At 38.8% G+C, this 144,179-nt stretch overlaps 1 protein-coding gene and 1 long non-coding RNA gene across 8 annotated transcripts; one reads left to right on the top strand and one right to left on the bottom strand.

The window, feature by feature from the left end:
* Nucleotides 1–34,770: 34,770 nt before the first annotated feature.
* Nucleotides 34,771–76,170, top strand: PLSCR4 (phospholipid scramblase 4). Of its 7 annotated transcripts, none has more exons than XM_038571131.1 (11): nucleotides 34,788–34,832; nucleotides 39,740–39,830; nucleotides 54,431–54,670; nucleotides 55,336–55,363; nucleotides 56,432–56,542; nucleotides 66,142–66,377; nucleotides 67,931–67,973; nucleotides 68,887–69,113; nucleotides 71,534–71,695; nucleotides 73,035–73,193; nucleotides 73,889–76,170. In XM_038571131.1, the coding sequence occupies exons 4-11, from the start codon at nucleotides 55,357–55,359 to the stop codon at nucleotides 73,934–73,936; spliced, it is 993 nt and encodes a 330-aa protein (XP_038427059.1). In that variant the 5' UTR covers nucleotides 34,788–34,832; nucleotides 39,740–39,830; nucleotides 54,431–54,670; nucleotides 55,336–55,356; the 3' UTR covers nucleotides 73,937–76,170. The 7 variants fall into 7 exon arrangements, with proteins under 7 accessions (XP_038427062.1, XP_038427058.1, XP_038427059.1 ...); XM_038571132.1 differs by lacking the exon at nucleotides 34,788–34,832 and adding an exon at nucleotides 35,994–36,033; XM_038571133.1 differs by lacking the exon at nucleotides 34,788–34,832 and adding an exon at nucleotides 37,311–37,551.
* Nucleotides 76,171–79,816: 3,646 nt separating this feature from the next.
* Nucleotides 79,817–106,895, bottom strand: LOC111091977. Its single transcript, XR_005377158.1, has 3 exons — nucleotides 106,535–106,895; nucleotides 86,025–86,089; nucleotides 79,817–80,619 (listed from the first exon to the last, which is right to left on the bottom strand). It is a non-coding gene; the product is annotated as an uncharacterized LOC111091977 (long non-coding RNA).
* Between the last annotated feature and the right edge of the window lie 37,284 nt (nucleotides 106,896–144,179).

Raw genomic sequence — 144,179 nt, 5'->3', positions numbered from 1 at the left:
CTCCGTGTTCAGCAGGGAATGTGCTTCTCCCTCCCCTCGGCCCCTCCTCCCATCCCACTCCTGCTGCTCCTGCATGCTCATTCTCTCCCTTTCTCTCTCTCTCCTCTCTCTCAAAAGTAAATGAATAACATTTAAAAAAAAATACTCTTCTCCTAGCCTGACCACAACCAACATTCCAGCAGAGCCCCTAGAAAAACCTGCCACCTCCTGCTCTACCTGGCTAAGAGTTGACCCCCTCCTCCCAAGGCCCCCTCCACCATGGACACAACAGCAACCCTCTCACATCCTTCAAAAACCCCTTAAAAGGCCCAGCCTAACAGAAACTCAGAGCAACATTTCTCTAGAATATCTGGCCCCTCTCCTCCCTTGAAGAGTTGAACAAACTCTGTCCTGTTTATTGCTCCACTCTTTGTGCAATTCTTTGCCTCTGGCATCACAAGCCACCCTAACATTTTGGGTGCCCTACCTATGGGGACTATCACCTGCTGAGAAGGATTTATCTCAACTAGATCTCCTTGTCAACTAATCTTAGGTAGTTTAAAATATTCCTTTTTCAGGAGGGTTTTTCTAGATCTTGAGCACTGGGAACAATTACCAGGTGTTGGCCCATTCCCCACAGCAAGGCTCAAGCCCCAACTTGAGCCTGGTCAACAATCAGTGGATTAACCACTGGAAAGACACCTCCTTTGTGTCTTTCTGCAGTTTGGGGATCCTCAATCCCTTCCCCTTACATGGACCCTTAAGTCTGAGGGGTATTTCTTTCTCTTGGGCTCTGCACTGGTCAGGATTTCATCTTCTTCTCAGGATGCTGAGTCAAGATGTCTCCCCTCACCATTTTTCCCTTTGCTCATAGCCCTCAGTCTCCCTTCTCCTTTTCCTAGATTTCTGATTGGGCAATACATTGTCCAGCCCTCCCAAGGACTCCCTTCTGGGATGCCTACTTACAAATGTCAAAAACTTCCAGTTGGAACAAGACATTTGGCCTAAATGTCTTATTTTCTCCTATAATACAACTTGACCCCAATATAAGTTGGATGACCAGGAGGTCTGGCCAGGGACTGGCTCTCTTAACCACAGTATTCTTCTCCACTTGAGTTTATATTGTCATCACCTGGGTACATGATTGAGGTTCCTTATGTCAAAGCTTGCTTTATACTTGCTCATCATCCTGACCTTCACACTGCTTGCCATATGCTCCTATCTCCCCAAAGGCCCTGCTCCCTCTCCCCAATTCTCCCAATTCAGCCTTCCACCTTTCCACTAACCTGCAGTCAATCTTCGTTGGCACCTCCACAACCACCCTTCCCCTCCTTCCCCTCAGGACTAGCCAGCATCCCTACGTTCCCCTCAGCTCTTGCCTCTATATCCCGATCCTTCTCCCATGCACATTTGTTCCATCCACCCTTACCAACCTCCCAATTCTCCTGCCACCCAATTCCCTCTTCACAAAGTGGCTAGAACAGAGGGCATTATTCGCATCCACATTCCCTATTCCATGCCAGAGCTTTCTCATATAAAATCTAAGTGTGGCTCTTTCTCAACTGATCCCTCCCAGTTCCCTAAGGAACTTTAATATCTCACCCTTTCCTATGATTTTTCCTGGAGTGACCTATATGTTATTCTCTGAACCTGTACCACCCCAGAGGAAAATACCAGAATTTGGTTCAAGGCTACTAACTATGCTAATTTAAATCCCAGACAGCCTGCTCGGTATGTTCCTTTAGTCAAGCCCAGTTGGAATTACCAACTTTTCCCTGGAGACAAGGTCAAATGCCACCACATGGTTACCTACCTTGTAGAAGGCATAAAGCTGGCAGCTTCTCAACAGGTCAATCATGAGAGGTTAAGGGAGATCACCCAGAGATCAAATGAAAACCCTGCCCTTTTTCTCACTCACCTGACTGAGGCTCTCAAAAAATTTACCAACCTTGATCCTACCTCTCACAATGGGAAATCAAACCTGGCTATGCATTCCATCTCCCAGTCAGCCCCAGACATTAGAAAGAAACTTTAAAAACTTGATAAAAACTGTGAAACCCCTCAATCTGAACTACTAGACCTGGCTGTCAAGGTCTTCAACAACAAAGAGAAGGAAATTAAAAAGGAAAGAAGACAAAGAGATCAAAAACAAGCTAAGGCTTATCAGCTCCTGGCTACTGCCCTTACTGGAGCTATTCTGGAAAAGTCTTGTTACACCCTTAATAAGCCTGGCCACTGGTCAAAACAGTGTGCCAATAAAACAAAAAGCAAGCAAACAAACATCACAAAACAACCCACCAACCAAAACCCCTTGCCCTGCCTGTAAGCAGGTTGACTAATGGAAGAGTAACTTCTCCACCCTCAAAGGTGGAGGGCACCTCCCAAAATCTATCTTTGGGCCCAAATGGGAGGAATTAGCCATATCTCCAGTGGTGGATCTCTTGGGACTTCTTCAAGACATACTGACACATCCCAGATTGGCAAAGGCTACTATGCAGGTCCTCTCCACAGCGAAGCCCAGGATAATAACTCTCTCCATAAGTGGTAAGGACATTTCATTTCTTCTATACACGGGAGCAATTTATAGCACTTTCCCCGAATTTTGAGGCTCCTCTTCCTCCCTCAGCTCTGTCTGTTGTGAGGGTTGATGGCATTCTTTCTTACCCTTTAGCTACCGGGCTCTTGTCCTGCACCCTGAGAGATCAAATCTTTAGCCATTCCTTTCTTGTTCTGCCATTCTGTCCTGTCCCCCTCCTAAGACAAAACACCATGACCAAACCAGGGACTTGCCTTCATCTGCATCCCATACACCCCCAATTTCAGTTCTTGGGACTTGTTACTGAACCTACACAACCTGCTCCCACTTCACTCTCTCCAGCTATGACTTCAGTTCTCTCATCTGTATGGAACACCTGCCAACCAGTTAAGACTACTCACCTCACCTCCATTACCATATGCCTCAAGGATTCTACTTTTTTCCCTTCAAATCCCAAATATCTTCTCAAACCTGAGGCCTCTCAAGGCATACAGTCCCTGATTTCCAAATTCCTTTCCTCAAATATATTAAAACCTACTAACCTTATAATACTCTAATCCTTCCAGTCAAAAAGCCAAATGTTTCTTATGGACTAATTCAGGACCTCAGAATTATCAATGAGGCAGTTGTCCCCACCCACCCAATCATGCTCAATCCATACATACACCCTTCTCTCCACCATTCCACCCTCCACAATGTATTTCACTGTCTTAGATCTTAAGGACATGTTTTTTACTATTTCCGTCTCCCAAATCCCAAGATCTTTTTGCCCTCACCCAGACTGACCCCAATACTGACAGCCCCAACAGTTAAATTGGACAATTCTCGGGCAGCCCCGGTGGCACAGCGGTTTAGTGCCGCCTGCAGGCTGGGGTGTGATCCTGGAGACCCAGGATTGAGTCCCACATCGGGCTTCCTGCATGGGGCCTGCTTCTCCCTCTGCCTGTGTCTCTGCCTCTCTCTTGCTCTCTCTGAATGAATAAATAAATAAATCTTTAAAAAAAATTGAACAATTCTCTGATAGGGCTTTAGGGATAACCCCCCACTTCTTTGGTCAAGCCTTGTCATCAGATCTCTAACCTCTCCTTTCTAGTTAGTACCCTTATACCATACGTAGATGACCTTTTCCTCCGTAGCCCTTCTCGGCCCACTTCTATTCTGACACCATCACTTTCCTCACCTTCCTAAAAAAACAAAGGTTATAGAGTCTCCCTCTCCAAAGCCCAATTTAATCAACAATCTGTCATGAACCTAGGACTTTTGTTTACACTGGGATAACTCACCATATCACCCTGCATGGAGCCCAACTCTCACACCTTTTTTCTCTGTGCAACACAGGCCTTCCTCTGCTTACTCCCCACCGGGAAGGGGTACTGTACATTCATTTATAATTCTTGACCTACACTTTCTGCAGCTCACCAGTCCTCATACCCCTGACACAGACTGTATTAGGCACTCAAGTAAAAATTGGTCTTTCTTATCCCACCCCCACAGAACTAAGCCAACATCTATCCGCATCGTCCTCGATATCCTTACAGGAATTGGGTTAGGCACAGGAGAAATAGCTTGTTCTTTCCATACATGGGAACTCTCTCTTTCCTTGAGTCAACAAGTAGCTGACTTGGCTTCCATACTCCATGCAATGCAGAGACAGATTAATTCCCTGGCAGGTAAGTTCTTCAAAATTGTTAGGCTTTAGACCTGCTGACTACTAATGGGAGTTTGGGAGATGATTTATGCTTTACTACAGGAAAACTGTTGCTTCTACGTAAATGAGTCAGGCCAGGTCTTAAGACAACCTTGATAAAATAATCAAAACAGCTAGATACAATCAGGAAAAGAAAACCAGGGGGCTGATTGGTTTTTCTGGAAACTAGATATCTAGTCTTGGTTCTCATAGCTCACTCCTTTCCTGGAACCCTTGGTAATTATTGGACTAGCCCTTATATTTGGGCCCTGTGTCCTAAAATATCTAATCTCTTTCAGCTAGGACTGAATCATTAGCTCTTGGTGGTTCTCTACAACAAGCTCACACTCAAGCCCATGCTTTCATAACAGTCCTCTATAAACATCTCCCTCACTCTCATCACTCTTGTAGCTCTATAGGGATAGCTCTATTCCTCTATTCAGCAGGAAGTAGTTACAAAAGAATGACCTTCTCCCATTTTCCCCAATCAAAATTAACTTTAAATCAAGGGAGGAGGAAATGAAAGGGATCTATTCAAAGCCCCCTCTTCTCCCCACTCCCCATCACCCCACCCAGGCAAGCTTATAGATCAAAAACTTACAGGTGTCTGCACTTGGCCCTAACTCTTTGTTTTCCTAGGTCACGGGGCTCTACATTCTCAGAAAATAGACCACAACTACAAAACATGTTCTTCTCTTAGCCTGACCACAACCCACATCCCAGCAGAGCCCTTGGAAAAACCTGCCATCTCCTGTTCTACCTGGCCAAGAGCCCACCTCGTCCTCACAAGCACCCCACCACCATGGGTGCACCAGCAACCCTCTCAACCTTCAAAACCCCTCAAAAGGCCCAACCTAACAGAAACTCAGGGCAACATTTCTCTAGAATGTCTGCCCCCTCTCCTCTCTTGGACAGTGAATAAACTGTCCTGCTTGTTGCTCTTTGCCACCCTCATCACTGACCACCCTAACAGTAATGAATAAGGTTAATATCAGGTGCTATAGGAACACAATGAGAGATCAATATACTTTTTCTAGGTAAAAGCCCCAAAACTGTTATAGATTTGCTCTCTTCCCATCTCTCAACTGTTGTATTTTGAAGAATAACTGCTGAGAAGGGTAAAAATACCCCCTCAGAAAACTACAGGACATTACATTTGACCCAAGTCCTGTGGTTTGCTCAAGCCCAAAGAAGGCCATTATAGGTAACTATAGAAGGAACAAGGAGTGGAGGGTACCTTCCTTTGGAGAATTCCAAAAGCATCCTCATCGGTGGAAAACACTCCAGCAACAAATGAGCGCATTCAGGGTCAGTGAGTTAAGTACCATTCTCAGAAGGAAAAAAAGCTGATGTCTGAGAGGTGAAGCTGTTTTACCAAAATGAAAAGAAATGAACCAGTCCCAAAGATGTCCAGGATCAATATTGTAGTTGGTAAGTCTAGATTTTAAGATATTCATTACAAACATGAAGACTCTTTTAAAAAACTGTGCAGAACTTTTCCAGAAGCAGGGCCAGCTACATAATTCTGGGCCCAGGGCAAACCAGAAGTGCTAACTAAGTCCCATGTTAAAAAAACTATTAAGAATTTCGAGGATGCAACAGCAGACATTAAGTCATATGTGATACCCTGTGCAATTATACTTACTCTAGGGCCCCGGAAGCCAGTCCTGGCCAGAGGGCAGCTATCACTTTAAATACTGAATCAAGCTAAGTATTTCCCATTTCTGTCTCATATAGAAGATCACAAGCTTCAGAATGTAATAAGTGCAGATCTGAGTCCTGGCTTCACTGTTTATCAACTTTTAGATTTGGGGCAAGTTATTTTCAGTTTCCTCTTTGAAATGTAGCCGTGCAAATTAAACTTCCATTGCGAGTCCCAGTATCACATACGTGAATTACATGTCTGAATTTTATTCTGGTGAATTTACAAATAACTGCATGAATTACTAAATAAGAATTATAAAATTAGTGATTTATAAATCTTGCTATTAGCTTTAGAACAAGAATTACACTGATTAAAACAATTTTTTGCTTTTTAAAAAATTTTTCCTCTTTCTTAAACATCAGTTTCATTTCTCATCCCAGTTTTGAGCTGCCAGTCACGAGTTTGATTAACCATAAAGATCATTTTAAGATCAGAAATATTTATTACTTAAATAAAGGTTATATATTTAAGATTAAAAAACATAATGTCATGGATATTGCATATTCCACATATTGTATTCTTTATAGTAATCTTTCACCATTACTTTTTGGTATTCAAAGATAAATTAATTTAATGTACATAGGGGTTAACAATTCTAAAAACTCATTTACTTACTTTTATCTATCAATCCTGTATAGAAAAATAGTACTAGTTCCTGCCTGTGAACCTCTCTCTCTCTGGTAGCATGGCAATTCCTTCATTGTCTCCAAGTACTAGAAAGCTGGATTTTATGGTACATCATTAAAAAACTGGTACCAAGGCTCAAAGTGTCTACTTTCTGAGCAAGATCACTGTTATGTCCTCTCCATTAAAAAGAGAGAGCAGCAGAAGTTGGAGTACCTCTTCCAGTACCCAGCCCTACCATCCAAGCCTACCTCTTTAGGAAATTCCAAAATTGGAAGACTAGGCTCCTGCTGACACTCTGTGAATTCCCACATGCATTATGTCATACTCGCTGCTGTGTGCCCCCAGACTTTATAAGATAACCCTTAATTCATTGTTGGATTACAGGGGCATGAATTATTCACCTCATTTTACCAATGAGAAACACAAAGTCAGAAGGATGAAGTGAGATGCCCAAAGTCACAAATCTAATAATCATAATTGATGTGGCATTTCGCCTTCCTATTCCAGGATAACTCATCAGTGACACAGGCTCCTGAATAACAGTTAACATATTACTTTGTACTGGATCCTCTCACAAGCAATTTGTATTTATTTTTTTAATGTTTTATTTATTTATTCATGAGAGACAAAGAGAGGCAGAGACACAGGCAGAGAGAGGAGAAGCAGGCTGCATGCAAGGAGCCCAATGTGAGACTCGATTCCTGGAATCCAGGATCATGCCCTGAGCCAAAGGCAGACGCTCAACCGCTGAGCCACTCAGGTGTCCCCAGCAGTTTGAATTTATTGACACATTTAATCCTATAACATATCTCTAGGATAGGTACCAATTTTACCCATTTTTTATGAGGAATAAACTGAAGCAAGAGGATGTTTTGTGATTTCCTCGAGGTCTCACTGTTAGTAAGTTGCAAAGCTGGAGTTCAGACCTAGGTGGTCTGGGTCCAGAGTCCATGCTCTTACTCTCTAGCTGTACTTAAAGTCACTTGCTAACTCAGGGGGACGCTCCATAGCTATTTCTAGGCTACATAATCAGTTTATTCTGAGGGAAAGGTAAAGAGGATCTCCCCATCAGGACTCAGGTTGATCTTTAGGGCATCTCCAAGAGGGCAGGGCAGCGTCTATGGCCCAAGTCACTGGTTAGGACAATGTATGAGGCCAAAGGCAGTAGAATTGCAAAAAGCTAATGGGATAAGTCAGAGTTCTCCAATCTACCTGACTAATTCAACATTTGATTCACTTGATAATTAAACACATATTTTTTAACACATTTGATTCATTTGATAATTAAAAACATATTTTTTTATGTCCGCCATTAGGCATTTGAAGTCATTCAGGACAGCAACAAACATTCTTCTTTTTTTTAAGAGTTACTTTTTAGGGAGTGCCTGGGTGGCTCAGTGGTTGAGTATCTGCCTTCAGCTCAGGATGTGATCCTGGGGTTGTGGGATCAATTCCTGCATCGGGCTCCCCGCAGGGCACCTGCTTCTCCCTCTGCCTATGATTCTGCCTCTTTCTGTGTCTCTCATTAATGAATAAATAAAATTTTTTAAGAAAAGGGGGATCCCTGGGTGGCGCAGCGGTTTAGCGCCTGCCTTTGGCCCAGGGCGCGATCCTGGAGACCCGGAATCGAATCCCACATCAGGCTCCCGGTGCATGGAGCCTGCTTCTCCCTCTGCCTGTGTCTCTGCCTCTCTCTCTCTTTCTCTCTCTCTCTCTCTCTCTCTCTCTGTGACTATCATAAATAATTTTTAAAAAATATTTACTTTCTTATTTTAGAGAGAGAGAGAGTGTGTGTGTGCGTGTGCGTGTGTGTGAGTTGGGGGAGGAGCAAAGTGAGAGAATCTTCAAGCGGACTTCCTTCTGAGTGCAAAGCCTGACGCAGGGCTCCATCTCACAAGCTATGAGACCATGACCTGAGCCAAAACCAAGAGTCAGATGCTTAACTAACTGAGCCACCCAGGTACCCTACCAACAAACTTTCTCTGTGCAGGACTGCCCTATGCATTGCAGGAGGTCTGGCATTTCTGCCCCGGTCCTTTCAATGTTCCTATCAAAGTGACAACCATGAATGCTCCTGAAATGCCCCCTCCCTATTTCCAATATGAACTCTGAGACATGATTCATTTTGTGCTAAGAGTCATCAGCCTTGAGGGATAATCTAAAATTAGGACCCATAGGCAATTTATCTCTGCCTCACTTAGGTATACCTCATATCTTTATGTGCTTGGTTGTGAAACAATTCCCACTTCTGAAGATACGCCCTAAATTTCTCCTAAACAAGATCCCTATTTTTCCTTCACCTCTTGATTCACAAGCCGTGTATGAGAGATCCCAAGCTCATTCATGTTGTCATAGCTTCATCAAGGGCTAAATCTCAAGAAACAAAACTTGGAAGCAATATGTTTGAATGACCATCTTATGGGAAACAATTAACTGTCTGGAGTGGTTGGGGTGGGTTGTATGCATGGATAGATTTTTATGGAACAGGTAAGGCAGGAGAACTCCCAGTAGTAAATGGTGAGAGAGAGCTGGAAGCAATTCTAAGTCAAAGTCCTTAATGACTGTCAGAAATCAGAGACAAAATACAAATGCCAAGTCTCCAGGGCAGAAGCAAGTGTTAAATGAGAAAAAGGATCAAAGGTCAGGAAACAGATGGAGATGGAATTTAAGAGTTAGTAAGCCAAGAGGGATGGTCTGGGATGACAGCCAGAATGTTGTGTGTTTGGAGCTTATTATTACTGCTCAGTGGTGATGGTTGCACAACTCTCTGACTATACCAAAAACCACTGAATAATACACTTTGGAAAGCGTAAAACCTACCTAAATAAGTCTGTTTTTTTAAAAATGTATACTGGGATAGATAAAAAAAAAAAAATCAAGGACTGTGGCAGGAACCTGTGTATATAGTAATCCTGAAATCCTTAGGTATTAACACAGTATTTATGTAGATATACAGAACTGAAAGTGAAATTGAATCTCCCAGCCGTGGCTTCCAGCATAGTCACAAATCATGATATTATCAAGACACCATAGATCCAAGAAAACAGTAGAGGGATTACATTAGTTTTCTTGACCTGAAAAGCATGTTAGTGCCCACCAGAATGAGAAAGTGAGGAGTTTATTTTCTAGTCTGAGGTATTCAGTTATCAGGAAAATCAAAAACATCTTCCAAAAAATCAAATTTTTCTTAATTTAATGATAGGATTTATATAAAGTGATTTCTTTAAATCATCATCTAGAACATTTTTGTTCTACGATTATTTTTAAAGACATTTGAGATGTAGTTGACAGTATGTTTCCATTTTTTTTCCTTACCCATATGAAACTCAGTCATGACTCAACTTACTCAAGCCAATCATTTAAGCAACTTATTTCAGACTTGGCTCAGGTCTAGCGGAGCACAGATAAATATTAAAATTAAAATAAACATGTAATGGATATTATTAGATAATGTCCAGCTCATAGCTAATTTTGTGGTACATTGTATCATAGTTATATGTCCAAGAAAATTCTAAGTTTGTTGAAAACCTCTGCAAGGTAAAGCAACAAGAATGTGTAAACATGGTTAAATAAAACAGTAGTTTAAAAAAATTTAAAAAAACAATAGTTTTATACTCTTCTTTGGATTGGTACCAAAGTAATGAAGGAAAAATTACCACTCCAACTGATATACAAACATTTAATTTAACAAATATGTACTCAGTGTATTGTTAATTCACTTTCAGTGTATTGTTAATTGGTTTTCAGAACATTTTCAAATGTTCTTAGATCTCAGTATAATTGAAAAGAGGTGAAAATCAGAAAAATGGAACAAAGAGTATGTCCTTGGCCACAAAGCCTATGCTACTTTCCATTTAGTTGGCACTCATTAAGTGACTATTCAAGAAATCATGTATTTGTCCATTCAAGATATGTATTGTATCCATGTGCCAATCACTGTACTAAGAACTGGAATTATACAAGTGCCAACTTGGACAGTCTGCCCATATACCTACAAACCTAATTGTACATACTGTGTGAGGATAGTCATAAGGAGAGGCACCGTAGAATCCATAAAAAGAGTATTTAATCCAATGGAATGAAGGAAGAATAGCAAAGAAAAGAGTTGAAACAGCTTTGGGAGTAAGACATGAGCCAAGTCTTATATAGGAGTTACCCAGGTAAAGGGAAGAAAGAGAAGATGGATGAATAGAAGATCCAGAACAAGGGGCTGATATGAAAAGAGGAACAGTAATGACAAATAGCATAATATATGAGGATTTTGCTAGCAACTGGGTTCTGATGAACAAAGCATTGAGAAGTGATGGGAGAGGGGATTACAGAGAGGCAGAGGAGCCACGTATGCATTCTAAGAGGAGGTTGGGCTTTATTCTACATGTGTCAATGATGCACTGAAGGGTTTAAATAGGGGACTAATGTGGTTTGAACTGCATTTTGTTTGCATCATTAGGACTATGTACAGAATGGAGATAGTTTGAATACCCTTATGGTATTAAAAAGAAAAAGAGAAAAAGCATTTGAGAGGCAAGATCTGCCACATAGAGCAGGTGATTAGAAGTGAGTTAGTTGGGATGTCTGAGTGGCTCAGTTGGTTGAGTGTCCAACTCTTGATTTTGGCTCAGTTCCTGATTTCAGGGTTGTGGGATTGAGCCCCACATCAGGCTTCCACACTGTGCATGGAGTCTACTTGAGAGTCTTTCTCTCCCTCTGCCCCTCCCACTCTTGAGCTCTCAAAATAAATAAATGAAATCTAAAAAGAAGAAGAAGAAGAAGAATTAGAAGTGAGTTAGCGGAAGATAAAGAAGTTTCAAGGAAAACTATTGATTTCTAGCCAAGTACATTATAGTACCATCAGTCAAAGCAGGGAATATACAAAAAGCATGCCTGGGATAAAATCAATTTTATTTTGAATCTGTTAAATATGGAATGCTGGGACGCCTGGATGGCTCAGCAGTTGAGCGTCTGCCTTTGGGCCAGGATGTGATCCTGGGATCCGGGATAGAGTCCCACATCGGGCTCCCTGCGTGGAGCCTATTTCTTGCTCTGCCTGTGTCTCTGCCTCTCTCAATCTGTGTCTCTCATGAATAAATAAATAAAATCTTTTAAAAATATGGAATGCTATTGTCAGGTCCAGATAGAAATGTCCAGTAAACAGCTAGGATATATGAATCTATAGCTGAGGACAGAACTCTCTATGGGATCAAGAGGTTTGGGAATTTCAATACCTGGATATTCATCTAAGTTATTTTTTAAAATCCAATAAGGATTTTTCAAGTAATGTATCCTAGAGAACATGAACATTTAGGGGTTATGTGGGGAAAAGAAGTTGTGAAAGAGGCAAAGAACTGCAAAAGTATGAGAACCAGGAGGGTGTGATGTCAGGGAGCAGAGAGGCATGAAGGGTCAGTAAATAAAGACTTAATTGTTTCCATTGAATTTAGAAATACAGAGGTCACTGGTGAACTATGCCAAAATCATTTCCATGGAGAATTAAGAAAGCAGTCCAGATTGCAAGCAGTTGACAAATAAATGGAAAATAAGATAGAAATGCTTTTCAGTTAAGAGGAGGAGAGAAGCATTTCTATGGTGTATAGGGAGAACTGGAAACAAGAGATGACACTTTTTTTTTTTTTTTGGATCAGAGGGATGAGCCTAAATTTTGGCTAAGCAGAAGAAAGAAAAAAATAAAGAAGTTAAAGATACCAGAGGTGCTCATTTCAAAGGGCTAGGAGTGGAAAGAAGAGAAGAAAGATAAGAGGAAAATAGATGGTGTCTGGTGCATGTTCTTAATCCAAAAAGGAAATATCTATAGGCCCAGGGTCCAGAGGTCGACATATATATTGGTACAAGTGGGTTAATTGAAATGGTGTCAACTAGACCAGGCTGCCACATCTGAATTTCACATATCTCCAGTCTGAACTTATTTGTTTTATATGTAGTAAATACATCCTTGAAATTAAGAGTGACTTGAATCTCTCTTCTGTCCTGCACTCATGTGTCTTTGAATGTGTGTTTTCATCTCAGACCAGCTGTCTTTTCTGTGTTGTTTCAAACGTTATAATATGTATGGGTCATTTTCACAACAAGAAAAATATTGAAAATATTTCCATTATGAACCTAATAAGAATCAATGGACTGGAGACATAGAAGTTGAAGAAAAACATCTGACTAAATTCAGGAGGTGTGAAATGGACAGTTTCTTTCTTGTAATATTAACTTGGAAGTCATTAAATCCACTTAAACAGGAAAAATATATAGAAACATTAACAGCAAACAAATTCTACATATTCACTGGAAATAACCAGACATTTTTTTTTGTAACATTAAATGCTCTATTATTTTTGCATTATTTATTTTTAAAGCCCATAAACAAACCTGGTAGTTTGTAGTCTTATGTCTGGTATTCTTATGTCCCCCAGATTTAAAACTCATCACAGTATAATTATGATAGGAAGAAATATATTATGAGGACTGAGCAAGAGCAGAGTAGGAAATAGATTAACAAACTGTTAATAATTGTCATATATTTATGAGTATATATAATTGAGTTGCTTACAAAGAAATTTGATTTTGTTTTTTTGGTTTTTCTTTTTAGAAATTTGATTTTGAAAGCTAAAAGACATGGTTTATAAAATAATATTTTGTTGAATCATTGTAAAAAGATATTCAATAGCTCTATCACTGTAAACTATTAAATTAAATTTCCAACATTTTCCCTGGCTATTCTTGGGCATTTAGCAATTTCTCATATAATTGAAGATCATTTTAGTCAATTTTTTAAAGGTTAGGAGTTTTTTGTGTTAAATTGATATATTAATTTTGAATGTATTGATTTTTAAAGCCTTGAGTCTTCTCATTCAAAAGAATTGCTTACATTTCCTGTATTTTATAATAATCACTGAGATTTCAGTCTTCCTCTTCATGAAGGCTCTACGTGTCTTGTTAACTTTATTGTCAGCTTCCAGAGTTGTCTTTATTGTGCATGGAATTTTATTTATTTTTTTATTCTTTCCTTTTCTAGGACTGATAAAGATAATATGGCTTGGGAGAAGCAGAAAATAAATTTAACAAATGCATTCCTAAATATAATAATTTAAAATAAATATATTACATAGTAGTTGAGAAAGACAGAGGGTGTAATAATTGCAAAGATTCTGGGTTGAGAGTGTGACTCTGACATTTAAGGGTCAAAAGAAGTATGACTGAGGTGAGAGCAAGTGAGTGAGAGATGAAAGGGAGATGGGACCAGAATTGCTGAATCACATGGGTCATTGTGAGGTCTGCAGCTTCTACTCTGAGAAGACTGGTAAAATAAAAGCAAGCAAGCCAACCTCTCTTTACTGAAGCACCTCAAGAATACCTCTCGATGACCCATTCTATTCCTATTCTCCTCCACAAAAAGCAGGATTCAGTTTCTTTTTGGCTTTATTATATAAATCTTGGCTTCATGGACTTCTCCAGTGCAAGAGTTCATGATTGTGCCTTAGCCGTCCACACCATGGCCACCGTGGAGCACAACGCTTCAGTGGCACATAGACTCACGTGACATTAGCATCCATGTGACTCAGGAGGAATTTGACATGGAGGATTTGATGGTAGAGGGCAGGGAGCTCTTTTCCAGTCATCATCTTCCCGGAATCACCTGCTTCAGAACCCAAAACTGTATTTATCTTAGCCCAATGCCACATCGTCTCTTCATTCTCACCTTCCCATATTTCAAAGAAAGTAATAAAATTAAAAACTACATGTTAACATGGATCTATTTGTGTATCCTGATACATAGCATTTATTATAAGTATTTTTTTAAGATTTTGTTTATTTATTCATGAGAGACACAGAGAGAGGCAGAGACATAGGGAGAGGGAGAAGCAGGCTTCCCATAAGGGAGCTCCCCATGGGCAACCTGCTATGGGACTCCATCCCAGGACCCCAGCCAGGATCATGACCTGAGCCAAAGGCAGACGCTCAACCACTGAGCCACCCGGGCATCCCTATTTTAAGTATTTGTTAGATTTTTTACATTGTCTTTTGTATAACAGATGTTATAATTCAACAAATCCTACTTTTGTAAGCAACAGGCAAAAAGTCTTAGCTATGTACAACAAAGCTGTAGTTGGACTCTTCACAGAACTATCCATGACTGTGGAATCATGCTTGCTTGAAACAATGAGTATAAATATAATTAACATAACTAATATCTTTTCAGTATTTATTATCTGTTATATATTATGCTGAATCCTTTATGCCTATGATTACCTCGATCCTCCAAACAAGCCAGTGTGGTAAGCACTACTGATATTTTGCTGTTACAAGGAAGGACATGTATAGAGGCACACACATGTCAAGTAGCAGAACTGATCTTGTCTGACTTCAAATCCAGGGAAGCTAACATCTATTCACTGTTTACAAAACTACCCAAAAGGATGGAAGTACTCAAACTTAAGGGACACAGAACATTTGCAAAGACGTCAAGCTTTATTACGAAATCCTCAGTTCCAGCTGACCTGTTGAGACAGCGAAGCAGAGCAGTTCAAGACTTGTTCTAGTGAGAATCACACAGCTTTCAACAGAGAGCAGTGTGCAGGAAGGAGCAAGCTGTCTGCTCTAATCCCTGCCAGCATACTGCAGGCCACGAATTACATTTTTAGCTCGAGGGCACTCTCTCTCTTGGAGATGTAGTCCTAAATTGAGGGCATTAATTGAGCCTCTGCTTTTCAGTCTGTCTCCTGAACATCAAGGGGTATTACTTTGAAAAAAAAAAAAAAAGAATGATGATAAACAGTGAGTGAGTAAATGTGCTATAATCAGCTTCTCAAAAATGAAAAAAGCATGATTGGTATAATTTACTATCATCAATATCAGCAGCAGCTGCATTATTATAATTATCATTGTATTTGTTGACAAATTCTTTCCATAGTGGAAGTGTTGGGTATGATCTCTTGCACTAAGAAGTGAGCCTCTCTTAGTCTTTTCTTCTCAGGTTAAACTGCTTGGGACTGGGTGGAAGCCATGCAGGTCTGGAATCTTCTGTACAATGGACTGGCCAGGCTCCCTTTGTAACTGCCCATGAGGTGGTCCTTTAAAGCTTCTGGAGAGCTGTAAGGACTAGGAAGTGATACATTAAGTAAAAATCATTTGTCCTTCTTTGAAAATTCTATTCCTTGTTTTTAGCTCAAACCCATTGAGATGCAAAGTTACTTCAGTGTTGTTCAAATACTTCAGAACAAGTGGCCCACTCTTCCTTCTTCCTAAATCTTTATTTTTCTGTACTAAATATTTCCAGTTTTAGCTGCTTTTCATTTGAAGCTATATGCAGATGCACTCTCACTCTGCTGACTCTTTAAGACACTTTCAATTCTGTAAGTCTATTTGAGATGAGGCTCCAGGAACTAAATGAGATTTCAGACCCGTTCTTCACATTGCAGAGGACAGTAAAACTCTGTGTGATTTTTTTTTTTTTTTTTACTTGGACACTGGGTATCTGCTAATGTAGATCAAGTTCTCATCCACCCACTTGAGATGACTGAATCATACTGAGCAGAGTCTACTTAATCATTTAGATTTTTGTTTATTTTGCATGAATGTTGGTGGCTTACTAATTAGGGTTTTGTTTGTTTTTAAATTGAGGTCACGTGATATAATAACAAGGGCGCTGGACTTGAAGTCAGAGTATTTGGACCGAATCCCTGCAACAACATTCATGAACTCATAATTTAACATACAACAGACTCAGCAATTTATTATTATTTTACCTTTCCATTTGTTTTCTCATATTTAAATTGAGCTTGATAAAGATAAAGTGTGCAAAGAGATTTGTAAAGACGTGTGATCATTGAATATTGCTTTTTTAAAACTTAAAATGAGAGCTTTCTCATTAATCCCTTTTGATTCCATCATGTGATTTATGCCCAACCATTTCATTGCTAAAGACTTTTGACAAGAGATAGTGTTAGCAATTATATTAAAGATATACAAAACAGTTGGACTGTACTGAGAAGTAACTGGCGTTTTGTTTATCAAGTTTTTGCAAACTGTCATGATATCATTTATTTCAATCTCAGTTGGGGAAGAGTACAATTACCCTGATTTGGGGGAAAGATGAGTGCCTGACTTTTTAAACAGAAATGCTTCAAGATCAGTTAATGTTCCTTAGGCAAAGATGAGGAGAGGGAAGAATGGGCAATGCTCTTAGTTTGAACCAGTTGCTTCAAATTATAATTATTGGACTAGACAGTCAAAGAATTCAGACTCCCTTAGGGTCTGTGCAGTTGTCTTCAAAGGGCTGCAGTTCTTACCAGTGCATATTGCTTATCATAGCAAAACCAAGTTGTTTTGAGAACAACTCCCATGTAGGGACTTGTTGGGGGTGCTAATCTGAGATACGATGGCTACTGCTATGGCTTGTCACAGGCCAAAATGAAGCCAAGATGAGTGCTTTTCTAAAGTTCATGGAAGGCTGTGATTGTGTCAAGGACACTGCCAAAACCCCTCCTTGCTTTGCCATAGCCCATTAGCAGAGGAATAAAGGCAGATGTGTAGGCTAAAGTACTTGTGGTAGTAAAGAAAACCAGATTATGTTTCACTCTAACTGGACAAGCTGTAGTTTCAGAAGACTTGAAACGCCGAACAAATGCTCTTCTGATGGTAGATTACTAAGTAAGGAAGGTCTAGCTTCAGGAACATAATGCAGGAGGGGATTTTATTTTGGCCTGAGAGGCGTCAAGGATAACGAAGATGACAAAACTCTTGCTCAAAGATTACCAGATCGACTCTTAGACCTTAGAAAAAGCTTTGGGTTTATTTCTATGAGGTAGTCAAAAAAGAAAACTCATGTTCCTTCATTATCACCTAACATTCTCACTTTCCTTATTTCCCATTCCTTCTCCCTCTCACTACCCCTCTGTAAGGCTAACGAGCAATCTGAAATCCAGGAACATGATGGCTGCCACTGAGTGGTAACCTGTATTTGCACAGCAGAAGAAACAAGTCTGTTCATGAAAACTAATAAAGAGAATTTCACTGGGGCACTTGGGTGGCTCAGTTGATTCAGCTCAGGTCATGATCTCAAAGTACTGAGATCCAGCCTCACACTGGGCTCCACGCTCAACAGGGAGTCTGCTTGTCTCTCTCCCTCTGCCTCTCCCCCTGCTTCTACATGCTCTCTCTCTTTCTCTCAAATAAATAAATAAATATTTTTAAAAGCAATTTCACTTAAAGGAAACAATTATTTTATTAACAAAAATTAAATTTACTTATGAATTTGGAAATACTTTTTTTTTCAAAACATTATAAGAGGATTTAGTTACAGAAATTTTGTTGGAATGTCCATTTCACATGTCAACATAGGAAGAAGAGTTATAGATCCAAGATAATTTCTCTATAACTGGACAGTCTTATATTACCTGCTTTAGGCTTTTTTTTTTTTTTTTTTTTTTTAATTAAGCTGGTCACCCACCATACTCTGCAGCTTTATCTATACTTACTGGTAAAGCACTCATGCCTTCATAAGATGACCACCCATTCTATCATAGATGATTGATTCAGGGACTGTTTTCTGTCACATGAACTTAGAAGCAGAGAAAGACAGACCTTAATATAAAACAACAACAACAACAAAATGAACAACAATAAAAAAATGTTGCATAGAGAGGCAAGAGAGGGAGAGAGAGTTTACTTGTTTCCCACAAAATATTAGAGCTAGATGTTGCTCTTAGTTTCTGGGCTCCACACTATTCACTTTAATCAGAATCTTTGTGGGTAGAGAGCCCAAACCCTGGTATTTTCACAAATCTTGCTAGGTTAGTCTATGGGGCAGCCAGCTTTGAGAACCATGGTTCTGCACAGTTGCTGAGGCCCAAATGTATCTACGGTGTGACGCTTGAAAGACATCCCAGTATCTGTTCAATAAACAATTCTTAGATAATGTACTTCGCCAGAATTTAAAAATACATCATCGGTGCCTTATTTCATTAAAATACATTTTAATGCTATGTTACATTTTGATCAGTTGGATCAAAGAGAAATTTATAGCACATTTCTGAATTGCTATTCCTTTGGAGGTTTAAAAAGAAAGTGAAGGCCTACAGTTTCAGTGTTAAAAACAAAATATATCTTATTATGTTGGTTTAGTAGGATTCTCACTTTCATGCCTTTCAACACTGAGATAAAATTCTGACAGTTACTTCTTAAGTGTTATCAACTTTTGCAGATGTTCATGAAAATAATGTTTCCACCATCTCTATCTGCCTTTTAAGTAGGAAACATGTTTCTCTATAGAAAAAAGGACCAGAAAAAAAAAGAAGAGGACCAGAAATTAATTTCGTGTTTTTTACATGAAAAGTACAACCCTCAAAGTATTGATTTTGTCAGATTTTCTTAAAAACTTCTTCAGACCTCTGTTTTCCCCCTTTCAAGCCTTGGGCCAAATTTTTATCACTTTTCTCATTCTTTGATGAGTTTTTGACATATTTTTTCTGGTGTTTGCTCTAGATTCTTGATATACACTTCATGTGCTGGAAGATTCAATCAGGTTTGGACACAATTTTGATTTAATTTCATTTCTATAAACTTCTCCTCTTTAACTTGGTACCTAATTCTCCATATCCAAATTAAGAAGAGGCAATGTTTGTATCACTCAGCTTTGTTACCTTACTATACAAAAACACCTAACCAATCAAACAAACTAATATAATATACAAAAGCAATACTTTAGGCAGAGAACAACTAACTGATGGAAACTACTCTGACTCCTGGGGAATGTTGGTAAGCCATGCGGATGGCCAGATACACGGTCACAGTGGGCCTCGAAGGAAGTAAGGTAACCAGTTTTTCTTAATCTATTGCTGAGGGAGATAATAGATTTATGTTTGTAAAAGGCATCTTCACATAATTTAGATTCTGCCTTTAATGCCCAGCAATTTGCTTAGTCATAAAGGTAACATAAGTATTGTGAATCCAAACATTTTTCTTTAATGCAAACAAACAAAAAAAAAAACAAATCACCGTGTTTGTTTTTCTCATGTTCATATACAGAGATGTGTTACCTTACTTCCTTCGAGGCCCACTGTGGCCGTGTATCTGGCCATCCTCATGGCTGACCAACATTCCCTAGGAGTCAGAGTGGTTTCCATCAGTTGGTGGTTCTCTGCCTGAAGTATTGCTTTTGCACATTGTATTCGTTTGTTTGATTGGTAGTTGTTATTGTACAGTCTATTTCAATTCCCTGGAATCAGCCTTACAATAAAACAATCAAAATTTGTTCACTAAGTTCTCAAGGTTTTTTTTAGAACTCAACAAGTGGGCTCATACCAAATTTTACTTTTCACCAAAACGTTCTTTTAGCATACCTGCCTTTTGCTTTTGTTATCACGCATCCTAATTGTTCCTACCCCAGAATTGTTCACATTTTCTCTTCCCTCTCTCTTAACTATGTCTTGCTCTTCCATTGGCTGAAACTTCTCTTTTGGTGCCATTCAATGAGTAAAAAATTTAGGGTTATCTGCAAACCCTTCATTGTTTAATTTCCAAACAGCCTAGGAGAGGAACATACCCAAAGTATATAGCAAGGAATGTCTTAATGTACTCTCCCACTGGGAAGAAATATTGTTTTGTAAATTTGGCAGACATGATTTATTCTATCAGCTCAGAAATGATGGCCAGGTAATCTGAAAAAGTAAAACACAGAATTAATCCAACTGGCAAGCAGTGTTGCTAAAAAGTCCCACTGAATTACTATTCGATTGTGAAATGTTCAGCAAGTACTTATTAATTGGCTACTGTGCCAGGACTGTATTAATTCTTGGAGATTCAGAAGAAACTGTGCTAATGGACCTGCTGTCTTATCTCTTTAAATCACTGAAAGATTTTTTGATATAGGAGGGTTGGCATTATTCTGTCAATAATAAATAAGAATAAAGATTTAATGGCTTGTCACAGATCAAACTGAAATGTAAATATCCATATGCCTTTTTGGTGTCCCCCCCTTCAAATATAATAATGTAATTTTGTTCTAATTTTTTTTAAAAAAACTATTATCAAGACAGTAAATAAAATTTAAAGCAGGAAAGGAACATTTTTAACTGATACTATTTAGATTCTGCTCTTTTTAGCTTGAATAACTTACAGTTTAAATGAATATAATTTGGTTGCTTATTCCATAAACCCTTCCCTAAGCAAGAAACATACATTTTAGCTATGGGTACTCCTCCTTACCTCCATAGTTGGATTCATTCCTTTGTTCTGTGAATAATTTAGTGCTAGTTATGTGTCAGGCACTATGCTTGGCTTTGCTCAGACTTCTTCCAAATTAATGAAAGAATCAGTACAGATTTTCTGCAGCCCAGTTGCATGTTCTTTCCACTAAAACTGCTGAATTTGTTTTGATTTTCTGGTATATCTGACAGGTATACTCCATACAAATTAAACTGAAAGTCATGAGATCTGTTGGATCTACTTTTATGAAGCTATGGTGTTCCTTCTTTTGTGGTGTTCTTCAACGTACTTCTCATGCATTAGGAAATCTTGATTCTTAGGCCCAATATGCATGGATTATCTCCCCTCCACTGTAAAATTATGGACTACTCCTTCCAAAGTCTTTCCGATACAATCCAAAGAACACATCAATGTACTAATTTCATGAGACTTGCTTCCTTCAAATTGTATTGCAGGTTTTCAATTTTATTGAAACATGGGCCCTGTAGACACTTTACAATTATATACTGTGGGACAGACATTATTTAGGCTATCTTGTGTCCCATTGCTTCTCAGTTCCCTCCCCTTTGACCTTCTCTACCAGAAAGTGTAGTGAGATTGAGATATTGTTGAAAATGAAAGATAACAGTAATCTCAGTAATTTCTTTATTTTTTCCTTTTATAGGTCAAGGATTTCGTTTTTTTATTCTTTTTATTTGTAGATATGGCATGTTCACCTAATCCCTGAAACTTGGTAGAGCGGTGGAAAAGTATTAATATGGAAGAGATGTGAAACTAGGAACTGCTAATGAGAGTAAATAGCATCTCATAATACAGAAGTATAATGGGAGCAGGTGGTGGCTACTTGGGAAGTAGGCAGTAATTATTGCATTATTAGAGTCACGAGGTGAATTTCTATCAACTGTACCCAATGCAGTCTTTTTTACCCATGCCTTCCTAGATGTAAGACAGAGATCACGTTTCTGAAACAGTTTTGTTATTCCTATTTTGCTATACATTCAAAAAATTTTCTTTTCTTAAGTTTGGTGCTTTAAGTGGAGGCATTATTCCATTTGTCCCTTACCTTGATACCCAAGGAATCCAAACAGATGGCTCTGGGATAGATACTTATAAAATATCTGTTGAATGAAATGATAACAGAATAACAATTTGATGTGTGCTCCAACTCTCTTGTTTCATTAGAGCTCTAAAGGCTGAATTTATTAGCTTTGCAAATCATCTATGAATATGGGCTTATATTCCTCATATAAATTCAACTTCAAATCTTCTGCAACATTTTTAGTTTTCTGGTTCTAGATTCTTCCTTCTTGCAAAACACCCTGCAGACTCAGTTGGAATTACGGCATATTTTATAATTGTATCATGTGCACTGCTATGTGTAATAAAGATAACATTTTAGACTACATCTGATTGAAATATGTAACAAGTATAAAACATTACATATTCACATCTATTGACCATAATTATAAAAGAAATGCAGAATATAGTATCATTTTTAGAATTCTAATGTTGATAATTTGTTCTATGCTAAACAGGAAGCACAGACCTAAATGTAAATGGAAAACACTACAAAACTCCTAGACATAGGAAGAAACATAGGAAAAAACCTAAACGAGTTGATGTCTTTTTATATATATATATATTTTTTTTTTTTAAGATTTTATTTATTCATTCATGAGAGACAGAGACAGAGAGAGAGAGGCAGAGACACAGGCAGAGGGAGAAGCAGGCTCCATGCAGGGAGCCCGATGCGGGACTTGATCCCAGATCTCCAAGACCAGGCCCTGGGCTGAAGGCAGCACTGAACCACTGAGCCACCCAGGCTGCCCAGTTGATATCTTTTTAGATACAAGATTAAAACATAATCCATGAAGAAATCATTGATAAGCCAAGCTTCATTATATGAAAAACTTCTGCTCTGTGAAAGATAATGTCAAGAGAATGAGGAAACAAGCTACAGACTGGGAGAAAATCTTTGAAAAAGAAGTCTGATAAAGGACTGTTATGTAAAATATACAAAGAACTCTTAAAATTCAATAATAATTTAAAAAAAAAAACAAGCAAAAAATGGGCCAAAGACCTTTATAGGTACCTCACCAAAAAAAGATAGACAGATGGCAAATGGGCACATGAAAAGATGTGCGTCATATGCCATGAGAAATGCAAATTTAAAAAGATACCACTTTTAAGATACCACTACACACTTACTTTAATGGCCAAACACCAGGACACAAAAATTTTTGACAATGATGAAGAGCAACAGAAGCTCTTATACATTGCTAGTGGGAATGGAAAATAGTACAGGCACTTTGGAAAACAGTCCGTGGTTTCTTGCAAAACTAAACATGCTCTTAGGACTCATCAGGTGGGCTCCTTGATGTTTACACAAATGAGTTGGAAAATTATGCCTGTAAAACAACCTGCACCCAGATGTTTATAGCAGCTTTACTCATAATTGCCAAAACTTGAAAGCAACCAAGATGTCCTTCAGTAAGCAGACAAACTGTGATACATCCAGACAATGCAATTATTCAATGAGAAAAAGAAATGAGTTGTCAGGCCATGAAAAGACAGGGAGAAATCCTAAATGCCTATTAGTAAGTGAAAGAAGCTAATCTGAAAAAGCTACATACTGCAGGATTTTAACTCTGTAACATTCTGGAAAAGGCAAAACTCTGGAGAGAGTAGAAACATCAGTGGTTGCCTGGGGCAGGGTCTGGGGCAAGAGGAGATGCAAATAAGCAGAGTACAGAGGAGTCTTTAGAGCAGTAACAATACTCTATAATGATGGACACGTGTCCATATATGTTTGTCCAAACTGAATAGAAGGTATACCAAGAGTGACCCTAAAGGAAACCATGAATTTGGGTGACTATAATGTGTCAATGTACATTTATCCTTGGTAAAAAGAAATGTATCAATCTGGTGAGTGACATTGACAAAGGGGAGCCTACACACCTGTGGGCTCGGAGGAACTATGGGAAATCTCTGTCCCTCCCTCTCAATTTTGTTATAAACCTTAAACTGCTTTAAAAAAAAAAAAAGTCTTATTTTTCAAAAAATGTCTGTGCCTTACCCTAAGAATTAACATTTCTGAATGTATTTGTAAAATGTCAGTATCTCTGATTCAGCAAAAAATGTTTAAATCAGTAAATAGTTCATTTTGCATACAAATACTGTACAAAAAAAAGATGCTTTGTTAGTAAGTTAATCAATTATCTACGTTTAAGGACAATGGCCAATTCTTAGGTCTTTAGTCACAACATTAAACACTCATTTCATTGAGTCTAAAACCTTGATGTCATAACTGCAGATTGTGGCATTTGGGACTGCCATGTGTAAAAATTGAATTTGAAATACCCTTCTCACTCACGTATAGTTAAGTATTTGCCTGACTTCAAGAAATATTCCCTTTTATTCTTTTTGCTTTTGGGAATGCTGACTTCTGAAATTTCCTAGTTCCTTACATTTTTCTTGAAGTGCTTTGGGCATTTTGGATTTTGCAAACATGCATAAATATGATCACATGGCCTAGTTGATAAGTATCTAAGAAAGTATACTTTAAAATATTTGTATGTATTTCATAGAGACACACATATACATAGGAATCAGTCTGAAGTGAACCTAAGATTTAAAAAAATTATTAGGGCAGCCCGGGTGGCTAGCGGTTTAGCGCCGCCTTCAGTCCAGGGCCTGATCCTGGAGACCTGAGATGGAGTCCCACATCGGACTCCCTGCATGGAGCCTGCTTCTCCCTCTGCCTGTGACTCTGCCTCTTTCTCTCTTTCTCTCTCTCTCTCTCTCTGTCTTTCATGAATAAATAAATAAAATCTTTAAATAAATAAATAAATAAATAAATAAATAAATAAATAAATATTAGATAAAAAAGTAAGAGTAAGTTTTAAATATATCCATGTGAATGGACAGAAAAGTTATTTAATACATTCTGTGAAAGGAAAAATAAGAAAATGTAATGTAATTAAATTTCAAGAACAGAATACACCTTTTTTAAAAAGAGATTTTATTTATTTTCCTGAGAGAGAGAGCAGAGCAAAGAGAGAAAGCACAAGTAGTGGGGAGCGGCAGGGGGAGATGGAGCAGACTCGCTCCTGAGCAGAGAGTTTATGCAGGCCTGGATCCCAGGACCCTGGGGTCATGACCTGAGCAGAAGGCAGAAGCTTAACCAGCTGAGCCACCCAAGCATCTGCAGAACACACCTTTTTAAAAAAGATTATTCCATTGTCCCTTTCTGCATCGAAGTGAATATCATAACATTTAGATCAAAGCTTATGACAATTGTCTTAAAATTCAATAGACTTTGGTTCAGATCTCAATCCCATTATCTGCTGGGCCAGCTACTTTGTCCTCCCTAAGTCACAGTTTTCTCACTCTTTCCATCTTTCCACCAATGCCACATCCTAGTTAGCCCATGTTTTTGTTTTTTAAAAGATTTTATTTATTTATTCATGAGAGACACACAGAGAGAGGCAGAGACATAGGCAGAGGGAGAAGCAGGCTCCCTATGGGAGCTTGATGCGGAACTCGATCTCAGGACCCTGGGATCATGACCTAAGCCGCAGGCAGACGCTCAACCACTGAGCCATCCAGGTACCCCAGACAGCCTATGCTTCTAACAACTTGTTGTCCTTCCATTTTTTCTCCATGCTCATAAATCATATCTGAGCACATCTAGGGTGTACATACATCAATGCATGGTGTATATATTCATGTCCATATGTATGCATGTATATGAAGTATCTTTTTAGCAAAAAATCACCTCATGTTTTTTAGTATAATTTTACTTCCAAAAGAATTACGTTCTCTTTTTCTTCTTGGTCAGTCATTTCTATTTGTGCCTCCTTGAGATGATATTGAAATCATTTTGATTAGGGTTCCATGTGTTTTCCAAACCCTCAGTCACTCTTTTCCATTCTTCATTGCTACATTTTTGGAGATTCAATACACTTTCCACTTCATGCATCAAAGACAATTTGATCCAGATGGTTTAAGTGAGTTTAAGCTTTTAAAATCATATAAACTACATCCATGGGCACAAAATAACATAAAAATGTATCTTTGAAACCACTCCAATTATATTTTCAACATCATAGAATGTGTGAAGATTCAGAAAACTAGTGAAAGGCAAACTCTCTCAATTTCCATAGAGAAAAAAGCAATATTGACTTGTAGAGCTAATACACACGCACATACACACACACACATCCTATTTTATTTTTTCATGGTTCTTTTAAAAAATTACCACAAATAACAGAATTCTATTCTGTAACAATTCTGGAGGCTAGAAATCTGAAGAGAAGGTGTTATCAGGATTGACTCATTATTGTGGACTCAGAGGAAGAATCACTTCTATGCCTCTCTCCTAGCTTCTGGTGGTTGCTAGTAATTCTTGGTGCTCCTTAGCTTTAGAGAAACATCATTCCAATCCATGCCTGCATTGCACATGGTACTCTCCTTCGTCTGTCTTTGTTTTCAATTTCTCTCTTCTTATAAGACACTAATCATTGGATTAGGATCAGCCCAATTTAGTATGGTCTCATCTTAATTTGATTACATCTGTAAAGACCCTATGTCCAAATAAGATCACATGTACAGGTACCAAGGGTTAGGGTACTAACTAATCTTTTAGAGGGATGCAATTCAACCCACAGAACACTGCAATGTCAATTTTAGGCAAATTTATGGGGCTTTTTTTGAATAATAGTATGGGAGCACTTAGCAAAAGGAGTGGTGAACAACATTAACAATTTTCTGTTCTCAAATATCAAAACTCATAAAATGGAAACATTTCCTTTCCTGCTTGTCACTATAGAAAGATCATGAGAGTACCATGATTAACATTGTTTCCGACATACATGTAGCAGAAATCTTCATTTTAATTGCTTTGGGCATGAAAAATAGGGGGATTACATAACAGGATAGTCTAAGTGGATTTTTAGCTGGTAAAATAATTATAGAAAGTATTGTCACTGAATTTCTGTCATCCTGAGATCAGCCTCTAATAGTGACTTAACAGATTATTTATTCCAGCATTTGTATCAATGATATGAATGTAGACATAAAAAAGTGGACATAAAAGAGTCAAATTTATATGACAAAACCTAAGAAAAAGCTAACGTGATATGTTAACAGAATACAGATTCAAATTAACCTCAATAGGCTACATCTAATTTTCGTCATGAGGCTGAGGAGCTTAAACCCACAAAATGGGTTGAATGAAGAAGATGAAATTATATAGGCAAAATAGGAGTTTCTGTTTCTAAAATAAAAAGTCAGTTTGCTCATGTAGACACAGTATCTATAGCCTTAAAGAGCTAGTTTGATGATATCCCCTATAAATGGCTAACCAGATTATGTTTCTTTAATTACCATTAAATGAGTTTCAGGGTGAGGCCTCCCTAAATGAGCCCTAAGTCAGCAGGTAAGAGAGAAAAAAAACAAAAACAAAAACAAAAAAAACCTTCCATTGCATGTGCTCTGGAGAGAAACCATTTCATTACAAGGATTTCTGTTTTGACTGACTTTCCCTGGTTAATGTGCCAGAGAAGTCAGCTTGAAACACATTTGTGTCAAGTCCATCCATAAGGAGAAATCTGACAATGGGAAACTTTACCCCCAAAGCATATTGTTGCTGGCATCCTGCTCACGTCACATCATGCTGCATGAAATAGAAATATTTCCCATTGTCCAATACTCCTATTGTTGCTGGCATCCTGTTCATATCTAATGCTGCATAAAATGGAAATATTTCCCATTGTCCAAATACTCTCCTTGCACTGATTAGTTGGAAGGAAAGTTTATTTTCCTGGTCAATGTTATAATGTATGAACACTGTGGGAGCCATGAGGTACTTTGGACTCCAAAAATGTTGAGAGCAGCAAGGAGGATTATCATTGAGAACTGGGCAATCTGCCATATATTGTTTGCTGGCAAAACCATCAAGCTATTACTTTAATTGCTAGGAAGAACCCTCCTCCCACCATGCTCATCTCCCTCCACCCCCAACTTCAGTCTCCTCTCATTTCTTGTTATCTTTGTTTCCTCTTTCATCAAAATTCTTTGGGTTCCATTTCCCTTATTCCTTATATACAGACCTAATTGGACTAAAGAACTGAGGTCAGGAAATACAAGGTCATCTACCAGATACTAATAAGTAAAATTTCTCTAGTATACAATGAAAAGACAGACTCCAGGGTAATTAATGTTGGGGTTTAATCACCACAAATATACTAGAAACTGTTAATATGCCAATAAAGCTCTTTCATCCATTTTGAGTTTATCTTTGTGTATGGTGAAAGAGAGTGGTCTAGTTTCATTCTTCTGCATGTGGATGTCCAATTTTCCCAGCACCATTTATTGAAGAGACTGTCTTTCTTCCAATGGATAGTCTTTCCTCCTTTATCGAATATTAGTTGCCCATAAAGTTCAGGGTCCACTTCTGGATTCTCTATTCTGTTCCACTGATCTATGTGTCTGTTTTTGTGCCAGTACCACACTGTCTTGATGACCACAGCTTTGTAGTACAACCTGAAATCTGGCATTGTGATGCCCCCAGATATGGTTTTCTTTTTTAAAATTCCCCTGGCTATTCGGGGTCTTTTCTGATTCCACACAAATCTTAAAATAATTTGTTCTAACTCTCTGAAGAAAGTCCATGGTATTTTGATAGGGATTGCATTAAACGTGTATATTGCCCTGGGTAACATTGACATTTTCACAATATTAATTCTGCCAATCCATGAGCATGGAATATTTTTCCATCTCTTTGTGTCTTCCTCAATTTCTTTCAGAAGTGTTCTATAGTTTTGAGGGTATAGATCCTTTACATCTTTGGTGAGGTTTATTCCTAGGTATCTTATGCTTTTGGGTGCAATTGTAAATGGGATTGACTCCTTAATTTCTCTTTCTTCAGTCTCATTGTTAGTGTATAGAAATGCCACTGACTTCTGGGCATTGATTTTGTATCCTGCCACGCTACCGAATTGCTGTATGAGTTCTAGCAATCTTGGGGTGGAGACTTTTGGGTTTTCTATGTAGAGTATCATGTCATCGGCGAAGAGGGAGAGTTTGACTTCTTCTTTGCCAATCTGAATGCCTTTAATGTCTTTTTGTTGTCTGAAAGATCTAAATGTGAGACAAGATTCCATCAAAATCCTAGAGAAGAACACAGGCAACACCCTTTTTGAACTCGGCCATAGTAACTTCTTGCAAGATACATCCACGAAGGCAAAAGAAACAAAAGCAAAAATGAACTATTGGGACTTCATCAAGATAAGAAGCTTTTGCACAGCAAAGGATACAGTCAACAAAACTCAAAGACAACCTACAGAATGGGAGAAGATATTTGCAAATGACATATCAGACAAAGGGCTAGTTTCCAAGATCTATAAAGAACTTATTAAACTCAACACCAAAGAAACAAACAATCCAATCATGAAATGGGCAAAAGACATGAACAGAAATCTCACAGAGGAAGACATAGACATGGCCAACATGCATATGAGAAAATGCTCTGCATCACTTGCCATCAGGGAAATACAAATCAAAACCACAATGAGATACCACCTCACACCAGTGAGAATGGGGAAAATTAACAAGGCAGGAAACAACAAATGTTGGAGAGGATATGGAGAAAGGGGAACCCTCTTACACTGTTGGTGGGAATGTGAACTGGTGCAGCCACTCTGGAAAACTGTGTGGAGGTTCCTCAAAGAGTTAAAAATAGACCTGCCCTACGACCCAGCAATTGCACTGTTGGGGATTTACCCCAAAGATACAGATGCAATGAAACGCCGGGACACCTGCACCCCGATGTTTCTAGCAGCAATGGCCACAATAGCCAAACTGTGGAAGGAGCCTCGGTGTCCATCGAAAGATGAGTGGATAAAGAAGATGTGGTTTATGTATATAATGGAATATTACTCAGCTATTAGAAATGACAAATACCCACCATTTGCTTCAACGTGGATGGAACTGGAGGGTATTATGCTGAGTGAAGTAAGTCAGTCGGAGAAGGACAAACATTATATGTTCTCATTCATTTGGGGAATATAAATAATAGTGAAAGGGAAAATAAGGGAAGGGAGAAGAAATGTGTGGGAAATATCAGAAAGGGAGACAGAACGTAAAGACTGCTAACTCTGGGAAACGAACTAGGGGTGGTAGAAGGGGAGGAGGGCGGGGGGTGGGAGTGAATGGGTGACGGGCACTGGGTTTATTCTGTATGTTAGTAAATTGAACACCAATAAAAAAAAAAAAAAAAAGAGGAAGGTGTATTTGAGATTCCCCCATAAATAAATGTGAAGAGGATAAAGAAGGTTTTCAACTACTTTTTACATCACCTATATAATTTTATTTTTAAGAATAAATAAAAGATTATATCAACTATTAATGCATAAACATTCACATAATTATTATTACTATCTCTTTGTGAAATTTGTGACAAAGTTGGTTGAGGAGGCCATTTTGACAATGTTCGAGAGGAGATTTGGTGGAAACAAGATATACTTTAACTGAATTTTTCCTAATGTTTTTTAGTTTTTAGGTTTCAGTGATGACCAAAGGTAGATTTTCACAACATATAGTTTGTCAATTGGCAAACTTTTAAAAACAGGAAGAAGTTATTTATGATGATGATTATGGTGATGATAATGATGATGATTTGTACTATTACTAGTTTAGGTCTTGGACTTTTCTGATTTAGAGATTAAAGACACCCTTCATCTAAGATACATATCCATGCTGGCACAAATAGCTTTTGTTAAGTTAAAGGCAAGTAGCCAACCCTAAACAGAAGTGGCATGAAGTTTTTAGGAACTGAGAAATTTATAACAGATCACATGCATATTAGGTATTCAATAAATATTGAATTAAATTAAGAGGCTTTTGGGGCACCTGGGTATCTCAAGGCTAGAGCATTTACCTTTGGCTCAAGTTCTGATCCAGAGTCTTGGAATCAAGTCCCGCATCAGACTCCTCAGAGGGAGCCTGCTTCTCCCTCTGCCTATGTCTCTGCCTCTCTCTGTGTGTCTCTCATGAATAAATGAAAGAACTATTTAAAAAAAAAAATATGCCAATAAAGCTAATGTAATCGGACCTCACTAATAGAGCTCTACTGATATTTCACTGTGTTACGTAAGTATCAGACCAATTACTAGAAAACAATTAATAACTCTAAGGAAAGTAATCTCAATGAAAGGAATCTGCAATCATGACAAATAGAAATAGCAAAAAGAAAGCTGTTCAATCCTAGGAAGAAAATATTTAAGGAAAAGTGTACAGCAACTTAATCACTTAAAAGGCTACTGAATTAAAGTAAGAAACATATTCTCTTTTGGAACAAAAAATAGAATCAAGAAAAAACAAAGAATGCCTTGTTGGTATAGATTTTGTTTAATAAAAAGAGCTTTCTGGGGTGCCTGGGTGGCTCAGTCGGTTAAGCACCTGCCTTCAGCTCAGGTGTGTGATCCCAGAGTCCTGGGATAGAGTCCTTCATCAGGCTCCCTAATCAGTGGGGAGTTGGCTTTACCCTCTCCCTCTGCCCCTCCTCTCACATGCTCTCTCTCTCTCTCTCTCTCTCTGCTGTCTCTCTCAAATAAACAGAGAAAATCTTTAAAAAATAAAAGAGTTTTCTAACAGTTTGGTTTATCTAGCAATAAACTGCTTGAAAATGTTATGAATTTGTGAGAGTTAAAGTTTCAATAATAATAAGTTAGCTTGTACAGGGATAACTCTCCCATTGATAATGATAATAAACCTGAAAGAATTTAAAAACAACTATTTGAAGACATTGGAGAGCTGTCAAAAGCAGACCAAAACTGTAGGGGATTTGACCGGTAAAAGAGGGTATTATATAACTAAGTGAGATCTATGTTTATACAGCCTTTTCCCTGCAAACATTTTCCAGTCTTCAGGTGCAGGGCATCTAGAACACCAGTAGAATGCTTCAGGTTTAGTGACTTGTGATGTCAGTGAGGAGATCTCAGGCTCCACATTGAGAGTGATATAAGAGAGTAAGGTGACACAGAGGGAAGAACATTAATACCTGCTCATAAAAAGCCCTAAAATCCTTGGCTGACTGCTAAACTTTACATGTGCTAGAGAGACTCCAGTGATGCCAGCAGAAAGTAGCAGCCAAAAGGACTGAATAGAGATTTCAGTTGCTGTTCACTGCAAGGAAATAGAGTTTAGAATATGAGTACTGCTAAGGGCATAGAGTAGCTTGGTAATACTTTCAGGCATTTGATAGACTGGCCTTAATATAGTATAAACCAAATGTTCCAGAAGTTAAAGATGATTTACCTTCAATTGCATGTCAGAGAATAATTAATTCTTTTCAGAGGAAGAAGACAAAAATCAAAAGTACTACATTATCTATAATATCCTATACACCATAAAATATTCATATACATCCCAAGAAACAGAAAATTGTGACTCTGTCAAAAAAAATAAAAAATAAAAAGCAACTTATAAAAACAGATCCCAAGGTGAATCACATATTGGAATAGTGAACAGGTATTGTAAATATGTTTAATAATTTTTAAAAAATGATGGTCAAAATGAAGGAACAGGTATGCAGTCTCACTAGGTACACAGAAACTGTGAAAAAGAACCAAACAGAAATACTAGAACTGAAAAGTGTAATATCCATAATAGGCTTAACAGCAGATTGAAATAAGGCCAGAATATTATGAAGAGTTATCCATAGAAGTTATTCAATTTAAGGAGAAAAAAAAATTGGAAAGAAAAGTAAATGTCTTGGTGACCTATGAGGCAACATTAAGTGGTCTAACATAATTGAATTCACAGAGGGAAAGGAAAGAGCAACAATGGGTTAGGAAAGTAATTTAAAGAAATAATGGTTAAAAGTTTACCATTATCAATCTACATATCTATGACACTCAGAGGACACTAAGTAGGATAAATGCAAGGAAAACCACATATCATAAACTGTAGAAAACTAAAACTAAACAATTTCAGCTCAAAACAATAATATGAACCCTAGCTGATAAAAATGGAAGTTAAAACTGTAGGAGAAGGGAAAAAAAATCTGGTCACTCAAAATTCTATATTCAGTGAAGATACCATTAAGATGCATATGAGATAAAAACATTTTTAGATTAAAAAAGGTGTGAGAATTTGTTTGTAGCTGTTCTGAACTACAAGAAATACCAAAGGAAATTCTCCAGCCTAAAGGAAAGTGAGATAAGTCTTTACAAGAAAAAATGAAAAGCAAAAGTTATCTGTATGTGGATAAATATAAAAGTTATCTTTTTCTTCTCTCAATATCTGTAAAAGACAACCAACTGCTTTATCAAAAGAAAACATTTTATTAAGTAGTTTATAATTTGTGTGTATGTAAAGCCTAAAGAGCAATGGCCCATAGCATTCAGGAACCAAAAAGTCCTGTTGGGAATTTCTTAATCTTATTAAAATGACGAAGTACAATATTAACTTTAAGCAGACTGTGGTAATGTAAGAACAACTAGTAAAAAAATAATACAAAGTGTAGCCGGGAAGCAGGACAACTAAAATAGAATCAATACAAAAAATAATGAACTTGCTATCCCTTGAAGTATTCAAGTAGAAATGTCATCAGATCAGGAATTTTAGAAAGACATGGGTTTTTTTTTTTTAATTTTTATTTATTTATGATAGTCACACAGAGAGGGAGAGAGGCAGAGACACAGGCAGAGGGAGAAGCAGGCTCCATGCACCGGGAGCCCGATGTGGGACTCGATCCCGGGTCTCCAGGATCACGCCCTGGGCCAAAGGCAGGCGCCAAACCGCTGCGCCACCCAGGGTCCCAGAAAGACATGGGTTTGAATCATTTTTATTCCCCTCAAAATTTCTGCTTTGGGCATAAGACACACTTCCAATTATTTTGTTTACCACTACCCCCTCCCACCGTCAAAGGAGTGTGTTTTTACACAAAACATGTTTTGCTTTTGAACTTTTTCATGTGGCCATTGGGGATGGCCATTGCTCAATTTCTCATCACTGTCAAGAATTTAGAACAAAGCTAATGAATAGTATTCTGTTTTGCTGTAGTTTTGGCACCGGTGTGTTTTGTGCTTTCCATATAAATTTACTTCTGTGTTTCTGTAACGTCTTGTGCAATTATTACTGAGAAATACAAGACGAATTTTTTTAAAAATCTACTCTCACATGCATATTAACAAGTTGCATACAAAGGAAAATGGGAAATTCCAGAACTCCCATATGCCTTCCCCGGTCCAAACTTCCCCCATGCTGGAGCGCCGCCACGTACTCTTCAGAGCTTAACCTAATTTACTTCGGTCCAGTGTCCGATTTTTTTTTTTTTATACCGTCGGGGGCCTTTAGACGCCCCGAGCTCCAGTCAGGGGACTGAGCTGCTCCCCAGGGCCCACCAGAGACCTGAACCCCCAGGAGCTTGGAAAAGGCATTGGTGCCTAACAATGGCAATTAGCAAATGACCTTTCCTGTCCTGAGGTCAGCGACCTGGGCACCCCCGCTCTCCTGGGCTCCCTCCCGCCCGCATCCCAGTGGCCTCCACCGACCAGCGGGGCGGGGGCACCCAATGGGCCTGGGCTCGCGCCTGTTGCCCGCTGGCCTTGCACGGCCGAGGCCAGTTCTCCAAGCCAAGGGCCGGGTGGGGGGTGGGGGCGGGGGGCGCAGAGGCAACTGAACCGGGCTCCTGCACAAGGGCGGTTTCTCCCGGTCCTTCCCGCTCAGGCGTCTCCGGCAGCGGGGCGCCTCCCCCGTGCACCCCTCACCTGTCTCTGCCCTCGCGCTAGAGCCGCGGCACCTCGGCCCCCGCACCCTGGCTCCCGCCGCCCAGGCCCGCAGCCCCGCGCCCCACCCCCGGGACCGCGAGCGCCAGGCGTGGGGGGCGGGGCCTGAGGCCCAGGACACGCCCCGGGGCCCGCGATGCCCCGCCCCTCCGGGCGCGGATTGGCCGAGCCTGCGGGAGGCCCGCCTCCGCCCGCCCCTGCCCCGCCCCTGCCCCGCCCCCTCTCGCCGCGCCGCCGGGACTCGGACCCCGGGCGGGGCGTCGCGGGCAGGCGAGCGGCGGACGGCGGGCTGCGGTGAGCGGGGCCGGGCGCGGGGGCGGCGGCGGCGGCGGCGGCCCGGGCTGGGAGTGCGCGCGGCGCGGTCCGGGTGCGGGGCCTCGGGGCGCGAGGCGGGGCTGCGCTGCGGGGGCTGCGGGGGGCCGGGCCGGAGGGGGCGCTCTGGGACGGCGGCCGCTCCCGCCCCGCCGGGGCCTCCGGGCGCCTCCTGGGGCCTCCGGGCGCCGCGGGCCGCTGTCGCCGCGCGGGTCTGGGTCGCGCAGCCCGGGTCCTAGCTCTCGGCCCCCCGCCCCCCCCCCCCCCCCACCCCCCCCCCCCGCCCCCCCCCCCCACCCCCCACCCCCCCCCCGCCCCCCCCCCACCCCCACCCCCCCCCCCCGCCCCGGCCTTGCAGGCCTCCGCGGGCGCCGCGCTCGCCGTCGGCTCGGGATCCGCGCGGGAAGGGTTTGCGCCGACTTCTCAGCGCATCTGGCGGCGGCGGCGGGGAAAGAGGAGACTTTCCTCTGTATAGGAGCGCGGGCGACCGGGGGAGGTAACTGCCCTCGGGCAGCCCGGGGGCGCGGCGGGGCAGCGCCGCCTGCAGCCCGGGGCGTGACCTGGAGACCCGGGATCGAGGCCCGCGTCGGGCTCGGGCTCCTGCGTGGAGCCTGCTTCTCCCTGTGCCTGGGTCTCTGCCTCTCTCTCTCTCTCTCATGAATATCTAGATACGTAAAAGTTTAAAATGTAAAACGTTTGGGGATCCCTGGGTGGCTCAGTGCTTTAGCGCCTGCCTTCAGCCCCGGGCGTGATCCTGGGGTCCTGGGGTCCTGGGATCGAGTCCCGCGTCGGGCTCCCTGCATGGAGCCTGCTTCTCCCCCTGCCTGTGCCTCTGCTTCTCTCTCTCTCTCTGTCGAATAAATAAATACAATCTTCAAAAAAATAAAAAATAAATAAAACGTTTATGAGTCAAGACAGATTTTTCTTTCATTTATTTTCTCGTCTTTTTATCCTAGGATATACAATTCAGGTGAGTTTTTTTTTTTTCCCTAAGATTTTATTTATTTATACATGAGAGAGACAGAGAGAGAGAGAGAGAGAGAGAGGCAGAGACACAGGCATAGAAAGAAGCAGGCCCCACGCAGGGAGCCCGACGTCGGACTCGATCCTGGGTCTCTAGGATCACGCCCCTGAGCTGAAGGCAGACGCTCAACCCCTGAGCCATCCAGGCGTCCCAATTCAGGTAAGTTTTTAACTTTTTATTGCATGTTTGAAATATAGCTACCAAAAAAAGTACAGATGAAGATATTAAGCATCAAGGTTGATTTCCCAACTACTTAAAAGAGTATAGATTTAATATTTTACTCAGTTGTCTTGGTTAATCTTGAAAGACCAGCCTGGTTTCCATTAGACTTGGGAAAGCCAAGGAAGCTCATCAAGACACTCAGTGAAGTTATTGTGAATTCCATGGGCCAGTGACCTTAGGCAAGAGAGCACATTAACTTTCTCTTTAGGAAAAAGACACAAAATTATTTTTTCTTTACATATGATGTGATTGTGTGTTTTGAATGTCTATAGGAAACAACTGGAAATATCAGAAAAAAATTTTAATAGTGTCCAATTGCATCCAACCATAACTAATAGATATATCAATGGATGTTCTGTACATAAAAAAAAAATGGAACATAATAAACCATTCAATTTAGCATGGAATAACATGTAACTGAAAAACCTATTAAAAAGTTAACCTCTTACAGATGTGAGAATACATTGAATGTACAGGTAAAAATGCAATAAAATACATGACATTTTCCTAAAGATATAATTTCTCTAAGAGACTATATATATTTAATAGCTTTCTAACTGAATTTTTTTGTATCTAAGTCAGCTGTTTGTTTAGCTTATGTAGAAAGACAGTATATATATTTTACTACATAATAAATAGGCATATCAAGCTATAGTGATTAAAAGACAGTGGAATACGGAATAGGCCAGGCAAATCAATGAAATTAAAGAGAGAGATTTTAGAATAAAAGGAATGCTGCCTTTTTGTAAACGTGCATTTTAAATCAGGTAGTGGGGAAGAAATTACATGTAATTGATCATGCTTAAATAATCAGGTATTTATTTTGGAAAACTAATAATAAAACTGGAACTCTCACTCTTAGCACATGAATGTGATCTAGATGACTTATTAATTTAAATCTAAATGTAAGAAACCTAAAAGTAAAGAAGAAAACCTGGAAGAGTTTGTGAGCATGGCCTGTGGGTAAAGTGTTTTTGAAATTGATACAAAAAACTACAGCCTAGGGATCCCTGGGTGGTGCAGTGGTTTAGCACCTGCCTTTAGCCCAGGGCACGATTCTGGATACCTGGGATCGAGTCCCACGTCGGGCTCCCGGTGCATGGAGCCTGCTTCTCCCTCTGCCTGTGTCTCTGTCTCTCTCTCAATCTCTCTCCCTCACTGTGTTCCTATCATAAATAAATAAAATAAAAATAAATTTAAAAAAAAAACAAACAAAAAAACTACAGCCTATTTAAGCACCGGACTCCTACTAACATTTGTATGCAGAAAACATACAAAGAGAGGAATGGTTAACAGGAAAAGAGCTAATTATAATAATATGCCTAGAACTCTTATTAATGACTTTTAAAATCAGCAATCCAATTTGAGGATACAAGGAGGCCATTCAAAGCAAGAGAAATGCAAATGAGAAGCAGAAGACTCAGCCAGGCTAATTATCTGAAAAACGCAATTAAAGTAAGAGTTTTTGCATGTTTTACTAATTTTGAAAGTCGGATAATACTCAGTATTGTTGATAATGTGATGAGAGAAATACAGTGTAACAAACTCTTTGTAAAAATGTATTGGTAAAACTTTTTTATGGTGATATCAAGCTATTACATTTTTCGAATTTCATTCACTTACTGGAATTTGTCATTCTCCTAAGCATGCAAATAAAAATCTGTGTCGAAGATATTCACAGTAGTACTGTTGTAATACAGAAAACTTGGAAACGGTTTCATAACCATTGATTGGGATTTGGTTACATAATTTATGGTACATCCAAAGGGGGGGAATAATGTAAAGTTTAAAACATTTGATAGCTCTAGATGTTGTAAAGTGGAAATGTGTCCAAAGCATAAGAACACAAAAAACAAGTTGAAACACAGTATATATAATGTATATGTATATAAATAGAATATGTATACAGCAACATTTTTGTAAATAGTTTCAAACATAGACTGAATTATGTGTGTTCATGTTCTCTTAGTTGTATAATGTATGACTGTTTAAGGAAAAAGTGATGTTTTTATAATAGGAAAAATAATAAAGAACTTGAAAGTGTAACTAGTAATTTATATAGAGTAACTTCTATCTGGGTATATTAGTTATCATTTAATGTAGAAAGACATTTTCTTTCATACAGCTTTCCATGTTCTCTTCATTTACTTTGGTTTTGAATGTCCTCTTTCAGCTTCTTCCTTTGAAAATCCCTTCCTTTACTTGCTTTCTTAATATTAGAGCTAGCTGAACTTTTGCCTGAGGGATTTCACAGCCTGTTAACACTTTTATAAACAAAAAAGTGCAGGAATGTTCATGCTCTTTATGTATTTCAGCAGCATTGTACTTAAATTAAAATTAACCTTTACAGTACTTCAGAATGAGAGAGCGATGCTTAAAAAAGAAAAATACAAAAAAAAAAAAAAAGAAAGAAAAAAATACAATTAGACTACAAAAGCAAAAAAGAATGTATGGCAAAAATGCAGAAAAAATAAATGGCAAATTTGGGGGGAAATTCTTAAATTCTAATAGTATTTGTATAAATCACAAAAAGAAAATATCAAAAAATAGACAAACAGAAAAATGGACAAATGATAGTTCACAGAAATGGAGATGCAAATTTCAGCCCAGGTGGGGGGGAAGGAAGGGGGCGGAGCAGAGGAAGAGGGAGAAGTAGATTCCCTGATGAGCAAGCAGATGGGCAGAGAGCCCACCTGGGGGCTCAATCCCAGGCACCCTGACTTGGGTGGAAGGCAGCCGCTTAATGTACTGAGCCACCCAGGTGCCCCAACAAATTATTTTAAACATAATAAAAACTCAACTTCCTAATTAGATATGGAACATAAAAATGTACCTTTCAGATTGTTAGTTACAAAAATGTTGATAAACATATTAGTAATCTAAGACATTTTTGTCTCACATGAATCTATTCAAATTCTTTGGAGTAGTTTGATAATTATGTCAGAATACAAATGCACAAAAGCTTAAAACAGCAATTCTCCCCCCAGCAATTTAATACGGAGGTACACAAAATATGTTTAAGTATATATAAGTCTATTTTGGTATGTTTTTAATTGCATGTATTAGGAAACAGTTTAAATTTTCATCATTAATAGGCCAATTAAAACTGACAGTTGAATGGGGGGATGAAAAAGGTGATGGGGATTAAGGAGTGCATCTGTGATGAGCACAGGGTGTTGTATGGAAGCGTTCAATCAATATATTGTATACCTGAAACTAATGTGATAGTGGATGTTAACTAACTGGAATTTAAATAAAAGCTTTAAAAAAAATAGGCCAGTTAAATAAACTGGTACAGCCGTTCAAAAGAGTAATGTTATATGAATTGTAGTCAACATCCATACATTTTAGCAAATGAAGAAACAAAATACAGAAAGGTTCATAGAAGATTGTCATTTGTATTAAAAGGCATATGTATTAGTATATAATTAGAAAATATCTTAGAAGATAAAAATTCTACCTATGGTTGCCTTTTGAAATGGGAAATGAGGATCTAGATAGGAGGGATTTTTACTTTTCATGGGTATGGATATATGTACTCATTGGCTGCTTGACTAATTCTACTGTTTGTTTGCAGATAATGCCTATTTTAAAATACGTTCTTATAAATGTAAGGTTTCTTATTGAAATGATTTAATTGTAGGTCCGTATGCCAGCCTGATCTGTTGTAGTTTTTGATACTGGAAGACTAGCCAGAAAATGATGAAATAAGGCATTTTCCTGTAATCTCCCAGGTATCATAATTGTCATGATAATGGTTCCTTAAATGTATGGTATAAATACTGTGATAATAATACTCTTCTGATATTTTTTGTACTCCAAGTAACAAAAATACTCCCCCCCCACACACACTTTTTTAAAGATTTTATTTACTTATTCATGAGAGACACACAGAGAGAGGCAGAGACACAAGCAGAGGGAGAAGCAGGCTCCATGCAGAGAGCCTAATGCGGGACTCGATCCCAGGACCCTAAGATCGCAACCTGAACCAAAGCCAGACGCTCAACCACTGAGCCACCCAGGCACCCCAACATTTCCCCCTTTAAAGCTAGAATGGAAAGGCCTAATACTCCTTTTAAACAATTTAATATGTTTAATAAATGCTATTTATGAACTGTGGCTATCACTTTGCTTCCATTTAATCTCATTCATTCATTTAAAAAGAAAGCTAAATCACCAACCTCTAAGATTCTTCTCTGCTAAAAAGAAGAAGGAATGGTTTAGAAGGAATCATGGTGTGACTAAGATAAATATGTTTATATGTTATGAAAACATAAATTGGTTAGAGTTTGCCAACGTGTTTATTTGTTCCTAGTGAAAATCACAGTTTCTATGAAGTTTTTCGTAGGGCCGATTTCATGTAAAGATATAATTAAATAAATAGATGTTCTACAAATAGTCTTAATGAGAGATTCTGTGCGTCTTTGGGACATTTCTACTACTTACTTCATCACAAAGTAACAAGCCTAGGTTTATCTTGTTAGTGCAAGCCTCTGTAATTGCTTTTTGAATAGGACAGTTTCTTAATTCTTAGTATGTGCCAGCAACCTATTAAGTTGCCAAGGTGTGGAACAGGAAATGACTGAATTCTTCACAGTCATTGAACTTCAAATCCATTCATATTAGGTCCATTCTCTATCCAGTTTCCTCATAATCAAGAAACCCATAAAACTAATCAACACAATTACATATACTTCCAGGAGCCAAGATTTTGGCTTAAAGTCTATAAAGAGAATTGTACTTGGAAGTGTGTATAAAACATTTCATCTTTGGTAAACTTGAGATCTAACTAGTTACAGACACACTATAAGAGAATATATTGTTAGTTCAATTTTATTTTTTTTCAATTCAGGTTATAAAATCTATTTGATTATATTCCTTCTACGAGAATGAGAATGTATCACTTAAAACTTTTGCAGCATATTTTGGATTTCTTTTGAACTTCAGAAGAAATTTATTTGGGTTTACAGATGAGGTTTGAGGAAAATTTTGGATAAATATTGCATTAGTGAATTGAAGATTTAATTGAGTTTATTAAGATATGATTCCTTTCAAAGATGGATTTTTACTAGGAAAAGGGTGTTGTAGATCTGTAATTGTGGATGGTGTGTGTGTGTGTTGAGAGGTGTATCAGAATCACCTGGGAAATGGTTTCAAACCTCATACACTTAGAGAAAGAAGTGCCCTAGATTTGCGTTCTTCAAAGTGTGATCCTAAATCAGCAGTGTCAGCATCACCTGGTCTCATACGTTCTGTGGCATATTTGGAATAGTTACAAATTTCTTTTATACACCTGCTCCTTCCTTGAGAATTACTGTATTTGATTGCTGAGGTATAGAATTTTTGTAGGAAAGAATTTTGAAATCGATTTGTTCAAACTTTCATGTCTTTAGGCCTGACACATACTTGTCTGTATGTGTTCAAGAAGCTCTCTTTATGAAATATTTGCATAGTTTTTTCCAATTTCAGTGTGACGAAAATTTTGGAATTTTTACAGTCACAAGAACAAAATGGACCATAGTATTCAATAACGTATTCAGCAGTGGGGGGCACTTGACGGGATGAGTACTGGGTGTTATGCTATATGTTGGCAAATCAAACTCCAATAAAAAAAATTACAAAAAAATCGAACTCCAATAAAAAATATACAAAAAAATAACGTATTCAGCAAATTTGACTTTCTTAAATATTCTTAATGTTGAATTAAGGCAAAGAAATGTCTACATTTATTTTCTAAATGTTAACATCAAGTGGCGAGTTAATTTCTGGAAATTTTTTATAGGAAAGTTGCATATCCTTATTAATCTTTTAAAAATTTCTATGTAGAAATTGAATAGCATTTTAGCAAAAGTTTTTTTAAAAACTTTAATATAATAATCTAAAAATATTTATTTACTTTTGAAACATTCTAAAAAATACTGTATCTTTCTAGGCTGCGTATTTTGGATAGTTGCTATAAAAGGAATCATACAGTATGTGGTCTCTTGTGACTGACTTCTTTCACTCAGTTAATGTTTTCAAGGTTTATTCAAGTTGTACTGTGTATTATACTTTATTACCATTTATGACTGAACAATATCCCATTATAGGGATATATCAGTTTTCAGAGTTTATTCATCTGTTGATGTGTAGACATATGAGTTGTTTCTTTCTTGGCTATTTTGAATAATGGTGCTATGTACATGTTTTTGTGAAAATGGTTTTCTTTCTCTTGAGTATGTACCTACAAATAGAATTGCCGGGTCATGTGTTTATGTTTAATCTTTCACACTGTTTTCTAGAACAGCTGCACCATTTTACATTTCCATAAGCAGTGAATGAGGGTTTCCAGTATCTCCTCATATTTGCTAACACTTGTTATCGTCTTTTTGATTATAGCTATCTTAGTAGATGTGAAGAGTTCATTGTGGTTTTGATCTGCATGCCTTTGATGACTGATGATGTTGAGAATCGTTTTATGTCCTCATTGGCATTCATATATCTTCCTTAGAAAAGTATCCAAATTCTTTTGGCTATTTTTCAGTTAGGTTGTCTTTATTACTGAGTTCTGAGTGTTCTCTCTGTGTTCCAGAAAAAAGTCCCTTACCAGGTATATGATACATAAATATTTTATCTCATTCTGTTTACTTTTTTTTTCATTTTCCCAATGGTATTCTTTGAACCACAAACTTAATAAAACATGATAAAGTCTAATTTATTTCTTGTCTGTTGTTATGTTGTTGGTGTCCTATTTGTGAAACCATTTCCAAACCCAAAGTGATGATGATTTATTCCTATTTTTCTTTTAAAATTTCTTAGTTTTACCTTTTACATTTAGGTTTATGGTCCATTTTGACTTATTTTGTATGGTATGTTGTAGGGATCCAAATTCATTCTTTTGTATATGTATATACAGTTTCCCCAATACTATTTGTGGAGAAGACTATTTGTTCTTCATTGAATGGTCTTGGTACCCAAATTGGTATATTTGTCTATCATAGGCCAGTACCACACTATTCAGATTACTGTAGCTTTGTAGTAAGTTTTTACAATTTTTATTTATTTTCAACTTTTTTCAAATTCTTATTTAAATTCTAGTTAGTAACATATAGTTAATATTGATTTCAGAAGTCGAATTTAGTGATTCATCACTTACATATAACACCCAGTGCCCAATGCAAGTGCCCTCAATGCCCATCACCCATTTAGCCCATCCCCTGCCCACCTCCCCTCCATCAACCCTGTTTGTTCTCTGTAGTTAGGAGTCTCTTATGGTTTGTTTCCCTCTCTGTTTTTTTCTCTCTCCCATATGCTCCCCTGTTTTGTTTCTTAAATTCCAATGTGAGTGAAATCATTCTGGTATATTGTCTTTCTCTGACTTATTTTGCTTAGTATAGTACAGACTAGCTCCATCCACATCATTGGAAATGGCAAGATTTCATTCTTTTTTTGATAGCTGAGTAATATTCCATTGTGTACATATACCACTCTTCATTCATCAGTCAGTGGACATTTGGGCTCTTTCATAATTTGGCTAGTGTTGATAATGCTTCCGTAAACATTGGGGTGCATGTGCCCCTTTGAATCAGTATTTTTGTATCTTTTGGGTAAATACTTAGTAGTGCAATTACTGGATCATAGGGTGTTCTATTTTTAACTTTTTGAGGAACCTCTGTACTGTTTTCCAGAGTGGCTGCACCAGTTTGCATTCCCACCAACAGTGTAAGAGGGCTGTCCTTTCTCTGTATCCTCACCAATATGTGTTGCTTCCTGTGTTAATTTTAGCCATTCTGACAGCTGTGAGTTGATATCTCATTGTGGTTTTGATTTGTATTTCCCCAATGATGAGTGATGTTGAGCAATTTTTTTACTTGTGTGTTGACCATCTGGATTTCTCTTTGGAAAAACTGGAGTAAGTTTTAAACTTAAGAAGTATGAGTCTTCCACCTTTGTTCTTTGTTTTCAAGATTATTTTAGCTGTTGCAATTTTCTTTTGTTTCTATATGAATTTTATGTTTAGCTTGTCAGTTTCTAAAAAATTACGGGTTTTTTTCTTAAAGATTTTATTGGCTTATTCATGAGATACACAGAGAGAGAGGCAGGGGTAGAGGCATAGGTAGAGAGAGAAGCAGGCTCCATGCATGAATCCTGATGTGGGGCTCGATCCGAGGACCCCGAGATCACACCCTGAGCCGAAGACAGACGCTCAACCACTGAGCCACCCAGACATCCCTCTAAAAAATTATGTTAAATATATAGAGCAATTTAGGGAGTATTACCATCTTAACAATATTAAGTTGTCTGATCCATGAACTTGGGATATATGTACTTTTATTTATATTGTATTTGATTCATTTTAACGTCATTTTTTAGTTTTCAATGCACAAGTGTTACACTTGTTTATTAAGTTAATTCCTACATGTGTTACTTGATACTATTATAAGTGGAATTTTTTAAATTGTTCGTTGCCAGTGTATAGAAGACATTTGATTTTTGTGTATTGATTTTATGTCCAGCCACATTGTTGAGCTTCTTTATTAGTTGTAATAGTTTTTAGTGGATTCCTTAGTCTGTGTCCAAGATCTGTCACATTTCTTCATTTCCAATCTGAATGGGTGCCTTTTTTTATTTTTTAATAACCTAATTGCCTTGGCTAGAAGTTCTTATACTAGAACTGAATAAAAGTGGTGACAGTGGATGTTCTAGTCTTGTTCTCTGGTCTTAGGGGAAGATATTCAGTCTTTCTCCATTAGGTATAATACTAACAGTCGGGCACTTTATATATGCTTTTTATCAGATTGAACAAGTTTCATAACATTTCTAGGTTGTCAACTGTTTTTTTTTTTAAATCATGAAAAGGTATTGAATTCTGTCAAATACTTTTCTGCATCTATTGAGCTGATTGTATTTTTATTATTATTAAATCATTCCTTGATTTTTGTATATTAAACCAGTGTCTTATTACTTTATAAATCTCACTTGGTCATGGTGTATGACCTTTTTTTATTTGTTGCTAGATTCAGTTTCCTAGAGCTGGGGATTTTGTATCTATATTCATAAGGGGTACTAGTGTAACTTTCTTTTCTTGTGATGTGTTTGATTTTGATATCATGGTCATAGTGACTCATAGAATGAGGAGGGATATGTTCACTTATTTTTTAGAAGAGTTTATGAAGGATTAAGCACTTGATAGAATTCAGCAAAGAAATCATCTGTGCTTGAGCTTTCAGTGGGAAGTTTTTGATTACTAATTCAGTCTCTTGTTTTGATTCTATTCAAGTTTTCTTTTTCTATCTCAGTTTTGGTAGATTATATCTTTCTAATAGTTTTATCTGTTGTATCTAAGTTTTTGTTCATGTTATTTCTTTATAATTCTTTTTTTCACTGTAAGATTGATAGCATTATGGCTTCTTTTGTTCATGACTTTAGTTTGAGTCTTCTCTCTTTTTTGATTCATTAGTTCAGCTAAAGGTTTGCCAGTTTTGTTGGTCTTATCAAAGCAAAAACTTGGTTTTGTTCTTTTCCTTTTTTACTACTTTCTATTTTATTTCTTTCTACCTTAATCTTTACTATTTCTTTCCTTCTGCTTGCTTTGGTTTTAATTTGCTATTGTTTTTTATTTTCTTAAGGTGGAAAGTTGAGTTTTTGATTTGAGAGACATCTTTGTAAAAACATGTGCTTTGACTGGTATAAATTTGTGTCTAAGCATGATGCTAGCTGCATTTCATAAGTTTCTGGCATTTTGTCCTTTCATTCATCTCAAAGCATTTTCTAATTTTCCTTGTGATTTTTTTTGCTAATTTATTGCTTACTTAGAAGTGTATTGTTTAATTTCTACATATTGTGAATTTCCCAAATTTTGTTATATTTTCCATTTCTAAATTTAATTCCATTGTTTCCAGAGATCATTTTCTATGATTTTAGTCTTTTAAGGTTTATTGAGGTTTGTTTCATGGACTATTGCATGATCTATCTTGAAGAATGTTCTATATTTATAGGTCTGAATTTATAGGTCTCTATTGTTTTTTAGATTCCACATATGAGTGAAACCATATGGTATTTGTCTTTCTCAGGCTGACTTATTTCATTTAGCATTATACCTTTTAGGTCATTCCATGTTATTGTGAATGGCAAGATCTCATTTTTTATGGCTAGATAATATTCCAGTATGCGTGTGTGTGTGTGTGTGTGTGTGTGTGTGTGTGACATCTCTATACATTCATCTATTGATTGGCACTCAGCTGCTACTTGTTTTCAATTTGTCTTAGCATTCCATCTTTCTTTCACATGATTACTTGGTATATCTTTTCTATTTTTTCCTCTTTAGTCTACTTTATCATTATGTTTGAAATGAGTTTCTTTTAGAGAACATGTAATTGAGTCATTAAAAATATTATATTTTATATAATAAATTATATAATATATATTATATATTATGTAAATATAAATATATTTATATAATAAATAATTAAAAATTTAAAAATATCATTTATCTATTTGGATAATGTCTATCTCTTCATTGATAGGTTTAGTATATTACATTTAATGTAACTATTAATATATTTAAATTTATACCTGCTTGTTTCCTTTTTCATCCTCCTATGTTTCATTTCCTGTCCTTTTTTTTTAGCATTAGTTGAATCTTTTTTTAGTATTTAACTCATTATTGTGTTCTGGATTACATCTCTATAAGTAGTGTTTTCAGTAGTGGCTCTCAACCCTTATGAGTTGAGACTTTTCTGGTTCTTTGTACATGTATACTGTATCCTGGATATTGTATTTTGAATACTATGTTAAAAGGTTCAGAGTCTTATTTAGATGCTATGCAGGAAATTGATTTTCTTAGTCTTGGCAAGCAGTTGACCCATTTGGGTTCAGGCCATGGTTCTACCAGTCTTTTGTGTTGTGATTTGAGTGTTAATTTTCATTTTCAAAGTCCTTGTCATGCTGTTTAGATTTCTTTGGCAATCCAATGGCCAATCAGACCTGGACTGTGATTTCCCTTCAATTCTCAGTTTTTTTAGGATCAGATACATGCATGTATCACTCAGGGATGAACCCAGAAATTCATAAATAACTTTACTGGGACACTTTCTCAAGCTTCCTCCCTCTCGACAATCTTACCAGTCTTCTGGGTCTCTCAAGTTTTCAATGATTGAGCCAGAAAAAAAATGAAGTTTTATTTACCTTTTTCTGTTGTATACTTCCCACAAATTAACTTGTATTCAAGGCCAAGTTATAGGAGGGCAAAGAAAAAAAAAAGAAACCAAGAGAGGAGTTTCACCCCATCTTCTTGGGACCACACCACCTTGTATCCAAAGGAAGATTTCCCTAGGTACCTCTGAGCTTTCTTGGATACAATCACTCCTTTCTCCACAGTGGGATTGCCAGGATCTGGGACATAAGAAAGTGGAGAAAAAGAAAAAAATGTATTGTGAAACTTTCTGCCTCTTTCTGAACTTTAGGAATTCCCCTTCTCCTTGTTCAAGCTTCTTCTGGAGCTCTTCTGGAGCTTCTTCTGGAGCTCTCTCTGCACCTGGTGCTACTTCTGCGTTACAGACTGCCTTGAAATGTATCAGGCTGGGAATACCAGAGAAAGATTACCTGATTCTGGTTTATGGTACTTCCAATTCTGGCCTTCTTTTCCCATGCTCTTGCTTGGTATTTCCAGTCTTCAAATAGCTGCCGCATCATTCTGTCTCAGTTAATTCATTGCATTCAATGGGAGAGACAGGCTGATAAGGTTTACTGGATCTTACCTAGAACTGAAACATGTGACCTATTATGAATTTTTTCTTTGGGTTCAGAATTTTTTCCTAAATTATACATATATTCTAAAAACCTTACAAAATAGAAGGTGAAAGGGAGCTTGGTAGGAGGGCATATTTTCATATTATAAGATATAATAGTGGGAGAGTTGGATAATTTGAAAGCAATGTGAGGATGGTGGGATAGAAGAGAAAGGGCAGCAGGGATACAGAAGGCAGTTTTCAGTGGAGTTTAGAAAAGTAATCTGGCCCCTAAGAACGTTTTATTTAATTTTTTTAAAATGTAGTTTATTTACTCATGAGAGATGCACAGAGAGATGCAGAGATAGGCAGAGAGAGAAGCAGGCTCCCCACGGGGAGTCTGATGCAGGTTCGATCCCAGGACCCTAGAATCACGATCTGAGCCAAAGGCAGATGCTCAACCACCAAGCCACCCAGGCGTCTCAGGAAACACATTGTTTTAAATATTGAATTAAGAATTCTGTTTAATGGCATGGTAACACAAAATTTTCCACTTAGTGAATTGGCAAACTTTATTAACACGGAGATGGTCACTCACATGATTTGGGTGTAAACTGTAGGAGCCTTGCTAGAAAGAAAATAATTTGGCAGAATGTTCCCTAAGTTGTAAAAACATTCACCTATACAACACAGATCCTTCTTAAATTATTTAATTATAAGGGAGTAATCAGAAGTTTGTACCAATGTTTAGGTAAATGGAAATTTTATAGCATTAGTCATAATACCAGAAAGGTACAAACAAAAATAGAACAGTTTGAAGAAGTTAAGGTAGTTATATTTGTTAGTGCACAGTATTTTTAATAATATTTATTTTTAAAACCCCCATGCATACAGACATGCACACACACAAGATATTTACCAACATTTTAAGAATAGTTATTTTGGAAGGTGGCTTTAAGACTTATGTTCATTTCTTTATACTTACTGATGTTTTACAGGTTATAATGTTTTACTTTTGTGATCAGAAATATATATGTGGGGGATCCCTGGGTGGCTCAGCGGTTTGGCTCAGCGGTTTGGCCCGGGGCGTGATCCTGGAGTCCCGGGATCAAGTCCCGCGTCGGGCTCCCTGCATGGAGCCTGCTTCTCCCTCTGCCTGTGTCTCTGCCTCCCTCTCTCTATCTATCGTGAATAAATAAATAAAATCTTAAAAAAAAAAGAAATATATATGTGTATGCTTCTATTTGTAATAGATTAGCAACTTTTCCAAAAATCTCAGCACAGTTCACTGACACCACCCAGAGTTAGCACAAACTCCACAAGTTTAAAGGTACAGTCCCCAATAAGGCTGTCACCATTTATGATACCAGCCCTAAGTTCAGGGGTCCCCAGGTCACCCACACCTCTGAGCAACTGGCTATAAATTGGGGGGTTGTCATCACCCTCTCACGTGTGATTATTTGCTAGAATGACTCACAGAATTCTAAGTGCTACATTTACAATGCAGGTTTTATTTTGAAGGGTAAAACTCAGGACCAGCCAAATAAAGAAACCCATTGGGTGAGGTCTGGTAGGGTTTCACATTTGAAAACTGTCACGCCTCTTTTCCTGTGGAGTCAGAATGCATCCCCTCCCAACATATTGATATGTTTGCCACCCAGAAACTCTCAAGCCTCAGTGGCCAGAGTTTTTATTGGGGTTTCATTATGTCGGCATGGGCACTTGAGTCATTGGCCAACTGGTTGAACTAAACCTCCAGTCCCCCTGCTCCCTTGAGGTCAGGAGATCAGTAAAATGTAACCTGGCTCAAATATCACCCTCTTAATCATATGGTGATTCTTCAGCATGATCAGCCCCCATCTCCTTAGCATAAACTGAGGTGTGATCCAAGGGCCATAATTAATTAGACACGTCCATCACTCAGGAAACTCCAAGGCTTCAGAAGTTTCTCCTCAGAGCCTGGGACAAAGGCCAGACAAAATCTTTCATACACAACAGCACTAAGTTACATGTAACAACTGAAATTGAGTACTTGTATTTACCAGCCTGGATTCTTGTGACATAGGGTTTATAAAGTGTGAGTGCTTGAAAAATACCAACGTTTACATTTATTAAGAGTTTCATCAAGGCTTTCGAGTAAATCAAATGTAATATTCTAATCACTTACACATATATTGTTCCGTTTGAATATATGTCATGAAGTACTACTCCAAAACAGACGCAAATACTCAGTTTTTCATAATGCAAAATAATTTTTAAAATAACCTCAATTTTTGTATCTTGGAGGTGTAGTGAATAGTGTAATTTTTAGAAGATGTCTTTAACTGTAATTGCTGTTTTTAAAGTTCATTGCTGGATAAATCCATTCATCTGAATAATATAATTAATGTCACTATCCTACTATAAACTAAAAGCAAATCCTATAGGCAGATAAAATGTACTCTAACTTACTTGTCTTTCATTTGGCTACAGATAGGAAAAAGCCCTCCAGCAATGCCTCCATTTTCCTTCTAGTTCTTTCCAGTTTGAAACCCATTTCCAACTCTGCTTGTAAAATCATGCCTGCTAGAACCATACTCAGAGTTGTAGACAGTAGGGAGTTGTTGGTGGCATCTTGAAAAACCCAGGATAAAGTCTTCTCTAGGGATGCTCAGTAATGTATGTCAAATGGCTGAATGGCAAACAGCTCTTTTATTTGAAGACAGACACTCACTCTTGGTCTCTTCACCAGCTGGTTTATTTTACCTAGTGAAATTTTAGTATTAATATATGTTTGCTGAGGATTTGCTATGTGCCAGGCACTATTTTAAAAGTGCTATTTGAGGGGCACCTGGGTGATTCAGTCAGTTAATCATCTGCCTTCGGCTTGGGTCATGATTCTAGGATCCTGGGATTGAGCCCCGCATTGGGCTCCCCACTCAGCAAGGAGCCTGCTTCTCCCTCTCCCTCTGCCTGCTTGCACACACTCTCATTCTCTCTCGCTCTCTCTCTCAAATAAATAAATGAAATCTTTTTAAAAATAAAGTGCTATTGAATGTACCATGTCAATCTTCACATCAGTTAAGTGAGGTGGGTGCTGCTTTCGTCCTGCCCATGACACAACAGATAACCCAACTTCAGAGCAGTCCCTCAATGTCACGTAGCCATTAGGGATACCTGGGATCTGTCTGTCTGTGTGAACCACTGTTTAGACTACCTGAAGTGTGCTGGCATACATGATTTACCAGCCGCCAAGTCTGTCCTCCTCCAAGTAGCCTACCTTTTGTACAAAGGGTGTCATCTAGCAGTTACATGCTACACCCAACTGGCCAGTTGTGGTAGATGAACTAGGACTTGGCAGGAACTAGCTATTTTTCCTGCCCTTGCTAAGAAGCAGAGGAGTTGTACAAACAGTGAACTTCTGCTTTCTTTTCTGTCCTCGCTTTTGAAGGCACTGGAAACAGAGCCCAAGGTTTTAGTTTTCATATGCAGATCTCCAAGACTTCCATGTAGGGAATTGCAAGATTATCACAGATCCAAAGGCTCCCTGGCCCAGAGACCAGGACACAGTCCAGCAAATTCTCAACTGCAAAACTGACCATTATTCTCAGTTTTGCAATTGAAGTTTCAAATGTCCATGGTGAGGCTCTAGAGCTTGTGGTTTTATTGAGCTTTGCTCCCAGTTTAGAAAGGTGGAATTGAAGAGCAAGATGAGCGCAGCTGCAGTGTTGGATGCAGCAAGGATATCCATGTAAAGGATGCCATATGCGCTGTGGAGTCTGCCTTCCAAAGCAGCAAACCATGGCTTGACCAACATCGTCCTATCCAGCCCATGTTTCCTTTCCCTCTGTATTAGGTTCCAGTTGGCTTAGATTCCTTTGTATGCGGCCTAAACCCTGAAAATGCAGAAGACCTTTGGGATTAAGAGCTCTTGGAACTAAAAAAAAAAATCAAAATAAATTAAAAATAATTTTTTTTAAAAAAGAGCTCTTGGAACCATATCATCCTAACTTGTTACGGAGACGCAGTTCAGTTTTCTAATCTGAATTCCATCTGTCATAAAGCCAGAACTGTCTCTTTTCAACCTGTAGCACTTTCTGTCCTTGCTGAGTGATTGGGAAATCTGAAAACAATCTACTGGATGTTAAGAGAGGATTAAGTTACAACATTCATGCTTGTACCAACTGGAAATTATCCTACCTTATGTAATATTTTGGATAAAACTATACGGTACAATTTTATAACAGAGGGAAGAGAGTTTAGGGTGAAAAAGGAAACTACATCTCAAAGGAGAGGGGAGGTGAACAAATCCTGTGAACACCTGCAGCTTGTGAGGCAATCATATTTTACTTTGATGTTAGTTGATTTTTAAAACACATATATTTTTTTAATTTAAAGATTGGTATATTTTTCAAATTGTTAATCTCTCAAATCAGATCTGAATTCTATGCTCTGCCTGGCATAGTTGAGAACTGTTGTTTTTCTTTACACAAAATAAACCTCCAACATGCCTGAACACAAAGATCACTTGGGGCTGTGTTAAAAAATACAGATTTTTAGGCCTGGACCCCAGAGGTACTACTTCATATTTGGGGTACAGCATTCTGCATTTTGGGATGCCTGGATGGCTCAGTGGTTGAGCTCTGCTTTCGGCTCAGGGCCTGATCCTGGAGTTTGGGGATTGAGTCCCACATGGGGCTCCCTGGGGATAGCCTGCTTCTCCCTCTGCCTGTGTCTCTGCCTGTCTCTCTCTGTGTCTCTCATGAATAAATAAATAAAATCTTTTTTAAAAAAGGAATTCTGCATTTCTTTCTTCAAGCTTTGCCCTGAACATAAAAATATTCAAATCTCTATTTTTACCTAAATTCAGCAATTGTTAAAATCTGCATTACATTATACTCTGCCATTTGCCACTATAGATGGTTGAATAGATGATGGATGCATGGATGGATAATTCACTTCCTTTCACTAAGGCACCGAATAATATGTTCTAACTAGTTTCCCTCATGGTTTCTTCATTGTTTTCAATCCTAGGATTAATGTAGAAAGGGACAACAGATATTTAGTTAGAAGGTTATGCTCAATGTGTAACTGTCAAGAAGTTCTTTTTTATTGTGAAATCACGTCAGGCACATAAATATGCAGATTTAAATATATGTACCTTTTAAAGACTAGTAAGAACCCATGGCCCCTGTTCTAAGCACCTTGTTAGAACCAGAACATTAGGAGGAACTTCAAGCCCCTGTGGGCCATGATGAAACACTTGCCCCACACCGCATTTCCACATGTAACCATTTTCCTGAATTTCGTGTTATTCTCTAACTTTAAAGTTTCCTCATGTATGTATCTGAAAAAAATCTTCTGTTTCATTTTCCTGCTTTTGGAATTCTTAAATGATATATGTGTTCTCTAGGGATTTGCTTTTATGTTTTTGTTTAGTGTTGTAATTTTGAGATTCATCTCTCTTGATGTGTATGACTCTAAAACTATAGTTTTCACGAAAGTATACACTCACATCATATGAATGTACCAGAATTTATTTGTCCAATGTACCATTGATGGACATTAGGAATGTTTTTAGTTTCTTTTAATATGACCAGTGTGTCAACATTTTTGTATATATCTTCTGTATACAAGAGTCCTAGGAGTGTCCAGGATTTAAGATTCTAAAAAGATTTAGTTCTAAACACCAGAGATTACCATCATTAAAGGAATAGGATCAATTCCTCGTACCAGTTTGGTTGGCCTGTAATTCGGTCTGACATTTTGATGTGCCCCAAAATACGTTTTTAGCTTTTAAGATGCATAGGACTTTGAGCAACTAGCTCCAGTTCCAGAAGTGAGTAAAAATGGTGGGAGACTGTTGGGATTCCGATCCATGCTTGGCAAGACAGTCATTTGAGCTGGAAATCTGTATCCTGGCTTATGTGATGGTGGTGTTCACTGAGTCAACTCAGTATCCATATTGACTACGGTTTTATACGGTGATCTTTGACATCTATACTCAACATTAGTGACTTTCTACTCAGCTCAAACTACACAAATAACCCCCACTTTCATAATCTGATAAACAGGATAAAAAGAAAATCCAAAAGCAGCTTTAAATTTAGAAGTACTTGATTTTAGAAGGGTGGGCCGTTAATATATGAGAGAGGTAATTTAATGAAAGATAAGATATGGAAAGTATTCAACCCTTTGTCTGACATTAGATAAGCATTCAGTAAATTATAGCTTTTGTTGATGTGGTACTTTGTGATCATCCAGAACTCAGAAATCCTAAAATTCCTTTCTCTGATAATCACTTATTTCAATCTTGAATGAATTCATGAACCAAGGGTTCAAGAAGAAGGATTGGGTTCTCCCCAACCCTTGTTTCAAATCTCATCTCAACCTCTAGTTTACTTCTCTTGTGCTGTTCTCATAATGTTTACATATACATACTGTTCATTTAAATAAAATAAACTTCTTTTGGCTTCTTTTAAGCAAAACATGCCTATTTTGAACTTCTGATCCCTACCTCCCCAGTCACCACCATTTCCCCACCATCTTCCCCTCTACTTCAGTTAATGGCATTGTCATCAACACCTGTACCCTGGCCTGAAAAGTGACACTCATCCTTGACTCGTCTCTTTTCCTTTGTCCATCAGCAGCTCCTGTAGGTTCTGTTCCTGACCACACGTCACCCTCCACAGGGTTACCTCCCTGGTCTAAGCCAGCATCAGTCCCACCTGGATTACTGCTGCTATGCCATCCTCACTGCCTACTTCCACTCTTACCCCCTCGGGAGAAAGTATAAACCAGCTCTCATCACTCCACTGATTAAAGTCCTCCAAAGACTGCCCAACTGCAATTACGACAAATCCCAAACATTTTGCCTCGGTCTTCAGGTATGATCAGACTTCTCTCTATCTCTTCCCTCCGTTCTCTTCAGTCCTTGTGTCCCAGACACACCTGACCTCTTTCTCACCCTTGAGCACCCCAAGCCCAGCGCCATCTCAAGGCCTTTGCGCGTATTTCCTGTTTTCCTAGAACCCCCTTCCTACCTTTGTAGTGTAATCCCTCCTTTCCTAGTTCAAACAGCTCAAAGGTTCCCTCCTGAGAGAGGCTTTCCCAGAACCTCTTCAAATTCCCATCCATGTTTTTCCTAAACCTTTGACTTCATTTTCTTTATAACTATACTATCTAGATTTAGTCTTAAATATTTGTTAATGTGTTTTTAATCTCATGGCACTAAAATATGCTTTCCAGAATGATAGGTACCTGTTTTTCAATATCTATATCAGTGTCTGATACATATAGGTGCTCAGCAAGTGTTTGTTGAATTAATGAAGGAATGAATAAAAGATAACTAGCACGGGCACTTGGGTGGCTCAGTGGTTGAGCGTCTGCCTTAGGGTCAGGTTGAGTCCCCTGGGTCCTGGGATTGAGTCCCACATCGGACTCCCCACAGGGAGCCTACTTCTCCCTCTGCCTATGTTTCTGCTTTTCTCTGTGTCTCTTGTGAATAAATAAAATCATAAATAAATAAATAAATAAATGTTTCATTTTTCAGGACTAAGTGGAATTCTTCAAAATGTCAGGTAAGATTTTATGAATAAATTTTAATATACTTTATTCTCAAATATGGATTATGTGATATTTTCCTTAAAAATTGGAATTTATTTCCTTGAAATTTTCTATTATTGTTTAGCATTTGGAGAATGCATCTTTTATATACATATGAACATTTCTATCTATCTTTGACAGAAAAGGATTTAAATGGATTTATATTGGCACATATGTACTGAAAGATCTCTAAAGTATGTGGGGAAAATTAAGTAAAGGACAAAGTAAGAAATTAAGTCTGCAAAAAGAAGCAGTAATAACAAGCCTGTGATGACAGCCTGCCCATATAGAGAAAGGCTCAGAATCAGGTCCTGCATTTTCAAGCAAATGCAGGAGACAATGGAAGGAGAGAGATACCACATTTATGGGATTTGTGTATTTCATGAGATAAAAACCAGTCAGTTAAGAGAATAAGAATTTTACCTTGTAGTGAATCCAGGCAGACATTTCTCTGATTGCAACAAGGGCACAAGATAGCATCATGGAAAGTGAGTTCACTCACCTTTCACCAAGGTCACTTTCACTGGAGAGGTATATTAAACCACCTCTAACTGAGTTGTGTGTGGCACTGCTGTGTTTTAAGGCATTACGTATTTATCATGTGATGTTTTGAATTTATTAAAACACAGTTATTTTCCAAAAAGGATTGGGGAAAAAATAAGATTCACTCTATATATTACTGTATTCTCCATATTAGGTAGTGAAGAAAAGAATTTTTGCTAATGTGTCAGGAGTTCATGTAGGTAGGCATCAGCATGAAGTGAGCTGAACCACTAGCATGAAAGTGTGTTGCTTTGGTCAGAGCACAATATGAATAATTGCTTCATTTTTTTTTTTAAATCTATATTCAGCCTGAAAATTCATCAGTTCGGGTTAATACAGGTTATTACAGGTTAATATGTAATTTACATAATGAATTATGTGTCTTTTAAAAATATGAGTATATTTCATATTATTTACTTTCACTGATAAGAAAAATGAACATATTCTCTTATCACGTTATCACTTCCATTGTAACTCATGTCCCCTCTACTTCTCCCAAGGTGTGGTCCCCGCAGCCCCTGAGCAACCTACAGATGAAGTAGAGAATCAAGTAAAGTCTCCTGATCCAAGGCCTGATGCACCTCCTGACTACAATTCCCATTTAGTACTAGGTGGGTTAAATAACCAGAAAGATTATTTTCACCTCTCCAAAAAACCATACTAATAGTTAAGATTGCTTTTAAAAGTAATTAAGTAATTAGGGCAGCCCCGGTGGCTTAGCGGTTTAGTGCCGCCTTCAGCCCGGGGTGTGATCCTGGAAACCTGGGATCGAGTCCCACATCAGGCTCCCTGCATGGAGCCTGCTTCTCCCTCTGCCTGTGTCTCTGCCTCTCTCTCTCTCTCTCTCTCTCTCTCTCTGTCATGAATAAATAAATCTTTAAAAATAAATAAATAAAAGTAATTAAGTAATTGAATGATTCAATAAATAAGTATTCTTATATATTTATGTAAGTATATCATGCCTCCAAAGTGCCAAGTAGTTTACGGGATGTCCATTAGAATACATTTGTAGGCACCTGAGGAAGGAATTTGTATAAAACACTGATGGTAATCTCTCTACTCTGTTATGAAAATATGAAGAAGATGTTCTAAGGCCAAGATGACAGTAACTGATTTTAGCAGGGATTAACAGAAGACGTAACTGAGGAAGTCAGATTTTTCTGGCTTGATAAGGAGTTTCTCATTCAAAGAAAAGGAAGGACTTCTTTCTGGCAGAAAGAACTATATGTACAAAAGCACAAGGTCATGAAAGTTTGGTATGAGACATGCAATGGACAAATGCAAGAGAAATGAGGGTGAATGGCCTTGAGTGCTGATTAAGGAATTATATAAATAATTTTGTAAGTCTGAATGCACTTCTGGTGGTGACTCAGTGAAATAGATACTCATAATGCTAGTGGTATTTGAGTTATTGTAGTCTTTTTAGAAAGTAATTGGCAATGTGTGAAATTTTTAAAATTAGAAATGTACTTACTTTTGAAGTAAGTAAGGAATTAATTAGGATTGTATACAAATACATTTTAATGATTTAGAAAATGATAAAGTATAGCAGTGTTTCTCTAAATGTATATTTAAGTGTACATTTAGAAGTATAAACCATTGAGTTAGTCTGTGAAAGAAGAGAAGAAACCCCAGGACCCACAGGATAATGGTTTTGGCCCTACCCATAATATCTGTGGGTATTTACCCAAAGGATACCAATATAGTGATCCGAAAGGGCACCTGCACCCCAATGTTTATAGCAGCAGTGTCCACAATAGCCAAATATGGATAGAGATGTCCATTAACAGATGAATGGGTAAAGAAGATACGGAATATATATAGTGGAATATTACTCAGCTATCTTATGCTAAATGAAATAAGTCTATCAGAGAAAGATAATTATATGATTTCACTCATGTGGAATTTAAAAAACAAAACAGGGTCATAGGGGAAGAGAAGGAAAAATAAAATAAGGTAAAATCAGAGAGAGAGACAAACCATAAAAGACCCTTAACTATCGGAAACTGAGGGTTGCTGGAAAGGAGGTGGGGGGGGGGGGGGGTTTGGGGTAACTGGGTGATGGGCATTTAATTAATGGGGGCACTTGATGAAATGAGCACTGAATATTGTATGCAACTGATTAATCATTAAATTCTACCTCTGAAACTAATAATACTCTATATATTAATTAATTGAATTTAAATAAAATAATCATTGGTAACTATGTACTTAAAAAAAAAGAGAGAGACCAGGGGGCTCAGTTAACTTCTGCTTTCTCAGTGTTTTCTGAAAACAGCAGGGCTTCCTTTTCACCTTTCCCTTGTACGTATGCATATCTGCTCCGATATAACCCCTCATTACTGGCTCAACTCCTGCTAAATCCAAGGTCTTGACAGTCCTAAATTATAATCATACTATATCTGACCATTTCTCCAAATTTACTTCACTGACTGTCAACATGATCTAACTTATATTCATAGATCACTATATCCAAGAACCTAGATTCGTGTAGAACAAAGGCTCTCTCATTTCCAAGTAACATTGGTTATAAGTCATGTACTGTTCGTTTGGGAAAGTGTGTATTCCTCTCTGTATCAAAAAATTAGCCAGAGCATCAGATATATCATGCAAATCAAATGACTAGATAAGTTGAAAAACATGGTGCAGAACATAGAACTGAATTTTCAGTTATGAAATTAACAAAAATTCACTGTGACCGCCACCTAGTGGCTGAACTCTGTACTTATTTATGATGACTGATGCAAAATATGGCCCTGTAATTCACAGGAAGGAACTTGAAATACTATAGAAGTATTCGGCTTTAATTAATTTCTTTAAATTCCATTATTTAATTTCTATTTGCATTATAGTACTGGACATGTATTCCCACTGAAAATAACTTTGTCCCGAATATGTTTAAAAGAATAGTTAATACATTTTTATATGTAGTCTATTTAAAGAAAGGAAATGATACAATTTCTTGAAATAAAAAAGGATGATAATATGCAAAATAACTGAGAAGATACAAATCCCATAAAGCGGTATTTTTACATTAGTATTGATAGGACAATGCTCCACAACAGAGTTCTTTATTTAAATAAATATAGTATATTACAGTTACACAAAATTAACCGTTTTGCTTTGCTTCCCTACAGAACCAGTCAGAATCTTTAATGGCAATTGCAGAGTTCAAAGGGGAATATAATATGATGTTTACCATACATACTTGGATCATGTTTTTCCTTCTGTTCTCTTAACATCTGTGAATAATACATATAATAAATCTTTTGATTACATAAATATGTACTTAATTTTTCTTAGAAACATAATCTATACTGAATAGCCCCATAATCTAAATTATAATTTTCTAATTTGTTGATCCTCAAATTTTATTACATGAGGTTACTTTTATGTTGAAGTAACATGGTGGTGGGGATCCCTGGATGACTTAGCGGTTTAGCACCTGCCTTCAGTCCAGGGCGTGATCCTGGAGTCCCAGGATCGAGTCCCACGTTGGGCTCCCTGCATGGAACCTGCTTCTCCCTCTGCCTGTGTGTCTGCCTCTCTGTCTCTCTCTGTGTCTCTCATGAATAAATAAAATAAAATAAAATCATAATAAGTAAATAAAATAAAATCACATGGTGAAAATATTATAAGAATTAAGCAACTCACTGAAGTGATAAAACAGTATTAAGATAGTTTATGTGACTTTTAGTTGCGTTGTTTTTAATGGTTTTGAAAAAGAGGGTAGGGATATCTGATTTCCAGGAAGTCTAATATGATTACTCTTAAACACAGTTCTTAAAGGATATATTCTTCATGACAAAATGAAACCTGTAATTTCTTCCATTTGTTCTAAAGACACTAGAGTTTTGTTTTGTTTTGTCATGTAGCTTTAATTTGACATTGTTTCTAGTTACTATTACTTTTCCTCTAGTCTCTCCTGATTCTCAGTCTCTATCAAGACCGGTATGTCCCCGGTCCTTCAAAGCTGGTATTCTCCAGAGTTGGTCCATTCCCCTGCCCTGCCTTGTCTCCCTCTTCCACCTTTCCCATTCACCCAACCTTTTACATACTCTCCTGAGTGATCTTGGTAATTCGTGTGTCTTTAGCCACTTAAGAATCCCTTAGCCCCACCCATATCAATCTCCTGTGCTCTGAACTTGCATTTACTGCCTATAAGCCGCTTCCTCTGGAAGGACCCTGGATCTCAAACTCACTGGTCTGCGATTCAACTTTGGCATCTTGCTCCAGAACACATACCCTCCAATCTTTCCCTCCTCTGGAGGCTGCAGGGACCCACATCAGAACTTGAGAATCTGGGATCCCTGGGTGGCGCAGCGGTTTGGTGCCTGCCTTTGGCCCAGGGCGCGATCCTGGAGACCCGGGATCGAATCCCACATCGGGCTCCCGCTGCATGGAGCCTGCTTCTCCCTCTGCCTGTGTCTCTGCCTCTCTCTCTCTCTCTCTCTCTCTCTGTGACTATCATAAATAAATAAAAATTAAAAAAAAAAAAAAGAACTTGAGAATCTTTCCTCATATCCAGCCTGTTACTGAGACAGGATTGTCTCTTCTCTTCTGTGTTGCTTATTATTCCTCCACCTTCTACTCCTTACATTACAAACTAACTTGCCGTCCATCTGCACTTCTGCAAGCACCTCCTGCCTAATTGAACCTCTTCCATTGGTTCTAAATGTAAGTCTAATTACCTCAGTTTCTATTTTATTGGCGTATAGTTTAGGTTCTTTGTGCACAGTATAGGTCTTTCATAATCTTCACTCCCTCTCCACCTTCCTTTCAAGCCTATCTGCTTAATCTCCAGATTAAGATGGAGTCTTGCCCCCTGTAATACTTAGCTTCCCTTGTGCACCTGTTCATTTTGTACCGACTCTCCTTGTAAAACCTTGCCCGTTATGGAGGTGTTGCCTGGGTCTAACATGTCAGCACTAACATCATAGGGTACCTCCTCTGCCTAGGTTAGACACCTCTCCTCTCTAATCTCTTCACACACTATGAATCTACCTCTGATCCCACAAGTTAACTTGTTTCATGATAACCAATCACTTAATTTTTTAATCTGTGTATTTTCGGTAGAACTGAATGTCCTCCAAAACAGACGTGTTGGGGGGGGGGGGAGGCAAGATGGCAAAGGAGTAGGGTCCCCAAGCCACCTGGCCCCACTAACTTACCTAGATAACTTTCAAACCATCCTGAAAACCTACGAATTCGACCTGAGATTTAAAGAGAGAATGGTACAGAGAGAAGAGTTTGTGCTTCAAACAAGTACAACTCATTTTTAGCCACTCTGCACTGAGCAAAATGACTAGAAAGAAGAACTCACCACAAAAGAAAGAATCAGAAACAGTACTCTCTGCCACAGAGTTACAGAATATGATTGCAATTCAATGTCAGAAAGCCAATTCAGAAGCACAATTATAAAGCTACTGGTGGCTCTGGAAAAAAGCATAAATTGATGACAATTCAAGAGACTTCATGACTGCAGAATTTAGATCTAATCAGACCAAGATTAAAAATCAATTAAATGAGATGCAATCCAAACTGGAGGTCCTAACGATGAGGGTTAATGAGGTGGAAGAAAGAGTGAGTGATATTGAAGACAAGTTGATGGCAAGGAAGGAAGCTGAGGAAAAAAGAGAAAAACAATTAAAATACCATGAGGATAGGTTAAGGGAAATAAATGACAGCATCAGAAGGAAAAATCTACGTTTACTTGGGGTTCCAGAGGGCACCTAAAGGAACAGAGGACCAGAAAGCATATTTGAACAAATCATAGCAGAGAACTTCCCTAACTTGGGGAGGGAAACAGGCATTCAGATCCAGAAGATAGAGAGATCCTCCCCTAAAATCAGCAAAATAGACGTGTCTTTCTACATCATTCTGTTTCTCACAGCAAGCACAGCTGCTCATCCTTGAAATGGGCCTTTGGAACGTTTCCCAAATAAAGGAATGTTTGATTTATTTCATGGTTTTTTTGTCAGACAGTATTAGAAGAAATAGTTCCACAATTCATCATGATGTTCATGAGTGGGATTCTTACAAGTAACCAGAGTATCCCAGACTTCAGGAGCTTCAAAAGCTACTCTTCCCTTTAATGCCCAAATCACCGGGATCTGATCCTCTGTCCAATTTGCCTTATCCATAATCTTATAGGAAGTACTGCCTTATAGGAAGTACTGTCTTTATTTCTCATCCCAAACCACTTCTGGAAGACTCAGGGAATGTCTCTTCTTAGTGGTGGACGGTTTCCTCAACATTGGCTGACTCTAGACCATTTCTTTGCCTCTATGCTGGTCACCCCTTACTCATTCTGAAACCAGCTTTCAGCCCGCTAAGCTTTTTTTCCTATACTGTGACATCCTGTAGAAGGTGTGCGTGTGTGCTCATGCGTGTGTGCACATGAAAAATTTAAGACTTAAAAATACACCTATCAGCTAGAGTTACTTTTCTGGTCTGTAGTTCCTAGTCCATCCATAGAGTCCTATTTTGGATGTTCCTAACCCTTTTCCTAGCCTCCGATCTAAAGGGAATATTAGCATAATTTAATTAAGGGTGCCTCTGCCATCAGAATGTTTGAGTTTTAATTCTGCCTCTGTCGCATATTGACACTATTGATTCTTGAGCAAATTACTTAGCCACTTTATGCCTCAGTTTCTTCCTCTGTAAAGGATATTAATAGTCTGTACTACAGAAGGTTGATGCTAAGATTACAAGATTTAATACATGTAAAGTAGTTAGAACAGTGCCTGAAGCATAATAAGAGCTCAGTAAATATTAACTATTATCTTTTTTTTAATAGTAAACATAGCTTCTTCTACTAGGAGTTCCCTCCTGGAATGTATGGTGTCCAGGACCCAGTTCTTTGGGTTCTCTGAGAGAGAGCACAGTCTCCACCTTACCCCACTCTCTCAAATCTTTTTCATTTTGCAGGAGTGGTCTTTTCAAGGAATAGCTACCAGGGGTACCAAGGTGTCTCAGTTGGTTGGGTGTCTGACTCTTGATTTCAGCTCTTCATGAGCTCAAGGTTATGGGATCGAGCCCCAGGCTGGGTTCCTCGCTCAGTAGGGAATCTGCTTGAGATTCTCTCTCTCCCTCTCCACTGCCTCTCCCCACTGTGCTCTCTTTCTCAAATAAATTAGTAAATCTTAAAAAAAAAAAAAGAAAAAAGCTACCAGTGGACCATTCACATTTTTCAGGAAATATCACTCCTTGCTCTACACAGCTGTGGCATTGCTTTTTGATTACAAAAAAGATACCAGACTCCCCAGTCTATAGACCTTCAGTGCCCAGAGTTTCTTTTTTTTTTTTTTTTGAGAAATCTCTACACCCAGTGTGGGGCTCAAACTCATAACCCCAAGATCAAGAGCCACATGCTCTGCTGACCAAGACAGCCAGGAGCCCCCTCAAACATTTTTTTTTCTCATATTTATATATTTTTATTGTATTGTATTGTATTTATTAGAGACACACAGAGAGAGAAAGAAAGATTGAGAGAGAGAGAGGCAGAGATACAGGTAGAGGAAGAAGCAGGTTCCATATAGGGAGCCTGACATGGGACTCAGTCCTGGGTCTCCAGGATCACACCCTGGGCTGAAGGCGGCACTAAACCACTGAGCCACCAGGGCTGTCCCCCTCAAACATTCTTTTTTTTCTTTTTTTTTAATTTTTTTTTTTTTTTTTACATTTTTATTTATTTATGATAGTCACAGAGAGAGAGAGAGAGGCAGAGACACAGGCAGAGGGAGAAGCAGGCTCCATGTACCGGGAGCCTGACGTGGGATTCAATCCCGGGTCTCCAGGATCACGCCCTGGGCCAAAGGCAGGCGCCAAACCGCTGCGCCACCCAGGGATCCCCCCCTCAAACATTCTTGATGACAATCTACTATGAACCACAGTAAACAATACATATATGTTTTTATTTATATATAACTATATATGTTTAGTATATATATGCTACATATAAAATTTCACCAAGCAATTCTTAATACAGTGAGTATACAATGTATGGGCAATACACTTTGATTTTTTTTCTATTTTATTTTTTCTAGTGTACTAAATTTTATTTTTAAAAATTGTAGTTGTGAATCATTAAATCATTGATTTGACAGCCACTAATATACGTACAGATTGTAAAACACTGTATTAGAACAATGTTTCTCAAACTTAATTATTGATAATTAATGAAACAGCTATACTTAGACAAAACATTCCTTAAGACAAAAATTGTTATTAGAGATAAAGAACTTTTTACAATATTAGGAGTGTCAATCCATCAAGAAGATATAACATTTTTATATATATATACATCTAAAAAACAGTGCTTCAAAATATATGAACCCCAAAATGACAGCACAAAATACTAGTAATGTAGTAACAAAATCCAGCAATATATAATAAGGATTATATGCTATGACCAAATGCAGTTTATCTTGAGTATGAGAGGTTGATTTATCACATGAAAATCAGTCAATGTATGTACCATGTTAATGGAACATAGGACAAAAATCATATTATATCAATAGAGAAAAAGCATTTGACAAAATAATGAGAAACCTCCTGCATGATGAAAACATTCCACAAACAAGGAATAGGAGGGAACTTCCTCAATCTAATAAAAGGCATCAATGAAAAACCCACAGCGTAATTAACATCATGCTTAATAGCAAAAGCTGAAAGCATCCTCCTCCCCCCGCCCCCAAGTCAAGAGCAAGACAGGATATCTCTTCATTCTACTTCTATTCAACATTGTACTAGAAGTTTTAGCCAGGGCAATTTGGCAAAGAAAGATAATAAAAGTCATCCAGATTGGAAAAGAAAAAGCAAAACTATCTCTATATGCAGATAAGTAAAAAAATCCTAAGGAATACACCCATATACACACACGGCGCTAATAAATGAGTTCAGCAGTAGGGAGTATAAAACAGTGAATCCACTTTAGAAAACAGTTTGGCATTTCCTCCAAAAGTTAAGGCTAATTCCACTCCTATATATACTTGAGAATTGAAAACTTATGTTCACATCAAAACTCGCACGCTCACTTCACAGCAGTGTTATTTATAGTAGCCAAAAAGTGGAAACGATGTGATAATGTCCATGCAATGTAGCATTGCCAGGCCACAGAAAGGAATGAAGTACTACTAGCCTGTGCTATAATGGGCAAACCTTGAAAACATTATTCTAAGTGAAAGAAACCAGACAGGATGTCTGTATGTTGCATGACTTCATTTATATGATATCATATAGGTTAGGCAAATCTGTAGTGGTAGTGGTTTCCAGGGCCTGGGGCAGAAGCTAGGGAAGGACTGCTGATGGGTATGTGCTTTCTTTCTGGTGTGATGAAACTGTTCTGGAATGATATAGCCATCTTTAAAAGCCCCCCCCCCCCCTGAGGTTACTGTATTTGTGACCTTAGACAGTCATAACAATAAATATAATAGCATAAATGTGCACTGCTAATTATGTGCTAGGTCTTGTGGTCATCCCACTATAACCTAGTGGAAGTAGACATATTATTGTTATCTCCAAAGGAGGCACCTAATACAGAGAGAGGCCAACATGTTACTTGATGTTTCTTTCTTTTTTTTTTTTTTTTTTGAAGATTTTATTTATTTATTCATGATAGAGAGACAGAGAGGCAGAGACATAGGCAGAGGGAGAAGCAGGCTCCATGCAGGGAGCCCGACGCAGGACTCGATCCCGGGTCTCCAGGATCACGGCCCTGGCCAAAGGCAGGCGCCAAACCGCCAAGCTACCCAGGACTCCCCTTACTTGATGTTTCAAATCTTATTCCAACACTTCTGTGTGGAATAATTATCTTACAAGGTTTAAGAGGATTAAATGAGTTAGTATGGAAAGCCCCTTAGTACATTGTTGGTACATGGTACACATTAAGAAAATGAATCGTTTTATTCTTTTTTATACAAAGATTTTATTTATTTATTCATGAGAGACACAGAGAGAGAGAGGCAGAGAGAGAAGCAGGCTCGCCACGGGAGCCTGGCATGGGACTTGATCCCAGGACTCCAGGATCATTCCCTAAGCCAAAGGCAGACGCTCAACCGCTGAGCCATCCAGGCGTCCCAGTCATGTTTTATTCTTAAGTGGATAATGCATGATGCATATCTTTTTCATGTAAAAAATTAGGTCGTTCTAACTTCTAACATGTTATAGTGTTAGTAATATCTAACATTTTCATTTGTTGTGGATACAGGACCCCCTGGACCAGCTATCCCTCCATCTGCAGGCCACGCAGGAAGCTTGCCTATGGGGCTCTACAGTCCACCTCAGCCCCATAACCTCCCCTTGTACCAGCCAGCTGGTGGTACCCATCCTATCCAGTACCAGCCTGGCAAATATCCTATGCCAAATCAGCCTGTTCCGGTAACATGGATGCCAGCGCCTGGTCATATGCCAAACTGCCCTCCTGGTCTGGAATATTTAACCCAGGTACTCCACACAAATCCAAGTGATTTTCTTATGAAGTATGACTGGGGACCTGACCAGAAGAGCTACAAAGCTGGACAGAGTGGATGAAGGTGATGGGTCAGTGATGACCGAGGTCCAGTTTGTGAGACTGTAGGAGTGGTGGTCCTCCTGATTTCAGAAGTGTGAAGGGGAAATGAGCAGTACAGCCATGTATTTGGCGGGATCAGTACTGTTTTCTAAAGGATGTATGTTGAATTTTAAGATACACAACGTGTCCTGTTGGAGGTGGTTTAAAAAACAGGAACAGAGGAAAAACTATCAAAGATGCTATTTGAGATGTCATTTGCATAGAAGTAAAGAGTTAACACCAAGAAAAACATGCAACAGAACAAAAAGACCATGAGTGAATCAATGAGTGCCTTAGCCCTCCCCTTTTTCTCATTACCCATAATTTTCATTAGCCACCTTAGTGACCAGTTTTGGTATAAGACCTGTTGAGGCCCACTCACCTGACTGTGTTTTCATACAAGAAAAAGTTTTTAATAAAGGAAGGATTGTATCCTCTCCATACCATCCTGTAATCAATTATACCACCAAACATTTATGTCTAGTTATTTTTCACTTTCTTTAATACCACATTCATGTATTTTTTATTAGTTAATGTATTCAATGAATATCTGGTAAAATATGACATTTCAGGCAATATTCTGGGCTCAGGGATTGGGAATGATCTATATTATCTAAAATTATATAAATATGATTTCTCTGTCCTCAAAGAGATTTCTTTTCTGCTAGAATATTCTCAAATATATCAGGTGATGAGCCCATCAAACTGTCTTTAGAGTGATTCCTAAGTGAAGTTAAGGTAGAAATTTAAGTAGTGGTGTTCCCAAATCCCTTCTCAAGAGATCGCATCCCAGACTGTTTCCTCCCCTTTGCCCTAATCCCAATCACAGGCTTCCAGCCCTGTGGACCCTCTCCTCCTTGAAGTATGCCCCTAGGGAGGGCAGTGGCATTAGTAATGCAAATAAATGGAAATCAGTGTGTTAACATCCTCCATAGGCACCTGTGAAAATAATAGAGAACTGAATGCTCCTGTGTGAGGCCCCTGGCTGACCTGCTTCCTATAATCCACTGAGAAAATAGCGTTCTCTGTGGCTGGTCCGTGTTAAAGCGTCCTGAACTTCTGAGCAACTCCAGTCTGTGAGTGACATGTCAGTGACACCAGGGAGGAGGGCCTGAGCTAGAAACAATCTGCGTCAACACAGCTTCTTCTAGGTGCCGTTACTGTAGCAAGAAGATGCTTTTCTGATGTAGCAGGCAACTGTTTTATCCTTTAAAGTAGAAGGGAAGAAAAGTGGTTTCCCTATCTGGACCAGGTTCTCTGCTGACCAGGTACAGATAGGCCAGTTTCACTTGATAATTTTTTTTTTATTCTGTTCAGTTTCAGAAAGATACTTTGGTGTCAGTTGATACACATTCTCATAACTATCTTATCCGTTTCTTTTCTAACACTGATTTCATTTCCTTCTGTTATTTCTGTTTTTCCTAATTGCTTTGTTCTCTCCCAACAGTTGGACATCATACACGTCCTTCAGCATTTCGAGCCTCTGGAAAGTATGTATAATTTTGTCGTGTTCACCAATGTTTGAATCAGGTAGAAATTTGTATCACCCAGTATCTAGTTCCTTATTTATGTTGATGATTTTTAAGTGGTTCAAGGAGAAAAGACTATCTTCTTTTACACCCTTTCTTCAAGAAAGTAATAAAGGGAATTATTTCGTATGATTTTATCTATTTATGTATCATACATGAGTTCTTAGGTTTGAAAAAGACGTTCATTTTACCTGGTCAACTTCCCTCACCTTAGAGGAAAAGGAGGAGCCAAGAGGTTAAATGAATTAGCCAGGGACACCGCAGTCACCTAATCAGTAGTAGGGCAGGAAATAGAATCTAAACCTGCTACGTTCTAGTCCAGTGCCCTTACCTTGGAAGTAAAAATAAATCGCAATAAACATGCTTGATCTCAGTTTATCCTCACTAGATTACTGACCTTCTCTTTACTGTCATATCTACACATTCATTTGACCACCACATAGAGCCTCAGAGTTTCCTGGATGTATTTTTGTATTTGCGGTTAGTTAATGACCCTAATCATTTCAGTATATTTCATGAGCTGATTAGTTGATGGTAAATGTATAATTTCACTTAAATGGTTTTACAATTAAAGTTTTCTGCATGCAGGTATTCCAGGAATATGTTTCAGTCTTTACATTTATGTGGAAAAGTTTTTTAAATCATTTTATACTGACCTTCTCTTAAAAAGATGTTTTAAATTTTCAAAATTACTAAATATTTATTGGGCATTTGTATTTTTTTTTTTTTGGTGTCCCAATCAATTGGATATATTTCACTTTAAACTTTAAAAAGCTATTTTGCTTTAAGCCCTTAAGAAATACTTTTAAAAGACTTCTTGGTGCCCATTTTAACTGCTTCTAATTTAAAGTGGCTTTCTCATTTTATTTTTTAGTGATGACATCTTTTGAAACTAATAATAGATATGATATTAAAAACAACCTGGACCAGATGGTTTACGTTGTAACTGAAGACACAGACGATTATACCAGAAATGCTTATCGGACACTAAGGCCCTTCGTCCTCCGGGTCACTGACTATATGGGCCGAGAAATCATGACAATGCAGAGACCTTTCAGATGCAGCTGCTGTTGCTTCTGTTGTCCCTCCACCAGGCAAGAGGTCAGAGAACATAAGTCTAATCCAAGTGATCCAACTCTTCGCAGAATGGTTGTGCTCCTTCCAGAATAACACATGGGATTTTCACTGGCTCCACTGGTCAGAATGAATGAAGAGAGTGGGGAAGAAGGCAGCCAGATTGTCTCACCTAAGGGAAATCACCTTGTGGGTTCTTGTCTTCTGGTGCTAGTTGGTGGGTCAGGCACAAATTAGGGTTATTTATTCGGTGACCACAGTGCTATCAGTTGTGTCTACTGAATTAGAAACGTACCTATGACCTAGAACAGAAGTCACACACATTTGTCTAAATGTACCTACATATCCCCAGATAAGCTGTCCTTAGACATCATCATATCCTTTTAGATTGGAAGACTACACTAGTCATCCCAGACTTTGGAAAACTTTGCGTTACCCATCCCAGACATTAAATGAAGATTGGAAAAGTTTGGATAACTTTACACTACCCATCTATCTTGCCACAGATAAAGAAAAGGTAGTTCAGAAGGATGAAGTGCCTGATGAGGGTGTTACACTCCCCTGAATGCTAGAACTAGGGAGCAGGTGTTCTGAGTGACAGCTGGATTCCTCTTCTATAACCTGTGGGACTCTAGAAAGTTTGTTTGAAGCGATTTGAGAGAGAGAGGTCAGCAAGAATTTGGAATTCTAGATATGCCATCTAAGTAAATTTGTGCAATTTATTTATTAAGAACCTCACTGCTCTTGTACATAAATATTCATAAGAATATTCCATAGGATTACTGGGATATTTCAAAGACTTACTTAAGTACCAGCACTTACTAAATGTTAATTTACTTATAATCTTCTCTGAGTTTTGATTTCCTATAAGATGAAAATAATAATAGTACCTATCACACAGGATTGCGTTGAGGATTAAATAGTAAATAAATGAAAAAAAAATAAAAAATAAAAAATAAATAAATAGTAAATAAATGTTAACTATTCGTTACAGTACCTGGCAGATAGGAAGTGCTCAGAGAATGTTAGTTGTTATTTGCAGGAATCTTACTTCTCTCTCATTACTATTTTTGTAATAACAGTCTAATATTTGAGATGAATCTTCATCTATAATCCTCAATTCTTTTGTATATACTAGGAATTCTTCATATTCATGACTTGGATTTTCTTCTCAAATGAATTTTTTCAAGTAATTTACTTGTGTACAGTTTTTATTTTTTTATCTCTAAGCCTAAACTTACATGAGATCTTAATCCTAGGAAGCTGTTGAATTTATATGCTTATGCATATGTGTCAATCTATATATATGAACAATAATATCTTTTTATTTTTTTAAAGATTTTATTTATTTATTCATGAGAATAATTCTCTCACTTTGCTCCTCCCCCAACTCACACACACGCACACGCACACACACTCTCTCTCTCTCTAAAATAAGAAAGTAAATCTTTTTAAAAAATTATTTATGATAGTCACAGAGAGAGAGAGAGAGAGAGAGAGAGGCAGAGACACAGGCAGAGGGAGAAGCAGGCTCCATGCAGGGAGCCCGATGTGGGACTCGATTCCGGGACTCCAGGACCACACCCTGGGCTGAAGGCAGGCGCTAAACCACTGAGCCACCCAGGGATCCCCTATCTTTTTAAAATAATATCTTGATTTGACAGTTCATGAAGCTATACAGTCTTACACCATAAATAATGAAACCTAGTGGACTCAAAATTCTTAGAAAAGTATACGATACCAGAAAAACCACCAGTAGAACTTTAACTCTGGGCTTTTACTAAATAATTTAATTTTATGACTGGTTATTATTAAATATGAAGATCTTAGTTCTTCACAAAGAAATACTATAAAGGTAAATAGCTAAAACAGGGTAGCGGACAATCTTAAAACTTTTAAGAATGGCTTTATATATTCATATACAGATTCTGTTGTTTTCACAATATACAGTTTTCAAAATGCCTCTTTTCTTTCTGTTTTCTATTACAATTGTCATGTCTGAGATTTAAATCTAAGAAGTTACCTTGTTACTTTTTCATGGATTGTGCCAGAAGACATGAGATACCTAGAGCAGAGACCAAGAACTCTATCACAGTACAGTAAACAGCAGGAGCATCATGAGCAGCATGTTGGTGTAGGTCCCCTTGCCTTCATGTTCTGCAGGGTTGACTCAGAGGAACCCAGGCAGAGGCTGCATACAACACTGAGCTTAGAGAACTTACCATTTTATAAGAAGCAGTAACTTTGTTCCAAAGGGAAATGTGATCTCATCTCTCAAGGCTGTTCATTAACATAACAACCCTAAGAAATAGCCTGGTTAAAATAGAAGACTCCCTACCAGTAATGATTTTTCTCGTCCTTGAATGACTTAAGAGCACATCCAGGTGGTACGTACATGTAATAGGTAAGTATGTAGCATTCTTCTCTCTGTTACTGCTTCTTTGCAGCTGGAGGTGCAGTGTCCTCCTGGTGTCACCATTGGCTTTGTTGCAGAACACTGGAACCTGTGCAGGGCAGTTTACAGCATCCAGAATGAGAAGAAAGAAAATGTGATGAGAGTGCGTGGGCCATGTTCAACCTATGGCTGTGGTTCAGATTCTGTTTTTGAGGTAAACAAATGTAAAAATAACATTTTGACTATTTTTTTCTACACACACTAACAGATCTTAGAATTCTTTGGTTTTAGATTATTTTTTTATGTGAATGGATAAAGTAGAATGAGGAAATAGTCATTGGTTGACATCAAATCATTTTCAAATTATGGTTAGTGGATTGCTGAATGTTTTCCAAAATGTGAGCTACTTTTTTTTTTTTTTTTATGGTTTCAGGTTCGATAAAGATAAGAAGTACCCATTTAAAACACTAAACCTGAAAGTAAATAGCTCGACTGAATCCATTTATTTTATTCTTGGTTGTATTTAATTAACCATTTTTACCAAAGATTTGCAGGAATGGGATACAGATCCTGAGTAATGAAAGTGCCCAACATATCACAGAACATATGAAGCACCCCAAGATTGTGCAAATTGTTTATTTGCATGGTAGAAATTTATCTGTGCCCTTAAGAGATAGGATAATATAGATAACATGGAAAAAACTCATAATAGATGAAAACATTTTCTCAGGAAAATAAAAAATCCTCTTGTTTTGCCTTTATCTCAGTTACTATGAAATGATTGCTTTCTATCCTATGAATCTGACAAAGGAGATTCCTAGAAATTTTTCTTGAATTTCTTAGAGAATCCTTGAATGCCTGGCAGTTCAGCAAGGCTTATTATCTAAAGTTGGTCATTCAGATATTTCCTATGACACTGAATAAACTTTTTTAATTCTTCAAGCATTGCTTATGTATTAAAAGGCCATTGTAGAGAAATGGAAAATGTAGACAAGCCAGTTTTAGGGGCAGGAGGTATATGATCATTCTGATCTCCAAAGGTTAGCATTTCACTATTTTTCCTCTGGCAAGTGCCTGAGTTCCCCCTTTAGAAGTTATAGCTCCTTGGGATTCTGGCATACTTTAAGAAGACAGGGTGGATTTCGCCCACAAAAACTTGAGTGATTAGATGAAGTCTGTAAAGTACATACAGCTGTGCTTCCTTTTGCTCATGTGTTTCTCTAGACTGTAGAGATCCCCTCCCAGCCTCCAATTCCAATCCTTTATTATATGAGAAATAATTTCTGAATCAATCCATGTCATATGTCCCTAATAACTCATTTGAGGATGAAGAAACAGCCCTGGCTTTAGAACTGTTAGCCCAACTCAGTTATGAACCAGTGGCGATGCACTTAACCCTTCATGGCCATAATTCCTTATTTGAAATTACATTATTACTATATTAATTTTATATATTGTATTTATGCTATCTCAGTATAAAGTAGAAGTAGAAGAATGAAATATATACAACAAAACTTTTCATACTTCATAAAGTCACATTCTTATCTTTGTAGGTCAAATCCCTTGATGGCACAACAGACACCGGCAGTATTATTAGGAAATGGAATGGTCTGTTATCAGCCATGAGCGATGCTGACCACTTTGAAATTCAATTCCCATTAGACTTGGATGTGAAGATGAAAGCCATGATTTTTGGAGCTTGCTTCCTCATTGTAAGCCTTTTGCTTTTGAGTTGTCTTGAGAGAATTATTTTCACCATCAGATGCAGTATAGTGCAATATAGGAAGGCAATAACCTTTGAACCCAGGCCAATGTCTGTCTCTGCCACTTACTAGTTACATGTTTTGCAGTGTTTAGCACTTCCAGGCCTCATTCTCCTTAAAATGGAGATAATTATCCATTCTCTGTAAAATGGAGATAAAAATACTTATATTTTTTAGGGTGATGAGCATTAACTATCATATGAATATAGGGGCCAGAAGAGTACTTGGAGTATATTAGGCATCCAGTGGGTATAATTATCATCATTGCATGTTGTCTTTCTCATTACTTAAGGATGCCTATCATATGACTTCTTAATGAAATAAAATAACTCTAAAGTTATTGGCTATCAGCAGTTCCAAGTTTGTAATTGCTGCTGTTCATATTAGGTCCTCTTCGTAAAGATTTCATTCGATTCATTTATTCTTAACTAGAATGAGGACCACCTGATAAATTATAAAGGATAATATTTTATGCATTGCATCTAATTAGTATGTATCTTTATACATACAGTTCTCTCTCCCTCTCTCTCTCTCTCTCTCTATATATATATATATATATTTATTTATTTATCTCCCCCTCTCTCTCTCTCTATATATATATATGTATATAATATATATATGTATAATTCTTTTTCTAATTTCAGGACTTCATGTATTTTGAAAGATCTCCAACACGACGTTCATCAAGATAGATGGACACTGCAAATCAGCAATCATGGTTAATTAAAAACGATTAGAAAAGTTGGGCTTAGAGTCCTCTCAATTATTTGCAAATATATCTGCTTTTGCAGATTATTTTTACTGGTTAATAGCTCTCATTCTTATTAGGTAGGCTAAGAGTGTAAGGGCAAGAATACAATCTAAACATGTGTTTTAATTGATTATCTGTCTTGTCCACTTGGTAGACTAGGAGTTAAGCTTGAAAAGGCTATGACTCATTAACCAAGCAAACACATTACAATGAGCTTCAAAACACTTTACCATGAAATAAGGGAAAATGAATCCTAGAGCTCTCACATTAATAGGTCATGAAATGGTGAGCTTTTTAGAGTTATCTTTGAGATAGAGTAAGATGGCTTTTATACCTACCACTCCTACCTCTTGTCCTGTTACTGAAGACAGATTTGATTCCAGGTGAAAAGAATGATACTTTTGATATTAAAAAACAAAAAGGAAGGCAGATAGAAATACTATGTTTTATTGTACAAGGAAAAATGTATTTGTGCATATGTATCAAAACTTTGTTTTGCAAGTTTATGAGTTTCAATGGAAATTTTTATTTTATTACCAAATAAAACATTTTTTTATCATAAAATTTATAGGTTTATATTTTCCATGCATATTTTCTCATTCACTAGCATGGTCAATCAGGACCTGCCTGTGTATGGAGTCAGGATCAGACTATCAGGAAAAGAGGGGAGTAGGGCCACAGCCAGTCTAGATCTCTGAGCAACTTAGAGACATCAGTGCCCTTATAAGGAGCTTGCATTTAATCCATTTAACCTCTTGGTCCAGAGAGGTTTAAAACATACTTTAAATATGTTTGGCCAAATCTTTAAGATTGCCTATTGAACTTTTGTATCTTTTTGATGTGACACAGAAAAGATAGTTGTATTTTTTCTTTCAAGAAGATCCCTGATAATCACCATGTTTTTCTAATGGCAAGAGTTAGAGTTTTGTCTCTGTCAAATATGACATTCTGTGTAGCACTTTGTAAAAGCAAAAACTACAAATCTTAACCTTGTTTAATATTCCTTAACTTAGAGATAGATAAATCTATATCTATGCAAGGAAAATAATAAAACACAGCAAACATGCTGCTACTTTGTGAACTATAGCTTAACAGTAAAATTATGTAGGATAACATTAAAGTATAAACGTACTTGTTTTATAAGCTAGTTAAAAGTATGATGTAATAGTGAATAGACTGATGAATCAGCCTGCCTCTTTTGCACTCTACCTTCCTATCTGAACCTGGACTGTGTTTTTTCAACACAGCCAGTATGTATGTAGAATGAAATATATTTTTCTCCTTGTTAAAGAAAACAAGCCTGAGTGTTCTCTGATGGGATTATTCAGAGATGAGGGCCTTTGCCCACAGTTCCTATTGAAGTCAAAGAAAGGTGCTTTGTCTTTAAATGATATTTATCTTTTCATGGTAAAGTTGTTTTACTCAGTGTCGTGTAATTTTTATTTCTGGGTGCTACTACCAGCTTGTTAAAAAAAATGTAAAACTGCTGCTTTTTTAAAAACTAATTATCTTATATTTGAAAATATAATTAGGCATTTAGTCTTAGACATTTATATTATTTCTTAAAAAGTCTGACGTTTTATATATGAAATCAAATAGTATTGAGAAAGTTTATTTCTATAAACCTCCTTTTTTACTTGCCTATGTCCCTACATCCCAAGACCTGCTGTATAATACTAAGAAAAGAGTTACTTTTAACATACGACATTTTAAATTTCTGTTTAAAATTTTTGTGGTTTTAAGTTGTCTCTTACAGTTATTATTTCACTTTTTTTAAAAGTAATACTATGTGTCTTATATTTTTATATTATGGTTCATATTATAATCTCATATTTCTTAATAGTGTTTCATTGTGGGCAGCCTGGGTGGCTCAGCAGTTGAGCGCCGCCTTCCGCCCAGGGTGTGATCCTGGGGACCCAGGATCGAGTCCCACGTCGGGCTCCCTGCATGGAGCCTGCTTCTCCGTCTGCCTGTGTCTCTGTCTCTGTCTCTGTCTCTGTCTCTCTGTTTCTCATGAATAAATAAATAAAATCTTTAAAAAAATAGTGTTTCATTGTGTAAAATTGACCAGATTCACTAAAAAAAAGCTACTCTCTGAAATTTGTGTGTTTTCATGCTTCATCATATTGTTTTTGGCTTTTAAATAAATATAATATGGTTTATAGCAAAATACTATTTTATTTTTTTGGCTTTTGATTGAGTCTCTGCTATAGACTGAATGTTTGTGTCCTTCCCCTCCCCCCCAAAATTATGAATTATCCCAATGTAGTGATATTTGGAGGTGGAGCCTTCATGAACAGGATTAGTGTCCTTATAATCCAGTACCTTAGTCTTGAATGTCCCAGCTTCCAGAACTGTGAAAGATAAATATTTGTTTCTTAAGCCACCTAGCCTATGGTATATTTGTACAGTTGTCCAAATGGATTAAGACAGAAATTGGTACTGCGAAGTAGGGGTGCTGCTATAACAAATACCTAAAAATGTGGAAGCAGCATTAGAAGTGGGTAATAGATAGAACCTGGAAGTGTTTTGAGATGCATTCTAGAAGTCTAGATATTTTAACAGAACTTTAAAGGTGATTTTGGTGAGAGCTCAGAAAGAAAAAAGGGCTGTAGAGAAAGCCTTGACTTTCTTCGAAAATAGCTATGTAATCCTGAACAGAATGTTAGTAGAAACATGAATGGTAAAGGCCATACTAATGAGGCCTCAGATGGAAATGAGGAGCATGTTATCGGAAACTTGAGGAGAAAAAAAAAAAAAAAGAAACTTGAGGAGAGGCCCTCTTTATAATAAAGTGGCAAAGAACTTGGGTGAATTGTGTTCATGTTCTGCTGTTTTGTAGAACATAGAACTTGCAAGTGATGAAATTAGATGTTTAGTTAGAGGTGCAGTTAGACTTCCTCCGACTTCTTATAGTAAAATGCAAGGAGTGAGAAATGACTTAAAGACAGAATTGTTAAGCAAAGGGAAGCAGAAGGTAAAGACTTAGAAATTTTTCAGCCTATCCACACAGTGAAAGATGAGAACATTGAGTATATTATGGCCAAGGAGATTAGTGTGGATGAGCCTTCTGAGCAGAAGCCAGGAAACTATTTTCCAAGACAATGGAGCAATGACCTTGAAGGTGATTTAGTTGTTAACAGAGCCACCACTCCCATTACGGCCCCTATTGCAAGGGCTTGGGGGCTGATTGGTTCAAAGGAGGGGATTTCAATATCTGTTGGACCTCTTTACACACTACCTGGTGCTACCTCGCGTGGGGGCTCTGCTCTCTACACTCTCCTGCCATGCTCCTCTGCTACCCCAGATGTGGCTCTGGTGGGCCCTAAAGTCATAACTTGAGTCTCACCCATATCTGATTTAGATGCAACTTTGGACTTTCAGACTTTTGAGTTGGTGCTGGAAGAAGTTAAGACTTTTTCTTAAGGCAGTTAGGATGAGTGAATGTATTTTTCATGTGAAAAGGACATAAATTTTGTCCAGACCAGGGGTAGAATGCCATGGACTGAATGTCTGTGTTCTCCCAAATTCATATGTTGAAATTTAATGCCCTAATGTGATGTATTTGGAGGTGAGACTTTGGTGGATGATCAGAACAGGAGGATGGTGCCCTTATGAGTGGATTAGTACCTCTATAAAACCTCTATAAAAGAGAAGGCAAGGAGCTCCCTTGACCCATCTGCGTGAGGACACAGTGAGAAAATAGCCACCTATGAATCAGGAAATGGGCTCTTACCACACAGTATCCACTAGAGCCTTGATCTTAGACTTTTAGAACTATGAGAAATAACTGTGTTGTTAATGAGCCACCCGGTCTATGTATGGTATTTTTGTTATAGCAGCCAAAATGGACTAAGATAGGTTTGTTGGGTTTTTAAAAATATTTTATTTATTAATGAGAGACAGAGAGGCAGAGACACAGGCAGAGGGAGATGCAGGCTCCCAAAAGATAGTTTTTAATTTATTATCAGGTTCGTTCAGGGTCCTTGTTTTCTTACATAAGCTTACTTCTCATAAAGTCATTGTAGTGCTTTGTAGTAGTAACTAGCTTTCTAACATAATCAAGTTATTTATAAATGCTTATTTCTAAATTTTTTTTTTAATTTATTTATGATAGTCACACAGAGAGAGAGGCACACAGGCAGAGGGAGAAGCAGGCTCCATGCACCGGGAGCCCGACGTGGGATTCGATCCCAGGTCTCCAGGATCGCGCCCTGGGCCAAAGGCAGGCGCCAAACCGCTGCACCACCCAGGGATCCCTAAATGCTTATTTCTAATCCACTTATGGCACATTTAAATTTTAAGTGTGAGGGCAGCCCCGGTGGCTCAGTGGTTTAGTGCTGCCTTCAGCCCAGGGTGTGATCCTGGAGACCTGGGATCGAGTCCCACCTCAGGCTCCCTGCATGGAGCCTGCTTCTCCCTCTGCCTGTGTCTCTGCTTCTCTCTCTCCTCTCTGTGTATTCTCATGAATAAATAAATAAAATCTTTTAAAAAAATTTTTTTAACTGTGATTTCTATAGCATTGTATCATGTAGGAAAGCTGATAGAATTTATGACTGTCAGTGAAGGATGCATTTTAAAACAATTTTAATGACCAGATTTCCAAAAATTATACAAAAAAGCTGGGTGCCAGAGTAATTTAGTAGTTGAATTTCTCCACCAACTAGATGTTCAATTAAGTTCAAGTATAAAATAAGCAGTGATTCCAGGAAATGGCATCCTGCTCTGCTGGGACAGCTGGCTACTTTTCAGTATCCGTTGCCCACTACCCCAGTGTTTAAGGCTTAATTTAACATATGTTGAAGGATGCACCCTTGGAAAATCCATAGGCCTGGATTTAATAAACTAGTACCAAATTTAACTTTTTGGCTAGTGAATGGATCTTTCCCTTAATTTGGTTGACCTTCACAGAATCTGTTTCCCATTTGCTTCTAGACATCTTAAATTGTAAATCCCAGAAAGGAGAAAAACAGCATGATACATTCCAAGTGTAGTCAGAGTGAGCTAGCATAATATTATACTTGGTGACACTTAACATGGCTACTAATAGCACCTAGTAGGCTTTCACTCAGTATCTGCCTAATGAATCATAATGCAATCAGTGAATATATTTTTGGAATATTTATCATAGTACCCAGTAAAAAGTTTTACCATTCAAAAAACATACCCTTCTCTCCACCATTTCATTTTATTAATAATTACTTTATTCAGCCTCTACTAAATTCAAGCATAGAACTATATCTGAAGGCAGAGGGAAATACAAAGGTAAAAAATACATAATTACTACCCTCAGGGGTTCACAGGCTAATGGATGAGACAGACTTTTAAACACAAAATTTACATATCTGAGGGCCATGCTGGCAGGTGTTCAGTGAGATGTTGGCACAGTTGGTAGAGGCCTTGTCACTAGCACCATCTCAGGTGCTATATATTTCTATCCCATTTAATCAGATAGTTTAGGCTGGTTGTGTCATTAGCCCAGGTGCGCTTCCTGGCACTGGTGGAGGTGAATGAGATGCATTTTTGTTTTGTCTGCGAGCTGAATACATGGTAAATACAATAAAAGAGGTCAATTCAGCAAATTTCCATCAAGGAAAGCAGGGATTGGTGGTTACAGTAAACACAGAGCCTGTGAGAGTGGGACAGCTGAGATGCTCAAAAAATATTTGTTGAATGAGTGAACACAGTTGTTTTTTTTTTTTTTAATTTTTATGATAGTCACAGAGAGAGAGAGAGAGAGAGAGAGGCAGAGACATAGGCAGAGGGAGAAGCAGGCTCCATGCACCAGGAGCCTGGCGTGGGATTCGATCCCAGGTCTCCAGGATTGTGCCCTGGGCCAAAGGCAGGCACCAAACCGCTGCGCCACCCAGGGATCCCCCAGTGAACAGAGTTCTAATGTGCATATGACAGTGTGTTAGGTGTTCAAGGAGACAGTCCTCTATCTAGCAAAGGTAGTCCTCTATCCCTCAGCAAGGATACAGCAGGGAAGTATGCAATTGCAGCACAAATTTAAATAATTATTGCATAAAATAAAAATCATTTTATTTGAAAATATAGATTACCCGATTCTCACAACTTCATCATGAGACAAACATCAACACCATTTTTCAGAGGAAGAAACAAACTTCATCACGAGATAACAGAAGAAGATGGAGCTAGGAATTCCCCCTCCCACCCTACAGTAAATGAAGGAAAATGGAAATGTTGGATGAAAGGCGAGAAACATGACCCCTCCTGGAAGAGGAAGGGAGGGAGAGCACAGCAGGTGAACTTCAGCGAAGTTGGGAGCTTGTAGAGTTGCCCAGTGTCAAGGTCCAACTAGAAATCAACGAGGGGGTGAGTGGGCACTGGTGAGTATGGCAGAGGTGGGGTCGGGGCTGAGGTCGGGGTGGCGGAGGCACCTCTTACGGTGCCTCTTCACATAATATATAAACAAAAAGCAAAGAGCCAACTCTAAAAGCCTTCTGTAATTAGCTAGCTCAACGATGGCCCAGGACATTTTCTTGCAGCTCTTTGTTCTGCTGCTTATCCGCGGGAGGCCAGCCGTAGGAACTCCGACAATTTTGAGATGTGTGGTTGCTGGGTTTGCCTCCAGATTCAGTTCCAGGGTAGATGAATGTGCATCTGGGCACATAGAGAGGGAAACCAGCGCAATCATGAGACAGGTGGTATAATGTGGTCAACTAACTAGATAGAGAACTACGGTGACGATGATGATGAGGACGAGAGCAGCTACTCTTTCTGGTGCTTCTACTCTGGGCACCATTCTGCTTGCATGGATTTTCTATGTACTAACTCATTCCATTCTCATAACCCTGTAAGATAAGACGACTATAATAATTCCCATTCTATAGATGAGGAAATGGAGATTTAGGTATCCTGCACAAAGGAAGCCAGCTAGCTCATGTCCACAGAACCATTAGTTGAAGGGGGCTCCGGAGGCTGCGTTCTAAACCACTGGACCTGGTGCTTCTTTAGCCTCTGTGTTGTGTGGTTTATCATTGTGTGTTAACTCAGAAATACAGGGACATAGAAATAGAGGAAGATGGTGGCATGTTACCCCATTTGGTCTCTGAAGTTTAGGATTATGGCTGGGAAGCTCATGAGGCTCCAAGGGGTTTTATCCGGGGGTATGTTCTCTCCTACAGGTGTGCTTTGGGTTCTGCTGATAACCCAGTGGTGTTCCCAACTGAAGATCACTTTTATGCCATTCCATCAGTTTGGTGCTTCCCAACACATGTATGCATTTTAAATATGAAAACAAAAAAAAAATGAGGATAATCTTAGTTACAAATTCTCAGCAAACAATTTTTTCTGTACCTATAGCACAAGCCAAAACAGTCCAACTTTCTCTTTATCGCAGTTTCCCGGTAGGTGAATTTTTTTTCAAGTTCACCCTTTACACTGGAGTGTGTGTCTCTGAAAGTTCTTATTTTAAGAGCCCCCGGGGTCCTGGGCTGGAGCCCTGCATTGGGCTCCCTGCTCAGCGGGGCAGACTGCTTTTCCCTCTCTCTCTGCTTCTCCCCTCCACTCGTGCTCTCTCCCTCCCTCTCTCAAATGAAAAATAAAATCTTTAAAAAAAGAAAGTTCCCATTTTATTGGTAGTCTCTATTCCAACACTACGCCTTTGCTTAAGCCCATGGCTCATCTCCTGTCTCATCTTAGTAGGTGAAGTCTAAGCCACTGGCCAATAAAGATTGGTAACTTGGCTCTGGGATGCCAGAGAAAGAGTCAGCATCGGTTTAATAGTCAAAGATTTCAGATCGTGCCTGATTTTGACCTCTACTAAATTCTCCTACATTCTTAGGAGCTACATTTTGCATTTACATAACTTTTGGTTATACTTTAGCTAGACTTTCTATGTATGCTATAGCAAAAGGGCTTTAAGATGCTCTTTGCAACATTGTCAGCAATGGAACTGATCTATTTTTTTTTTTAACAGCACAAAATTCTATTATAAAATAAAATATTCAGGGGACAATGCTTTAACAGAAATACAAAATTTAAAACAATTTTGAACTTTTATATTATTTGTTAGACCTAATTTACAACTAACTTTTTTATTTTCTATTTGAAACCATGTATATTATCCCTCTATCATATTATTGAATTCCAGATTCTCTTAAAATGTGTTTAATGTGTCTAATGCTATTGTTAAATAAAAAGGCTTCATCTAAAATAGTGTCAGCTCTTCTGCAATCCAGGCTCAGATAAATTTATTTATTTTTTTTAATTTATTTTTTTAATTGTAGAAACAAACCATTCCTTGGGTAGTTTTGACATGTTTGCTCGAATTGTCTTAGCTAATAATTATTAAACATAATTTATTTGCGTTTTAATTTCTTTCATTATAACTGATGGAAACAAACAAATTACTTTTTAAAGCTCTTGATTGTGCTGGAATGGCCCCTAGAGAGGAACTGAGAGAAGCAATTTAAATGACAAAGTATTTATCTAGTTTGCAGCCCCCCCTGGCCAGTCTACTATAGGGGGCAGCACCAGCTCATGAGCTCTTCAATAAAGTGTGCTGGTTTTTTCTTTTCCTCAGTCAAGAATATATTGGTACTAATCTAGAAGTTTTCATGAATATAATCAAAGGATTTTAGAGTTAGAAGGGGCACTAAGGACTATCTGCTCTACATTCTATTATATAAATGAAATTGAGAGAGGCTCAGATAGTGCCCAAAGTTACACCGGGAATTCAGAGTGAGAACCAGAAGTAAAAATACAGATCTCCATGTATTATTCCAATTTCCTTCCACCACACCAAAAATGTAGTGATTTAAAACACTGTGATGCAACATCTTTCACAACATTGGAATTTTAAGCAATAGGGAAAAAAAAAAAAAAAAAACTGTTTCAAAGTTCTGATGTTCTCAATTGTCTTTTTAAAGTTGATTTTCTTAATACAGTCTCTCTCCCCTCCAAACTTTCTCCCCCAAATAAATATCCCCTCAGTTGAAGGCTGGGGAGCAGGGTCTTAGGGCCAGGCCCCTAGTGTTAGGAACTCCACCCCCCACCCCCGCCCCCCCAGGCTGAGGCTGTAGTGGAATTTCAGCACTTCGGAGCGGGGTGCGGCCTGTCCTGTCCCTTAGGCCGGCCTGGTCCCGGGCCTCGGGGGTGGGGTTGCAGCGGGAGGCCTGTGCAGATGCTGGGGTTCTCACTGAACCGTGTGAGCCAGCGCATGTCTGTTTATGTGGAGCCCGAGACAGTGAGGTCAGACACCCTCCAAGGCTCCTCGGACTCGCTCATCCCTTCCATCCCCCCCATGGAAGTGGGTGGTTGGTAGTGGGTCTGGCGGTCTGGGGGTGTCTAGGGGCAGGGGCTGGCTCCAGGTGATGGCTGGGTGGGGCCAAGCCCACTCCCCTGCAGCCCCGCTCCAGGCTGCGAGCCGGAAGGCAGTGCCAGCACCGGGGCGAGGCTCGGCCCCCTCCCCTGGCCACCCTCCCCCCGGGATGGGCCACAGCGGGAAGGAGGCTCACACCGAGGTCGGGGAAGCCGCGCGGTGCGTGCGCTGGGGACTCCGCCTTCCAGGAGCTGCCCGAGGGCACCTACTGCTGAGCCCAGGCGCCCGGAGCCCAGCTTCGTCCCAGCGCGGGGAGCTGCGGCAGCAGCGGAGGAGCAGCGCGGGGGGAGCAGTGGGGGGAGGAGCGGGAGGAGCAGAGGGAGGAGCAGCGGGAGGAGCAGGGGGGAGCAGGGGAGAAGCAGCGGGGGGAGGAGCGGGAGGAGCAGGGGGGAGCAGGGGGGGAGCAGTGGGGGAGCAACAGGAGGAGGAGCAGCGGGGGGAGCAGAGGGAGGAGCAAGGGGAGGAGCAGGGGGGAGCAGGGGAGGAGCAGCGGGAGGAGCAGAGGGAGGAGCAGCGGGAGGAGCAGGGGGGAGCAGAGGAGGAGCAGCGGGGGAAGCAGCGGGGGGAGAAGAGGGAGTAGCAGCGGGAGGAGCAGGGAGAGGAGCAGCGGGGAGCAACAGGAGGAGGGGCAGCGGGGGGAGCAGAGGAAGGAGCAGCGGAGGAGCAGGGGGAGGAGCAGCGTGGGGAGCAGGGGGAGGAGCAGCGGGGGGTGCAGCAGGGGAAGCAGCGAGAGGTGCAGCGGGGACAGTGGGGAGCAGCGGGAGGAGCACACAATGCGGATCCGGTGGCCGCTGCCTTCTGTGTTCTAATGCCCTAACTCGGGCATTCCTGGGTGGCTCCGCGATTTAGCACCGCCTTGAGCCCGGGTGTGATCCTGGAGACCTAGGATCGAGTCCCACATTAGGCTCCCTGCGTGGAGCCTGCTTCTCCCTTTGCCTGTGTCTCTGCCTGTGTGTGTGTGTGTGTGTGTGTGTGTGTGTGTGTGTGTGTGTCTCATGAATAAATAATAAAATCTTTAAAAAAAGATAATGCTCTAACTCATTTTTACGCACATATCTATTGTCTACTTCAATAAACCAGAGTAATTTCACGGAAGTCTTCCAACTTTAGAGACAAAACGGAATTACTAGGCTACAACAGCAACAAAAGCATTTAAAATGTTTATGTCATGGGTGATAGAAGTTTATTCATTCAGCCGTTGATATAATGCTGTCTTGTCTAGTCACCACTCGCATCCGAGTTCAATTCATTATTATGTATGTATATACATACTTGTAAAAGGCTATTATTTGTTGTTTGCTAGATTTTCCTGCCTTGAAGAAATGTAATTGTCAGTTTAAAAGGAATATCAGTTCCGCAAAGACGATCAGGCCACTACCCTAACAGGGAGAGCTAATACAGCTAATACAGCTAATGCTCAATGGAGCCCAACTCTTGCCCAGATGTGACCTAATCTGCCTGTTGACCTGACAGGTAACATACAGATGACATGGCTGGATGCAGAATATTTTATTCAGGAATCAGGAGTATAGGAGGTCAGCGGTCTCCCTGGCAACTCTCAGTATCTATTTTTATCCCGTTCAATTGCTTTGCTATTATTTTCTCTACTAGTAAAAAATAAAATAAAATAAATTCTATTTTTCTCTGCATTCCATATGTTTGCATATCTCTCCTCATCCCATTTGCCTTTGTGACTTTCTGTGTTATAACATGTTCGCGGCACTCGTTTGAGGTGTAGTCACAGGAACTGCCTTGATGTAGAAATCCCAGAGAACTTACACTATTTTCTTCCCCGACAGCTCTATAACTCTCAAAGGGAAACTATATTTACATTGCTGGTGTTTTGAGAGATTACTTTGTGAGTGAAACCATTTACGAGAGAGACACAGGAAAGAAATACAAATTATTTTTATTCTGATAAAGCTATTTTTAAGGACATGTGGTGTTCTCTGGCAATAAAATGTTTACAGAATGGGATAGAAACAGAATTACTCTCTCCGTCTCGGGCAGAGCTGGAAAACCAGAGAGATCCCTGGTAGAGGCTTGTCCCTATAAGATCTACCCCATAGATGATGCTTTAATCAGGGATCCCTGGGTGGCTCAGCGGTTTGGCGCCTGTCTTCGGCCCAGGGTGTGATCCTGGGGACTCGGGATCGAGTCCCATGTTGGGCTCCCTGCATGGAGCCTGCTTTTCCCTCTGCCTGTGTCTCTGCCTCTCTCTCTCAGTCTGTGTATCTCATGAATAAATAAACAAAATCTTTAAAAAATAATAATAAATAAATAAATTAAAGTTTTCATTACTTATCTCTCTTCCCCAGTATTCCTAGATTTTATAACCACTGGCTCAATTCCTTTCCTGGTTTCCCCTACCCAGCTTAATAAATAAATAACTCCCCAACCCCACATGGATCTCCCCCACCCCACCCTTAATCCTTCCTTCTTTCAGCCAACTAAACCAATCTACTTGAGGATTTTGCTCATCTTTTTTTTTTTTCTGAACCACACAGAAAAGACACTAAACCAAGGAAATGCACAGTTGGATTGGCTTGTGTGTGAGTGTGAGTGTGCATGACCTTTTTTGTTTTGTTTTGTTTTAAGGTATCATCCTGCTTTTATTCATGTGGAAATGTAACCTTCAGGGTATATCCTGTCAGCGTTAAACTAGGAATTTAGAAAAACATACCTCCTAACTGCTGCCTTCAGTGTCAGTTTCGAACACAAGCCACAGGGTCTCCTTCAGTATATGGTCTATTGAAAAGAAAGAAGTATTATTATCTGTGCCAATCTGAAAACTATTGCCTAGAATTATTTATTAACCAGACAAGTCACCACTATCAGTAACAAATATATGATAAGGGAACACCAAACACCCTGGGACAGTGTCCAATATTCATTTAGGGGTGGGGAAGCACATAACTAGCAAGTTTGGGGTGTTTTCTGGAGAGACATGGGGTGTATCAGAGTGTACAAGAATTTTGGGGGGCCCAGACTTTGCATTGAGTTCAGCAGCTGCCCTTGCTAATTAAATGATCTTAGGCTACAAAGGAAGCTATTGTGCTCCTCCACTTTTGCATCTGTAATATTAAAATCATAATGCCTGAATTGTTTTGATAAATTTCTTTTTCTGATAAGTGTTTTTGTGAGACTTCCAATGAGATAATTATGTGGATAGGACTGGACTACTCCAAATATTAGCATGTTTACTAGTAAAAGAAAAGAAGGAAGAGTAGGAACAGGGTTTGTTTTGCTCTGTACAAAGAAATCTAGCTGGGCTCTTGTAGAGTCTTTTATGTGCTATCAAAGCATACTGACCCAGAAATACCCTCAAGGGATAAAAGAAATGCCAGTTAGCAGGCCAACTGTAAGCATTGGTTTTTCTAAGGAAAAAGAAAAGACGAAAAGTGCCAAGCCACAAGATTAGCCCCCTTAGAGGCTCCTGGCATCCTGAGTGGGGATCGTGGATTTCTTAAATAATCATGTTCCCTTCTCTTGGTTAGATGGAAGCATTAAGTCATCTGACCCAAGGATGAATCACAGACAAACTTACGGGAAGATTCCCAAAGTCTGAGTGGTAAAGTTAAGTGAAATGGAAAAAAAAATTGTGTATGGATGCCATGTTTCCATACGTCTAGATAGATTAATTTAAGTTCCCTTTATGAACCAGAACCCAGTTCTGTTTTTAGGGTACAAGGAGACTGCATGATGTTGGGCTCTTCTAAGTTTGAATATGCATTCATTTAGACAAGCTCTAGATTCAAGTGTACTATTACAGTTTTCATGAAACATTTTTAAAAAATCAAACATCATGGGGGGTATGGGTGGCTCAATTGGTTGAGCATCTGACTCTTGGTTTAGACTCAGGTCGTGATCTCAAGGCTGTGAGATAGAGCCCCCAAGGGGCTTCCTGCCTATCATGGAATTTGTTTGAAAGTCTCTCCCTCTGCTCTCCCCACCCATGCTCTTTCTCTAAATAAATAAAACCTTAAAAAAAAATCAAATAACATATTTAACCCTCCTAAAAGGAAGCAACATAATCTACCTGTTACCTACCTATATATAACTACCTATATATATTTCACCCCTATTATCTACCTATATATATTTCATATGTTCAATTCTTAGACACATTCGATTCTTTACGAACTTAACTGCCCTTGTATACACACCCATTGTTAACAAGATATTTATTTTTCATAAGGACTTAGGGCAAGGCCAATGTAGAGAATGTTCTAAGGTCTCTGTTGCTAACAACAGTTTTGGAAATCATGTTTTAAAAATGACTCCCCAAACTACAAAACTCAGTCTGTACCATAAGTTCTATGACTCAGTTGAATCACTCACCACATTCACCCACTTATCTCAAATCTATTCTCAAAGATTAACCAAATTAAGTTACACCCTTTTGAAACTCCTCCAGTAGCTTTCCATTTACCCATATGCTGTGAAGTAAACTCAGTTTTCTCCCAGGGTCCTAGGTCATCCTTCATAGATCCTAAAGTAGCTTATTCCTTTTTTTCACAGTTCACCTTCTCAGAAAGGCACGCCCTGACTCCTCTGTCTAAAATATTCAATCTCAGAAATCACTCTCTCCTTCTTGTCAGCACTTAACACCATCAGAAACATTATGGTTTTTTTTTTTAGAAACATTATGTTTATTTGTTTATAAGAGTTCCAGAGATGGCAAGGATTTTGTGTTTCATGTTTACCATTATATCTTCACTGCATACAATAGTGTCTAGCAGGAACAGAGACTAAATAAAAGTTAGCTAAATGCATTGAGTATAGGCAAAATAATATGGCCTCTATAAAAATAATTCCAAAAAAAAAATAATAATAATTCCAAAAAGATGAATTTAAAAAGGTATGGATGAGAATAGCATCATTAGAGTAATTGTGTCCCTAGCCACTGTGGCTACTTTGAAGGAGACACTACTTGGAAATATTCATTGATCATAAGGAAAAAAAATCTTTAAGAATATAACACATTGTATATATTCCGCTTGACTCCCTACTTTTATAATCTTCTAAGCTTTTTGGCAAGAGATATTTGACTTTTATGTGGATATATTGATTTTCCTGGGATATAAATCCAGGAATAATTTTCTCCTCACCAATTTGTTTTGCAAGAGAGTGTTCCTGTCTAGGCCCTATCTTGTCTCTAGGGTTAGGAATCCAACAGATGCCTCAGAAGTAAGCATGGGAGCCTGGGAGATGTTAGTCAGACTCATTGCTATCTCAGAGCAACTGGTTGCTAGTAGATGAAGCTACTAGTTGAGGAGATGGAAGTTTACACTATTGTTTTAGACATTTGTTACAAGGAGAAAACAAGGACACTCCAGTTGGTCAAATGATCAACCTGAAGCTATGTCAGAAGTTTCTGGAAGGGAGGAGTAATGGCTGTTGGTAGCAATATTTTTTAAAACTTCTTTGCTATTGTATCAGGAGTGGCACATTAATGAAAGATAACAGGGACTTGTTTATAGGGCAGAAGGTTTCTTGTATCTGAGCCTTGACTTTTATGTTTATACATAGGAGTAATTAGTGACTTTATTTATTTCTAGATTGGGAAGATGTCTTCAAACTGGTAAATACTTAAAAAACAGCAATAACAACTAAAGCTCAGTGTCAGGCTATTGGCACTGGGCACAGAAACCCAGGCACCAGGGAACTCTATCAAGGCTAACTTAGAGACTCAGCAGAAGTGAATAAAACTGAAATATAAATCTGTTTAGAGCAGGATGTCAGTGAGAAACAAACCTTGGGTTGAGGGCTTATATTCAAGAGGTGAGGAGTAGTGTCAAAGAATTTGTGGCCACATTTTAAACTGCCTGAGTTCCAGACAAGGAAACTGTTCTCTGGAGCTTAAGATAAAGAACAGTCCTACCCCACGAGCTTAGTCCCAGTGATAAAGAATGAATAGGAAAAGCAACAAAAGGCTTCAGAGCCCAGTGAGTCAGAGGTAGACTTGGATAGTTTGGGGCCTGGATGAACTGAGTTTGAGAAGGATTAAGGTTTCTTTGGTAGCAGAGCTAGGTATGAAGAGATTGAACGAGAAAGCTTGGCAAGGAAAATGGGAAAATAAAGTAGAAATAAAGAAAATAAAATCACTCATAATTCAACCACCCAGAAGTAACGAGAGTTTACATTTTGATGCATTTCTTTCAGTGTTGTGTCTCCATGCATGGGAGTGAGAATTTCACAATTTAAATGAGTTTGTGTGTCTGTGTATGCACACGTGCACATCTGTGTGTGTGTGTGAACATGTAAGTGAAACATGATCACACCACATAAGTCTTGTGACAGTTTCAACAAATTTAGTATGGTGAGAATGATACAATGTGACTTATAAAGCTAGGTCATGATAGGCTAGGCTATTTCTAACTTATTTTCTGGAATACTCACACTTGGAGCCCTAAACCACCATGTAACTTCTGACTACCTTAAAGCTGCCATATTATGAGTTAGCCTCAGCCCCATGGATAGACTGTGTGTAGGTGCTGCCCCCCACAATGGGAGTGGATGAGCCTTCAGATGATTCTAGCTCTGTAGACTTTCCCCTAGCCTTCAGATCTTCCCAGATGCGGCCCTTGAGGAGGAGAAGCAGAGCCATGCTGTTCATACTGTGCCTGTCTGAATTTCTGATGGTAGACTCTGCGAGCTTAATAAAACAGTTGTTTTAAACGACACTGCCATTTGGGGTAACTTGTTACACAGCAATAGTAACCAAAACAGGAAATTTGAACCCAAGTTGAGTCAGATGTCTGACAAAGAGCTGAAGTCAGCTACTTTTTCCATGGCCTAGGAGCCAAATGCAACCATTCTTCTTAGGTTGACATAATGCTTTTTCCAATTGTTCCATCAACTCAAGCAGCCTGAAGGAGAAGCTCTGCTTCCTATTACAGAGATGCTCAAGGAAGCCCTAGGAATAGACTCCTCTTAGTAAATCATATCCTTTCCTTAATGAGGAAATATCCCTAATAAATTATATCCTTTACCTGTGCAGCTTTTGAATCCTTAGAATTTAAAGACCTACTTTCTTTACCTCTTAAAATTCTAGAAAATTTCTCTTTTTCTAAAAAAAAAAATATGCATTTGCCTGTCTCCCTGACTTCCAGTTTGGATTTAGCCAAAGATTCTAATCTCTGACAATTTTTTTCAGGTTTGACCTGGGTCACATATACCTTGAATATCAGAAGTGAGAGGAGGAAATGAAGTCAAAGTAAATAACACAGATACAAACTAGAAGCACAGGATAAAATTAGGAACCAAAGGAAATGTAAAAAGAACTGTCATTCTTGTTCAGTGACTGTGCACCAGTACCTACATGTATTATGGTGTTTCAATATAACAGCAATCCTAATGATTAAGGTATTTGTATTAGTCCTATAATAAGTGGATGCACAGATTTTTCCCCATATGGCTGATAATCATACCAAGGAGTCTGTCAGGAGTCTGACGCCAGATCCTGTTCTCTTAACCACTACTGTACTGTCTAGAAATAGTCAAAGCCATTCTCATAATAATACTGAGTTTGACTTTTTTCACTCTGATTATCTCGAGTGTGTATTTGGAAGATCTGCATAACTCAATGAGCCAATGTACTTCACATTTTTAATGCACACTGTTACAACATAATACATAAAAATCCATTCAAAGTGCAAAACAGACCAATGAATTTTAATGTAACAGAGTACCAAACATTCTTTGACATGATTCACTTTGCAACTAACCTTTCAGATGCAAATTTTGTTGTGGCATCAAAAGATATCCACAATTATCTAAAAAGGCTTTCATAATAATCTTGTCTTTTTTTTGTCTATGTATTTGTATGAGACAAGATATTCTTTTTGTACTTCAACCAAAAAGCAAAAAGTCACAACCAACTGAATGTAGAAGATATGAAAATCCAACTGTTTTCTATTAAGCAAAATATTTTTAAAATTTACCATTCTTCAAAAAAAAAATTTACCATTCTTCTTATGGAAATATATTTTCCATAAAATATATGTTAACACATAGTTAACATGTAGCGAATAAATTAATATTATTTAAGAGTCTGTTTTAATTTTGAATATAGTAAATATCAATGAATATAACCCACATAAATAGAATATCTTTGGAACCTGTCCTAGGCAGGTGAAGCTGCCTTAACACAATATCTTAGACTGGGTGGCTTAACCAGCAAATATTTGTTTCTCTCAGTTTTGAAGGCTGGGAAGACCAAGATCAAGATTCAGCAATGGGAATAGGGAAAGAAGGTACTTCAAACCATTTATACTGACGGCTTCCACTTTTCTATTAAGCAGAAGACAAATGATTCTCTTAAGATTGAGATTGTTAGGTGGATCTTGAGGAAGGAAGCAAAGAACCCTACAAACCATTACAGGAATAGCAGAGAAAACTTTCCAGGAACATTTAGTTTTATGCTTACAAATGATCACAGATAAATTGTTGAATTCCTGAAACTTCCCATGGAAGAACAACACATTTTTTGTTGTTACTGAATATTGTTCATTTGTTCATTCATATTATTGCTTAGCTCATGTGAAGAATGAAAAATGACAATAATAATGACTCAGAGTTAGATACTTTTGGTAATTCTTACTAAACTGAGCAGCAAATTAAATTAAAGGTTTTTATTTCTCTCTTTTAGAAAAGCCTCTCTCCATATTCTTCTTGCATGTCCACTATAGAGTAAAAAGCAATATGACTATTGCAGATTTAGTTTGTGGCTTTAAAGGATAGAGCAAGAGTTATTCCATTTATGAGGTTGGAAATGTACACTTGATCAAAAATCTCTCCCTGGAACTAGCATTCAAAGTTCTGTAGCATGGAATTGCATTATCAATATAATTAATATAATCTTAAAAGTTAATTTAAAAATTTAATATAATCCTTAAAATATTTAGTAAATTCAACCTTGTTTCATTCACAATTCATGGTGACATTATCTACCTCTCAAGCAAATCTATGAAAATATTTTTAAAAAATGCTACACCAACTAAATTCATCTTTTAGAATGATTAAATGTGTTTACATGGGGAAGTTTAATGTGCAGGCTGCAAGGCAAGTAGAAAGCCTTGGTGTAACTCTGGGCCTGCCATGTGTCAGGGCCTGGGAGGGGAGTGAAGGCAATTCTCGTGAGATGGCGCAACAGAAGCAGAAGATCATAAGGTACAAAAGGTCACCTTGCACATCATTATGACATATCCCATTTCTAATATCGTACTTTTTATAATCCCTCTGAGAGGCAAATGTTTTATTGCTTAACTGCACAAGGAGATTAGTGACACTATCAGTGATGTGAAATTGCATTAGCAGAGCTTTGAAATGACTCGGGGAAATGTTCAATCTATGTCTCAATTTCAAGGAACTCTTCACACTGTCATGTGACCAAAAGCAAATTTTCTTCAAATGATGCAGTGAAAAGACACACGGATTCCTTTTATAGATGGAAATTTGAAAGTCTCAGAAACAATTGACAAGAAGGAGACAATATCAGTTGGGATTGTCTTGACAGTGACCAAAGACCAAAGGCCAAATCTTCACCTTAGCCTTCAATATTCGGCGTTTAGTGTCCTGCCACCAGCATGACACATAGTAGATGCCAGCCCTCAGGCTTTGGAAACAAATAAGGGGGAAAGAAATAGTTTAAAAATACAAGAAACATTGTTAATTTAAACATTATTTCTTAAATATGTTTATTCTTTCAAATTTCATCCAACAAACAATACTCTACTAATTTTTTTTTTTAGTTTCTAGCTCTATGATTGCAATTAATTAGATTATCATATATGTAAAGATCGGTGGAGTTACACCAAGATGTACTTCTCTACACAACAGGAAAGCAGACATATGATTAAATAAATTCACATGGCCTCACGTTAAATTTTATTTAGTCCCACAGGGCCCCTGGGTGACTTCAGTAGGTTTAGCATCTGCCTTCAACTCAGGTCATGATCCCCGGGTCCTGGGATGGAGTCTGACATCAGGCTTCCTGCTCAGTGGGGAGCTTCTGCTTCTCCCTTCCCCTCTGCTTGTCACTCTTTCTGCTTGTTCTCTTTACTCCTCTTTCTCTGTCAAATAAATAAATAAAATCTTAAAATTTTAAAAAAATTTAGTCCCTCAAAACTCTTATTGTCTTTTAAAAATTCCATAGTTAAACATCTTGGAGAAATGGCAAATACTTTATAGTAAACAGCTGATATAAAATTAATATTTTCTGAGGGAATCCATGTAACATCATGTTATTAATGATGTCCAGTCTTGATTGACTGACTTTACAAAATATTGGTATATAGATTTTTTTTCAAAATCAGAAAAGTTTTGGGGCACCTGAGTGTCTCAGTTGATTAAGTATCTGACTCGATTTCTGCTCAGGTCATGATCTCAGGGTCATGGGATGGAGTCTGTGTTGGGCTCCATGCTGGGCATGGAGCTGCTTAAGATTCTCTCCCTCTCTCTCTCCCTCTCCCTCTGCTCACCCCCTACCGTGCCCCTCTTGCACATATATTCTCTCTCTCTTAAAAAAAAAAATTACAATAAGAACATCAGAAAAGATTTTATTAACCAGTTACAGTTTTCTTATGTTGTCTGTAAATGGCCTCTTGTTTTCCTTTTGATTTCTGATGAGAGAGGTACTTCTATAGAAAACATTTTGTTCTTATCACATATTAATATTTCACATCTGATAATACATCACACTTGTTTTTGAATATTTTTATTTTTATTTTTTAAAAGATTTTATTTATTTATTCATGATAGACACACAGAGGGGGAGAGAGGCAGGGACACAGGCAAGAGGGAGAAGCAGGCTCCACGCAGGGAGCCTAAAATGGGACTCGATCCCTGGTCTCCAGGATCTGGCCCTGGGCTGAAGGCAGCGCTTAAACCACTGAGCCACCCGGGCGGCCCAGTTTTTTGAATATTTTTAAATGCCAGTTTTCTGATAAATTCTGATAAGATTCACAAGTCACAATATAAGACAGCAAACTAACATTACTTTTCAATGACGATGAAACTTTGCCATTATGGCTCAACCGAACATTGGTCATTGGACTGAAAAGGTACAATGTTCAATAGTCACTCTTCCCAAACTCGTAGCACATGATGGTAAGCTTAACACCAGGTTCCTAACATCTGAATCAAAAAGAAGTGGAGAGTCAGGTATAATGATGCAAAAAGAGTGAAGTAATTAAAGACAGAGAAGTACAACTATAATAGCTTATAGAGTGGGGGGCAGTATACAACAAAAGGAGTCAATATCCTGCTTTATTAATCTCAGTATAGTAAGTAATATAAGTATATATCAATTACTGAAATACTAGTTAGAAAAAGAAAACAATGAATTCGGTCTTTATGTATGACGGGGAGGGGGGAGTAAAGACACTCTCATTCATTCATGAGATATATATGGCATGCCTACAATTTTAAGGTTTGGGGAATACAAACATGAATCAGGTATAGCCCTGCCTCAAAGGAAAATACAACCCATATGCGAGGAAGTAAATACACTCTCAGATGCAAATGTGATGAAGGATACAGGCGGAATGCCAGGCAGGGCAGAGAAGGAGGGGGCACTTGGTGCTGCATGGATCATAGAAGCCCTTTGGTGATAAAATGATTAGCTGCTTCCTTTTTTTATGGAATGTTCAGACGCCATTAAATTTATTCTTAGTGACGAGGTCCATCCTGATGATAGAGTTTTTAAAGAATATACCTCTAATATGTGGATCACTTGGACTTTATGTAGCATATACTGATAATGATTTCTATCAGACAACACTATGGAGGTCCCTAAGGTTTTGAGAAACCAAAGTTCGAGTATTAGAAATATTAAAAATATTTATAAATCCATTTTTAAGTCTCACCCACCTCTTGTCTAAATCATCTTATCGAAACCAATAGTTTCCCATAGGAAATGATTGCAAAAAATATCATTCTTTGTAACCACAACAAAGAGATAATTATTTGCTGGGATGCAACAACGGGAGGTCATTAATACGTACCAGTGACAATGGGTTCTCTAAGTTTCTATTTTGATGATTTCAGCCCAGTAGGCCTACATGTCTTTATCTGTGAAATCCATGATTGTAACTACAAAGATGTTATCTTTATTTAATTAATAGATTATTGAATGCAAGTTTGAAAAATTCAATTTAAATAGAAAAATATGTATTAATCAATAATAAACAGAACAACAACATTTCTATTCTTATGGAATTTTTAATATAAAATAGAATTGAACATACTTTCCTGTGCATTATTTGTTTCATTATAAATGTTATATTTGTTTTAATACTTTGCTCCTTTAATTGATCAACCATACCATGAGATAGGAACTGTTAACATTCTCATTTTATTGATGGGGAAATTGAGGCTTAATGTAGTTAAACAAATACCTAGTTAAATATAGTAGATTAAACACATGCATTTCTGTCTACTTTCTCCAAGAATCCAGGTAAAAGGTAGGGGAAAGAACAAAAAGTAAGTAGGCAAAGACAAAAGGTAATAAGAGTAGGATGAGAGTAAATGATACCAGTAAATTATGGGTACATGTAAAGCAGATAGATCCCTAGCAAATCCCTTAGCAGAGTGGAGAAAGCTGAAACCCAAGTGCCTACAGAGGAGAAATGAAACAGTTCTTGCTAGAGAAAAGGCTCCTAATTTGGAGCTGCCAAATACCTTGGAATGTGAGATGGAGTGGTACAAACAAAAGAATTGGTTTAGGTAATGACCATGTGACCTAATTCTGGCTGATGACACCAAGGGAAGTCTTTTGACATGTTTTTGGGGGGCAGTTACTGGGCAAAGACATGAAAAATGGCAGTTCCTTTTCGTGTTCAGGATATCTTCATGTCAATGTATAATTCCTAAAACCCCTGCACACATGTTCTTACCAGTCCAAGAGCAAGGGTTCGGCAGGCCAAGAGTATCAGAAAGAATCAGACCCAATAGACCTATGCTTGGGGACCTCCCTGCTTCTGGACACAGTTGCGTAATAGTAGATTTTCTTTAATTTCAATCAGTTCAAGGGGTCAAGAAATCAGGTCAAGATTTCACAGATATGGAATGGTAAAATTAGGGTTGGGATCCAGATTGACCTGAGTCAAAGATTTGAGATAAACATGATGCCATATTGCCATTAATGAAATACCTTCAGCGTATACATTAAAAGTATATTTAGCATATACTTTGTATACTCACAAAACTGGTTTTTTGACAGAAAAAAATTAGGATGTATGAAATTTAGCTGATATTTGATATTGGTCATGAGTAAAGACTACATTAAAACTTTAATAGCTTACCTTCCAACACTTTATTTTTGCAATAAAAATGACATTTTTTTGTAATTTATTTTTTTATGTACTAAAGCATCAAAATCAATTATTTCCTAGGTGTGCTCTATACTTTCAAAAAAGACTGATACTGAGAATTGACATGGATAACAACAAAAAGAAATGAAAGAACATAATGTTTCTTACTTCTGTTATTTAACTATGTGCCCAAATCAGTAGACAACAAATGCTATGCTTAACCTTATAAACCAGAAATGACAAAAAATATTATCTTGAGAGGATAATTCAAATTATTATTTTATCTGGGACATCAAGGTATATCTCTCATATTCTGTTATCCAAAATTCAGAACATTTTTAATGTAATAAAAGTTTATTTAGATATATTATAAAGAAATACATAATATGATTTAATTTACTATTTAGCACAGTGATTTAAACATGCATGAATATATCCAAAGTGAGAGAAGTGTCTGATTCATTTTGAAATCCTGAGGACAAAGTAGTGTCTGGAATATGGTGCCTGCACAGTAACTATTTGTTGACTGAATAATGAACAACTGTGCACCTACTTTAAGGAAAACATGGGTGGAATAAAGAGAAAAAGGGATTTTCCACTTTGGTGATTGTTTCGGGGCAATTTTGCTGTGTGAATACTAGTTGTCACATTTATTTGTTTTAATTTAGGCAATAATAATTATTGAAAAACTGAAAAAATCAAAGGGTGGTATTTACAGAACTGATCCGATAATATTTTTCATTGTAAGAGATTTTTAAATTTTTAAGAAAAAATATTCTTGTTTAAAAACTTGTTCTTTACATGATTATTTGCCTTTTATAGTCTATACCTGAAACATTTTTTTTCGACTGACAATCCTTTACATCTAAATAGTGTTTCCACTTTAGGTTAAACATTTTTAAGAATCATATTAATAGCTGGAAAAAAAAAAAGGAGGGCCACACATTAACTAAGTAACATGAGGACAGTAATTAAGAAAAACACTGTGATTGAAGGTAAAGATAAATTAGAGGGCAGTCACCAAATGGCTGCCTTCAGATACCAGAGTGGTGTCGGGGATAATGTCAGAGGCCTTTGCAAAGTATGATGCCTGCAGGGAGTTCACTGAACGTTTCACATATGATACAAAGAGGCTCACCAGCAGTCAGCAAGTGGGCTGCATGATCATTACAACTATCTTCAAAGGTATGAAGGTACTCTGTGAATTGTGATGTGTCTATAATACACAAAATTACATCTGACGCAAACCATCTCTTTTGGAAACCTGTAATGAAAAATGCTCTAAAGAAGACTATACTTATAATTCTGGGTGCTGCATTCAGAATGGGCATGGCATGGCATGCTGACCAATGCCATATTTTTCTCTCTCTCTCCTCTCTTTCTTTTTTTAAGATTTTATTTATTTATTTGAGAGCGAGAGCCAGAGAGGGAGAGCAAAAGTGAGGTGAGGGGCAGAGGGAGAAGTAGGTTCCCCATTGAGCAGGGAGCCCAATGCAGGCTCCATCCTGGGACTCGGGGATCATGACCTGAGCTGAAGGCAGTCACTTAACCAACTGAGCCACCCAGGCGCCTCTCACGCTTTTCTCTACTGGCACATCCTTTAAAGTAAATCCTTCTTCCTTTCAGTTCAATTGAAAAAAATATTTCCTTTAATGTATGTCACAAAATTCATTTTCCAGATTTCAGGAATGATGAATTAAAGATACTACTAGTACTTTGATGGCACATTTTAAAATAATATCCATTTCTCTGGGGCCAAAGCTTTATAATTTTCTATGATTTTATTCTCTGTTCTTTTTATAACATCTAATATTAGAGTTACTTATATCTGTTTGATTGCATATTGGATCTAGGTATTTCTTAGGCTATGCTTCATTTCCATTTAACATCATTGGAGATCTCACCAAGTGAAATTATGATACAATCATCTTACTCATAATATTCTGGCTGAATCAAACATTCATAATCAATGTATGCTAAGTTCAATGCAGCCTTAATCAGCTCTGCCAGCACAGGGATGTTCAGAATCTGACCAGCCAGTCATGGGGCAGAGCACATAAGGAGCCACCCAATAGCAGGTGGCAAGATAGTGCCAGCAACAGACTTGAAGGAGGGTCAGAGGTTGGCAAAAGCTAGAGACCTCCATTCTCTGAAGATTTATGAAGAGCCAAGGAAAGCTCTCAGTCTGAGATGAACTAGGCTATCAGACAGGGATCCAAGATAATAACTAAATACATGAGCTAAGGCATGCAAAGAAGAGCTCAGTCACACGGGAATATGGTAGCAATAACATTTTTGGAAACTGGGCCCAGTATAAGATTAGAGTTGACTCAGGGAGGTCCAACTCCAAGCTGATCAGGAATTACTGATTATAGATTCCTTATATTCTCAATATGTATGGAAAGAGTTGGTTCTAGATTTAGAGTTAGGACAAGGAATAGATGAAGGTTTAATGGGGCCTCAAGTGTATATAATTTTAGGCATTTTTAAGAAGAAAAAGGCTATAGTGTTACAAATTCAAAATAAGGTAAAGAATGGGTACTTATTTAGGAAAAGAAAAGTAAACCTAACAGTTGATGGAATCCTTGGGGGTTCGGTTTCAAGATCTCCTTTGGCAGTTTCTGTGAAATGCTTTTTTAGTAACTGTTCCTGATTATAGCCTTGCTTCCTTCTCAACATAAGATATTATACAATTCCCAGACACTCCCCATACGCCCAGAGACTCTTGTGAGTGAAGTCTCTGATGCTTATACACTCCGTTAGCTTCAGGGCAAATGTGCCTCTAGATAGAGATATTTCCACAGAAAAGAGTTAAATAAATGGTCCTGAGAAGAAGCAAGTCCAGGAGAATGAGGGATCAGAAAAGCTAGCCTAAGACATCATTAGAAACTACCATTGAACAAAAAATTTTTGACACTGTATTGTGGTTAAATTAATGTCATTCTGATGTCACTTATGTCAGCAAATATGTCATAGCTTTGGTATGGAACTTTGGTAAAATTGTTTGGGAGACCGAATTCAGAAGCCACACATTTCTTCTGCTGACCTTGTAGGGTGACTCATGGCTCAGACAGCCCTGTCTCAGTCAGTGAGAACAGTCACAAAACATCTGTTAGGATCATCTTTGGAGTACTTGTGTGCTCTCTGGCTCTCTTTGCCATCCTGGCCCACTCTTCTTACTTTGAATCTGCCTAAGTTTAGCTTTATGTCTGACATCATGTTGTTAGGTAGGAGGGTTTCATGATTCCTATCTACCTAGGGAAGATTCTATACAGTCATGCTCAGAGGCCTAAATCATATAATGAAGCTTAAAAACGTGGCTGGGAGGGGGCACCTGGGTGGCTCCGTGTTTGAGCCTTTGGCTCAGGTCATGATCCCAGGGTCCTGGAATCGAGTCCCACATCCGACTCCTGCATCAGGCTACCTGCAAGGAGTACTTCTCCCTCTGCCTATGTCTCTGCCTCTCTCTCTGCATCTCTCATGAGTAAATAAATAAAATATTAAAAAAAAAAAAAAACTTGGCTGGAATGTTGAATGGGAACTTGACTCTATAAAAGGCTTCTATCTTTTCCTGGAGACAAAAAGGAACCAGTGAAGTAAAAAACTTCAGAAAACAGCCCATGCACATTTCCCCTATGATAAATAAATGTTTTTGTTGGGCGAAGAAAGCTATTTTGCTTACTGTATGTTAAGCCTATGTTTATTTTCTCATACTGGTCTTGTTTGGATATCCAACTCCTGAAAAAGTCACCTTGGAAATCATTCCCTTCAAATTGCAAGCTTAAAGAATTTAAAAAGAAAGCAGCTGGGGTCCACAGAGTATGCCACGAGACTCAATTGTAGAAGGCACCTGCAGCTTGGTGGCAACTTGCTCGCCCTAAATTTAGAAAGGCTGCCCCCTGACATCTGCAGGAGAGGCTGATTTAGACTAGCGTTACACCCCAAAAGTTTTTTTTTTAAGATTTTATTTATTTGTTTATTTATTTATTTATTTATTTATTTATTTATTTATTTATGGGAGTCACAGAGACAGGGGCAGAGACATAGGCAGAGGGAGAAGCAGGCTCCCTGTGAGGAGCCTAACGTGGAACTCAGTCCCAGGGCCCGAGGATCACGCCTTGAGCCGAAGGCAGTCGCTCAGCCACTGAGCCACCCAGGCATCGCCAGCCTGAAAGTGCTGCTGCACACTGTCCTCCACACCCTCATCTCCAGTTTACATGTTACATTCACTGTGGTCTCTCCTCCCATCTAAGATTTTGAACTTAAACTCATGTCCATAGTGCTAAAAGCACCGACCGTTTCCCAGGCTTTTTTCTATTTCCCAAGTCTCTCTTCTGCAGAATTTTTGCTATTTCTCTTGCTTTATCAGTCTCCTTTGCTGACTCCTCCTCTTCCCCTCAAAGCATTTGTCTTCTCCAAGTTTCAGCTCTTGGCTGTCTGGTTGTTTTTCCTTCTCATCTATTTCATTTAACCTCTCCCTCCCTCTCCACCCCCAGGGCTATTTCATGTGTTCCCAAGGTTTGATTTCTCATTCATTTAACAAATATTCATTGAATAAATATCCCGGTCTCCTTTTTTGCTCTCACACCTACATTCAAACCATTTGATTGTTGGCTCTACAATCAAAGTCTATTTAGAAGCTGACATGCTTTTACTGCAGCCAACCAGGCCGAAAGCACCATCATCTCCTTGACCACTATATTACCTTCCAAACTGGTCTCCAGGCTTTGTACTTCACCTTCCTGTGTCCCTCAGTCTAACCACGTATCTGGATTCTGTGTGAACCTTCTCGAACCCTACACCAGACCATGTCACTACTATGCGTGCAACCATCTGAATGGCGTTCTCTCTCTTTTCTCACTTGTGGTGAGAACACTTACCATGAGATCGACCCTCTTAACGGATTTTTAAATGTACAGGAGAGTTTTGTTATCTATGGATGCAATGTTGTTTTGTAGATCTCTAGAACATATTCATCTTGCATATCTGAAATTTTACACCCACTGATTAGCAGCTCCCCTTTCCCCCCTCCTCTAGCCCCTGGCAACTACCATTCTGTTCTTAGTTTTTGTGAGTTTGACTATTTTAGACTGAAGCGGCTTATCTTACTTAGCATAAAGTCCTTAAGGCCAAAGATATTATCAGGCTCTATGACTGACTTTGTCCAAATGCCTACTTAACTTTGCCCTCCTTGTTACCTCTTGAGGCTACACTTCATCTACTGGTGTTACCCACGGTCACTGAACTCCTGCTCTTTGCTACCTTGCTTGCCTTCTTTTACCACTCCAGATATGTTATGGCCTCAGAATCTTTGTTTAAAAAAATATTTTATTTATTTATTCAAGAGAGACAGACAGAGAGAGAGGCAGAGATAGGCTCTAAGGGGAGCCTGATGTGGGACTCAATCCCAGGACCCTGGGATCACGACCTGAGCCGAAGGCAGACATTCAACCACTGAGCCGCCCAGGTGTCCCAATTATCTCTTTCTTTATGTAAGAGCAAATGCATAGGGATGTTTGTTTTCTCACTAATATATTTGTTTTACCAGCATCTAGAACAGTGCCTAGACAGAGAAGGTAAATAGCCAATGTTTTCTGAATGAATAAGTGAATGAAGGAATACATGTTACTATCTGCCAGTTACTTAATATGCAATGATGAAGAATTGGGTCCTGCTCTCAAAAAACATGCTAATAAAAAACTGTCGCAAATGACAGAGATTTGTTTAAAGAGTAAGAAAACCTGGAATAAGGATGCCAACCTGGCCTGAGGTAGGATGAGGCACCAAAGTTGGGCTTCCTGTAGGAGGCAGCACCTGAGCCTGACAAAAGTTAGCCCAATGAAAGGAGTTAGGAGAGGTTTGGAGAGGAGCTTTTTATTATTTATTTTTAAGATTTTATTTATGAGAGACCCAGAGAGAGAGTCTGAGACATAGGCCGAGGGAGAAGCAGGCTCCTTGTAGGGAACCTGATGCGAGACTTGATCCCGGGACCCCAGGATCATGACCTGAGCCAAAGGCAGATGCTCAATCACTAAGCCACCCAGGAGCCCCTGGAAAGGAGCTCTTTGGATGGAGGAACGAGATCAACAGAGGCATGGTGGCTGAGCAGATGGTGTTAGTGTTCCTCTCATTCCTCTTCTTTCTCCTCAAAGCTTTTTACCATTTCTGGATATGCCAACCTTACTTATGGCTAAGAGCTGCCTCATGACTGGGAGCCTGCTGTGCCTATGAGCACAAGCAGGCTGGAATGCCTGAGAATTAACAAGTGCCTCTCAGCTCTTAATGACTAATGAGTGTTGGGGTATATATACCCCCATTCTCTTGCCCCTTGGCCAGGCTATTTCTGAGGGGTTAGGTACAGCAATTGTGTGGGACTGAACTCTATTCAATTACTGTTGTTGATTTAATAAATGCACCCATTATCAACTGAATTCTCTTTCCTGAGTCATTTCACCTCCAACTACCCCTTTTCTCTGAAACTCCCAACAAACTGTTGATCCTTGAATCTTGGCTCAGGGTTGACCTCTGGAAAAACTCAAATGAAGACAGTGATTTTTATCCAAACTCTAGAGAATAAAAATGACAAAGTCTTTGGTCTGCTTTGGGGGATAATAAAGCAAACCATGTTGGTTGTTTATAGGGTATAGGGAGAGGTGATTTGGTTTGATAGTAAAGGAATTTGAATTCAATGTTAAAGGATTTGGACTATTTCCAGATTCCTTAAGAAATCTTTGAGTTTGGGCATAAAGTAATCAAAAGAATATCTGAGAATGATGAATCTAGCTGGGGTATATTGTGGCATCTTACTAGGGGCAGGAAAGGTCTGTAGTTAGGAAAACAGTTCATGGAACACAGGGCATATTCAGAAGTGCATTAGTGAGGTGGCATTGAGAATGGAAAGCAATAGATGAAGAGAACATGTCAGGGGAAAAAATGACAGGATTTGGAATCGAGTTCTGTGTGTTGCGGGGGTAGGAGGAGAAGAGCAGAGAATGTCTGAGGCTATGCGAGTTAGAGAGCAGAAGTATCATTAACAGAGATGAGGAAGCTGTGAGTGGGATCTGGATTTGATGAGTTAAAGACCTTTAGGGTTTGTGCCAGTGGAATGTCCAAGCAGAAATGTTCAGCAGACAGCTGGAAATATAAGGCGGCAGGAAGGATTCGGTTTCAGAATTGGGGGCTCTTTTAGACAATGATAAATGTGCCTGGCTATTTGAAAAATCCCAAAGCAATACTTGCTTTATACAAGTCTGATAGTCTTGACTCTTACTAGAGGAGAAATTTCATAGGAACCTGCAGTCATTGGTGGACTTTGCAATTGAAATACCCGCTTTTGATGTGGAGAGGCTAGCAGTGTGTACGGAGGCAAAAGGGGGAGAGACAGGGCAGAGAGCTAGGCTCCAACCAGGTGAATTCTCGAAGATACTGGACAACCCGGGAAGCAAGAAGTCCGATTCAAGGAGTTTGGCGGAGTTCAGGTGCAGTAGACAGGTTCTGGAATTCTGGAGACGGAGATTTGGCCAGAAGACCAGCCATTCCGCTCAGAGTCTTCAGACTCAGAAGACTGATGTTGTTTGTTTTCTGCCTAATTTTATGGAGTGGAGCTGGCCGCACACCGAAAGATGTTATTAAGGAGTCCATCCCTCAGCTTTTTTCTTCTTCAGGCTACATAAACCTTATTTCATTCTTCTCACAGGTCATACTTTCCATTTCTTTAATTATTTGTTACTCTTCTCTGAACTTTCTCCAATTTTCCTCTTAAAACCCCGAGACCAAACCTTCAAAACAGTAACAACTGGCTTAGTTCAGGGCACAGGAAATGATTTTCTAAAATGTCACACCCAGGCAACATTTCTTTGCAGGTTTTTCCACCTGCTTTAAACGAGACCATTTGTTACTCATCTAGATATGATGCTAATTTTAGACACAATGTGATTATAAGGGGATATCTTTTTCAATAATTTTCTGTTTTAACTCCAAAGGCTCACAGTGGAAAGGGTATTGGCTCAAATATATATATATGAAATAATACATATATATGTGTATATATACACACATATATATGTATATATACATATATATATATTTTTTGTTTTAGGAAAATAGAGGTAGAAGATTACAGAAAACTAGGGTATATTACATCTGATTCTTTCTCTCCAAGCTGTCCCGCTGGTACTTTTGCCCCTGCTCATCCTAGCAGACTGAACACGGGGCTAGCTAAAATGTGAGGAGGTGTAATTCAGAAAAAGGGAACTTACTTAGACAGGAGTCAACACTGGAAGCAGGGGAGGATGTGCCAGGCCCCGGAGAGATGGCTCAGGCAACTCTGGGAGTAATTTTCCATGTGGACTGAAGGAAGATCTTGTAAGGCACAGCCCCAGGTTACACAGGCGGGACTCCAATTACACAGGATTTACAAGCCATTACTGGAGAGAGTCTGTGGCTCTCCTGGCGCAGGCGGAGGAGCAAGAAATGTTCACTGGGCGATAAAAGCACTTCGGTGTACGGGGTAAAAGAACAACCGGGCCTGCCTTCTACAGAGTGCAGAAACTTGCCCCCACCCCTCCACCCTCCGAGTGAGGATTGAGGGTGGAGGCGGGGTGGGGGGGGGGGAGCCATTTCCATGACTTAAGAGTCAGGCGAGGGGGATGCCTGGGAGGCTCAGCGGTTGAGCATCTGCCTTGGGCTCAGGGCGTGATCCCAGGGTCCGGGGATCGAGTCCCGCGTCGGGCTCCCTGCAGGGAGCCTGCATCTCCCTCTGCCTGTGTCTCTGCATCTCTCTCCGTGTCTCTCATGAATAAATAAATAAAACCTTAAAAAAAAAAAAAAAAGAGTCAGGCGAGGTCTCCGAGCTGAGACGGCCGAGGATGTGCAGCCACCTCTGATGACAGCAGGGCGGTCTCCCAGTGCGGGGGCGGGGGGGGCGGGGGGCACCGGGAGGCGCCCGGTGCTGAGGCAGCGGGGAAGAGGGGCCCACCTGCCGGGCTCCGCCTGCACCGCCCCCGCCCCCCCGCCCCAGGCCCACTCCTGACTGCAGTGCACGCTCGGCGGCGCCGCCAGACGCTCGGCGTGAGCCTCCACACGTAGCCGCAGACGCTCCTTAAATAGGTCGGAGCTGAGCAAACACTCCCAGACGACGGACGGCGAGCGGGGGCGACCGCAGGCGCGGCGGGTCAGCGGGCGGCCAATAGCCGGGGTGCGGCCCGCCCAGTCGCCTCCCCCGTCGGGGAGCCTATAAGTCGCCCGCGGCGCCGGGGGGCGCCCGCCCTCGCGCCCGCCCGCGTCCCGCCCGCGTCCCGCCCGCGTCCCGCCGCGGCCCCGCTGCGCGCACTCGGCCCCGCCGCCGCCGCCGCCGCCGCCGCCGCCGCCGCCGTCCCGGGCGCCCGGGGTCCCCGCGCTCTCGCGAGAAGTGCGCCGCTGCAGGGCGGCGGGGGCGCCGGAGCCGCGGGCCCTGCGGAGGCCGGAGATGGGCTGCAGCGGCGCCCCGAAGCCGCCGCCGCCGCCGCCGCTGCTGCTGCTGCTGCTGCTGGCGCTCGCCTCGCAGCTCTGCAGCCCCGGCGTCGGGGCCGACTCGGAGAAGCCCTGCAGCATCCCCGCAGGTGAGTCGCCCCGCGGCTCCCGGGTCGCTCATTCATCCGCCGGCCCCTCGCGCGGGGCCCGCAGGTGAGGAGGCGGGAGCCGGGCCGCCGCCGGGGCCCCGAGGTGAGTGACGGCGCCCCCTGCCCGCCGCCCCGGGGAAGGCTGCGAGCCCCGCCCCGCCGCCCCCGCCGCCCCCGCCGCCCCCGCCGCCCCCGAGCGCGCGCTGCTCCCTCCGGCTCGGCGGGGCTCGGCGGGGCTCGGCGTCGCGCCTTGCGGGGCCTGGGCTGGGCGCGCGCACCTTTGGGGCGACTCTCCTTTCTCCTCCTCTCCTGGAACCGGCGTGCAGGACTCGTGTCGGAGGAGGCAGCAGGCCCTCTGCGACCGAAGCTCGGGGCGCGGTGGTGACACGTGCCCTCCAGCGCCCCGGGACGCCCCGGTGACACCTGACCTGCCCGGAGGACACACATCTCCGCTTAGCCCTTTCCCTCCACCTGGTGTCTTGCTTCCAGAAGCTGCGCCTGCAGCGCAGAGTCCAGGCCCGCGCCTGCAGCGCCGAGCGCTTTACATTTACCCAGAGTTAAAGAGCCTCCCCGCGTGGTTTGTCCGCACGCGGCTCGGTGCCAGCCGGTGCACAGGCCTTGGAGTTTGGCGCTTTTGTGCTCGGACTCTGTGCTGGACTCTCTGAAACTAGATCTTGCGCTTAAATGTCCTTGTGCTGCTGTACTGCTTCTTTTTTTAAAATTAGGATCATTTTGTCCTTTTTCCTTTCCTTTTTTTTTTTTTTTTTTAAGTAAATAGGGCGTTTTTCTGCTCGAACTTTAAGCACAAGGGCAAATTTCTGTTTCAGGGTTACAGTCAGAAGATGCCATTTGGTGTAGAACCCAGCTAGTCCATCTAAGCAGTAGTAAGTGTTTCAGGAGGTTCCCAGGGAGCTAACATGCCCATCATTCTGCATTCCTGCCAAACAGTACTTGCTTTGTCAGCTTGAGAAACTTCAGTGTGCAGATGGATTTTTGTCCGTTACATGATGCTTTTCTTTCTCCCAGATAAATTTGGTGGTTTCGTAATGGATTTCTGAACCCTGTGTGGTTCCTGTAGATTTGAACTGAGTTTTTTTTTTTTTTTTCAAATTCTCTTTTAGTGTAACACCTAGAAAATAGACAAGCGCCTTCAGCAAACTTGGAAATGGAGACATTAAAAAAAAATATATCCCCAGAAAAATGACTTTCTTTGTTGGAGCACCCAAGGCAACCTTACTAGGAAATAATAAATCTCCAAGGGCTTTGCTGCTTTTAGAGGGACTTCTCCAGCCTTTGTATATTTTATTTCAGTGCATTACCATCATCCCCCTCCCCTTTTTATAGAAGGCATCTCTTTGTAGCTTCCTCCAGGCTTATAGTCCAAAGCATCTTGCTTTCCCACTCTGGCTTTTAAAAAGTTTCATGGAGCTGGACAGTAAAGTTTTAATGGACTGTAACATAAGGGAAAGAGAATTTTAGATATGAATGTTTTCCTCAGAAACTGACCACATAGGGATCCCTGGGTGGCGCAGCGGTTTAGCGCCTGCCTTTGGCCCAGGGCGCGATCCTGGAGACCCGGGATCGAATCCCACATCAGGCTCCCGGTGCATGGAGCCTGCTTCTCCCTCTGCCTGTGTCTCTGCCTCTCTCTCTCTCTCTCTCTCTGTGACTATCATAAAAAAAAAAAAAAAGAAAAAAAAGAAACTGACCACATAAAACCCACTTCTGAAATCTGAGGTCTGGTTGATTTTGGTGGGTAGGCATGGGGAATTCAGTTAGCACCTAAATGCAGGAAAATATTAATTTGTAATACCTGGAGGCAGCGGTAGTCAGTTTGATTATGAATCTTTGTGTAGGTAAATGAGATGAGATGATAAATATAGACAGTACACTGCTCCATAACACTGCCAGAATCCTGGACTATGTTTCAGTTTCTCCCTAAAATATTATAACCGAAAATTGCTAACTTGGACCCTTTCATTTATCTGTCAAGTGAACTTAAGAACTCTAACTTGTCTCACTTCATAGGAGGTCTTTAAGAAAAGTACTTACCGTCTCTATCTATCTGTATTTGTCACCGTGCCCCAATTAGCCATGAAGAAGTAGATTAGACCAGGCTTTCTAGGCCCAATTGACATTTTGTGCCAGATAATTATTTATTGGGGTGGGGGTACTGTCCAGTGCATTGTGCTATGTTTAGCGACATCCTTGGCCCCTACCCACTAGATACCAATAGCACCCTCCTCCACATGTGAGAATGGAAAATGGCTCAGATTGAAAAATGTCCAAATGTCTCCTGAAGGGCAAAATTTCCCAGGGTTGAAAACCCCTAGATTAGAAAAATCAATGTGTATCTGGAGCAATGAGGCATTATAGTGTTACTGGAATGATACTAGCAACTCCTTTTTGAAAGCAAATGTTTATAGTGATTTTCCATTTTTCCACTGTAGTAAGGAATGTGCTATTTGAATCACATTAATCAAGTTTTGGAATATGTTTTTTCCTAGCTTTCTTTGATGCTGTGTGTTGACCAGGATTGAGAACACTGGTTTTACTTATACCTTTCAGAGGCTTTTGCCGTGTACTGTGTTCATTCCTATTTGGTTGCAACTTTGTTTTTAGCATGGAAAGAATCTAAATAAGATTTTGGTTAAAAACAATTATTTTCTCCTAGAATTACTTATAGGTATTTTCCCTTAAAATTTTATCTGTGTGGAGCCTTCAAGGCAAAAGCCTCCTAATGAGTGTCCACAAATCAGGTTAATACCATAATTTATCTTTCCTATACTTTTCTGCTTTCTGGATGAGAGGAGAAGAGTGGATGTATATCTGTCCAGTGTTTACAACCAAGTCTCCAGTCTTGGATCAAAACTTTTTTTTGTGTTTTCTAAGGTATCTTGGCTATTTCATGATCTAAAGTGGGTAGAAACCAAGTTTTGGGCAAAAATGGAGGAAATGGTTTCAGATGTTTCTGTCAAGACCAGTATTTTTCAACCATGTTCATTTATGAACTCTTTAATTTACTCTGGCACATTCAGGGAGGAAAGGAAAGGTTTGTCCCTTCTGCTGATGCAAACTGGCAATTTTTGGGGTGGAGAGGGAAAGACCAAGGTCCTGCAGAAACCTCTGGAAGGGAGAGAGATCCTTGTCTTCTGCGTACTTTCTGTGCCTGGGCTGTAGCCACAGAACGACTCATGCTTAAGCAGACTATGCCTTTTATTTCATAATATGAAAAGGGACCTATGAAACACCTATGGAGAATGTGAGGATAGCAAGTTAAATTGAGATACCTTTTTCTACCCATCACATTGATTAAAGCATTTTTTTTATTTATGATAGTCACACACAGAGAGAAAGAGAGAGAGAGAGAGAGAGAGGCAGAGACACAGGCAGAGGGAGAAGCAGGCTCCATGCTCCGGGAGCCCGACGTGGGATTCGATCCCGGGTCTCCAGGATCTCGCCCTGGGCCAAAGGCAGGCGCTAAACCGCTGCGCCACCCAGGGATCCCTGATTAAAACATTTTATTTATTTATTTATTTTTTTGTTTTTTGTTTTTTGTTTTTAAACATTTTAAAAATAAACTCTGATCATAATAGCTGTTGTAAGGATGGGAACCCACAGACTGTTAATAGAAGCACATCATCTTTGGAGAACAGTTTAGTAATGTCTGGTGGAATTGTTAATCCACATACCCTACTATTCTAGATACATACATATACAGTATTCTCAAGTTTTTATGTCTGTTGGTTCTCCTCAAATTCTATTCATTGTTAAAACTAACTCGGGAAATTCTTCCCCTTACTATCTTTTTTTTTTTTTTTTTTAAGATTTATTTATTTATTTGAGTGGGGGAGAGGGAGATACAGAATCTCACAGACTCCCTGCTGAATGTGGAGCCTGACACATGGGGTTGGGTGCGGGGCTCTCACTCTTAGGACCCTGAAATCATGACCTGAGCTGAAATCAAGTCGGATGCTCCACGGACTGAGCCACCGAGGCGCCCCATCCCTTACTAGCTTTTGTTTGGCTCACTTTCTAACTTTGTAATGTGGTTGGTTTATATCAATCATACCTCTGGGTTGGAGTTGGGGATCTCAGCTGAGGGAAGGAGAGGCCCCCAGGGCTGAGTCCAAAGTGCTTGCCCTTGGGGCGCCTAGATGGCGCTGTTGGTTGGGCCTCCAACTCTTGGTTTCAGCTCAAGCCCTGGTCCCAGGCTTGTGAGATCAAGCCCGAGTCAGGTTCCCTGCTCAGCACAGAGTCTGCTTAAGACTCTCTACCCTCCCTGCCCAGTAAAATAAATAAGTAAAAATCAAAAAAAAAAAAAAAAAAGTGCACACCCCTGGAAACACACTCCTCTTTCATTCTGGGTCATTACTACCTTGAGGAGGAGAGCCTTTATGGTGAGGAGTGCCAGCGGGTGCATCCCCCTGCTGTAATGTGCTCCTGCTAGTAGCCCCGAGACTGGGGACACAGTGAGGGGCAGTGTGCCCTGCTTACGAAGTAAGGGGGGGAGCAGGTGACCTGCATCAGAAGGGTTGTCTGGGCAAACAGCTAAAATAAAGTTTTCAGTGTGTAAAAGGGTCACACACACACACACACACACAAAATGTATGTTAGATTTTTTTTGTTTTGTTTAATAAATTATAAATTCTTTAAAATGAGGGACTAAGTTATTCATTTTTGTGCTCCTCACAGTACCTTCCCTGTTGTAACATGAAGATTCTCAGTGTCTGGCCCACTTGTAGAATTTTGAAAAGTGGAATGCAGTGAGATTGCATTTTTCCAGGATTTTAACTATTTTCACTGTACTTCTTTTCTCTACTTGTGGACCCATACACTATCATGATCTAGCAATTTATCAATGAAATATCTAGCAAGGCTTTGTTTCTGAAATGTGGTTTAGCAGCTCTTCTCCCAGGTTATATTTTTCTGTTCTACTTACCTTACTCAATGTAAAGTCACACCTTCAGAAATACTCTCAGGTGATTGGATACCATGATTTTTTTTTTTTTTTTTAATTTTATGAATGGTGAAGTGGAGACTTGGAATGGTTATGTAACTTGCAAAGGATCACATAGCTGGAAAGCAACACAGGTGGAGCTTGTGTCCTTTCTCCAGGCTGTGCTCTTCGTTGACTTTCTTATTGTTCTGTTGGACTTTTGGGACTTATGGGAAATAATAGAGCCTAGACTTTAGAGACCTAAAGAAGCAAAAGGAATGCTTTGCTAAAAGGAAAGCACATATTTGTAGGTTTATGTAAATGGAGGAGAAAGGGATTGGCACAGGCTGAAGGAAAACTGGGCCCTAGGCCAGGGTGGCAAACTGTGGCCCGTAAGCCAAATCTGGCAGGCCACAGCTGTCTGTTTTTGTATGGCTGGTGAGTTAACAATAGTTTTTCTGTATTTGTTTGTTTTTCTATTCTATTTATTTATTCATGAGAGACACACAGAGAGAGGCAGAGGCTTCTTGCAGGGAACCTGATGCAGGACTCGATCCCTGATCCCCAAGACCCCGGGATCACGCCCTGAGCCGAAGGCAGACGCTCAACCGCTGAGCCACCCAGGCATCCCAAGTTTTCCTATTTTTAAATGGTTGAAAATATCAAATGGAAAGTAGTATATCGTGACATGTGAAAGTTATATGAAACTCAACAGTCAGGGTCCATCAAGTTTTATTGGCAGACAGGCACACTTATTTATGTACATATTGTTTGTGGCGCTTTGGTGCTGTAAGGCAGAGTCAAATAGTTGCCCCTGAGACTGTATGGCTTGCAAAATATAGATTATTTACTATCTGGTCCTGTAAAGAAAAAGTTTGTGGATCCTTGCCTTAGGACATGACATTTCCGTTTAAGCTGTGGCTCATGCAGATCTGTTGCTCTCTTGGAAGGAGCTGGATTCTGGACAGTAGCAGCTGATTCTGGACATTTGAAAGGTCTGTTTTTCATTTTAGACTTTCCAGTGATTTCTATGGTGTTTTTAATTCAAAGATACAGCTTCTCTGTTACGACTTTTAAAACATGGCACTCGATGCTAACTAGACACGTGCTGTGGTGTAAATAGTGTACTCATGATCAAAAAGGAATAAAACATTGATGATTGATGGAAAAGGAGATGCATATTTCTTCTTCATAGCTTGTGGGTGTTCTAGAATTTTGGTCTAGAAACTTGGTTATGAATTTGTGGCTCAGTTCCTGGGAGAAAATTATTAGCACATTTATCAATGAGTACTTTTATTTTTCTTTAGCAGTTGCTATGAATTAGGCTAAACTGAGAAATACGTGGCTCTTAAAGTGACAGATATTTTTCTTTTACATTTTACTAGTTTGCATTTGCAGTGATCTGCTTGCCTCACTGAATTAACCTTAAATAACAGAACTAATTTTTAGAGCTATCGAGATTATAGTTAGCCAAGAAATAGTCATCCTGAGTAGTAGAATAATAGAGTGTGTTATGATGTGTTATCTTATACTGCTTACTAGCTATACAGCCTTACTGTTGCCGCCTGTGTTTGGAAATGCCGTTACTGAGAGTAGTCTAACAGCACAGAAGTTACTACTACCCTATTTGTGTCATAAGAATGCCCCTTCAAAAACTGTTGCTTATCGTTAAAAAATAACTTTCAGTATCTCCCACTCAGGATAACTGTATTTTAAAACAAAATTCAAAGAGTAGAAGTATGTTATTTTTATACACAGAGGAAAGATTTCCGTTATGTATTTTCTTTTGTACTTTAAGAGAGGGAAATTGATTTCTGTTAATAACTTCACTTAATTTTTATTTATTTTATTTTTAAAAATATTTTATTTATTCATTCATGAAAGACACAGAGAGAAAGGCAGAGACATAGGTAGAGGGAGAAGCAGGTTCCCTGCGGGGAGCCCGCTGTGGGACTGGAACAGGGACGCCAGTTATATTGATTGTTATGTTGATTTTCGTAATTGCTTTCATTATTTTGGGTTCATAAGACGTCCCAGTGTGTATTACATTTACTGGTCATCTATTCATTTTCTTTAGGATTACATTCTCAAATTTGTAGAAAGGATTCTCCTATTTATTTTCTAGTTACTATTTATCGGTTTTAAAGTTCCTTCAAAGACAAAGAGTAAAGGTTTTCCTTTGATTTAAGTGCTAATGTGGTTCTACTCCTCTATTATGTTGACATCACAAGGTAAAGGTTCTTATGGCATGAAGGAACTTTCAAGCACATGCAATTTTTTTTTTTAAGATTTTATTTATTTATTCATGAGAGACACTGAGAGAGAGAGGCAGAGGGAGAACCAGGCTCCATGCAGGGAGCCCGACATAGGACTCGATCCCTGGTCTCCAGGATCACACCCGGGGCTGAAGGCGGCGCTAAACCGCTGAGCCACCGGGCTGCCCAAGCAGACGCAATTTTTATTTCTTTCATCACCATCTACAGTCAGCCTCAGATACTCAAGTACAGCAAGTTGAGTATGCATCATGCCACACAGCTTCACCCTTCTGCAGGCACAGCAGCAAGTGGAAGATGTTCATAGAAACCCGGAAGTCTTGGGTTCCTGATTCTGGGCATTGTTCATAAAAAAACTCCAGAAGCTATGATTTTTAATTCCAGTGGCCACAGAGTCTCAGCACAGAGCCTTGGTCCCATTAACTAGGCTCTGTCATTGACTAGTCTGTTTCATTAGTTCGGAACCACAGCTCTCATGGGGCCTTAGGGTGCTAATTACTTACAGGTACTACACACAGGGCTAAGAAGGTAGCCAGTTACTTTTAGATATTTTAAATGTATTCTCCAACTGGTTCTTTAAACATTTAATCCTTTTCATCCTGTTTCTATCAGGATGATAAACACCAGCAGCTATTTCAATACCTCAAAAAAAAAAAATCAGCAAATATAGAATTTAAATCACTTCTTAAAAAAAAAAAAAAAAGAAAAAGAAGAAGCTGGCAGATATTTTGCAGGCAGACTAAAATGACCTCTCTAATTCAATCATCTAGGGAAGTCTCACAGAGCTGTTATGCAGTGAGCAAACTGGTCCTTTGATGGGATTTTCCAGTCATGCCCAAGCCAGCTCTGAGGCCCCTTGTCTTCAGAGGTCCCGCGTCTCCTGCTCTAGCCATGCGAGGTCTTTCCTGGCCTCCAGCTGGCACCACAACTGTGACCAGAGTGCTCTGCTTGTCCAGACCCTCTGAAATTCTTGTCAGCCACATCTAGAGAAGGACAATTCTCCTTTTCTTCTTAGTTTAGTTTAAACAGGGTTGGAATTTTTTAAACAGTGACTTTACTAGGTAACCAAGGGGAAAACAAAACATAACTCCAAACTGGAAAACCACCAAAGCAAAGAAATCAACAGACTTACAAAGTAGAGACTCAGAGTTCTTACTCTATTCTGACTTAAGTATAATTAGAGACCTGCATACCTGGAATAGTTTGGGGGGTTCCTAGGTTCTGTGTCCTTGCTCAGCTTTTCTTTCTCTACTTTTCTATCCCATTTCTATTTCTTCCTACCACGTTCCTTTCTACAGAGAGCTTTTTCTTCTCCTGTATTGCAGTCCATAAAATCATGGACTTTTTAAGTTTGTGTTAATAGGTTATGAAATAATAAGAAATACATATTTTGATCTCTGTTCCTGGTCTCTGATAATATTTGGTCTTTGATCCTGGTTCTTGCTACATAGCTTCTAAAACCCTTGTAATTTTCGAGTGATAGGAGTTTGTCATATAACTACTAAATCCCTTAGAATTTCCTGGGTGAAAAGAACATCTTTTGTTCTAATGAGGTGACTCTTGATGGGCTCTTGAATGGGGGCTGATCACCAGAAAGATTAAGCCATGATTAGAAGCTTGAAGTGTTCAGGGGCACCTGGGTGGTTCAGTCAGTTAAGACTCTTGGTTTTGGCTCAACTTATGATCTTGGAGTCATGAGTGGAGCCCCGTGTGGGGCTCTGCACTCAGTGGGAGTCTGCTTGAGATTCTGTTTCCCTCTCCCTCTGATCCTTCCCCAGTGCATGCACACACTCTCTCTCTAAAATAAATAACTCTTAAAAAAAAAAAAAAAAGAAAGAAAGAAAGAAGGAAAGAAGGAAACTTGAAGCTTTCAGCCCTAAAACTCCTCTTCTGTAGAAGAAGAGGGGTTAGAAAATAAGTCAATAATTGACTATGCCTACATGGTGAAGCCTTTACAAAAAGCGTGGGGTTTGGAGAACCTCTGGGTTGATGATTGCATCTAAATGCGAGAAAGGTGGTGTACCCCAAATCAATGGGGTCACATGGGCTTCTTTCATATAGCTGTTCATTCTAAAATATCCTTTGTAGTAAATTTGCCATAGTCAACTGTTTTCCTGGGTTCTGTGGGCTGCTCTAGTAAATTATCAAACCTGAGGAGGGGGTGTTGGGAACTTCTGATTTGTAGTCAAGTCAGACAGAAGTTGTGGGTAACCTGGGGACCTACTGCTTGTGATTGGCATCTGAAATGGGAGCATTCTTGTGGGACTGAATCTTAACCTGCAGGGTCTGTGCTAATTCTAGTTGAATTGAATTAAATTGCAGGACACATGCCTGGTGTGGGAAAATTGGCCAGCGTGGGGAAAAAAAATCTACATATCTGGTATCAGAAGTATTGTGTGTGAATAGTAGAGGAGAAATATGACTGTTTTCCCTAGACGTAGGTAGACTAGTATCTTTATAGTTTCATAGGACATATCAAGATAACCCTAGCCATTAGACAAACTATTTTCTTCTGTGTGAGTGAAAGTTTTTATGCATTTTTTTCCCAATAGTTTTTATAGCATTGCTTTAATTCTTGGTTTTGAGTAGCTATTTACATTTGCTTTTATGAGTCTACATACTTTAATAAATCTCTATTTATTTAATTAACTAAACTTTAAAAATTCTCCTGGAATACATTTTTTCTAGAAGTAACTAACATGTTGTAACTTCTTAGATACAAAGCATGCTAAGAATAATTCCCTTGGTGGAATTCTCTGAATATCACAATTAATATCTCAAAATTTAGTTCAGCGAGTATTTATTCAATGACTAGTCTGTGTTGTGTTGCCTTATGTAAAGGGAAAATAGGAAAACGAAACAAACAAAAACATACCAGGCTCAGTTCCTGCTCCACACTAAAATTCTAAGATACTTATGGGAGAAGCAATGCATATATATAAAACTGAACAAATGGAAGGAGCACTTAAGGTGAAGTGGCCTGGCCTACAGGGAAGAGCACTGACATCTGGGCCTCAGGAAATCATGATCTAAGTTCTAACCCTTTTATTCACCAACCTTGAGCCAATTGCCTTGCTTCTTCCAGACTTCCTTTGTAATTTATGTTCTTTATACCTCTGTTTATTTGATGTCTCCTGAATCCTAAGAGTCAGGATGTGGAGTAGAGGCAGAGGCTGCTGGAATCAGAAAACAGGCCTGAAGGAAACTTACTATTAACACATTGGTTATGCCAAAGGAAGCATAGATACAAAGTTGTTTTGTACTTTAATATTCTAGTTAGTCTCCCAGGAGCTGGACTTGGACAGGCCTCGATATTGCTTTTTTTCCTAATTAACTTTTGATTGAGAGGTAACAAAGTCCGTCTAAGAATAACTCTAATTATATTTACATTTAAAAATATTCCAAGTGTTTTAATGTGAGAGAGGAAAATAGTCTGGTGTTTATATGAAGCTATTTTCTGGCTTCTGAAAGGAATCATATATTCTTCAGTACATTTAAGTACTGTAAGCTGTTTTTTTTGTTTTTTGTTTTTTAGAGATTTTTATTTATTCATAGAGACAGAGAGAGAGAGAGAGAGAGGCAGAGACACAGGCAGAGGGAGAAGCAGGCTCCATGCAGGGAGCCCGACGTGGGACTCAATCCCGGGTCTCCAGGATCACGCCCTGGTCTGAAGGCGGTGCTAAACTGCTGAGCCACCTGGGCTGCCCTGTAAGCTGTTTTTAAAAATAACTATATTCTTCTGCTTCAATCTTGACTGTTTAAGTCCTGCCGGTTAACAAAAATGATGCTAGTAATTCTTTAAAATTAGAAAAAGATTTTTTTCTTTTTGAAAGATTTTACTTATTTATTCATAAGAGACACTCAGAGAGGGGCAGAGGGAGAGGCAGTCTCCCTGAGGGGAGCCTGATGTGGGACTCAATCCCAGAACCCTGGGATCACGACCTGAGCAAAAGGCAGAGACGTTCAACCACTGAGCCACCCAGGCTCCCCTAGAAAAAAATTTTGATGAAATGTACTGTTTAAAAATTGGAGACCCTCTTCCGAACTGTTCCTGGAACAGTTAATCAAATCATCTAATTTTTAGATTCACTAAATATCTGTAAAATATGACTGCATTTATAAACTAGGAACATGGTAAATGAGAAGAAAATCAGTTTATGGGAGAAAAGAATTTGTGAGTATCTGTCTCTGTATGCATGCATGTGTCTCTAGTCATGGAGATTTACTGTTAATCCTTAAGAATGGAGTAGAAAGTTGGAATGCCTTTTTATCTGGAATTTTCTTTGGTATCCTGCTCGAGCATTGTCATAGTAGCATTTATTCTACTTATGTTTGCACCCGAAGAATGGAACATATCTTGTGAGTGGCATCATCTTAGACCCAATCTTAGGGGGAGATGGTAGTGCCCAGTGCTTTTTCTCTTTTCTTGGCTCCCCCCTGCTGCTGTTTACAGAGGGATTTTGTGTAAATTGAAGGAAGCAGTTCAAATAAAACAATTGCAGGGGGAAGAGGGTAGCTTAATTTTGAAAATATATACAGTTGTTACTTTTTCAAGCATAAGATTACCAAAAATCACAGAACCATTTAGCCTGGATGTTGTTTTTGGAGATTAACTGTGATTTCTTGAATAAGCAAGTAAGCATTAGCAGATGTTTTTCCCATAAAGTAGGTAAGGTTAAAGAAATAAAGAAAGACCTATTTTAAAAAATGATAAACTAACTTTTGTATTGTTATTTAACATAAAGTAGTTGGTATTTTTATATCCCACAAGTGTAAGCATAGGGTTTTTTCATAGGGTATAAAATCCTAAACAGTCAGCCCCCTTTTCTCTCTAGCAAGTCCCTGAATGGTGCTATTGCACCAGTATCAGCAGTGCCATCGTGGGCTACTCTTTATGGATGAGTGGATAGGTAAGATTTTATAAAAGATGCCACGTGGGAGACAATGGTAAGGTAATGGTTAAGGGGATGAGGTTTTGGAATCAGAGAGCCTAAATTTAAATCCCCCTCTACCACTTATTTGCTGATTATCCTTGGAACAAGTTACTTAACCTCACTGAATCATAGTTTCTTTGTAATGATAATTGTCACCTAGGGTTGGTTTGCGCATTAAATGTGATAATGCCTGTAAAAGGCTTAGCACAGGGTCTGTGAACAGAAATTACTCCATAACTGCCACTAACTAAAGTTATTATTTTATTTTTTTTTAAAGATTTTATTTATTTATTCATGAGAGACACAGAGAGAGAGAGAGAGAGAGGCAGAGACACAGGCAGAGGGAGAAGCAGGCTCCATGCAGGGAGCCTGATGTGGGACTTGATCCCCGGTCTCCAGGATCACGCCCTGGACTGAAGGTGGCGCTTAAACCGCTGAGCCACCGGGGCTGCCCTAAAGTTATTATTTTAAACAGTAGAATTCTAATTACCCTTATTCTAAAGTGGAACCTAGAATTAAGGTATAGAATTAATTCATGTATTCTGATTGGTAATGAGAGAAAAGTAGAGGTTGTCAATAAATTCTAGAAAATAAGTTTTAACAAGTTGAGATATAAAGATAGTTTTTTCCAGGGGAACACAAAGGAAATAAACAATAAATTTAGTGGTGTAGTCTCTTTGTTGATGTTCTTTATTTACTCAAATTCAAATCCTTGAAGTCACTTTCCCCATTCCTCTGATTTATTCTTTTTTTTTTTTTAAGATTTTATTTATTTATTCATGAGAGAGAGAGAGAAGCAGAGACATAGGAAGAGGGAGAAGCAGGCTCCATGCAGGGAGCCCGATGTGGGACTCTATCCTGGGACTCGGGGATCATGCCCTGAGCCAAAGGCAGACACCCAACCGCTGAGCCACCCAGGCATCCCTGATTTATTCTTGATAGTCAAATATGTTGAGTTCCAATCATTATTTTCTCTTGCTGTTTTTTTAAAATCTGTAATGGAAAGCATATCCATATATAACATATAACTAAATATCTCAAACATCTTTTTTTAAAACATAATCTTAATACCATTGTCACACTCAGTAGCAATTTCTTCATTTCATCTAATGCCTATATAAGTTCATTTTTCCACCTTTTCTCAAAAGTGTCTTTTTAGAGTTGGTTTGTTTGATCAGTCTATCAGGATCCATTAATTTTTCCTCCTAAATACCCTCCAAGCTATCGACACCTTAGTCCAGGCTGCAGATCTTGGGCAGCTTGAGGGTTAAACCCAGCCTATTTATTGGTTTCCAGAAAGCTTGAACTAAGTCCTATGTTTTTAAAATCAGGAGATTTTACTTAAAAATCTGGAATTTATTTCTCGTGGAAGGGGAGGTGGGGAAGGAAGACCTGGAAGCATGGATTTGCCTTCCCATGTCAACAACAGCTGGCTGATACTGAGAAGAGCTCACCACAGCTTCCACCTGGCCTCTTCACTAATGTGTGTTTGCAACTCTTGCTCTGCGCACATATCACAGAATGAGATAGTTATAATTGCTTCTTTAATTATTACTCTATGTCATCTTTTCATATTAATCTTTCTAGAGTCCAGTAGCTCTTAATCAGGAGTGATTTTGCCCTGAGGGGATATTTGGTAACACTTGGAGACATTTTTAAGTGCCATGAGTGGTGGTGGGTGCTACTGGCATTCTGTGGGTGGTGGTCAGGGATGCTGCTAAAACATCCTACAATGCACAGCACATCCGCCATGAGAAAGAATTAACTGGCTCCAAATGTTTCTAATTTCACTGCCCTGTTCAGAAGCTTCCAGTACCTTCCCCATGTATTTATTATTTCCCAGTTTTCACTCTGTATTCATACCATACTTCTCACTGTCCAGCCATACTTTTGCCTTTCTTAAATCATACCTGTTTTTCCAGTTCCCTCCTACTGTCAGAATCCCACTTGTCCTTTTTAAGACCTCCATGTTTCCCATTCATGAAGCTGTTTTTGATGTCACTTATCAGAGTGTTCTCCAAAAATCATTTTATTGCAGCTGGAAACTTTCTTAAAGATGACTGATTTTAATATTTTCTTTTACTACTGTTCCTATTTCTCTAATCCAAGAAACGGAATCTAGAGGTATTAAGTGATGTATTCTATAAATGGTTCTTTGTCCTCCCCCCCTTGCTAATATATAATCTATTGCTTAATTAGGTGTTTAATATGTTATTACCCTTCTTTCCATGTGAATTAACTTCATATTCTCTGTTGGATTTACCTGTAAGAGGACAACAGTGTCTCTTATTGTGGGTATCAAGTCTGTGAATTGCTATGCCTTAGAACCACAAGCCTCTGTAAGTTTCTTTGTCTTTGGATCCTATAGGGGTCTGGTAACCCATGGCTCACCTCAGTCCCAACTACCAAGAGGGGTGAGCACCTATGCCTGTCAGAGTTCCATTCAGAAAAGAGAAGCTATTTTAGATATTTTGAGCAGAAAGAGATTTAACAAGTTTAACAAATGGGCTTACACAATTATGGGAAAGGCTGGAAGGTCAGGCTTTAGGCTGAACCCTCAGCCTGATACTTAGAACAGGGAAGTTCTAGGAAGTAGGGAGTTACTACCTAATTACAGTTTGAGGGTAGGTCTGTTGAGTTATGAATACCTTGCCGTAGCTATAATTCAGGGGTCAGGAAGCTATCTCCACTGACTTCTTACTCACATGAAGCTGGTGACTAGACTCTAGGAAGTAGAATTCAGCTGCCTCAGCAGCATGTCTGTCTGCCTATGTGTCTCCCTCCCTGTCTCTTTTTCTCCCTTTCTTCTTCTCTTCCTGCACAAAATGGAAGACTGGAACACTGATGTAGAGTAACTCCACATTTTGTGAAAACATGCTTACTAGTGGAAATAGCCAGAAGTCAGGGAGAGAAGACCATCTGTCTTCCACATCTCATACACATGAATCTGAAAGATGGAGCATGATTTTCATCTGGAACTTAGCTCCAAAGGAGTTAGAGAAATGTAGCTTCAACATTTATTTTTTTTTATGATTTTTTTTTTCAGTAATTATTCTTGAAGCTTGACAGATCACTCAGTAATTTCAGAATTTTATGTCTTTGACAGTGGGGATGCAAGCATGGAGTCAGCATTACATGAAACACATGCTCTACTTACTAACATGAAAGTCTATTATAAAGTTCTAAGATTCTTGAATGCTTTCTCGAGTTTCAAGACCAACTGCTGAAGAAAGTCATAAGAAAAATAAAACTATAAAATAGAGGCAGCTAAGTAATAGGAATTTATTTCCCCTTATCCTCCTCTTGTTTTTAAAGTAGATCATAACTTATGTGGAGGACAGTGTAGTGCAAATTATTTCTAATTACAATTTTATAGTGTTTGTTTGACTTTCAGCTATTCATTCATTTTCTTGTTTTCTAGTGCTTTCATCTCACACAACACCCTATTAGTTTTCAGTAATTACTTAGCTGACTAAAGTCACTTTTCTGAGATGAAACAACTGGGGCTTATTTAAGGCTTCTGGAATTTGAGAAGGTTAAGAGATAACAGAAAAAATTCTGGCTCATTTAGGAAGGAAGGATTTACTTTGACTCCACTTCTTAAGTATTCATGAAAGTGAAAGTACAAGAGCAAACTTTGTGCATCATCATAACTTCACAATCACAGATTTACTTTTCATGATTTTTATTTGAAAGTTTGGTTTTCATGTAATCTTTTTTATAACTTTTGTAGTTTCTTTGCCCATAGCAGAAAGTATAAATAAGCTTGTGGCTGAGCAAATCTGCAGGAGTATCCTGCATTATAATTAGAATGTTGGGCTTCCTTGAAATTACTTGGAGTTAGGACATACAATGCTTTGTTTTACTTATCTAGGTAAGTTTTTTTTTTTTACTTATCTAAGTTTTACTTTACTTATCTAAGTTCTTCGCCAACTACACATGCCATTTATTATTTTTTTAAACTTACTTGTTTAGCTTATTTTTGATAATTTTTGACAATTCCAAATGGTAAGTACATACACTTCAAAGTTAAAATGAATAAACAAACAAAACTAGGTTGGAAATGGATGGATTAGATTAATAAATGCTAATACAGCATTTTAAACTCTTGGTTTTATGTGTGTATGTTTAAAACGATAAATCTCAAATATTTTTGCTCTCCTTTTGATGAAGATAAAAATAAATCTTTGGTGAATCCAGATGTATTTTGATGACATGTGCCCCAATAAACAGTTTAACCCTTTCTAATCATATTTTTCATCTGTAAATCATTCTGAAACTAGTAAAAAGTGACAAATCTATTGTAAGAAATGTTGAAGCACCAGTGGGAATCAGTAAGAACTAAGATACAACAGACTTAATGAAGATGGTATAACTTCATTTAAAAATTGTATTTTGCTTATAATGAAAATAAATGCATATAAATGAAAACAAAGAGATTTAAGAAGAATAAATTTGTCCGTATTTCCACTATCATTAGTAAACAATGTAAAACATTTGGTATTTTTTTCCCTTTTTTTTGGTTCACATTTCTTCGTATGTTTTCATTATAAAATCAAGATACATACACATATTGACAAGTGTAAAGAGATAATTTTACATTCTATCATATTCACAAAACACTACATTGTAAGTATCTTCTTATGGCTTTTTTTTTTTTTAAAAGATTTTATTTATTTATGAGAGACAGAGAGAGAGAGAGAGAGAGAGAGAGAGAAAGAGGCAGAGGGAGAAGCAGTCTCCATGCAGGGAGCCCGACGTGGGACTCGATCCCGGGTCCCCAGGATCACGCCCCAAACTGAAGGCGGCGCCAAACCGCTGAGCCACCCGGGCTGCCCCTTCTTATGGCTTTAAATACTGTTCCAATCATGATTTTTAAGTAATATTTTGATATCTGTTATGGAGTTATGCCATAATTTGTATAACCATTATTCTATTATTAGATACAGGATTTCTTTTTTTTTTTTTTTTTTTTTTAAGATTTTTAACTTATTTATTTAGGAGAGACACACAGAGAGAGGCAGAGACATAGGCAGAGGGAGAAGCAGGATCCTCAAAGGGAGCCCGACGTGGGACTTGATCCTGGAACCCCGGGATCACGTCCTGAACGGAAGGCAGATGCTCAACCACTGAGCCACCCAGGCATCCCATGATTTCTTTTCTGTTTTGTAGTAACCAAAATAATATTGTAGGGATACTCTTGAAAATGCATTTTGGTTTCCATTTTTGCAAGATAGGTCCAAGAAACAAAATTTTTGAAATCAAAAGGTATGAATTCTTTTATCTCTTGTTGCATATTATCGAATTGCTTTTCAGAGGTTATATGGTCATTTCAACCAGCACGTACCAAATGGTCTGTTATGTAGAATTCTCAGCAGCAGCATTATTTTTAAAAGATGTTTTTATAGTTTTTTGGGGGAAATAAGAGTGTGATTCTCAAATTTATAATGATTTCCTTCTTTACTTGACAAAATAAAACCATTTTTCCCCTGCTCTTCTGTGAGTTGCATCTTTATGTCAGAAGTACTAAAATAGAGTAAAAAAGGACAATAAACAGATGTATCACGTAGATATAAGTACCACAAAGAAAAATAAAATGGGATGAGGGCTAAGAGTGCTGAAGTTGGCAATGCCATTTCAGGTACTGGTTGCATTTGAACAGACATGAAGAGAGGAATTTTTGCTGGAAGAAGAGCATTATAGGCAGAAGGAATCACAAGTACCAATGCTTGATGTGTCCCTGGAACAGCAAGTTTTCCCATGTGTCTGCAGTTAGGGGCAGGGAGAGGCTAGTGGTAGAAGAGGAGATCAGAATGACATGACCAGAAGATCCATTAGGGACTCAGAGATTATGGTAAGGAGTTGGGATTTTATTGAGTACAACTGCTCAACTATACACTGAAGGCCTCGGCTGATAGAGTTGTATAGATGTATCATTCTAGGGACAGTGTAAGGAATAGGATGAAGTGGACAGGGATAAATGCAGGGAGATCCTTCTGGAAGCCATTTCAGTAGTCCAGGGAAGAGATGATGGTGCCCAGATTTAGACCACTCACAGAGGTGGTGGTTAAGTAAGGCTGGATTCTGTAGTGCTGATAGAATTTGCAGATAGATTGGATGGGAAGTGTGAGCAGAACAGAGGAGTTAAAGTTTTGTATGTTAGATGTTTAAATTTGTCCCCAGGATCAGGGATCTAGTGGGAGGGTTGTAACATATCCCCCACCAATAAGCAGAGGGACTACCGTATATGTTAATCAAATCATCATGCTGTACACCGTAAAACATACACAATGGTGTATGTCAATTATTTCTCAGTAAAACTAGAAAAAAGCTTATATTTGCCTAAATTTATGTCAATATAGTCTAGTTGCCATTTTTATTTCTCACTTTTGTTTGCATGGATTGGAACTTCCTTGAGACACTTTGGTAACTATTTTATAGTTATTTTAATAATCACTATTGTTAAAATTCATAGTCTGTTTTTTGTCTATGATATTGTTATCCAAGTGTTTATTCAGTAAAGTGCTGGTACTGAAAAACAGACCCCCTACATTAGAAATTTTGCAAGGAAAGTCAGAGTGTTAAACTCTAGGAAGAAGGCCAAAACAGCTGCTATGATTCACTGAACTCTGAATTTGGGAGGGAACACTCTGCAAAAATGATAGTTAAAGCGCTGAAAAATTACAGAGCAGCTTGCAGCAGATTTTTAAGTTTATAGAAATTGCCATATAACCAAAGCAAGGAAGATGAGAACAAATGGGGGAAGGTCAGCCAGTGCTCCCGCAGTGCCTGAATCAGCTGTGGTCTGCATCAAGGCATCTGTGAGTTTGATTTGACCGGAGATTGGAATGTGCTGATGATACTTTTCTCTTCTCATTTGATGCAATGCATTAATTAAAAAGCTTTGTTTGAATACAGCTTTTATTGTTTGTTATTTATCATGCTTAATATGTTTAAAGGCAAGCACTAAGAGATTTATGTATCTGGAAAATACTCCCCTCACCTACTTTCCATTCAGTTCAACGGCAAAATAAATAGTGTAGTATGAGAGGTTTGGATTTTGCAGTATTTTCACCGACCATCCTTTGCATAAAACATGTAGCTACCCTGTAGTTGGAAAAAGGTCCCCAGTGCTTCTGATATGTGCCACTGTTAGTTTTCAGAAGGAGAATGGGGGAGAAAAATTGGAAAAAGACACTGAAAGTGAATAAGCAAAGAGAGGAGAAAAAACAGTACTGAGAGAAAAATCTGGAGGTAATAGTTTGATACAGCTGGCTGGTTGGCAGTAAACTTTTTTTTTTTTGCTAATTGAATCAAACAAGGAAACTTGCTGGATTGCATCATTTTCTATTTACTGAAAAAAAAAAAAAAGAAAATGCCATACACATTGATTTAGGTATATGGTATTTAGACAATGTTAGTATCTTTTAATGAAGGAAATAGAATAGTAGATAGTAGCTTCAGTTGTGATTTATAGTTACTTTCAATACTAGATAGCCTCAGTTGTGGTTTTTAGTTACTTTCAATAGGAGGTTTATAGTTACTTTGCTATTGTGTTAAAGTGTAACTTAGTAATCACTTTTCATATAGGCATGTTTGGTAAATGATACAGTAAGAGACATTGTTACAAATTCCTCTAACCCTCTAGGGACAGAAATGAAAAAAACAAAAACAAAATAGCTGGCTTTTAAAGAGGGGACTCCTGAGAAGTCAATATTGCTAGATTATAGTCATTTCCACTACCTATACAAACAGCACACTTTTTAACATGAACTCATCGTTCCTCCAGGCCTTAGTTTTAGTATGAATTCCTGAGAGTTCTTCCTTAACCCCCCAATTTAAAACAACTTCTGTTATTAAAAGCTCTCATCTTATTCTTGCTTTGAATTCATTCTTAGCATTCACCAAAATGTCCACGTATACATAGTTATGCAATTATTTGCTTACCATCTGTCACCCCACTGCCTGTTATATTGTAAAATCCATGAAGGCAGTGATGGATTCTTCCAAGAATATTTACTGAGTGCCTACTATGTGTCAACACAGCTTCTAAAGTTTACGTTGTCATCAATTCTGATGTTTGCTTGTATCTCTAACATTTAAGTGCCCAGCTCACAGATATCCATCAAGAACTGTTTGTTGAAAGGATGGAGATGAAGCCATTGATGATTATTTGCAGGGCTCAAAGGTAGAGTGGAGTCAAGGTTTACATCTGTACTTCGGGAATATAAATTGATGCTGAGGCTGGGACCTTTTTCCTCTATCATGGGCTGAAATTTCCAAGTGCTCCTGCTTAAGTGGTATTCCTTTGATGAATAAGGGGTTCTCTCTGATCACAGTGATCTACCTCTCTGAAAATGGAAATATGGAAATAAGAATAATCCAGAGATACTGAATGATTAATTGGTCTGAGGTGGGTCTGGGGCATCCTTTTTTTTTTTTTTTTTTAAAGCTCTTTAGATGTTTGTATTATGCATACCAAGTCCAAAATTACTATTTAAAGGAAGAGGAGTATGGAGTTTATGTCCAGAGGGTTCTCTTTTCTTTGAATACTGCTTGTTTTATTTTGGCAGAACAGTTTTTAGGTAGGGTGTGTGCGTATATGGTTGTACATTTTTTCCCCAGAAGGAGTTTTGAATTTTTTCCATGCCATTCTAATAATTATCAAAGCAACACAAAATTTCACCAAATACCATGGAAGCCTGAGATACTTTTTACTGCTTCAGCCTGAGAATGTTTAAGGTCAGCGTGACTATTTTTTACAATAAAAACTAGAACCTCCCTAATGTTAGATATTATCTTGTAATTGCATTTGGGGAGTTTAAGTAAGTTGGAAGATACATCTCTAAAGATTTCATGTGGTAGTGATCGCTTGATGAACATTTGTGAAATACAAAAATTTTAATTTTAATATAGTTAACTTTGTACTTTTGGGATATAAGCATCATAGCTTTCTCTTTATATTAATGATAATTAAAGATAGGAAAACCATTTATTGACTTTAATACATAGTATGAACAAATGAGTTTTCTTCCTCTCAGTACATGTTATAAAGATTATAAAAGGGCAGTAACAGGAAAAACATATTGTGTTGTTGATAGAAGCAGGCATACTACTAACATCTAGATATCAGAATGGAGACCAAGAAATTAGACGTAAGAAATAGCATGTGCAAAACTTATCATGGGGATAAATAACTATAGAATTAGATGTGTTTTGGGGAATTCCTCTATCATGGGAAGATATAGTAAGGAATGATCATGAAACATCAGGAAGAGATTATACTTGGTATTCTCTGCTTAATTATAGAATTTTATAGAATGATTTCTATTAAGTGTTTAGAGGAAGGTCAAAGGTTCCATGGCTTAACTGACTGGAATGCTCAATGACTAAAAATGCTAACAGAGTAATTTGTGACTTTGAGAAAATATTTTCTATTCTTATTTAAAGCCATATTGTATATTTCTGGAAAATGACACATAAATAGGATAGTTTAATCTGGAATCTCTAATATAAACAATTACTAATTTATGAAATCATTGTGAATTTTCTCCACTCTGAGAAATTCCAGAATTAAGAGCAAGTGAAGAGTGCTGGAGAGGTCTTCGATGCGAATAAATACTGATACTTACCCCTGCTCCTAGGTCGCGGTGAAATCAGACTGCACTGGGGAGCTGTTCTCTGATGAGTAATGTCAGGAACCCTTTCAGCAGTGGGAATGTCTCCTTGTTTTACTCTTGAGAGCTTGGATTTTGGGGGATTCCTCACATCAGTGGGTCCTATGTGACACTGTGACTGAAATGCTGACTTATTCAGGTACAACCTGACCTAGTCTCCAAGAGTACCCTGCTCTGGATGGATTGATACTCCTAAGATTAGACTGCATTCAAAAGAGAGCTGTTTTATAAACATCTGCTTTAAATATGTGTATGATTACTTAATGCCTTGCTATGTTTTTGTTCTTTTTGAAGAACCAGTTAACCATTCATTTCTAATATGTTGCAGCTAGGTATTAATAGAATATGATTATACAAGAGACGGGGAAGAGAGAAAGAGAGAGATCAGCTTTTTCACAGTGATCGTCCTCTAACAGTGCTCTTTGCCAATAGCTGATATTTCTTTTCCCCAGTTGCTTTTCAACGTACATGTTCTAATCCTTGTAACACATTTCTTACTAATGACTCAAAGTGATGAAATTTATACGGGAATGTGCAACTATGCCTTGCTTATTCTACAAATAGTTTTTTTATGAGATTTTTTATTTATTTGAGAGAGAGAGCACAAGATGGGGAGTAGCAAGCAGAGGGAGAGAGAAGTAGGCTCTCCACTGAGCAGGGAGCCAGTTGTGGAACTTGATCCCAGGACCCCAGGATCATGACCTGAGCCAAAGACAGATACTCAACCAACTGAGCCACCCAGATGCCCCTACATATAGTTCTTTTTTTTTTTTTTTTTAAAGAAAACCTCTTTTGATTTCTGCCTAAAACCAATGGAAATCTAAATAAAATATTATAGAGTACAGGAAAGCTTCACATTTTAGGATTGGCTCAGTTATTACTCTGCTTTATGCGTTCTAATAGGACACTTAATCTACATTTAGGTTGTCTGATAGTTGGTGTCCATAATTCTTTCAGGAGCAAACAAATGACAAAGGAAAAGTTATAGGGACTGTATCCCCTTCAGGATAGGGAATATGGCATTTAGATATTTTTATTATTGGGGCACATGGGTGGCTCAGTGGTTGAGCATCTATCTTTGGCTCAGGTCATGATCCTGGGATATTGGGATTGAGTCCCGCATCAGGCTTGCTTCTCCCTTGGCCTATGTCTTTGCCTCTCTCTGTGTGTCTGTCATGAATAGATAAATAAAATCTTAGATATTTTTATGATCTAGAGGGGCACAGTAAATACTTTTAATTTAAACATTTTCTTACCTCTTTACCCACACAGCAGACTGAACTTTTAAGGTTAGTCTTCTTAAACAATTGGGAGTTCTTCTCTACTCCTTTTTTCTCAAATCTCACATTTAATCTGTCCATCAGTTTTGTTTAATTTACCTTCAAAATATATCCAAACTGATCACTTTTTATCTTCTTTACTACTACTCCTTGATCTCTATCAGCATGGCCTCTACCCTAGATTATCCTAAGCACTCTCCCAATCTGGCTTCCTGATTTTATCCTTGACTTCTTTCAGTCATAGCAACCAGAGTAATCCTGTTAAACTTCAGTCTGGTTATAGGACATGGTTTTTTTTTTTTTTTTTTAAGATTTTATTTATTTGGGCAGCCCCGGTGGCGCAGCGGTTTAGCGCCACCTGCAGCCCAGGGTATGATCCTGGAGACCCGGGATCGAGTCCCGTGTCAGGCTCCCTGCATGGAGCCTGCTTCTCCCTCTGCCTGTGTCTCTGCCTCTCTCTCTCTCTCTCTCTCTGTCGCTCATGAATAAATAAATAAAATATTAAAAAAAAGAAAAAAAGATTTTATTTATTTATTCATGAGGGACACGAAGGGAGTCGCAGGGATATAGGCAGAAGGAGAGGCAGGCTCCCTGTAGGGGAGCCCAATTCAGGACTCAATCCCAGGACCCTGGATCACAACCTGAGCCAAAGGCAGACTCTCAACCACTGAGCCACCCAGGCATCCTGGGACACAGTATTGTATAGCAGTTATGAGACAGACTTTGGAGCCAGGTTATCAGGGTTCAAATCTTGGTCCTGTCATTTATAGTCTGTTTATTTTGGAGCAACATATTTAAACATAAGGTTGGAATAGTTGTATCTTTTTTGGGTTTCTGGGCGCAATGCCAATGGTGGTAGTTTCTCCAGTAATACCAAGTGATTCTCAGACACCAGCCAAGTGTCTGAGAATTCAACTCAATTCTGACACCATCTACTCTGGAGATAGCATCAGATTTCTCAGGTGAAGGGCTCAGTCCTATAAGACTGTCCCCCACCCGCCACTTTGGACACTAGTTGCTAAACAACATGTGCTTCTGACCGAATGGCTATAGACGGGAGGTTCCAATGAACGTCTTCTTAGGTTCCTTTAATTTTCCAGAGTGTCTCACAGAATTCAGGGAAACACTAACATACTTCTACCAGTTTATTAAAGGACATAGTAAAGTATATGTATCAATATCCAGATGGAGGAGATGCAGAAGGCATGGTATAGGGAGAAGGTGCAGAGTTTCCATGCCCTATCCAGGCATGCTGTTCTCGATGTGTTTACCAACCCAGAGGCTCTTTGAACCCAGTGGTCTTGGATTTTTATGGAAGCTTCATTGCATTGTCATGAATGACTAAGTCATTGGCCATTGTCTGATTCAACCTCCCATCCCTTTCCCCTCTCCAGAGGTCAGGATGTGGGACTGAAGGTTCCAACCCTCTAATCACATGGTTAATCCTCCTGACAACCAACCCCCACCCTTGGGTGAGGTTCAAAAGTCACTTACATTAATAACAAGATACCCATTTCACCTTTATGGCTCTGAATTATGGATGGAGGAATTGTGGATGAAGACCAAATTATATCTAAGGAATTGTGGATGAAGATTCCTAGGAATCGTGGATGAAGACCAAATTATATCTAAGAAATATATATTTAGTCATTCCAATGACCAAATCATTATATCACATTGTGGTACTTGGATTAAATTAGTTAATAGTATCTACATGGTAGACACTGCTATTAACAGTAGTAGTAGTAGTAGTAGTAGTAGTAGTAGTAGTAGTAATTCAGCAACTGTTAGGTCATCCTTTCACTCAAAATCCTCTAATAGCTTCCCATTGCATGGAGCAAAAGGAAAATCTTTACAATGACCTAGTAGGCCCTGCACAATCTATTCACTCTGATTTCTGAACTCATCTCATTTTCTCTTGCTTAGTCTCTTCTGCTTATTCTGGTGCCTGTAGTGTCCTCTCCTCACTATCCCAAGGACATATGAGGACTGAACCTATCTAAGTCTGATTCTTTGTATTCTTTGTTTCCTTTTACTGGAAAGCTTTTCCTGAGGTGTCTGCCTAACTAGCTCACTTCATATATTTCACGTTACCCTCTCAGTGAAACTGGGTTATGCTATCCAAAACTGTAGCACATTCAAGATTCTCTATACTACCCCCTTTCTCTTTAGCCCTATAAGTTAGATGAAATATTTTGTTTGGTTTTTGTCTATCATGTTGCATGTAAACTGCATGATGGCAGTCATATCCCATCTTTGAGGCTGCTGTCCTTCGAGTCTTCTAAGCTCCATGTTGAGGTACATGCTTACCCATACCATACCATCCCCACATCATGGAATTTGCCTATATCTGAGACTGTATGTAGTGCAGGGATTCTGATGCATCATGGCTGATGTGATTGAGGCTCTACTGAGTGGATGGCTGTCTCAAGGTTGTGAGGTTAATTGGACACAGGCTGGACTTGTCTGACAATGACTTGTCAGAGAGAATCATCCATATATGTATTTTAACGTATGACGTGGTTCACAATTCAAGTAAGTCACTATCCAAATTTGAAAGAAGAAATAAAAAGGGAGGAAAAACAGGCACTTAGGCAACAGGGAGCTGACTGGGACAGGTAATTACACCATAGGTGTATTTTTGTCAGTGGCAGATGAGAGCATAGAGAACCTTCTATATAGAGCTTTATAGCCAGTCAAAATAGTGTTAGAAAGCCAATTTTACTTAGAAAAAAACCTTTATGAACCAGTGTTATCTTCCTGTTATTTTTAGTGTTTTGTGGATATGTACACTTTGAAATGTATCAACTACCTTTTGGGTTATTCTGTCTTTAAAACAATCACAGATCACTTTCCTGTCTTAGTTGAAATAAGTAATATTTTTCATAAAGCATTATTGTGTTAATTCATCATAAGTTTTGGTAATTCAGAATGGAATCTAACAGCTTCCTTGTTTGGAATACTATGAGAGAAAATCTCATCAGATTCAGCCATTTGTTCAACAGTAGCTATATGATAAAGAAATGTGAAAAAATGAAATTATGAAAGTACTAGAAGAAAATACTATACTATACTGTTGTATAACTGTAACGGGTAGAAAGCCTTTCTAAAACCTAGAAAACATGAGTTAATGCCTGATAAAAACAATGCTATAAAAAAAGAAATTCTGCCTGGCAAAAATCATACAATCAAAACAAAGTCAAAAGATAAATGGTAAATGGGAGGAAAATGTTTGACCCAGAAATTCTTTTTTTGGTTTATTTTACAGATACAATCTTATATGTAACAAATACTTAAATAAATCATTTTCCATTACAGATTTTTTTTTTAGTACTGCATTGGATTGGAAATGATGTAAATAACTGTCACTACCATAGTGTTTAATTAAATTGTAGTTTATCTATATGATGGAATACAGTGTAGCTGGATTACATTTGAAAATATCTCAAAGATATGTAGATTTTAAAGAGATGCAAAAAATTTTTGAACTACAAAATAGCCAGAAAACTATTAACAAAATGGCAATAAACACATACCTATCTATAATTACATTAAATATCACTGAACTAAATTTTCCAGTCAAAAGACATGGAGTGGCAGAATGAATTAAAAAAAAAAGACCCATTTTTATGCTGTCTATAGGAGACTAATTTTAGATGAAGGACACACAGAGATGGGAAGTGAAGGGATGGGAAAACATATTCCATGCAAATGGAAAGTAAAGGAAAGCTGGGGTAGCTATACTTATATCAGACAAAGTAGACTTTAAAACAAAGACTGTAATGAGTTACAAAAAAGGATGTTACATAATGTTAAAGGGCTCTCCAAGAAGTAGCAGAAGAAGTAGTTGTAAATATTTATGCACCTAACATATGTAAATAAATATATAAAGCAAATATTGACAGATCTAAAGGGAGAAGTAGCAACAAATAACAGTAGGTGAGTTTAACAGTAGGTGATCCACTTTCATCAATGGATAAATCATCCAAACAGAAAATCAGTTTAAAAGCATCAATCTTTTTTTTTTTTAATTTTTATTTATTTATGATAGTCACAGAGAGAGAGAGAGGCAGAGAGAGAAGCAGGCTCCATGCACCAGGAGCCCGACGTGGGATTCGATCCCGGGTCTCCAGGATCGCGCCCTGGGCCAAAGGCAGGCGCCAAACCGCTGCGCCACCCAGGGATCCCTAAAAGCATCAATCTTAAAAGATACATTAGACCAGATAGACTTAACAGAACATTCCACCTAAAGCAACAGAATATACGTTCGTCTCAATAACACATGGAACATTTTCCAAGATAGACCATATGGTTAGTCCACAAAACAAGTCTTAATAAATTTAAGCAGATTGAAATAATATCAAGCATCTTTTTTGACTGCGATGATGTGAATCCAGAAATTAATTATATGAAGAGAACTGGAAAATTCACAAGTCTATAGAAATTAAACCACATACTACTAAACACCTAATGGATCAAAGAAGAAATCAAAAGGGAAATTAAAATATCTTGAGACAAATGAGAATGGAGATATAACATATCAAAATTTATGAGATGCAGCAAAAGCAATTCTAGGAAAGAGGTTCATAGCAATAAATGCCTACCTCAAGAAACAAGAAAAGTCTCAGACAACTAATTTTATATCTCAAGGAACTAGAAAAAGAAGGAACAGATGAAGCCTAAAGTTAATAGAAGGAAAAAAAAGTAATAAAGATTAGAGTAGAAGTAAATGATATAGAGACTAAAAAGACAATAGAGAATATTATTGAAACTAAGAGCTGATTCTTTGAAAAGATTAACAAACCATTAGCTAGATTCACAGAAAAATAAAAGAAAAAAAGTAAAAATGAGGCCTCAAATAAAATCAGAAATGAAATAAAAGTTACAACTGATATCACAGAAATATATAGATCTATCTAAGTAATCTCCATACCCAATGTGGGGCTCAAATTCATGACCCGAAGATGTCAGATGCTTTTCCAACTGAGCGACCAGGTGCCCAAACATCACAAATAAAAAGGATCATAAATATTATTATGAATAACTATTTGTTAACACATTGGACAAATGGGAAAAATGGATAAATTCTTAGAACTATACAACTACCACCGCTGAATCATGAAGAAATAGAAAATCTGAACAGACTGATTACTGGAAAGGAGATCAAATCAGTAATCAAAAACCAAGTCCAAGATCGGGCTTCACTGGTGAATTCTAACAAACATTCTAAGAAGAATTAATACCACTCCTTCTCATTTTCTTCCAAAAAATAAAAAAGGAGGGAACTCTTTGAAACTCATTGTAAAAGGCCCAGCATTACCCTGATAGCAAAACTAGACAAGGGTCCCTGACTGCAAGGATGTCTTTCTGGAAAAGAAAATTACAGGCCAATTCCCCTGATGAACATAGATGTGAAAATCATCAACAGAATATTAGCAAACTGAATTCAGCAATGATTGAAAGGATCATGCACCATGATCAAGCAGGATTTATTCCAGGGATGCAGGAATGAATCAACATCCACAAATTATTCAATATGATATACCACATTAACAAAATGAAGGATAATAATTATATGATCATCTCAATAGAGGCAGATAATTTGAGAAAATTCAACATCCATTTATGATAAAACCCTACAACAAAGTGGGCATAGAGGGAATCCACTTCAACATAATAAGGCTAACATAGTAATAAAAAACTAAAAGCTTTTACTTGGGATCCCTAGGTGGCGCAGCGGTTTAGGCACCTGCCTTTGGCCTAGGGCGCGATCCTGGAGACCCAGGATCGAATCCCACGTCGGGCTCCTGGTGCATGGAGCCTGCTTCTCCCTCTGCCTGTGTCTCTGACTCTCTCTCTCTCTCTCTGTGACTATCATAAATAAAAAAAAATGAAAGCTTTTACTTTAAGATCTAGAGCAAAACAAGGATGCCCATTCTTGTCACTTTTGTTCAACGTAGTATTGGAAGTCCTAGCCAGAGAAATTGGCAAGAAAAAGCTAAAGGACATTCAAATTGGAAAGAAAGAAGAGAAACTGTCACTATTTGCTGATGACATGGTATTATATAGAGAGAATCAGAATTTCATCAAAAAACTGTTGGAACATAAATGAATTTAGTAAAGCTGTAGGCTTTATGCAAAATTCTATTGTGTTTCTATACACTAATGAACTATCAGAAGGAGAAATTAAGGAAACAATCCCTCTTGCAGTTGCATAAAAAATACCTAGTAATAAATTTAAGGAAGCGAAAGACCTATATGTTGAAAATTATTATATTATTGAAAGAAACTGAAGGACACATAAATAAGTGGAAAGATATTCTGTGCTCATGAATTGGAAGAGTTTATATTGCTATAATGTCCATACTACTCAAAGCAATCTGCAAAATTAATGCAATCCCTATCCAAATTCCAAAGGCATTACTCACAGAAATAGAACAAACAATTCTGGAATTTTTATGGAACCATAAAAGACCTTGAATAGCCAAAGCAAACTTGAGAAAGAAGAACAGGCTGGAGGCATCACATTCTATGATTCAAACTATATTACAAAGCTGTAGTAGTTAAATAGTATGGCATTAGCATGAAAACAGACATACAGATCAATGGAACAGAATAGAAAACCCAGAAATAAACTCACATGTGGTCAATTAATTTATCATAAAGGAACCAAGAATATGCAATGAGGAAACGACAGTCTCTTCAACCAGTTGAGTTTGGAAAACTGGGCAGCCACATGCAAAAGAATGAAACTGGACCACTACCTTACACTATATTCAAAAGTTGATCAAAGTGGATTAAAGACTTGAATGTAAGACCTGAATCATAGAACTTGTAGAAGAAAATATAGGTGATAAACTCCCTGGCATTGGTCTTGACAACGATTTTTTTGAATCTGACCCCCAAAACAAAAGCATCAAAAGCAACAAAATAAACAAAAGCTTTTTAGTTAGCTTCTTTTTTAAAAAAATATTTATTCATTCATGAGAGACACAGAAAGGCAGAGGGAGGAGAAGCAGGCTCCATGCAAGGAGCCCATTGCGGGACTTGATCCCAGGCATCTGGGATCACACCCTAAACTCCACCGCTGAGCCACTCAGGTGTCCCAAGCTATAAAGCTTCTTAACAGCAAAGGACACCATCAACAAAATGAAAAGACAATCTACTGAAAGGGAAAAAAAATTGCAAACCATACTTCTGATAAGGGGGTAATATCCAAAATTTATTATAAAGAACTCATACAACTCAACAACAATAAAACAATTGATTAAAAAATAGGTAGAGGAAAAAAAAATAGGTAGAGGGTCTGAATAGACATTTTCCAACGAAGAGATACAGATGGTCAGCAGACACATAAGATGCTCAACGTGATTAATCATCAGGGAAATGCAGATCAAAACCACAATGAGATCACCACATACTTACTAGAATGGCTATTGTCAAAAAGATAAACAATAACAAGTGTTGACAAGGATGGGGGGAAAATGGGGAACCCTTGTGTTCTCTTGATGGGAATATAAATTGGTCCAGTCACTGGGGAAAGCACTGTGGAGATTCCTCAAAAAATTAAAAATAGAAATTCCATATAATTCAGGAATTCCATTTCTGGGTATTTGAAAAAATGAAAATGCTAATTTCAAAGTTATATATGTACTCTCATGTCCATTGTAGTAGTATTTACAATATCGAGATCTGAAAACAAACCAAGTGTCTGTTGATGGCTAAATCGGCAAAGAAATGCAGTGCATATATACAATGGAATATTACTCAGCCGTAAAAAGGAATGAATCTTGCCATTTGTGACAACATGGATGGACCATGAGGGCATTATGCTAGGTGAAATAAGTCAAAGACAAATACCATATGATCACTCTTATATGCGCAATCTAAAATATATATAAACCAAACTCATAGATACAGAGAATAGGTTGGTGGTTGCCAGAGGTTAACTACCAATGGTTGGTTGGGAGTTGGAAGGGGCAGATAGGAGAAATGGGTGAAAGTTTTTTGCTTTTTTGTTTCAAATAAATTGAATAATAAAAAAGTTAAAATAGGCAAAATTGGAGTGTAGGATATACATTGACAACTTTTGAAGCATGCATAAGAACAACATTATTGGTATCTCTTGAGGGAAAGTTAGCTAGAGGTCTGAGAGAAAGGACTGAGAAGGAATAGCACTTCCTACTTTATCATTCAGTCCAAAAAAGTAAATTATTAATTTGAGTGGCTGAGGAAGGAAAAATCAGTCATCTATATATATAAACATTTTTTAAATCTCTAACTTGGGAATGATAGAATGTTTCTTATAATTTCTAGCCATACTTTCAAAAAAAATAGGATATTTCTCTTACATAAAGATGAAAGTTTATGACCATTTACAGCACAAACAATAAAGCTTCTTGGGGATTTTTTTGGAGTCTTATAGTAATTTCATAGAAGGTATCTATAGTTGTAGAAATCAAATCATCTACACTTAATTTTACGTTCCCCAGTATCATATATACAGATTCAATTTTCTAGTAATCTCTTATATGGCAAGTTCAATTTGTTGAACAATGTGGAGAACTATCAAGTTTTGGGGGGAGGATTCTGAGCGGCCAAAATAGATGCCATAAAACTTTCCAAACAATGTGAGGATGGACTCCTGCTCAGATTAAATGTACTCATTTTGTGCAAGATGGATACAATGGAAAATGCCTTTCTTTAAAAAAAAAAGTGTTTGTAATGTGTTCGTGGCAATGTAGAGTAGAAGCAGCAAACGTTTATACTTGAAGATGAGGAGTGAAAGTTGACTTTTTTCTGTTTCTATTTTAGCCACTCCCTACTTTATCAGGTGTGCTTTTATTTTATTTTATTTTTTTTTATAAATTTTTATTTATTTATGATAGTCACACAGAGAGAGAGAGGCAGAGACACAGGCAGAGGGAGAAGCAGGCTCCATGCACCGGGAGCCCGACATGGGATTCGATCCTGGGTCTCCAGGATCGTGCCCTGGGCCAAAGGCAGGCGCCAAACCGCTGCGCCACCCAGGGATCCCCAGGTGTGCTTTTAATTTTGCATTCCAGATTCATTTATTTTTATTCCTTTAGGTTAGGCAGACTTCATAATGAATTTTTTTTTTCCCATTATGGAGGAGTAAGGTCATTTTGGTTCAGACACCTCATCCTTAACAACTTTCTCTTAGAGCATGGCTTGCTTGGCCACAAGTCCATTTCAGCTTGGCCTCTGCCCAAGGGCAACACTTCTTTTCATTTGTACTTGAATTAGCAAGAATATATTATCTCAGCTTCTGCTGCTTTGTACTGGTTGTTAACTTTACTATTGATGCCCTTTACTTATGAGTCTGGGAAATATTTTTAGTGCCTATGTAAAAGATGGAATAAACAGCAATAAATCACATTTGTTTGAACAAACTACATAACCTTGGGACCAGATTTTTGGCAGTCAATTTATAGTCTCTGCTAAAGCATTTGGCTAGCAGATGGGTTACCCCGTCCCACTGAAAGGAGGTTCTCATTACTGGTACTTCTTTCTATTTTGGAGGTTGCTGTAACCTTTGAACCCTTGGAATTCTTACAAATCAAAATCTGTTCTATTTGTGAAAGGAGCAGCACCTTTTCCCTATGACATTAAAATGATAATCAAGGTATATTTTGAATGGATCAAGTGTGCCCTCCAGGTCATAAATCCTGGAAAATTGACCTATCCTCTTTGTATTAATGGTGATAAAGGTAGGAAATACTACTTTTCTAACATAGTCTGTTCATCCTGGATGCTTTTAATTGTACTTTGTATTTGCTGTGATCTGAACGTCTGTATCCCTTCCATATTTATATCTTGAAAACTTAACTCCCAAGGGTGATGGTATTAGAAGGTAGGGTCTTGGGGAGGTGCTTAAGTCACAAGGGTAGAGACCTCATGAATATGGTTAGTGCTCTTATAAAAGAGGCTCCAAAGAGATCCCAGCCCTTTTCACCATGTGAAGACAGATGGAGAAGGTGCTGGCTGTGAACCAGGAAAATGGCCCTCACCATGCTGGTGGTGTAATCTTGGACTTTCAGCCTCAAGAAATTGTGAGAAATAAATTCCTGTTGTTTATAGGGTATCGGCTCTATGGTATTTTGCTACAGCAGCCTGATAATACTGATATAAAATCTGCCATCTCTCCATTAATTCTTCCCCAGCCAGTTATCTTCTTTAAAATAAGATAGAGGAGATTTGTTTGTTTGTTTGTTTGTTTGTTTGTTTGTTTTCTTCTCAAATATAATGAGGCAGGGAGGTGTTGAATCTTTTTTTCAGGTAGAAAAATTCTCAATCCCTCGACTATTCAATATGTGAAATAATTGCCAGACCTTCAGCTGTGCTTGGTCAGTCTCTATGTTTGTCAAAATTTTCCTCAATGTATCATGCCAAATATCTCATAATTTTCCATGGATGGGCTGCACTGGTTACAGAGGGATCATCACCTCTCTTGTTAAGGTAGTTTTTTTGTTTGTTTTGGCTAGCTGTCTCACATATTGACTCATATTTGAGTTTATATTCAGGTAAAGCCCTTAGGACACTTTTTATTCTTTATTTTTTTAAATCATGTTTTACTTACCCTGATTGAAGTCTTCCTTCCCACGATCATTCTTGGTGTTTAAATTTTAGTTTCCCTTTCTAAACTCTAGACACAATTTGGTGGACCTCACTGTATGGTTTTTGGCAGTAATCAATCCTTGCATTTTTATCTCCATGTTGCTGGGAAAGGCATGTTGCTGGATGTAGATGCCAAGTGGATCTCCTTTATTTATTTTTTTTTAAGATTTTATTTATTCATGAGAGAGAGAGAGAGAGAGAGAGAGAGAGAGGCAGAGACACAGGCAGAGGGAGAAGCGGGCTCCATGCAGGGAGCCTGACATGGGACTTGATCCCGGGTTTCCAGGATCAGGCCCTGGGCTAAAGGCGGTGCTAAACCGCTGAGCCACCCAGGCTGCCCTCCTTTAGTTTTTTTCTTGTCAATCAACCTTTAGGTTGAGTTCTTAAAATTTAGGTCATGCATAGGGATGTGAGGGATGGTGGGGTATGGTGAGGTATTACCAAAGAGAGTTATTGATTTGGAGTTCTGAATAAAGTTTGTTCTTTTCTTTTTACACAGTTTGAATAGATTCATATGTATATATTCATATACATATACTCATGGTCATATGTATATGTTAATGTTTTTCTAAAATGTGTTAATACTTTTGCGATTAGGTGAATATAAATTTATTCAAACAAATCTACTTAAATTTATTAAGTCTGTATTTAAATCAAGGTTTTCCTCCATCTATGATTACTATGATTAATATAGTTATGAAGGGCCCACACACCTCACTCTAAAATTCTGATGTTATCGTAGTTATACAAGTTTTACTGACTACAGAGATACCAATTTTGATGTTTTTTTGCAATATAATTATCTGTTTGTATGCTATTCTTAAATGCCTTTGAGCTTTCATAGCACTGTGAAAGCAACTAGCTGCTAGGAATTTTTGGACATAATATAAATATCTCTTTTGACCGTGTCTTGAAATTTATCTTCTAGTCAATACTAGGTTACCTAGTAGACTAAACATGGGTATATATATATATATATATATATATATATATATATATATATATATATATATCAATCATCAGGAAACATGGGAAACCCAAAAAGAAAATCAGAAAACCTTTTGAAAAAGGCAATTATAATTTTAGTGTATGTACAATTTTTTATTTAAAAAAAGTTTAAAAATGCATATTATGGTTTGAAATACTTATGAGTGACAGGTGGTCTTTTTCTACTTTGACCTTTTGGTGCCTAAAACCTTTGGTGGTCTAAGTCTGGTCCTGTTTCACTTGGTATGTGGTCTTGGTTGGACTTCTGGCTCTAGGAAGAGTTTATCCTTAACTTAATGCCTCCCTACCATTTGGCTCCTGGACCATCTGTCATCCAGTCTTTTCTGCATAACTGGCAGTACTCACCTTCTCTAATCCCACCGCACATGTTGCTACAGTGACCAGATTGTCCTGATTTGCTCAGGACATTCCAAGTTTAAAAACTGAAATCCCTGTGCTCTGAGAACCTCCTGATTGCTGGGCAGCCTGGGGTGGTTGGTCATCCTGCATACTACCCTTTCCGGTACTACCTCATGGCACATCTCTTGATTACTGTGTATCTGTGCACTGTCCAGAGTGGGCAGTGGAAGCTCAAGCACCCCTCTGAATGCTAATGCTAATGTGGGAAGCTGTTCCCTGTGATTAGTGATTGGAAGGTTGTTTTTTTTTTTGTTTTGTTTTGTTTTTTTTTAATATTTCCTTTTCTCTCCTCTTTACTACAAAAATCCTAAGGAATTCTTTGATGTCTCTTTGGCACATCCGTTTTAGGTTTTATCTTTGTTGAAATTTTTGGCATTAATTGTTCTTAAGGAATTTTTGTTTTGAATTACTGTTTTCTTTTTAACAATTCCAGAAAATGAAATTTGTTTTCTTGGTACCTACACACTGTAACTTTGGTTTAATTGTCATAGTGTTTGGGTGACTCAGTACTTCAGAAAGCAACAAAACTGTTCAATAAGACCTAGGAATACCATGCTTTTAATAATTGAGAAACTTGAGTTCCAGTCCTAGATTGGCTATCACTGAGTTGCAGGATCCCAGACAAGTCTTGTTTTCTCTTTAGGTCTTGGTTTCCTCCTCTGTAAAAGAAGTGGGCTTTGCTACATTATTCATGAGTTCACAATTTACATTAATATAAAATGACTAGGCTACCTGGGTGGCTCTGGCAGTTAAGCTTCTACCTTGAGCTCAGGTAATGATCCCAGGGTCCTGGAATCAAGCCCCACATCCGGTTCCCCGCTGAACAGGGAATCTACCTCTTCTCCCTCTGCTCCCTTCCCACTACTTGTGCATTCTCTCTCTCTCTCTCTCTCTAAATAAACAAAATCTTTAAAAAAATGAAATGACTCTCGGGGGGATGGGGGTGGGAACAGAGTGCAATTGGCTTGTGTATCAAATACTTCTTCTCTGGAGCCTGTTTGGAGTCTTTTCTGTCTCTCTGTAACTAGCCCTTTATCAGACACATAACTAGTTAGGCCCATAATGTCTTATTCAGTTGAAGATTTGCTGCCTATAACTAGAAGCATGTTGGGTCTGGTATCCTCAAGGCCATCCATCACCAGATTCAACCATTCATTAGGAGGACTAAGAGGATTTATCATATAAGTCATACTCATTGTTGTGATTTATTATAGTGAAAGGATATTAAGCAAAATCAGCAAAGGGAAAAAGGTACCTAGCCAATCCAGGGAAATCAGACACAGCTTCCAATAGTCTTTCCCAGTGGAGTCCCACAGGGTTTGTTTAATTCCCCTACCAACTAACTGTGACAACACATGTTTTATTAGGAAAGCTCATTAGAGACTCAGTGCCCATGGTTTTTAGTGGAGGCTGGTCACATATGCCTCTGTATCAAAATTCCAAACTTATAGAAGGAAAGCAGCTGTTCAGCATAAGTACATTGTTTCTCAATTTTAGGGACAGTGAACCATTATTATTGGGAATGATGGGAACCCTCCCCAAATCCAATTTTCCAGATGACAGCCAAGGACCTTCCCTGCATACAGGTCTTTCTAAGGATAGAAGTTTCAGGCTTGCTATGTTATCTCTTTTCTACACATGTAGTAAAACTCAGAGTTTACATCTAGTCTCTTGACTTCTCACTAGCAAGTAAGTCCACATGAATCATCATAAAGAAATGAATTTTGAGAAATAGCTGAAGGTCTGTCTATTTCTGGCTTTGCTAATAACAGATTGAGTGACTTCAGTGAAATTGTTTAATTTATTTAAACCTTACTTTTGGGCAGCCCAGGTGGCTCAGCAGTTTAGTGCCACCTTCAACCCAGGGCATGATCCTGGAGACCTGGGATGGAGTCCCACATCGGGCTCCCTGCATGGAGCCTGCTTCTCCTTCTGCCGGCGTCTCTGCCTCTGTCTCTCTCTCTCTCTCTCTCTCTCTCTGTGTCTCTCATGAATAAATAAATAAAATCTTTAAAAAATAATAAACCTTACTTTCTTCATCTATGAATTGGAGATAATAAAGCTAATGACAGGGATTTTGTTGAGAACAAATTATTTTACACACACATTCACATGAAGCATAGCATTACTTGTTCCCAAATCTACTCATTCAACAAATGTTTATTAAGAACCTGCTATATGCTAAACACTGATACAGTTTGGAGGTGTAGTGTTGAGAAAAAGACATCCTGTAAGACATTTATAGTCTAGCTGGTGGGAGAGACTTTAATCTCAAGTAATAATCGTGAATGTTGATATATAATTTGTGGTAAGTGCCCTGAAAGAGAGGTAGTCAGGGACAGTCTCCCGAAAGAAATGGCCTATTGGAAGAATCTGAAATTTCAATAGCCAGTGACTCCATCAAGAGTTCAGGAGGAGAATTAAATAATGATGTTGTATAGGCTCTCTCTTTGGGAAGAAGCAAATGCTGTTGGAGAATCAAAAAAGGCCAGGCCATTGGAGCAGAGAGAACAAAGGAGGGAGAGGTAATGGGTGACACTGAAGAGGGGCACAGTTAAGGACCACATTGAGGTGAAGGAGCTTGGGTACCCTCCTAAGGGCAATGCAAAGCCATTTAAGGGTATTTAGCAGTGGAATGACATGTTCAGATATCTAAGTGTTTTGAAAAGATCACTCTGATTGCTTTGTAGAACTATGAGTGGAGTGGGTTAAGTGGGTTTAGGGGGCTGTTGCATATCTGTATTTTCTTGCTAAATTATTTGAATAAATAGCTTC

Source organism: Canis lupus, chromosome 23, assembly GCF_011100685.1.
Source record: "Canis lupus familiaris isolate Mischka breed German Shepherd chromosome 23, alternate assembly UU_Cfam_GSD_1.0, whole genome shotgun sequence".
Classification (NCBI taxonomy): domain Eukaryota; kingdom Metazoa; phylum Chordata; class Mammalia; order Carnivora; family Canidae; genus Canis; species Canis lupus.
Note: the sequence above shows the minus strand (reverse complement) of the source record. Positions and strands in the feature narration are given on the sequence as shown.

Bases quoted from the DNA above. Each gene is read 5' to 3' on its own strand.
- PLSCR4 (XM_038571134.1), top strand. The intron at 56,543-66,141 runs GTGGGTTAAATA...TTGTGGATACAG, and splicing joins CAATTCCCATTTAGTACTAG to GACCCCCTGGACCAGCTATC. The intron at 67,974-68,886 runs GTATGTATAATT...TTTATTTTTTAG, and splicing joins GCATTTCGAGCCTCTGGAAA to TGATGACATCTTTTGAAACT.